The sequence below is a fragment of the Adiantum capillus-veneris genome, chromosome 6 (genome assembly GCF_014529385.1).
Source record: "Adiantum capillus-veneris isolate H3 chromosome 6, ASM1452938v2, whole genome shotgun sequence".
Taxonomy (NCBI): Eukaryota; Viridiplantae; Streptophyta; class Polypodiopsida; order Polypodiales; family Pteridaceae; genus Adiantum; species Adiantum capillus-veneris.
Genome location: NC_140936.1, coordinates 19,564,810 through 19,708,988, shown reverse-complemented (window position 1 = coordinate 19,708,988; position 144,179 = coordinate 19,564,810). Strand labels below are relative to the sequence as shown.

The 144,179-nt window shown below is 42.7% G+C and overlaps 3 protein-coding genes and 1 pseudogene across 6 annotated transcripts; 3 read left to right on the top strand and 1 right to left on the bottom strand.

The window, feature by feature from the left end:
- Nucleotides 1-45,290: 45,290 nt before the first annotated feature.
- On the bottom strand, nt 45,291-45,875 carry LOC147455223 (uncharacterized; annotated as a pseudogene).
- A 986-nt stretch (nt 45,876-46,861) lies between these two features.
- Nucleotides 46,862-106,922, top strand: LOC147455222 (uncharacterized). Of its 4 annotated transcripts, XM_086514055.1 has the most exons (4): nt 46,876-47,247; nt 60,194-60,226; nt 104,897-105,779; nt 106,784-106,922. In XM_086514055.1, the coding sequence occupies exons 1-4, from the start codon at nt 46,986-46,988 to the stop codon at nt 106,788-106,790; spliced, it is 1,185 nt and encodes a 394-aa protein (XP_086370181.1). In that variant the 5' UTR covers nt 46,876-46,985; the 3' UTR covers nt 106,791-106,922. The 4 variants fall into 4 exon arrangements, with proteins under 4 accessions (XP_086370180.1, XP_086370181.1, XP_086370179.1 ...); XM_086514053.1 differs by lacking the exon at nt 106,784-106,922 and having other exon boundaries at nt 104,897-106,687; XM_086514054.1 differs by lacking the exons at nt 60,194-60,226; nt 106,784-106,922 and having other exon boundaries at nt 46,862-47,247; nt 104,897-106,687.
- Nucleotides 106,804-108,402, top strand: LOC147455221 (crinkler effector protein 8-like). Its single transcript, XM_086514052.1, has one exon. It carries the CDS (start codon nt 106,804-106,806, stop codon nt 108,172-108,174), a length of 1,371 nt encoding a protein of 456 aa, XP_086370178.1. The 3' UTR covers nt 108,175-108,402.
- Nucleotides 108,403-132,340: 23,938 nt separating this feature from the next.
- LOC147455220 (uncharacterized) lies at nt 132,341-133,039 on the top strand. Its single transcript, XM_086515223.1, has 4 exons — nt 132,341-132,417; nt 132,535-132,559; nt 132,637-132,730; nt 132,800-133,039. Exons 1-4 carry the CDS (start codon nt 132,341-132,343, stop codon nt 132,943-132,945), a joined length of 342 nt encoding a protein of 113 aa, XP_086371349.1. The 3' UTR covers nt 132,946-133,039.
- Nucleotides 133,040-144,179: the final 11,140 nt, after the last annotated feature.

The window sequence follows — 144,179 nt, the reverse complement described above, 5'->3', positions numbered from 1 at the left end:
ATATATATATCTGTATATATATCTATATATATATATATATATCTGTATATATTTGTATACATATATATATATATATCTATATATATATATATATCTATATATATATATATATATATATATATATATATATATATATATATATATATATATGTATGTATATATATATCTGTATATATATATGTGTGTATGTATATATGTATATATACATACACACATATATATATACAGATATATATATACATATATACATATATATATATATATATATATATATATATATATATATATATATATATATATATATATATATATATATATATATATATATATATATATATACATACATATATATATATATATGTATATATGTATATATATATCTGTGTAATATATATATATATATATGTATATATATCTCTGTATATATATATATAGAGAGAGAGAGATATATACATATATATATATATATATATTACACAGATATATATATACATATATACATATATACATATATATATATATATATATATATATATATATACATATATAGATATATATACATACACACACACACACACACACACACACACACACACATATATATGTGTGTGTGTGTGTGTGTGTGTGTATGTATATATATCTATATATGTATATATATAGATATGCATATATATATATATACAGATATATATATAAATATGCATATATATGCATATGCATATATACAGATGTATATATGCATATGCATATATATGCATATTTATATATATATCTGTATATATATATATATGCATATCTATATATATATACATATACATACACACACACACACACACACACATATATATATACATATATATATATGTGTGTGTGTGTGTGTGTGTGTGTGTATACACACACACACACACACACACAGGCACACACATCTATATATATATACACACACACATCTATATATATATATATATATATATATATATATATATATATATATATATATATATATATGTATGTATGTATGTATGTATATATATGTGTCTGTGTGTGTGTGTATATATATGTGTTATATATATATATGTATGTGTGTATATATATATATGTATGTATAAATATTCTGGCATAGTACTCCCTTGCAAATCTTTACGATATCTATTAGCACCACAAGCTAGACACTTTTCCAATTCTACATACTCCTTTCGAAAGAGGACACAATCATTGGGACAAGCATGTATGGTATCATAGTCCACACCAAGCTTTTGGAGTATCTTTCTTGCATCATCTCTACAGCTCTATGATGCCTTTATCTAATGGAATTTTATTTTTTTCACATTATCTCAAAGACTCACATAATATATTTTTCATTGCAACAGGTCTTAAGTAAATTTTTAAATGTTTTCCAAAAGCACACCGTATTCTTATGTATTGTATCATATGAATTATAAAATATGGTGTATTTACCATATCGTACCGTATCTTATTCGTATGCTATGGCAAATATGCCTATAAGAACTAATGGGAACAAAGCCTCCTGTAATTTCTTATTGTATTCCTCAAGATTCTCACAGCTAGCCCCATCTAGTTTGTGCCATGTTCTCACCACATCCGCTTCAAAAGTGTTCATAAGCCACGCAGATGAGAAGACTTGTTTAAATTGAACCCAAGTAGAAGGTGCTCGACCTTGCATCAACAATGGTGTTCACCATTGTAACGCATTTAGGTGGCAGTTGTGTGCACTTTAGAAGACTTAGTGAAATTACCACCTGCATATGTTGCATCAAATTGCTGGATAAACATCAATGCCTTGAGCTTATCCTCTTGTATTCCATCGAAAGTCTCAAACTTTATAACTACGCCGCCTTCCTTTAGTCCTTTGGCGGATGCATACGCTACCAATGAAATCGGCCTTCAGCTGAAACGAAGGGCGGTAGAACCCAACAAATAACCAAGTGAGCATATGTGACAATGTGTAAGTGGTGAAGACAAGACTTGTCACCTATCAAACTCAAATCCACCACTTCACATAACTTGGAAAACAGAGAGCTAGAATTCCCCTACATCAAAGAGACGACATCAGATTGTCCCAAAGATTGACGCTTGTTCGTGTGAAAGCTCCCACAGGACAATAGCCAAAGGATGGGCTAATTTTAAATAGCATAGTAGAATTCCTGGGACCTTGCGTATAGAATCGACGAGCAAATTACCACTTGGCAACCCCCACATTACTCGTACTGAGATCTAGTGTTTGGAATATCAACTCCCCCTATCCCATCTTGGTTCACTCTAACAAAACCCTAAGAATGCAGCAGAAAATCAGCCCCTAATTTGGCCAATTTCCGGCGACAAAATTCAGAGGAAAGCACATGCATGATATACGCATAGAGGAACACCTATAGAGTCTTTCTAGTGAGTTTGGAAAACTTTCATGCAATAAAACTAAAGAAAAGCGCAAATTAGTCCGCATACCCTGTTTATGGCTGATTTTCACAGCCCATTCAGTGCAAAAAGCATTTACACAACTCTATACATGATCATATGCAAATAGTGTATAGATGGATGCGTATTAGCAACTCAAAATCAAGTTTTTGAGAGTTTGCATGGGTAAAATCAGCATGCTACTTAATGGGAGAGCATTCCCTTCATGACCATAAATGGGCACGTTGTAATACATAACCAATCTGTGAACTTGTTTTGCAAGCATGAGATCCATCCATAGGCATAATAACCTCTCCAACAATCCCATGTGGCTCACCCACGATTGCATAAAATCATGTGCTTCACATCTAGAAGCACCAAAGCTATATTGCAATCCATATGCCGCATCTATGAACTGGAAAACCTACTCTTCATCCCATATGTTGTAGATACAAACTCCAAAACTGGAATAATCGATATGACAATGCAAAAATCAGCACCAAGACCTGAAAACAACATGAAAATGGATGGTTTGCTGAAACAAATCAGTCCATACATTGCACACATAGGCCCCAAAGCAAGTATGAAAACCCTTGAGAGAAAGAGAGGACTTCACGTGTGAGAAGCCCGCGATGATACTATGTGAGAGCAAGTGAAAATAGGGCTGAAAAATATTTGCTAGGGCTGTTTCTGTGCAAAAACACAAAACCCTAGTTTTGGGCTGCAAACAAAAAAATGCAAACCCTAATTTCAACTAGACAAACCTATCATCTGATACAATGTGAGAGGCAACAACTGAAAAAAATGCACATAAGAGAGTGCGCGCGACCAAGAGAGAGACCAAGGTGCCAATGAGAGAGAGAGAGAGAGAGAGAGAGAGAGAGAGAGAGAGAGAGACTATAACTGTAAATCAGAAGTGCATACAAAGGTGGCCCAAGGTAACCTTTTGTATGCCCAAAAAGGAACCTAGAAAAGTCAACCACCACCGCCTGAAAAGTGATGGTATAGATCTAGCATCACACTTGACCAATCCTTAGCACTTAACATGCACAATTAATGCAACAAGACTCCTATAAATAGAGAGAGTGAGAAGAGAGACGACACCCAATGGGGCCCCAACTAACCCTCTCAAGGGCCCCCACACCATTTCCGATGTGGTATTTGCTTTATTTGCACAAATGACAATACAAGATTAGAGTCTTGTAATGCAAACCTTTGACCTTCGGATACCCTGAGATAGGAGTACTTCCGGGGCTGATTTGATGTAGCCAAAGTGGTCCCTCGATGTGGCAAAGATAGGCCTCCAATTAGGGGATGTTGAGGGGTTGTTTTGATGCGCTGATGTGAGGTAGATGATGGCTGAAAACAGGCTGTAATACTCTGCAGAAAACGCAGCCTGAAATGGAGATGAAGATGCGCCAAAATGCAGTCGATGTCGATGCCGAATGTGCCACTGGATGGGGGCTGAAATGGGCAAGAATGTGGCTGAGAATGGGGCTGGAATGACAACAAATATGGGGCTAATAATGATGTGAAGTTGTGGCTGATTTGTAGTCCTAATGTGCCTATGCTTGCGATGGATGCTTGGGGAAGATGAGAGAATGGATCCCTAGCAAGATGTGTGAGCAAAGCGATGCGGGAAAGCAAGATGATCAACTAACGCAAAGGGATTGGAGCATAAAGCGGGTTGCATGGTACTAACGCAAAGCATGAGAGAGAGGAATGGCTCAGCAAAGCGAAAGAGGGAGAGAGCAGGGCTGCAAGAAGCAAAACACTAATGTGAGACTGCACGAGCTGCTCCTTGCTAAAAATGCAGACGATGTTGGGCTGTAGGAGATGGCACCAACAAGGGAGGAAGGTGGAAGAAGATTCGCAAATTGCTCTTGCTGTATCTTGATCTACTTGTGCTAAAAATGAAGGGCTTCTCTACTATTTATATGGTTTTTGGAATAGTTCGAGGTTTCTCCGCCTGAGAACCATCCAATTTTATTGATAATTGACAATGTGTATTTTAGGGTGCACATTGCTTTATCTAGCGTGTAACTTCCTGCTCAGGTATCTGATGGACATGGGACTTGGACCATGACTGGACCCTATCCTGATCTATATGCTTGTAATGACGGATGCCCACCGAGGTGTAACAACACCCGTCAAACACCATGTACAAACATTTGTGCCAGAGGGTTCTGACTGACTGACCCATAGTCTAATGGTTATGTCCGGGCATGCAGGTCCTTCAATGAGGCTCACAAAATTGCCGGCACATAATCCCCTAGGCTCTAGACACTTACCTGGCTCTGGAGGACGACGTAAAATGTCCACGTGGCACATCGAGCCCGTGTGCATGTGACAAAGGACCCCAGGAAAAAAACACCCAGAGAGAGAAAAATAGTGATGCTAGCCAAAAGGGAGATGCCATGCTCCATTAACACAATCTGTGGCCTCTCAATCTATCTCCAATTCTCCATCGAAAGCCCTGGAGCTAGAGTCACAGTGGAATGGAGTTCCATAGCTTAGGAACAGTGGAATGTGCGTTTTGAAATTTTTGGAACGATGGAACGTTCGGGAATGGGAAGGTTTACCGGATCAACGTTGTTTTGTTTCAGGAATGGAAGATAACATTTTTGGAACGTGTTACTTTTTTTCACCCATTGTTGGAACCATGGTCATAGAGAAACGTGTTTCGGCGGGGGTGAAACCTAGAAACTTTTGAAACGTTTTGGTAGGGGCTGAAACGTTTCATGAAATGCCATACTAAAACCTTGGCTGAAATTGTGGTTTTTTTAATGAAAATTCACCCTACAAATTCAAATTTAGTCGTGTCGATCCCGTGTTTCGGTTGGTACTTGTCTAGAGATGAAATGTTTCTGGGTGAAACTTTGTGTTTTGAGGTAAAACGTTTCAGGGGTGAAAGATTCGTTGTGACGCTGGGACTCAACTTGGAATGTGTGTTGATTTCTTTTTTTAGAAAAGGTGCCCAAACATTGGGCACCCTTTAAAAAAGGCCCAAAATTTTGGACATTTTTAAAAGGGTGCCCATGTTTGGACACCTTTTCAAGAAAGGGTTTTTTTTTAACGGAAAAAAAAACTATAGAATAGAAACGATTTAACGCACACACACGACCAACGTTCATCAACATTTACGGAATAAACATCTCTATCGAACGTTCCAATCAAAGCCTCTTAACATTTAGAAACAGAAAAACATAACCACTTCTAAATCCTTGCAACATTCCAAGGCATTAGAGCACATTTCAAATGCCATCTCTCTCGGGGTAGAGAGCCCTTGAGAGGGTTAGTTGGGACCCCATGCAATGTTCATCTGTGTGTGTGTGTGTGTGTGTGTGTGTGTGTGTGTGTGTGTGTGTGTGTGTGTGTGTGTGTGTGTGTGTGTGTGTGTGTAAAGTGTTTGCAAGTGAAGAAGTCTAATTGTGAATCATATTAAAGAGTTCTTTGTTATGTCTTATTTTCGTTGCATGATGCATGCTACACCAGCCTATTCTTAAAGCAAAACAAGTTATCGCTCACCACTCCCACTTCTCTATAAGTGCTAGTCAAATAGGAGGAAAATGTATGGTATCCTAGCTTAATCTAGCCATAGGCTTTCTTCATAGCAGCTCTAACCAAAAGGGTTAGAGACGTGTAGTGGCAATTGATTGAGCTATGCTGGGCTTTCCAGTTTTCTACTCGTAAAGCCTCTCTTAGGGCAGCCAAGTGTGACAGTAATGGTGTGCAGGTTATGTATAAATAGATGTACAGGGTCTTCAAGTAAAATGAGCAGACACTTTTTGTTTTTGTCAATTTTAAAAAATAAGCAGCGTTTCACCTTTCTCCAAACTTTTCCTAACGGTCAATGTCTCAATTGAAATAGATCTGAGTTTAATCTATCCCAAATTTGCCATCTACTGCACCAAAATTGCCAAAGTTGGAGCATATGCTGCAAGATGTTCTTTCCATTTTTGGACTCATTCTTGTTTTCCCAATATCATTTGTTTTTGTGCAGGGGATGCAAGCTTGCAGACCTACCTTTACAACCCTTAATTTAATGCAGGAGCTTGAAGAATCGATTACTACTTATTATAACTCTTTTTGCTCAAGTGCATTAAGTAAGGATGGAATTTTGTTTATAGTTCTTCAGAGCCTTGCTGGAGTGGGCAAGACGCGTTGTCTTTTGGAGATAGCAAACCAAGTTGAGAAATGTATTAATCAGGACAGTGCATTAGCCAAGCCTTACATTTGCGGAGCAGTGCAGAATGTGTACATCACCTTTAATGATGCAGGTAGTGGTCACCAAAACCCTATTTTCTCCATGCTGCTTTGAAAGATATGATTCTAATATATGCTGGTGCAGGTATTGGTGATAGGAAACCCCATTATTTGCATCAAGATTTTATGGAGGGACGATCTCAATTCTCTGACCTAATTATTACGAGCATACCTCTTTCACCATATTTATTTCCTTGCTAGTTCTTCATCCCTTCCCTTAAGCATACAACACATAGACATAATGAGTAGTGCTCGCACTTAACGTTTAGTAGAGAGGATCCTACTATGGCTATTATCATCGAATTAACCAATCAAGGTGGGGAGGGACGATCTCAATTCTCTAACCCAATTACTATGAGCATACCTCTTTCACCATATTTACTTCCTTGCTAGTTCTTCGTCCCTTCCCATTCCTTGCTAGTTCTACATCCCTTCCCTTAAGCTTATCTTTTCCAAAAACTTGTTATGGCAAGCAATGAGTCTTTGCTTAAAGACTTTCCAAATGATTGGCTTCATTGGATTGAGGTGGAGCTAGCATGTGAGCGTAAGGGAGCAAAGGAACATGTTATAATGCTCCTGCAGTATTGCTTGCTATGTTAGTTTGGAAGATTCATTAATCTATTTTCTCCATATATTTGTTCTTTGTCTCAAAATGGAAAACCGTTTCCTGGAAACATTGTTATGTTTTATAGGAAGAGTTTGATGCAACCCTTGCCAAAGAGCTAGTGGATATTAATGATCCCTCTATTTCAATGCGGGAAAAGGAGAACTTGGCTAGAGGTAAAACAGAAAAGATTTACAAGGAGAGAGCATATAAGGTATGCTATCAGAATTTGACAAGAGTAAGAGTAATTTTTTTTGGCTACATTCTTATAATAGTTAACTTTTTTGTGAAGATGCTATCTCTTGCAAATACTGCAAATGGTCAAGGATTCTTTAATCTTCTCTATAAATATAATTGAGTTAAAGATAAAGATATGGTGGGCTTAACAAAGGATAAAGTTCACTCATTAGCGACGACCAAAATTAATGCTGACATGTACTTTATTTAAAGATTTGACACTCTCAAAATATCAAATTTATATTACTAAATTATATTTATTTATTTACTTTTACCCTATGTTTAAATTCTAGGAGAAGAGATATCCTCCACTCTATGCTCAAATGCTGCTTAGATGATCCCACATGTGAGCGGTATTTGAGTGCACAGAAACTCAGATTATATTTGAGAAAAGAGTGGTATTGGGAAAATTTCTTGAAGCAATGCATTAGAATGAAAGGCAAGCTAGTAGAGGAATTTCCAGAAGGGTTTGAAACATGGTTCTCTAATCAAAGAAGAGACCATCTTGATAATGCTTTCTCAAATCTATGGAGCCGCATGAATGCAAAGGAATTAGATGAGAAGATCCCAGAGCTTTTGGAGTCTTCCAAGAGAGTTATGTATAGGTAGCTACTTACTTTCTTTCACGTTTAGTTCTCATTGTCTACTAGTGCTTCCTATATGTAAGTAATTATGGATTATGTCTTTGTTTTAGATGGATTGTGTAGTCCATGATGAGCATTCATTAGAGGATATGCCCACTTTTATCGAGCGGTGGATCTCTCAAAAGAAGACTGTATGTATCCTCCTTGGATGAAAGATAGAGGTCTTGGTGAGTGGGAAGTGCAGTATTGTCCTTGGTGGATTGACTACCCTATTGGAGAGTATCCAAGACATGAAGCAAATCGTTACAAAGGTGATTTTTTTGCTCTTGATATTTTTTTACAAAAACTAATATATTATTTATTGACTAATATTTTTAACATAAGTGATGGGTTTATTATTTATTAGAGTATGCTCATAAGAGGGAAATGTATGTGACAGATGAGGTGGGCTCTGCCTCAAAGAAACCCACCTCTTCTAAAAGATCCCTTTCCTTTTTAAAAAAAGGGAGCAACTATAGATTAGGCTTCTCAATCCGCCATGTCTTCTATTATAAAACGTTTGGAGTACATGGAAGAAAGAGCTCCAAAAAAACTACTAAAGAAACCCTCCAAGAGTGCGAAGGAAGATAAGGCAAAGGATGAGCTAGCAGGTATAATATAGCCATAAACATTGTGGTCTTATACTCTTTTTAAATATATTCATTTTTATTTTATCATCTTATGAATAGATGATATACTTTAAAAAAAAGGATACATTGATTGCGGCCACATTTACTAGTGTCTTGGAGATCTCTCCACATGATGAGGCACGATAAGTAGTATTATGTTTCTATTAAGATGCTTGGGTGCATATTGGTAGTGGTATCTTATACATACATCGTGAAAATCAGGTTTGCTAGTTCCTTACGCAAGGCCAATGTACCTGATTTATTATTGAATGGTGAAGAGATCAACATTGTCACATCTCTTCTCTTTGCAGACTTCCCTACAGGTTGTTTGGTAGAGAAAATATCTATGGATGTGGTGAGTGGTTGCTTTTAAGATTACTTGGTATGACTTGCAGTGTTTGCCTCTTTTGAGATAAAAACTCAATCATTTGATGTAGGTACCTGTTTGGAATGAGTTCTCTCAGAAACTAAGCAAAAAGGTCGCTACATTAGCATCTTCGTTTGTAGATGACAATGCATGGTACATTACCCTATGCTCTACAGATCATTTTGGCATTATTTGTGGTCATGAGTCCTGGTAGGGTTCAAGCTCAAGTAGACCATACTTCTTTTGATTCTGCAAGGGTACATGCGAAAAGGCACACTTGAGCGGGTATGTTTTCTATTCAAGTTTTGTAGCTACTTGTCAACATAATCTAGATTCATGTAAAATATCAATTAAAAACCATCAAAATTTGTATGCTCGCACATGTGTATAGGTGGAGGTTCTTTTATTGGGTATGTTTTATCGCAAAGGAAATCGGCCAATATATGATAGGCAAGATGGGGAGACTGTTGACAAGAAGGCATTTGATGCTCAGTCACAGGAATTCTAGTAGAGCGTGATGATGCTGATCTTCTTGGTCAGGGTGCATTGCGAGGTCCTATAGAGAGGAGTCTAGACTTTTACAGGTGTGTTAAGGTCTACATAGATAATCTCTATTTTTATATAAAAGGAACTACTCTTTGGTGTCACGTCACCATATGTATATTTAGAGCAAATGTACTTGTGTTTAGGTGGCTGGTGTTGACATTTACGATAGAACATACTGCTATGATAGACATTTTTGCTGGTTGTGGCAGTTTGGGAGTCGTGTGTTCAGAGTGACATCAACATTGTTTGTGTGTTGAGTATGACAGGCCAGTATTTGATTGTCATCTAAGGTGATTTGTTGATATTGCTTTGACTCCATTAGCTGTCATTGTAAATGATCCAAATGATCTAGATGAGGAGACAGATTGGGAGCAGTATGAGCCCTTCGCTTGCTTTTGACATTTTTGTTTTGACATTTCTATTTTCAGCTTTCTATTCATGACATTTGTATTGGGTATTGCCCTCACATTTACCATTGGGTTGATATCTCTATTTTATTAATGGAAATTGATTGTAGTATCCATTTGTATGGTGGTGGTGGATTAGTCACGTTTAAAGTTTTTCTTTTAAGTAAAAAGTGATTAAGATTTGTTGTATTGCTTAAATTCTTAGTAAGTCTCCTAAAATTTATGTTTCTTAGTGGTATGATTCATGTAGCCTAAGAGGTTGCTTTCAATTTGTGGCTATATGTAACAAAAAAATAGTATATTAATGGCGAGAAATTGGCTTGTCATTGTGTTAAGTTTGTTTCTTCAAATTACATGTTCATTAATTTCTTTTTCATGATTCAAGCAAGATTTTATGGTGAAAGTAGTCTCCAAACAAAGGAGGCTATGCCAAATTTCATTTAATATTCATGGCAAAAAATTAGGGTGCCATTTTACTATGTTAGTTTCTTTAAATACATGTTTTTTAATTGTTTCATGATTCAAGCGAGGCTTGGGCTGCTTCCCTTTATGGTTTTATGGTGAAATTAGTCTTCAAACAAAGGAGGCTATGTCAAATCTTTATTAGAATATTCATGGCGAGAAAATTGGGTGCAATCTTGTTAAGATAGTTGCTTTAAAATACATGTTTTTTTAATTACTTTCATAATTCAAGCGAGCCTTGGGCCTCTTCCCTTTATGGTTTTATGGTGAAATTAGTCTTCAAACAAAGGAGGCTATGTCAAATTTTTATTAGAATATTCATTGTGAGAAAATTGGGTGCCAATTTGTTAAGATAGTTACTTTAAATACATGTTTTTTAATTACTTTCATAATTCAAGCACCGCTTCCCTTTATGGTTTTATGGTGAAATTAGTCTTCAAGAGGCTATGTCAAATTTTTATGAGAATATTCATGGTGAGAAAATTGGGTGCCATTTTGTTAAGATAGTTGCTTTAAATACATGTTTTTTAGTTACTTTCATGATTCTAGTGAGCCTTGGGCCGCTTCCCTTTATAGTTTTATGGTGAAAGTAGTCTACAAACAAAGGAGGCTATGCCAAATTTTTATGAGAATATTCATGGCGAGAAAATTGGGTGCTATTTTGTTAAGGTAGTTGCTTTAAATACATGTTTTTTAGTTACTTTCATGATTCTAGTGAACCTTGGGCCGCTTCCCTTTATAGTTTTATGGTGAAAGTAGTCTACAAACAAAGGAGACTATGTTAAATTTTTATTAGAATATTCATGGCGAGGTTTTTGCTTGCCAATATGTGCAAGTTACTTTCTTTAAAATTAATGTTTTTAATTATTGCCATAATCCATGCAAGCCTTGGGATACTTCTCTTTATGGTTGTATACTCAAAGTACTTCTCTTTATGGTTGTATGGTTTAAATTAGTTTCATATTCCATGCAAGTTAGTTTCCAAACAAATGAGGATGTCTTTTGTTTTTAAGAGTTTATAAAGAAAAGATTTTAAGTGCTAAATTATTAAATTTCATTTTTTATGATATATTTTTTTAGAAAATGGTAGCATCACTTGCAGAAATGACTTTCTTCCAAATAATGAAGAAAGCACATTTAGAGTTGTTTAGAATGAGGACGGCCTTGGAGGAAGGCAACAAGAAAAAAAAGAGAAACGAGTGACCCAAGTCCACGAACAAGCTAAGTGAGGCCATCTCTTGCACATTTCGTGCGATGAGTATGGTTGAGTCTCTAGCAGCATCGCGAGGACACCCTGACCTCGCAGACATCAACATGCTTGAGATTGAACTTCCTAACTGTATAGGATTTGGAGGACCTTTGAGATTATCTCAGAGGATGATGAGCAGATGTTTAGAGGCATGATCAACGAGATAGTGACTCATTATAGGCCTGCCACTTAGATAGTACTCTTGTATATTTGAGCCAGGACTATAGATTCATGTAGCTCTATGCACAATTTATTTTTATGATTTTGTACTCTAAAAACAGTTGTTGTTATGATTTCATAGTTCGGACTATAGTTAGCTAATATGATTTTTAGCTAAGGAAGGATACTGTGCGTCTAGGACACCGTTTATAATAAGATTTTCATTTGTAGACAATTATTGTGTCACTTAATGAAATGAATTTTCATGCATTGTAGGATTTGTAATAAAAATTGATGAAAAAAATCATGTGTTTATGTCATGTACATTTTTTCTCTCCTCTCCCTACTCATCATATCTATACTCTCTATCTCTACTCGCTCATTATATGACAACCATGTTCAAGCATTATTTGAATTCATTAGTTAGGGAAAACTCATAGAATGTAAGTGCTTTACTTTCATGTATTCAAGGATGTATAGTCCAAAAGGAACAAAACTTCATGTGTTAATGTCATCTATATTTTCTATCACCTATTCATACTTATTAATTCTCTACCCTCTCTCTGCTCACTCATTAGAGAACTATTTTGAACTTATACAACATATCATGAATTGGAAAATGCAAATCACAAAATTTTCTTCATAGTGGTGAAAAAGCTCTAAATTTTTTCGTATTTGTTGAAAAAGCTCTATATTCTTTTGAATTGGTTGAAAAAGCTCTCAATTAAAAGCTCCCTAAAAAATCACACCCAAATCTACAAAAACTCATCGTGGGAACTTTATATTGACCCTACATTTTTCCCATGCAAGCGGCAATACAGTTGGGATGATTTTGCTAAGATTCAAGCAAAGCTTCCATTAGTCATGAACTACCGGTACCAAGCTATCAAATCTTGAGCATTACATAGAACTCGCTGAAGAATGGATGGCAAGCTGTTGAGCCAGCAGAGGATCACACCCACATTTTTGCTCACACTCATCATTTTGTAACCATTGATTGTAATAAATGTCTTTCCGACATTGATTTTGATTTGAGCCATTCATTAAGTAACGGGACTCAATTGAGTTTCCAGCTTGTAATCCCGAAGTAACTTCACTTGCTGATGTAATTAGTTAGAGATGTTCTCACCTCCAAGGCTGAGGTATATAAGCCAAAGTTTTTGTAACCTAAGGGATTCACATTATTAATCAAAGTGAGTTTTTGAGCGCCGTGACTGTGTTTGAGAGAGAGTGAGAGAGAGAGAGAATCTTATCTACTTGCTACGCGAGCTACGGAGCCGCCATTGGAGAAGCGACACCGCCATTGTGTTAGCAACGGCGAGAGCTACACACAGATGCCAAGAGTGCGTGCTATCGGCTTCTATGTGTGGTAAGTTCCTACGAGCTTCGGTGTGAGTTTTCTTCCAACTCGTGTGTCGGAATAGAGCGTGCAGCATACCTATAGAACCACAACGAGTAGAGCTACACATTAGTACCATCGCGGTCAAGTTTCGATCACCTGTATTTTTCGGCCTGTCTTCATACGCGTTTACCGCACGGAGTGGTTATAGGTTGATTTTGCAGTTCAAGTCTTTAGGGTGTTGTTCTTACCTAGTGTATAGACTTCCCCTTGAGTTTGGGATCGATTCAATGATTCTAGATCCTGTTTCGTATAGCATTCGTTCGTAGTACGGATTTCAGTCACTTGTGTATTTTAGAACTTAGATTTGATTTTCTTAGTAGTGATTGTCATTAGAAGGTCGAGTAGGTGATTTGACACCCACCTAGTTGTTTCCATGCGCCTGCGGGTCAAGCTCCGTCCTCGTCTGACAAATTCTGTTGTTGGTTGAGTTCTCGCTATTTAGCTTTCGCTAGCGGCGTAACCGCCTTAACATTTGGCGCCGCTGCCGGGGACGAGAGCTCTAGGTAGGTGACCTTAGACTAATCCTACGAGGTGAGTCGTATAAACTACTTTGTATACTTTAGTTAGAAAAGATCTAGGAGTGGTGGACTCCGAAGATCTCGAGAGATACTAGGAAGTGGGGTATTCCTGGGTCTTCCGTGTTGATAGTATTTTTAGTTTAGCTTAGATTTGTTTGTTGTTTTGTTGGTGTTGAGTAGTTGTTGATAGAAGAAGAATTTGCTAGTCCGTGAGTGACAGTGGATCTCTTTAAAATCACAATTACCAAACCCATTTTATGATTAGGAATAGCTTAGGTAGGACTTCATTTGATCCTGATCTAGAGCTAGTAATCATTGGAGTATTTGCTTGATATGGTTGATTGCATGTTAGATCAATAAACTGTCGAGTTAGTAGTGAAACTTCCAATAAACAAAAGTCATAGAAATTTTCTGTGTATCTGGGAGTTGCTGAGCACTTGAGAAAGCTTTAGGAAGGATTTTGTGCCAAAAAACTGGAAATCTGCAACTTTAGACATCATACGCGTATGATGTCTAAATGACCAAACAGAGACCAAAACAGAAATTTTGACTTTACCAGAGTGTTCAAAAGGGGGGTTATACCCTAATTTCAACTTAAAACAAGAGCATTAACACTCAAAGAAACCCAAAAAGACAAGTCGGAGCCCAAGAAACGCAAAGAATAGGAAATTTTGGATTCAGATCTTGTTTTTACATTCAAACCTGACAAAAACACTTGAAACTCAATTATAAACTTTGGAGAAGGCTTTAAACTAAGAATAGTCAAAATATGGGACAAAAGACATCATACGCGTATAATGTCTTTTAGCACATCCACTGCTTATGTTTGATATCTGACCTGACAAGATTGTTACAAAGACTACAGATAGCATAAATATCAAGTCTTGACCCAAATTGATGAAAAAGACATCATACGCGTATGATGTCTTTGACCTAATTTTGGACATATTTTGATACTTTGCCAACACAGATCCATTGTAATAGCTATCTAGAGGTTATATTTCAAGTTTCATCCCATTTGGATCACAATTGACCCAAAAACAAGTCAAAAGCGGAAAATTGCCAAGAAAAGCCTAAATTAGCCATAACTTGCTCAAATAGAGTTCAAACTAAATTTTGTGAGTGGACAGAGCATAAGGGGGCTACTTAGAGTGAGCATAACCAAAATAGTTTAAATCTGTGAAAAAAGACATCATACGCGTATAATGTCTTTTTCAGCATAACTGCAACAAAATTCTCACTTGATGAAACAGAAGTTGTCCAACTGACAAGATTAAACAATTGACCAAGTATCAATCAGTTTGGATCAATTCTGACCATAAAAACTTGGGGAAAACAAATTGCCGAGACGGAAAAGTTAAAGTCCTTTAGGGGAATTGATGAATTTGAGATCGGGCAGGAATCTCCAGAATAACCAACCAAAACAAGGGGAACAAGCAAGTGTCATATCAACCGAGGGAAGTGTAAACCAAAGTTGGGTGCAACCATTAGAGCCGATCTTTGAAGGAAGTGTTTCTGATACTTCTTCGGAGAGATCTTACGAGATTTTCACCGAACACTTGGAGCACTTGAACCTGAACAACATAGAAAATATTGCAGCAGGATCATCAAACCCTTCCGCCACAATGAAGCTATTGTTCATAAAATATCAGTACGACAATGAGCAAGGTGCCAAGATCTGCAAAGATGGAATGGACCGCTATTGTGTAAAGATAGAAGATAGACCTATTGAGTTCAAGGACTTAGTGCCTGTGAGCTATAGCGGAGATAGATATCTAGATGACGAGGGTACCATGTACTTGGTAGTCCTAAACCCTAACATTGTGGACAAGTGGGGATTGATGGGCACCAAGGCCAAAGTAGATGAAGAACTGAAGGAGAAAGCACCAATAATGAACTTCCCTGATGCGAGGTTAAGAAGAGAGAATGAAACTACAAGGATCAACACTGATAACATCTATGTGGGGCTATACAAATATAATAATGGGGAGCAAGATCTCTATTATAGATGTGAAGAACCCTACACCGAAGAGTTGACAGACAAAAAAAAGACTTTATGTCTTTACCTACACAAAGGGATCGGAAGTGAAAATTGCCGCTTACGACAAGTATGGGAGGCAATACTCAACAATGGGCAAGAAAGAATTAGAAGGATATACATACTTTGGGGGACCACTACATCAGTATTATGTTACTTCTAGCTCACAAAGACCAGCACCAACAAATGGAGTGCAAAACTCAATGACAACAGGAGGACAAAGAACTCAGGTTGCTGACTCTTTCAGTCAACCTCAGTACTCGAAGCCCGGACCAATGGGATCATTACATTCCAGAGAGTCAATGGATACGAATCGAGGTAGTGCAGTTCCAATCCCCACATATACCACTCCAAGTCCAAGGTTCGAAGCGGAACCATCACATTTACCTCCTAGTAGTAGATTCAGGGCAGGGGAACCGACAAGGGTAACCCATGAAGTCCATGATGCTAGAGAAAGCTTTAGCCGGGACACAGGAGCAATGAGATTGGTAGCCGACCATAGACGTATGAGACCATCTCAAGTAGCCAAGTGTATGCCAAAGAAGTATGGTGGTTCAGGAGATCCGTATGCACATGTGTCACTCTTTAAGTAAGTCTTAAGAGCTGAGTAGATAACAGATTTCCATACACAATACAAGGGATTTGGTCTTACTCTAGAAGGTACGGCATTGACATGGTTTCAACCACTAAACAGAGGGGGATTCCATGACATTGACCATTTGCTAAGAGAGTTTGCTGAGGAATTCTCAAAACGAGGGATTAAGCACAATACGGTCTCACAAATATATGCTTTTAAACAGAGAGAACACGAAAAAGTGAAGGAAGCTTCACTTCGCTTCAAACAATACATTGAGAGATGTCCAGTACGTGAACGACCACAAGATGACAGACTATCTGTTCTCTTTATTGAAGGATTGAGAAACGACACTCTCAAGAAGGACTTGCACTTGAAAGCTTGTACAAGTTTCGAGCAAGTAACGAGAGAAGCATTGTACTTAGTGGATAATTGTACGGTTTATGGAGAGGTGTCAGCGGATACAGATTTTGCATCCAGTAGCTCTTCCTCCGTAGCGAGCGAGACTACCACTAAAAAAAATGTTCAAACAACAACCGTGCCAAATGTAGAGCAAATGATAGAAGAGGCTCTAAAAAGGATGGCACCATACCAAAAACCATTGCCAAAACCACTGAAATGGTGTGCGATTGAGCAAAAATGGACAAACCATCCAATAGAGGAGTGCTATTACAACAAAGGGTATGTAAGGGAGCGTCAGTATGCACCTCCTGCTCAATTAGCACCACCTCAGGTACATCCAGTACCTCGATACCCAACGGGAAATGTACCAGGACCTATGGGGATAGAAAGACCGCAACCGGTATTGGGACAACAACCACCTTTTCCAGGAGCAAGACCAGTGGGCATTAGATATGCACCAACCTTAGAGAATCAGGAAGAACAAACCTTAGTGCCTGTTCAAGCCTATTATGAAGAATCTGGTGCACACATGTCTCCAACTGTGTATTACCCACCAGAAGAACCCAAACAACCAGAACCATGGGGCATGATTGGGAATGTTGGAACACCAACAGTTACAAGTGCTTCTGATGAAGAGAGATACAATTTGGACGCAAGAACATTGATGTTCATATCTCATGGAGGGTTAACAGGACAAAGACCATCCTATCCACAAAGGACGAATCAAGTGGGACCAAGACCAGCACTAGGACCCTGTTACAAGTGTGGAGGTGACCATCTGATGAATGTTTGTCCACAAACGGAAATCATTAGAATTAACGCTTATTGCACTGAGTGTGGGGTTACTCACTTCATTGAGGATTGTTCAAAGAATCCAAACAAAGTGCAAAAGACAACGTTGAATATGCTAGAAACTATTCCTACCAGCAGTGGGTCTGAAAATGAAACTATGATACCAACGCAAGTTGTTACTAGAGCTCAAGCTAAGAAAACCACTAGAGAACCTGAGAATGGAAAGTTAGCGACTGAAGTGGTTAGTCAAGGACCGCGGAGTCAGAGAAACACATGGAAAGCTAGAAAAGCACCCATGAAGTTGAGAAAAGAACGTGAAGACGCTATTCTAGCTGAGGAACTAAAGCGAACGAAAGATAGATTAGAAAAACTTGAGAGTCAAAATGGGAAACGAGAGATGAGCCCGAAAAGAACAAAACAAAAGAGTATCAAAGAAACAACGAGCTTAAGCTCAGGGGGATCAGTGCTAGTCGACAAAGTACACCAACCATTGGACGCACTGATGAGAGCTTACGAAGCTAGGTTAAAGAACAACCAAACACAAGAACAGAGGTGGATGACATACCCAAACGCGGAATTGGAAAAGCAGAGACTTGAAATGTGCCAGAGAATGATCGAGACTACACAAGCCTTATTAGAACCACCAAGAGAAGCAATGAATTGTGGAACGGAAAACCCAATTCAGCAAGAGACTATCATTTCACGGGTAGCTGAAAAGACTCCCAGTGCACAAAAGCCTGAAAATACACACAAGGATGACCGCATAGTGTTGAACACAACCGATCAGGAGATAGAGAGTTTTCATCCAGTCATACACAGGTCTTACGGAAGAGATGAGGATTACAATGAATTTTGGAAACAAGTGAGAGAGGCAAACTTTGCAAACGAGCTAAGTTGCCAAGCTAATCAGACAAATTGGGAAAAGGATATCAGGAATCCTCCCATAGTGGAATTTGAGGCAGGATCTCAAGTGGACTTGGATCTGCAATCTTACTGGGGAGATGGGGGCTCTGTTAGAACAATGGAGAGCAAACCTCATTCACTGAATACCTTACCTTCATACTTAGGAGAGTATGAAGCAAAATCCGAGATTAGAGCACTTCCCACACGAAGAATTTCATCAGAAAAAGTCATGGACTCGCAAGGATTGATAGAGATCTTGTCAACACCAGTGACATGCACTATCACTCTAGTTGAGCTTTTGAGGCTAAGACCACATATGTGGACCACTGTAGGAAAATGCTTGGAGAAATTCGGGATAAAAGACCCAACATCGAGACTGAAAGAGGGTATACAAGAGCTGAGCAAACCACAAAAGAACGCTAAGCCTGTACCCTTAAACAAGGTCGGAGAGTATTGCGAAGGTGAAGAGGGGAATACAACCTTACCAGTTGAATTCCAAGGACTGAACATGATGGCAATACTAAACAGCGGAGCTGGGGTAGCCATTGCTACAAAAGAAATCTGGAAAAAATGGGGGAAACCAGCAATAAGGAAGACTAGGTTGAAACTCCAATTAGCAAATGGACACATGGAGAAACCTATGGGGTTATTAGAGAAAGTCGTAGTGACTTCTTGCGGCATTGAATACGAACATACTTTTGCTATTGTCGATTTTGGCAAGGAGAATAACTATGATATCATATTGGGAAGACCATTCATGAGACAGTTGAAAATGGTCCAGGATTGGGGCTACGATCACATATACCTGAGAAATATGGAAACCACTACACGTGTGAACCTGAAAGACCATAGCTACAAAGATGTGAACCGAACACCGGTAGAGGAGTTTGATTCAGCTACTTTGGCGGGATCCGAATTTCCAGCTTGGTTAGGTAAGCCCAAGGAGTTGTGGATGTGTGGAGCCTCGAGATGTGGAAGTCTGAGGCGAGAAGAATATGTTTTAGAAAGGGCTATCGATGACAAAACTTATATAGGAGAACCCTTTCCAGAGGACACGCTTGAACCATTAGAATGGACACACATTCTAGCAACCCTAGATGTTTGTGCAATTCCGGATGGTCCCACAACGAAATTTTGCGACAAGGACGGGTACGACGTGGTTCCGTATTTCATGTTGAGAACTGTACTCGAAAAAGAAACTGAAAAGAACAATACACTAGAAAAGGAAGATGAAGAAGAGGTGTTTCACGACATTCTCGATCATCCAGAGTGGGGAAATGAAGCAGACAACGAGTCAACGGACAATTCAAGCGGAAACGAAGAAACTATAATGGATGTCCAATTTTATGATTTTCCGAACCAAACTAAACAACGCCAGAAACGCTATAGAGCAAAGAGAAAAACAAAGGGGGTTAGAACCAATCCGATGCCTAAAATAGGAGAAAAAAATCAATTCCTAATGCTAGTTAAGGCGGAAGATTGTGTTAAGGATAAGATTTCTGGAAGAATGAGAGGCAATGATCAAAAGAGCTTACAAAAAGACAAAAGAGGCTCAAGAAATCAAGTTCAAAGGAAGGGAACGAAGACTAAAACAGAAAAATCAGAAAAGAACAAGTGCAACAGAGAACACACGGAGTCCAAGCTAGAACGTAGAAACAAGTACAGAGAGCTCAAGAAAACTCTGAAAGAAGTTTGGACGACAGAAATTGAGAGTGGAGAGGACGAAAACGCCAAAATAAAGGAAAACATGGATGTTCCCTCTCACTACAGGAAATTCACAATAGAGGATAGGAAGGTGGTATTGACCCAACCTATTCGAGAGAGAAAGGAGAACGAATCTTATGACGGACCGGAGGATGCAAAAAAAGTTGATTTAGCAGCTCCAGGTGAGACACCTAGACCGGTGTACATAGCCACAGATTTGTCTCCAAGCGAGGAAGAGAGACTTTTGAGTCTTCTCAGAGAGTATAGGGATGTGTTTGCATGGTCTTATAAGGACTTAAAGGGAGTTGACCATCGATATGCCAACACACAATCCCACTAAAACAAGACGCAAAGCCTAGCAGACAGAGACCATACACATATAATGATACGTTTGCTAAGCGAATCAAAGAGGAGATAGATAAGCTAATGGAAGCTGAATTCATATACGAGATTGAACACACCGATTGGGTATCTCCGATTGTGGTAGTACCCAAGAAGAACGGAAAACTCCGAGTGTGTGTCAACTTAAAGAAAGTGAATGCTGCAACAATCAGGGACAATTATCCCCTACCGATAACTGATCATGTTCTAGAGTGTGTATCAGGGAAAACAGCATACTCCTTTCTTGATGGTTTTCAGGATATAATCAGCTAGCCATAGCACCGGCAGATCAACATAAAACAACTTTTGCAACGGAGTGGGGAATTTATGCTTATCGGGTTATGCCTTTTGGTCTAACCAATGCTCCTGCAACCTTCCAGAGGCTGATGATGCATGCTTTCAAAGAATACTTAAGGTTGTTTCTAGAAATATACATGGATGACTTATGTGTACATTCTCTTCTGAGAGATGAGCATCTAGAACACCTAAGAAAAGTATTTGAGAAATGTAGGACATATCGCATTTGTCTCAATCCTGAGAAATGTGTGTTTATGGTCCGACATGGCAGAATTCTGGGACATATTGTTTCACAAAACGGAATATCCACGGATTTAGAGAAGATAAAAGTTATAGTGGATATGCCTAGACCAACCAATGCGAAACAAGTACAAAGCTTTATGGGACATTGCGGATATTATAGACGATTCATTTACATGTACGCCAAAATAGGCCAACCACTTTACAGGCTAATAGTGAACTTTGAATGGACAGAGGAGTGTGAGGAATCGTTCAAGAAATTGAAGGAGGCACTCATTACTGCTCCAGTCTTGAAATCACCAGATTGGGAGAAGATATTCCATGTGCATATAGATGCTTCGGCATATGCAATAGGATGCATTCTGGCTCAGCCAGAAGAAGGAAACATGGATTTTCCTATCTGTTACGCCAGTCGACAGCTCAACAATGCAGAGAAAAATCATACCACAACAGAGCGAGAAGGATTAGGAATGATATATGCTGTGAAGAAATTTCGACATTATCTTCTAGCCAACAAGTTTGTGTTTTTTACGGATCACCAAGCCTTGCTCTACCTAGTCAATAAACCATGCAATACCGGGAGAATAGTGAGATGGTTCATTATCTTACTGGAATTCGACTTCACGGTAGTAGTAAAGAAAGGAAAAACACATCTTAGAGCTGATCATCTTTCGCGATTGACGAATGGAGAAGACCCTATAGGAGTAGATGACGACATGCCAGACACGTACTTGTTCAACATAGAAATGATACCGAAGTGGTCTCAAAATGTCGTTAACCTATTAACCTATGGAGGAGAGTTCGATAGAAGAGAATACAACCAGAAACATATTGCTATTCAGCAATCCAAGAATCTTCAATTGATTGCAAGAAGGTTGTATCAATTGGGAAATGATCATGTTTTACGACTATGCATCAATCCTGAGGAATATAATATATATCTACGCGAAGCACATGTTCAGGAATGTGCATTTCATTGTTCAAGAAGGAACACATATAGGAATTTGTTACAATTGGGAGTCTATTGGCCAGGAATGAAAGAAAGCGTACATGAATATGTCACTATATGTATTGTATGTTCCTCAAAACCGCCAGCAGAGTATTCGACATTATATCAGATAATGATCGCTCCGGAATGGAGTCAGTATATTGTTGAATATCTCACAAATAGAACTTTCCCAGAAGGAACGTCAAAAGCTCGTCAGCAATCTGTAGAGACAGAAGCTAGAGATTACGCTTTAATAGGAGATCAACTCTATAAGAGAGGTAAAGACAACCAGCTTAGGATTTGCGCATCAGAGTCTGAGTATGTGATAATCCTAGAGCAAGCTCATGGAGGAGTAGGTGGAGGCCATTTCTCAGGTGATAAGACAGCAAAACTTGTCTTAGCCGCAGGAATATGGTGGCCAACATTACATATGGACGCTAAGGAATACGTTAAACGGTGTGATGACTGTCAGTGGACCAAAGTACCACTTAAAAGAGATGATATGCCGCTTAGACCAATGATGGGGGCGAGAGCTTTTGCAAAATGGGGGATTAATTATGTCGGACCCATTTCACCTCCTGCATATAAGACTCATGCACAATACATCGTTGTGGCTACAGACTATCTAACAAAGTGGGTTGAAGCAAAGGCAACTCAAAAAGCAGATGCCAGGACCACGGCACAATTTCTATATGAAAACGTCTTTGTACGATATGGATTGCCAATAGAAATTGTGAGTGATCGAGGCACACATTTTATAAATGAAGTGATAGAGATCCTTCTAGATGAATTCATGGTAATCCATAGGAAATCAGCCCCATATCATCCACAAGCAAACGGACAAGCTGAAGCAACAAACAAAACCATATGCACGGTCCTTACGAAGATTGTATCTGAGTCGAGAACTGACTGGGACCAGAAGTTGCATTCAACATTATGGGCATATAGGGTAGCATATAAAACATCAATAGGAACAACCCCATATAACATGGTTTTTGGGCTAAATGCTATCTTACCAATAGAATTCTTGATTTCAACCTTAAGGGTGGCTAAGGATCTAGAGTGGACAGGGCACGAGCTTTTTGATAGAATAGATGACCTGGAAAAGCTAGACGAGCTTCGCCTAAAAGCAGTAGCTTCTATCTACGCTCAAAAAAGGTGACAAAAGGAATTTTTTGATAAGCATGTGCGGACTAAAGAGTTTAAGGTTGGGGACTATGTCCTAGTTTACACTCTGAAACAGCATGCTAAGAAGCTTAAAAAGCAAGGGATGGGACCTCTGGTGATTAAAGATCTATCACCAAGTGGAGCCGCCAAGCTTGCTACATTAGACGGAGAAGAAATGCCCAATTGGATTAGTGGATGCAGAGTGAAAAAGTATCTTTTGCCGCTAACCCAAGACATGCTTCTCAAAATACATCAAGAAAAGCTGCATGTCCAGAAAAAGAAAAAGATTGTGGAGGAAGCGCAAGCCGAGGCGAAGGAAAGAATGGAGAAAATAAGACTACTGCGTCAGAAACAGCGCAATGAAGGAGTAATACGAATAAACGCCGTCAGTATAACAGAAATGGATAATGACAAAGAAGAACCCATCATTGAATGCAAAGTAGGAACCAACCAAATCAAAGCCAGAGCACTATTGGATTCAGGAGCTCAAACTAACCTACTTTCACTCAGTTTGTATAGACAATTGACATATAACACTAAATTACAAACTGCCAAGCAAGAGTTAAAGAGTTACTCTGAGAATTCAATCAAAACTGTCGGATGCACAATTTTACATATCCAGATTAACCAGTATGTGTATCCTCATATGTTTTACGTGGTTGAAGACCAAGCTACACAACATCCATTATTGCTAGGACAACCATGGCAGAAGCAATACAATGCAATGATTGACTGGAGTCTCAAATCAGTGCTTATCAAATACGAAGATGAAAGTCAATCAGTTAAGTTCACCAAAGGAGCAGAGCCAACTCCAAAGGAAGAATCCAAGAACAAAGGCAAACAACAACCAGAGAAAAAGAAGAAGCAATGGCAACCAAAATTTTCTACACAACTGGATTGCTCTTCGACGAGGAACTCTCAACATTGGATAAGGAAGACAAGCAATAATATAACAGCTCAACCTTGGGAAAAAACGGAGTCAAAGTTGATATGGAGACCAAAAAAGGTTGTGCCAGAGAAAACAAAGGTGGGAAACAGAGTCTTCAATACCAGACAACAGTGTGATTCCAGACAATCAAGGACAGTGAAACAGATCTGGATTCCAAAGAAGTTCATGACGGCACAAAGCTATAGCAAGCAAATTTGGATCCCAAAGATTTGTAAACAGGAACTCCCTTCAGTACAATCCACGGAAACTCCTAGGTATTTCAAGGCGAGGAAATCAACACAAAGAACAAAGCAGGTTTGGGTCGCAAAGAGTTTGTGGCAAGCACAAGCAAAGCGGAAGCAGATTTAGATTGTGAAAAAGAACAACAAGGTAAAGAAGAATCTATCTACTGATTCTACTACCGAAGTGCCAAAACCAACCCAAAACCCGACCACCAACCCTTCAATCAAACAAAGAGCAGCTTTATTGGAAAGAATGTTGTATCGTCGCACTACAATTGCATTGGGAACTTATGACCAAAACAACTACAATGCTTCGCCCACAGACACTTCATAGTCGTCCGGGAGGACTCAGACTAGGAGGGGGGGAGGTATACACGTATACAGGAGCTACAAAGCATAGGTAGACAGGAGCTACAAAGCAGCTACAAGCGAAAAAAACAAAGAAAAACAAAATTATATTACAAGGGCAGTGTCTTACATGATTTTGCAATTTTTATGTTTGATTGCGGATATTGATAATATTTATGCACTTATATACCTTGTTTTGCAACAAGAAGAGATCAAATGATGAATTTGGGTCTCTAGACGTGTAAATATCACTAAATAAGAGTGTTTTTGGAGCTAAAAAGTGAAAAAAAGCGGTAATCCAAGTCCAGAAATCACAAATAAGTGTATATTCATATACACAGGGTTACCAGCTATTTATCGTGTATGTTTGGAATTTTTTGGCTTCAATTTTCTATTTTCCTTTATTTTTTATGATTTTCTTAATAAAAGTAAAAGAAAAATAAAAAAGCAGGTGAAATGAGATCGGAAAAAAGAAAAGAATAGACGGTGATGGTCCTAATGACAAGGGCAACCCATGGTAAAAATTGGGTACAATTCTGAAGAAGTTACGGAAAGCCCGAAATGACAGAATTTTGGCAAAGTGGACAGATTTCTCAGAAACAGGTCAAATGGAGTCCAAATTGAGAAATTTCAAATCCTAAAGTGCATTTCACGACGAGATAGGAACACATGTCAAATTTGGTAACAAGTGATCGGGGAAGTCCGAAGTTAAGTATTTTTCACATCACTTTCAAGCTCATTTCCACTATTACCTTCTTGGAGAGAGCAAAGAGCACACAGGAGCATCCGACCTTCTACAGCCTTCTACGACTGCTATGAGAGCTCAGAGGACACCAGACATGAGAGGTAGACTCGTTTTCATAAGCTTTTGATGCTTATCGTTAACTTTTGTCGCGAAAACTGACCAAAACCAAGAAACAAGAGCAGACGGGGAATGGGGAAGAACTCTAGGTAGGGGCACAACCGCCTAACCAAACCTTGCAAGAACTAAGAGGTGGGTTACCCTAGTATAGAAGATGGGTTTCTAACACTCAAAGCTCGAGAAAGAACGACTGGAAAAACCCTAGGTCAACAGAGCCTGCAAGAGGCAAACAGAAAAAAGTTGTCGAAACGACACAAAACTTCTCAGGAAGCTTAACAACATCGAGGGCAATGCAACCATGGAGTATCTCTAGGTTTGGACCACCAAAAGTAGGTCGGAACAACCGATTCGGCTGCGGACACACAAAGCGTCATTTTGGCATAACGGCTGAAATTGACGACCGAATGAAATGAAACTTCACAAGCAGCTTCAAATATACATGGATGACTTATGTTTGCAAGCAAAACCCAAAAGAAAGCTGATTCACTTACCGATGGTAAAAAAGATGCTTTCGGGCAACCAAATGGAGAAAGATGGAGAACGGGGAGCCAAAGTCAAGTTCAACCAAATAGATGGCTTCACAACATATCCAATGAGCTGGAAATGCAACTCTCGAGAAGAAAAGTTGAAGAAATTCAACTCCAAGGCAAAGAAACGACTTCGGAGACTGAAATGCCTATAAGGGGGCTTTTTAGCTAAACTGATGACTTTTTAAGTTGAAAACTAGTTAGCAGGGCTTACGGCACTAGCACAAAGCATTCTTTGCACAAAAAGACCAACATTTCAAGAAAAGACATCATACGCGTATGATGTCTCACAGCATGAATTTCACATCCATTTCAACATTTGAGTGCATAGCCTCATTCCACATGTTAATCACATCTTATGAACCAAGTATCATGAGAATTGGAGTTAGAAAACCCAAGGAAAACCAAAAAAACACAAAGTAGGCCATAAAATTGATTTTTAGTCCTAATTTTGTCAAAATAACTCCAAACTCATTGAAACTTTGTAGGATTGTTGATTAACACATCTACAAGCTATCTAGAGCCAAAAAGCACCATTTTGACATAAAAGATATCATACGCGTATGATGTCTATTTGCACTTACAGAGCCAAAACTGCTCATTTGTCATCATACATCCATTATATATATCTAATACATGCTACATATGAAATTTGGAACCATTTGGTCAAGTGGATCACCCCATTAGTCCAATTGAGGGAAAATCCTTCATCCAAAGCCTATTTTTGGCCCAAATCCAACATACTCAAGTCCAAACCAAGATTTGAGTAGAAACAGTCCTTCACTAGTACATGGGGAGTCCACAGAACCAATCCCATGCAAAATTGATGAAAAAGACATCATACGCGTATGATGTCTCCAGAGCCATTTTTAGCCCAAAATCTATCCAAACTTCATAAATCCACTGAATAAGCCTATCTAAAGCCAAATCCAAGCTTATAGAGAAATTTGGTCCAAAAATACACTAAAAGACATCATACGCGTATGATGTCTCACTATGTGATTTTGGCACCTCAGGGCTTCAACCACCAAACAGAAGTGATCTACATGCCATTTGAAAGTGAACCACCAAGTTTTATCCAATTTGGATCATAAAATCCAATTCCCTTTCAAAATTTTGCCAAGAGCCGGAACTGGACTAAACTGGCCAAAACTTGACCAAATGGGATCCAAACTCAAATCCAAGCATATGATACTCTTGTATACACTATCAACTACAAGCACAACCAATATGAAGTCATTTTGACACAAAAGACATCATACGCGTATGATGTCTCCAGCATGTTTTTGAGCCCATTTTGCATATTTTTCACCTACCTTGCATCCTTAGGCCCTGAATAGCTCATGTTTCAATTTTCAAGTCATTTGGATGGTTAAAAGCTTCATTTCGGCTTTCAGTACTAAAAAGACGCTAACTTCTGAAATTGGAGTTACAGGATCCATGGATTCCGCCAAGTCATCGGCAACGAAGAGAAAAAGACCGACAATAAAAGATGCTCTTGCAGAAGCGGAACCCTTTGACATTCCAGCAGAAACCCTCAAGCCAACCAAAACTTGGGTGGAGGAAGCAGTATTGGAGAAAGAGGGAATAAAGATCTACCAGGGGACTTTCAGAGATCCTCAAGGGCAAGCGGTGGATGTACCGATGATCCCACAAGAATTGGTAGATTATAGCAGGTCAGAGAACATCAGCAGGTACCTGGAAAGGGCAGACTTGCACAGTTTCTTCACCTCGAGACCATCAGGTGTGGATACAAGAAGAGTGTACGAGTTGGCAACATCCATTCAGAAGGATGGAAAAGCCACATTGACAGCCATGGATGGAGAGAAAGTAGAAGTATAGATCACTCCACAGCTCATTGCAGACGCATTGAAGCTGCACAACAAAGGGAGCTCTGTCAGGGAAAGAAGGGAGGCCATAGAGGTCTATGGGCCCAAGAAACAGAATGCAACCTATGGAGATATGGCGGACCCAAGAGCGGCAACCCTTTGCCGACTGTACAACCAGTTTCTCCATGTTTGCAGTAAAAGACCGCAAAAGTATACGACACCACCCCATGCCACTGCGACCACCATCACATGGGCATTAAAGAGCAATATGCCAAAAGAGGTGAATTACGCTCAACACATCCACGAGCAAGTAATTGCCATGCACAACGAGAAGCCAAAATACATAGGAGGAGCGGAAATTCTGACAAGAATAGCTTATGAAGCTATTGTAGCTAGAGATCAGTGGCCAAAGGTTCCTTCCCAGAATGAGTGGCTTAGAGAAGCCGACGAGGAGGAAGAACAGCCCGAAGTATCCAAGAGGGCATCCACAAGAGCACGCCGGAAACTAGAAATAGTTTCAGAACCTGAAGAGGATGTGGACGAGCCGCTTAAGAAGAAAGTAAAGAAGAAGGTTGCTCCCAAGCAAACCAAAAGTCAGAAAGCGGCAAGAATGGAAAGACTAGTGGAGCAGTTTAGAGCGGAAAGAGCTCTAAAGGGTGACTTTGAAGAAAAGTGGGTGCCAGACCCCACTAAAGTAGGAACTAGCTCAGCCAGGCCACATGTTGATCAATACGATCAATATATTAAATCTTATGAGGAGTCAGAGGCTATTCTGGAGCAGCAACATGTCGAGCCATACACTGAAGAGGAGGTACAGCTTTTAAAAGCTTAACTGAAAAAAGACGACAAGGGGAAAAGGAAAGTAGATGAGTCTACTAAACCTCAAGAGAAAGACGGGCAAGCCGACAAAGGGAAAGCCAAGGAAGCTGAGGACAATCATCCCTCTTTTACTGATGTACCAAGCCCGAAGAAGACGGAAAATATTGTGGAAGAGACCACAGTAGAGATGGACACAGATGTTATGGAAAAGCCGGAGGTCGAGACCAAAGAAAAGGAGATAGATCCAGTTCAGCAAAAGAAAAATGATTATGAGGATCTGGTAGCGATAGGATACACTGAAGAAGAGGCCCTTGAGGCAGTTTATGGGATCACCCTACAAAAACAAGATGAACGGAGAGGGACGGAGGAAAAAACAAAGAGTACAAAAGAAAGTGAAGAGAAACTGGACGAACAAAACGTACTAGAAGAGCCAAAGCCAGTGGAGGTGGTGGCCGAAAGAGCTTTAGAGTTGACAGATGAAGATGAAAAAGACATGCACATGGTGCATGAACTGCTCAACAAGATAAAAGAAAGATCCAAGGCAAAGGAAGTAGAGATTGAGACAGCCAAACAAAGGGAAGCAGAGTTGCACAGGAAATTAGAGAATGCTATGACTGAATCCGAAAGTCATAAAGCATCACTCTATGATGTGGAAAACGAGAGAGACGGCTTGATACTCCAGCTAGCCGAGGCTTCAAGAGAAGTAACAAGTGCACAGGAAGCAAGGGAGCGGATAGAGGATGACTTGGAGGCGGCTAAGGATGAGCTCATTGAGCTAAGAGAGAGAGTCGAGCTCCAAGAAAGAACAATCACTAGACTCAGGACTACCCCTAGAGCTAGCAGAGCAAGAACCGAACAAGAGGGAGCTCTCGTACCAGCTTTGGAAGACCTGGTCCGAAGCTTACAAAGAGAGCTAAGATTAGAGCAAGTGCAAAGGTTGCACATTGTGGAGGGATCATTGGCCGCAGAGGAGAGGCTCACATTAGAAAATCAAACACTAAGGACAGAGAATGAGGCCCTCCGCAAACAGCTCCAAGATCTACAAGAGCAACAAAGAAGAGAGACAGAGACACCACAAGAAGAATCGGGTGGAGCAGCCATAGAGCTACCAGAAACTGGAGAGGCAACCACAATTGAAGATCCAGCCCCAGCTCAAGAGGTGGCCTCGACTTCAAGAATCTCTGAAGAAGAAGAACAAAGGCTCCATGACCAAATAGAAAAGTCAGCAGAGGAGAGTGCCAAGGCGGAAATGGAATGGGAGAGGAGACTCCTAATCTCCATTAGACTTCAGGGACTAGACACAAAAGTGCTCCATGAACAGTGGATGCAACCCAGCCTGCCTTTCCCTTTGATGAAAATTGAAGTTCTAAAGACGAAAAAGAGAATAGAGGAGGAGCAATATGTCGCTCTTTACGAAGGCGACATCACAAAGGAGGAACAATCAAAGAAGATAGTAGATTCACAACCTAGATGGAGGAAAGGTTGGCTGAACAAATACCCAGCCTACCTCATCTACTTGGTGGAGGCACCAAAGGAGATTTGGCAGGATGCAACCTTCTGCCCGGTGCCAAGAGTCAGAAACTGGAAAGAGCATGGCAGGATTGCAGAAAAGAAGCCAAATTGGCTTAATTATCCCAGGATGCCAGGACCAAAGGCAGGAGAGAGAATAGGTAAAGCCTACATGGTGAAAACCCTAACGGGCACCATCAAGCTCTTTACTGGCTCTCCTGACCTTTCATGTCAGATGCTCAAGAAAATCTGCAGGACTCTCTTAGCTTGCATTGAAGTGTTCGCGCCAGATAAAGCCACGACCTCGAGTCTACTATCGACGGCCGACACAGTGACTGATATGATGTATGATCTTTCATTGCAGCCTTCTCCAAAAGTGTTACACCTCCTATACCAAAGGATTATGTTTTTGCCTAGCTTCCACATGCAAACATTCGAAGAAGCTTTCTACACTGGCTTTTTCACCCACGAAAGAAAAATATTCGGCCCAACCTTGACCATCGGCAACCTACGATACGAATCACATTTGCAGATGCTCAAGACGACAGGACTTTATTGACCAAGCATAAAAGTCATGTCAGGGACGACATGAACGCGGAGGGGGGGAGTGTTGAGCCAGCAGAGGATCACACCCACATTTTTGCTCACACTCATCATTTTGTAACCATTGATTGTAATAAATGTCTTTCCGACATTGATTTTGATTTGAGCCATTCATTAAGTAACGGGACTCAATTGAGTTTCCAGCTTGTGATCCCGAAGTAACTTCACTTGCTGATGTAATTAGTTAGAGATGTTCTCACCTCCAAGGCTGAGGTATATAAGCCAAAGTTTTTGTAACCTAAGGGATTCAGATTATTAATCAAAGTGAGTTTTTGAGCGCCGTGACTGTGTCTGAGAGAGAGTGAGAGAGAGAGAGAATCTTATCTACTTGCTACGCGAGCTACGGAGCCGTCATTGGAGAAGCAACACCGCCATTGTGTTAGCAACGGCGAGAGCTACGCACAGATGCCAAGAGTGCGTGCTATCGGCTTCTATGTGTGGTAAGTTCCTACGAGCTTCGGTGTGAGTTTTCTTCCAACTCGTGTGTCGGAATAGAGCGTGCAGCATACCTATAGAACCACAACGAGTAGAGCTACACATTAGTACCATCGGGGTCAAGTTTTGATCACCTGTATTTTTCGGCCTGTCTTCATACGCGTTTACCGCACGGAGTGGTTATAGGTTGATTTTGCAGTTCAAGTCTTTAGGGTGTTGTTCTTACCTAGTGTATAGACTTCCCCTTGAGTTTGGGATCGATTCAATGATTCTAGATCCTGTTTCGTATAGCATTCGTTCGTAGTACGGATTTCAGTCACTTGTGTATTTTAGAACTTAGATTTGATTTCCTTAGTAGTGATTGTCATTAGAAGGTCGAGTAGGTGATTTGACACCCACCTAGTTGTTTTCATGCGCCTGCGGGTCAAGCTCCGTCCTCGTCTGACAAATTCTGTTGTTGGTTGAGTTCTCGCTATTTAGCTTCCGCTAGCGGCGTAACCGCCTTAACACAAGCACATGCCAATAATAGTTGGATATATTTATGAATGTTCAAGAATTTCCCATTAAGATGTTCTTTAAATTTTTAGAGCTAACTCTAAAATGCTCGCAAGAGATGACAGGGACCTAAGTTTATTAATGCTTCTAGGTTCACAACCTTTAAAAGATCAAGGATACCCAAGACCTTATCCATCACCCAGATCATACCCAACACAACGACAAGTGTGACAACAAGTATCAGGGCCTTGCTTTGATTGTGGTGGTCCTCATTTTGTGAGAGATTGCACAAATCGTAAGCAACCGGCTAATGTTAACCCAGGAACATTAGCAACATGTACCAAGGATACCACCCCTAGAGGGGTATTGCTTAGGATGTAGTGTGGATCACTTTCCCAAGGATACCACCCCTAGAGGGGTATTGCTTATAGGATGTAGTGTGGATCACTTTCCCAAGAATTGTCTACTCAAGCCCATTGAAGCATCCACATTAAAAAGAAAAGTATCTCTCAATATAGTGTCAGTGATCCTGTCTCCAATAACATCAGAGGACGAGAGCAAGGTAGTATGTTTGAGAGTCATAACAAGATCCCAACAAAAGAATGATCAGATCCAAACATAAGAGATACGGACGAGAGCCCTAGAGCTGAAACAGCAATGAGAGAACCCCAAGAAGCTAAGAGATCTCGCAGAAGGAAGGCACAAAACTAGCATAGTAAGAAATTCAAGGACAAAAAGAAGTCTGATGAGGAGGATTCCATCCCAAAGGAGCTAGAAGGAGTTCTAAAACCAAGGCAAGACCCAAAAGTGCAAACCTTACCTAAAGAGAGCACTCAGGAACAAAACAAGCAAGTATTGGATTATGTGAAGGGGACCTTAGATGCTAAATATTCTACCTGACCTCTTGAATTTGGCAACCAGCCTGCACTTGTTTTCAAAACAACAAAATAGCCATTGTGATTGAACCGCACTTGCAAACCTTGTTCAATCATTTGGCCACCAACAAAATAAGATTTGTAATAATCTAGGGATCATGCAATACATCAGCAAGATACTTCACCTTGCCATCCTTAATAGACAATGGCACATCTCCAACATGAGCAATAGGATGGGTTGTGTCATCCCTTGTTTCATCAACATATCCTGGTCTTTCAAGATCTTTTAGTTGCTTGAACGACTCACACAATGACTTGTCATGTGGTTTGATGCACCTAAATCCACATGCCAAACATCTCCCTTGCATGAAGCCACATCAGTAGACATATAATTCATAACATGTTGCATAACGAACAACCTTTCATTATCATCATTACTTCTGCTAGTGGATGCATAATTGGTTTGCTTCATTCTACCACCCTAATTTATTGATGGATGGTCACGTTCAAAGTGACATGTTCCTCCACAACCCCAGCATTCTCTGTTATCATTTTCTACATGATTTTTTTGGAACTTTTTACAACCTCTCCCCCTGCCTTTGAATTGTCCTTATCCACATGTCTATTAGGATAGAATGAATGGCACCAAGTTAGCCAAATGAATCAAGACCAATTTGTTTGAGAAACATGCATGCCACGAGTGGTCATTCAGCCAATAAAGGGCCAACAGAACCACTTCATTCACCATCACCCCACATACCATTAGGAGCATAAAAAACAAAACAAGTTGTGTCTGTTTGGGACATAACTAGTGCTCAGGCCAATGTCAAGGAGTAAGATATAGGAGAACAAAGAAATGTCCCTAGTGAGAGCAATAAGAGAAATAGAAATAGCTAGAAGTCATGAAAGGAGAGAAGAGCTAGAAGTAAAAAGAGACAACATGTATCGATGGGACCATCCTATAGTGCAATTTCTCTTTTCCATCCACTTCTTCGTGTAGATTTCCTTGATCCATGACAAAAAAAAATTCTCTCTCGGAGTGATTACTGATCTCCAAGATAATTTCATTGACTCCTAAGCAGTCATCACCAAACACATTTTCCGATTTCTACACAAACTTGGTTGTTGGGTCGAGATTTGGCTTGCCTAGTATACACTAAGTTTGATGAGACATCATATTCTTGTCAGCGCTCATGTCAATGAGATCAAAACTTTGAAGTGGAGATCCCTCTTGATGCCATATGCTCATGACAATCCTTGCTGGTGGGACATACATGTCTTCATTGTTGTTTGTAGATTATGTTGGGCGCTTGGCTTGTTCTTGTGGCACTTGTGGCTTTACACTTGATGAACTAGCACCCACCTCCTTCTCCAGGCATTTCTTTATCTTCGACACTTGTTGTACTGGTTCTTGCTGGATTGATACACTTGATGAACTAGCATCGAGAACTAGCACCCACCTCCTTCTCTAGGAATTTCTTTATCTTTGACACTTGTTGTACCGGTTCCTGATGGATTGGTTGTGCTTGCTTTTGGCCTATCAATGATTATGCATCTACTGGTAAGCTAGCCCTTGGGTTCCTTGTTTAATGTAAATCAAGGAGTAGTGGTTGTAATGCTAGCCTAAGGAGTACAGGAAACATCACCAGAGATTTTGGAATATCTCAAATATCTCCCAAAGAAGCCTACCATCACTACTAGCACATATAGGGATAAAGGAAAATCCAAGGTAGAATTAAAATCACCACCACCATCAAGCCCAACCTAATACCTATAATTGTCTCATTACTCAGTTCATGGAGGAGCAAACAACATCATCATTAACAACAATGAATGAAACATAACAAGGAAGCCACGAACGAAGTAAGTTGTATCAACCAAAATACCCATCACTAAATGCTCAAAGAAGGATGCAACAAGCTTTTGTGCCAAAACATATGGTACATGCACACAGATTAAGTGATGGAGATACACATAGTTGGGTAGAATGCCAAGCAACTATAGGCCAGACATTAAGAGGATGGCCATAAATGCAAAGCTAGAGTTTATTGCTTGCAAAGTTCCTTCCAAACATCAAAGAAAAAGGCAAGCCATTCAAAGTTCAAAGCAAAAAAACAAACAACCAAAGCAAAGAAGACAAAGGAGGAACAACAAATCAGCTTGTGGCCAAACCAAGGTAAACAAAAAATCCATAAAGACTTGGGTCCCTGAGGACAAGCTAGCTCAAATGTCTTCAAATGGAAGCGGCAATGTAATCTAGATCTAAGCAAGAAGCGCAACCTCAAAAGCCTACCAAGATTGGATTTTCCCACACGATCTCATTTGTGCTCAAGGCTACTATGAAGGACAAGCTCAACATTGGGTGCCAAAATCTATGATGAACAACCAAGAAGGTAGCACATTATCGCAAGAAGGAGGTCGGCCTCAACAATCAAATCATGTCAATCAACAAAGGCCAATGAAAGTAGTTACAAGCATCCCAAGTTTTAAGGCAACCACATCACAAATTCAGTTTAGGAGGACAAAGTTGGGTACCAAAGAATACTTAAGGTACTCACTTGAAACAAGCTATCACAGTTAAGCAAGAACAAAAGTGGGTTCCAAAGAAACTTACTACAACAAAAAAACTCTAAACATCTTCAAAGTCAACATCTAACAATAGTAAACAATAGATACCTATCCAATGCTCTACTGAAACCAAACTTAAATAGAAGACTCTTAAGTCAAAAGAGGATGTACCACTTCAAGTATTATCTTCACCATTCTTCATGGCCATCAACCCTATTTATGATTCGAGCCCAAATCAAGATATGGATCAGATTGTGGAGGAAATGCCAATGGGGTGTGTAGTAGCTATCAAGCAGTAGAAGCAAAACCTTTAAAGAGGCCATAATTTTCTCATATGCTCAGGAAGGGTGAAGCACCTTGCCATTCAAGCCTCACTCAAATTTTGCGGGAACAAATATGATCAATCTTTTTCATCAAAGAAGGTTTCCTCAACAAGGTATGATAACTTTCACATTTGTGTACTTCAAGAAACAATCACATAAAGTCCAAGTCGACACCAACCAAATTGGTAGGCATAAGAAGAGTCGGGCAGCCAAGCCACTAAATGAACAAGGCATCAGTCCCAGAGCTTCATGTCCATGTTAACTTTGTGTATGAGTCGTAGCTACTAGGCTATTGATCAAGTTGGAGAGTTGTGCATATGTAAGTCATGTTGTTCATGCTAGATAAGATGAGCATAAGAGTCAAAGCCTAAGTCTACTTATTAAATCGAGCACAGAGACGGAAAGTCCCAACACTCATGCACTTATGCACAGGGAGGTATGAGAGCACCAACCTCGACAATGAATGCCACGTAACTGATTGTGGAAGGCTATTTGGACTTTTAAAGTTAAAAATGCTACCACATATCACTTAAGTATCCTTAAACTTCCTTAAGTGTGATATGATGTGCGAGGAAATTTAAGTATCCTTAAATTTCCTCGCACATCATATCACACTTTTTCAAATGCATTGACTATGTGGCATAAATAGGGTGTCACACTCTTTGACACATGCAGTAGACACTCTCATTTACCATACCCAGGCACTATCACTCTACTAATACAAGATACTCTCAGGAAAACTCTAGAAACTATACATAGCACTTTGTCCCACTGGTTGTTTCCCCTCGGCCATAGCACCATAGTCTTTTTCCTTCTTTCAAGCTAATAAATCCATCATGAAAAGGCTCAACATACATTAACCAAGTACAAACAATGTAAAAAACACAAAGCCAGATCAAAGAGCTCCTCAAGAATACAATTCCTCAAGCTACAAACCGTCAACCCACAAGAAGTGAACAACTAGCAACAAGCCGCCTCAGAAGTTGCTTGCCATACACAAGTCAACATGGGGGAGTGTTCCAAGAAATGGGGAATGGAGCACATACAAAGAAAATATGGAGTATTCAAAGGAGAATGGGCTTAAAGAGGAATGCTACAGGAATAAGATGGAGCTATAAAGAAATCAAAGGAAAGTAAGAAGAGTAAGTGGGAGTATATGTTGTGGAATAGAGCACATACAAAGCAAATATGGAGTATTCAGAGGAGAATGGGCTTAAAGAGGAATGCTACAGGGATAAGATGGAGCTATAAAGAAATCAAAGGAAAGTAAGAAGAGTAAGTGGGAGTATATGCGGGAAGCAACTACATGAAGATTATTTTGATTTTCCCGCACCCACCTATTTATCTCGCCCAATTAAGCCTTGTAATACTTAAATCCGTTTGTAATTGGGGCCATGTGATTCTACTAAGTAAACAAGAGCCATTTTGAAGCCCAATGTGAAACCCACACTCATTTAGCCCTAAGTATAAAAGCCAAAAGTTATGGGAGTATATGCTGCGGAATAGAGCACATACAAAGCAAATATGGAGTATTCAGAGGAGAATGGGCTTAAAGAGGAATGCTACGGGAATAAGATGGAGCCATAAAGAAATCAAAGGAAAGTAAGAAGAGTAAGTGGGAGTATATGCGGAAAGCAACTACATGAAGATTATTTTAATTTTCCTGCACCCACCTATTTATCTCGCCCAATTAAGCCTTGTAATACTTAAATCATTTTGTAATTGGGGCCATGGGATTCTACTTAGTAAACAAGAGCCATTTTTAAGCCCAATGTGAAACCCACACTCATTTAGCCCTAAGTATAAAAGCCAAAAGTTAGGGTTTTTTAAAAGATCTCACTTTAGCTAAAACTAGAGGAGCTTACACAAAGAGAAGAAGGTGATTTTTACGGCACTCACTACGTGCGTATTATGTAACATTCTTCCATTATAATGCAAGGCAAGGCTTTCCCTATTATTATTGTCCATTGTACAAGCTTTATTTCATTGATTTTGATTAAGAAATGTTGATTATATCTCGTGTGTGATCTAGGTAAAAGAGTGTGTATTGTGGTGATTAATCATTGATTAAGAGTGTTTTGATTGTGTTTAAGTCATTGAATGGTGTAGCTTTACCTTGTTGAAAGAGTATGGGAGTAGTAAATTTATACTTATGTGTAGAGGATTGATGGGATTGGTTGTAGTAAAGCTGTATTAAGGACTCTATATGTTTGCGTAGTTCCAAGAGAAGGATGTTACATACGGACATGTATAGTGCACTTTTTTACCATGCTATTCGAACACATGACTATTCCTTGCATGCACACACTAAATGACTCGACAAAACATGCACAATTGAGAGCTAGTGAAGACTCCTCTCTCATGACAAAGACTTCACTAGCTACCCTCCTTACCAGTTTGTTGATTCTCCTTACTATGGCTATGAGTAGTTTTAGTAAGATAGGTTTGGCTACAACATCCGGAAGCTTGATTTTCACATGGATTATGTTAAGCTTCTTACCTTGGCTATTTTGTTCTGCACTGCAATGTTGCAAGCGTGTGTGTATGTAACTGTTGCAGTCTGTGTCTATATTGAGAGAGAGGATGCCCTCATGATCAAGTGCTTATTTGGTGTGACCTTCTTGTGCATGTCTTGCAAATCACTACATTCTAGGAGACAACATTTTGTGAAGGTAGCCCATCAAGCAGTTGTCGCATCTTTGAGATAGCACCGCACTTGGCATACATGTCCCCACTAGGGCATTGCTCAACACAATTTTGTTTTGCCTTGCAATCTTGTCATTTGATTCTGGCACATGCTTTCAAGATGAATGTGACTGTCACTTCATTTCGAAGGATGCCAATGTAAAAGGGTTTTCTTCCAATATAGGGAAGATGCTATACCTTGAACAAAATGTCATCCAAGGATCACATTACCCGGCTAGGGCATGGAAACATCTCACACGTGAGAGAGTTCAATAGATAGAAGAATAGAGAAGTGGATTCTATGAGGCAAGGAATGAAGTTAATGGATGGGAAATGCCATTAATTGACAAGCCCACCTTACTTCTCCTCAATCTACTACTCTCAACCGCTCAACATGAAAGCAATGGGGCATCCCTTGCTTGTATCAACCACACACTCATACACACACACACTCTACTCAAAAAGCATGCATTCTTAGATTAGATGAGATTAGCACACACTAATCAAACCATAAGCAATCCATGCATACATTCCTCAAATCTTATCAACAATCATCATACACTCTTGGAGTTAGAATGGCATACACATGCAATGGAAAGAGACAAGCAACCTCAAGCATTCGTCAATGCGAGCAACACACACACACATACTACAAACATAGAATAGGAGAGCCATAGAGAAAAGAAGTAAGCCCTTGCATTAGAAATGAAAGTTCTCTACATAGTTAGCCATGAAAAGCTCAAGAGCCTCCAATATCTTCCTCACTAAGCTCTTCTCAAAAGCATACACTCAATAATGAGCACTCAAAGAATGAGATTCACACCTCACAAAGTGTCCTTTATACCTAGGGTTTATTGGCCATGCCCATTCACAACTAGGGCACCCATTGCACTAGAATACACACCTAGGCATAATTTGGAAGCTCACTAGTCACTCATGTCTAGTGACTTACAAGTTGGAACTCTCATTGAGCCCATTTACCAATTACTATTCAATGAGATTACAAATGGGAAATATTTACATTGTTTTTTTGACTTAAGATAATGTGACACTTGATAGAACTTGCAGTGACCGCTCCATTGCACATCCATCCTTCCCGGAATACACCATATTTGCTTTGTATTTGCTCTTGTTCTATAATTGTCAGAACATTCCCCCCTTCCTAAACTGTGCACGTCCTCGAGCATGATAAAAGCTACAAAACAATGGGAGACAAGTAAAGTTGCCAAAAAAGATGACATAGCAATAAGCAATGACAATGGGTATGCAAACATGCAAGTGAAAGGCCAATTAAAATTTTAAAGAGTGCCAAAAGTAGCAAGCTAATTCTAGTCAAAGTGAGACAAAGTGGTAGATAATGCTAAGCAAAGACAATTGTGCTTATATGCCATGGGTTATGATCGTAGTCTCAATGTCCTTCAAGTGTTTAAGGTGTTTCGAAGTGGTAGTCCACTTCTAAATAGAAGCCATGGTGCTTGGACTTTTTTTATAATAAATATATTAAATACATAAGAGTCAATCAGGTGTATCATTATTATCTTGATTAAGAGTAAGGTTCCATCCCAATGAGATCCAAGCAATGGCCAAGAGAGTGTGATTATTTAGGGAGCTTTTAATTTAGAGCTTTTTCAACAAATTGAAAAAAATATAGAGCTTTTTACTTAAAATCACAAAAATATAGAGCTTATTCAGCACGTTGAAGAAAACCTTGTGACTTGCATTTTCTAATTCATGAAATTTGTATAAGATGGAAAGATTTATGGAATGAGTGAGTAGAGAGAGGATATATAAATAATACGTAGGGATAGGAGAGAGAAAATAAGATGACTTAAACACATGAATTTTTCATCGTTTTGGACTATAAATCCTTGAATGCATGGAAGCAAAGCACTTTAATTGGAGGATTTTTCCCTATATAATTAATATAAATCATCCTTGAATGTGGGTGTTATGTAAAAATTAGAGACAGGGCAGAGAACTGATGAGTAGGGAGAGGAGAGAGAAAATATCCATGATATAAACACATGAGTTTTTTCATCATCTTGGACTATAAACCTACAATGCATGAAAGGGAAGCCCATTCCTTAATCTCACATAGTAAATATCTACAATAGTAAATTTGAATCCAAAATGTGTTCCAGATACGCAATGTCAAGCATACATTTCTTAAGGAAAAAAACAAAGCTATAACCATAACAAAAAAATATTTATAGACTAAGAAACCATAACTAAACAAAATGTACTCTAGTCCCAACTCAAATCCAAAAGCATGGCATCTAAGCGACAGGCCTATAATGAGTAACTATCTTGTTTGCAATGCCTCTAAACATCTCCTCATCTTCCTCAGATATTATCTCAAAGGTCCTCCAAAACCCTATGTAGTTAGGGAGGACCATCTCTAGCATGTCGACTTTCACGACATCAAGGTGTCCTCGCGACGCTTATAGAGACTCCACCATCCCCATTGCACAAAATATGCAAAAGATAATCTTGGTCATCTCCTTCGTGGACACCCGCATACATACATACATATATATACATATATACATACATATATATATATATATATATATATATATCACTATAACAAAATGTCTCTTAACGACAACTATATCGACGTTATATGAAGGAATTAGAAAATTCCCCATCATCATTATAGTCATTGTTATTAGCATTGCAAAGAGATAGTCAGTATCATCGTCGCTGTGGGTATCGGTATAAACATCAGCATATGTGTCGGTATAGGTGTTGGTATACCGACGCTTATAGAGATGATGATAGAGACGCTTATAAAGACGCTTACAGAGATGCTCATACCGACGCCAATAGAGACACCTATATAGACGCCAATAGAGACGCTTATAGCGATGAGGCCATGCCATCCCAAAAACTATGACCTCTTGGTCATTTTGTATCATCGTTGATAAAATAAGGAGTGATTTACACACATTGATCATCCCATAGCCTCAAAAAGTTAAAAATAACAACTTGAACTAATTCAAATATAATTTGAACAAGCACTTGAGTAGATATGAATTTTAAATTACAAATTAAACATGAAATAACATGAAGACACCAATTGATGTGAACAGAGACAACTGCATATAACTTAAACCATAAAGTGTGATACAACGCATTAAAAAAATACAAGTGTATGTCAATATGGTCATCACCATAAGCATGAACTCAAATCAATGATAAATATAAATAGAAAACATATGTACATGAGGTAGTGATCAATGCTACATAAATAAGACCGTCGATACAAAAAATGACTATATGCTAGGACTATAACAAAAAATGCCTGATGTCACAGCTGCAGTGGATCTGGTAACATTGCCCAAAAAAAGCGCTCGGTATAAGGGACTGCAACAAAACTCCACTGAGCTCATAGCTGAGGTGGATCCATGCTTTGTTTTGATTCCTAATCTTGCTTAATGCTTCATTAAGTGTGATTAGTGAGTAGTGGTGTGTATGACCTTTTCTTTCAGAATCTTGGTAGCTTAGCATGTTTAGCATTAGATTCCATAGAGTTTGACACACTCTATGTATGCCTCCATGCCCTAATCGAGTTCCTCCCCTACATTTGATACATTTTGTGTTAGTGCAAGCTATGCTCCCTTCATTCGCCGATCGCGGCGAGCCCTTCCAATCATGTTAATGTACCACGTGAGTTCAATAGGGGGGGTTATTTAATTGAACATTTTGGAACAAATTAATAGAATTACATTAACAAGAGGGGGGTTTTAATTCTATTTATAAAAAAAAACAATATTTTTATGAAGAAATAAGAAAATCTAGACATGTTAAAAGAGGGGTTTTTTAATTACCCTCTGAACGCACAAATCGAGTAAGGCATCGCGTAGGGGAAAGAATCATGAGGCTGTCCAAGCCGAAACCAAAAAATGGGAAGAGATCGATGTGCTGAATCTTTTGTCTTGAATTGATAGAGGTTGTTTTGATCTCTTTTTGTGATATCCACCGCACTAATTCTACCATTTTGTAAATAATGGTTCAAATTCCCACTGTTGATGACCCTACCACGCAGATGGGTAGAATGAATTGCAAAATAGATTGAGATCATTATCGGTGGGGCTAGATTAAGAGCATGCTATGTCAATATAGATTAAGAATCTTTGCGAGGACATACTTGACACATCTTGTACCAATCGTGCGATTTGAGACCGCTCAGCTTTCCATCCTTAGTGAAAGTCATTCGAAGTGAGTGCATGAGACCTGTTGGCGTATGGATGGAGCGTATCATATGCTTTGCACTAGGCTCCTTTTGGACTTTGATAACACCCAAGGAGCCTTTGGCAAGGTTGTGCGACCATTTGCATGGGTCACATGCCACATCTCTTCCATAATTCCCACATCTTGCAAATCTTCTCGTGCACCATGGGAGTCCTTTCTGCTGGTAATGTGATCCCACAGTAGACTCCCAACATTTTTGAAGATATGAATTGGATCTAGGAGATGATTGATATGTAAGCTTGTCCAATAAGGTATCTCATATATAATTGAAAACCTTTTCATCCCTAGGGGACAACCCTTCATGATGTCGTTGCTTCAGAAGATGCCCATCCTTAGCTGTCATATATAGGGGTCGACGCCCGAGGAATCCCTCACGATGTTCATGTGCCTTAGGAAGATAAGCTCGATGCCCTTGGTATATCATCTTCTTTAGTGTATTTAAGTAACATGCATTTAATCCTAGCCCACAAATCGAACATGCATGATAGCCACTAGTGACAAGACGTGAGATTTAGATAATTAGAGATTCAAAAATTACAGATCCATTAACGTATTTCATACTAACATTATATTAATTATACCTGAACACTCCCCATATCCAGGGTAGTCATGCATAGTCCACATAAGTATGCCTCTGATATCATTTGTCTATCATGATGCTTACTTTTATCTACCACCTCGATGCCATACCACAACTCTTTTAGCTCATTAACAAGGGGTTACACATCCATATATCTTTACCTTTGTAACGACCAGGCCCAAGCAAGCTCAATATCAAATGCCCCTTCTTGGTTGTCAACCATGGTGGAATGTTGTAGTTCACAACTACTACGTGCCCATCCATCACTGAACCAAGATGCAAATGACGAGCCTCTTGTGCAAATTCTAGCCCCCAACGCTCATCAATATGCTTCCAAGCCATGCAATCTGCTGGAATGCATTGAATACCATCTTTGGAGCGATTTTGGGAGTGCCAAGACATAAGACCTACTATTTTTTGCACCTAAACATGTGCTCTATCCATGGTATTAATGGATGTCTCAATACCCTTTCTGGCATAGTACTCCCCTGCAAATCTTTACGATACCGATTAGAACCACAAGCTGGACAGTTTTCCAATTCTACATACTTCTTTTGAAAGAGGACACAATCATTGGGACAAGCATGTATGGTACATAGCCCACACCAAGCTTTTGGAGTATCTTTCTTGCATCATCTCTACAACTCGGCATTGTATTTTGTGCTGGTAGTATGTGATTTTTCAAAAGCCTGTATACCACATGATATTAAACATATATCTATGGTGATCAAAGTTTATGTACTTCACATTTCATAAACTGTCGAATTATACCTAAATAGCTATGTGACACTTTTATCACTCCACCCGAATGATTCTTGAAGATTTAGCAATGCAAGCACGGCCTTAAGGTGAGAAATACTCAAGCCTTCATATAATGTCGTACGAGCCTCCTACTTCATATCATCGGCTATGGGATTAGTGGCCTCGAATATAGCCTCTACCATGTCATTCATTCCGGATGCAAAAGTGTGTTTTAGTACTTGGGCTATGTTCCTTGATGTTTCCTTAGTCAAAGGAGTGAATTGACTACCCATTACACTTGAGTTTTAACTCAATTTAGCATAGGGTTAGCTTATGGTTAATGCGTGCTTGCTTGCCAATATGTTTGTGATTGATACGTGCACTGCAAGTGGTCACATCCCTTAGAGTGTAGGTTTTGATTCCGTAGAGCTTGACACGCACATGTAGCCCTCACGCACTAGCCAGGTCACTTCCCTAGCATTGATATTTTTGTGTGTGTGCTAGCGAGCTATGCTATGTCATCTGTCGTGGCGGCGAGCCACTAACAAACAAAAGATTTTATCATTTTCAAGGAATCTTGCAATGCAATTGGGTTCTGAAACCCATCAACACTCTTCTTCAACTTCTGCTTCATCTTTCTATTAGATTGGCTCCCAATTATATGAAGGTGATCATGGTACCCTTCTCCATCACCAAATAGCACTCTGACATAATTTTGAGCTCGTTGCTTCTTCTCAAGGTGATCATGGTACCCTTCTCCATCACCAAATAGCACTTTGACATAATTTTGACATAATTTTGAGCTCGTTGCTTCTTCTCAAGGTAGACTATATTCTCCCATCGTTGTTGCACTCGCACTCCCCTTCCTACAGATCTATGGTTTCTATTGGGATTTTCATCCTATTTGGCATCAGCTTCCATCTTCTCTATGGTGTAATAGTAGAGCTTTGGGTTGTATACCAGCTCTATAGCTAGTTGAGAAGACAACCCTAGCTGTGAATTTGGCTCTTGTTGCCCGTGGTATTCTTGCTTCAGCTCATGCTATTTGTCTTGTGCATGTTTTGTCCTCTTTTCCTTGCATACCAGATGCTCTTCCTCCTCTTCTTCTTCTTGTCCCTCTTCATCCCAGGCATCTTCCTTAGATCTTTCTCTTTCCTCTTATTTGGCAGACTCTCCCCCTCCTTCATCTCTTTCTTCGCCCTCCCTATAATCACTTGGCGGGTATACCAGTATCACCACATAATCATCTGTCTCGAGTACCCTTTGTAGCATGATCTTTCTCCTCCTCAGATGATCTTTCTCATGAGTACCCTTTGTAACATGATCTTTCTCCTCCTCCTTCATCTCTTTCTTCGCCCTCCTATCATCACTTGGCGGGTATAGCAGTATCTCCACATAATCATCTGCCTCATGAGTACTCTTTGTAGCATGATCTTTCTCCTCCTCAGATGACTCTATGTCAATGATCACTTGCTATGACATGTGAGGGTTCCTTGCTCTTGTCGTATCTTCCTTTTCCACAACAGCTCTGTAGTACCTTTGTTCTTCTTGTGGATCATACTGTTCATACTCTGAGGGGATTGGTGTTGGTGTTTTCCTCCTTGAAGTGTTTCCCTTCTTAGTAGCTTTTCCTCCTCCTTGAGTTGCCAGCTTCGTCCTAGTTTGCTCCTGGGGTCTAGTACCATCTGAAGCTTCTTGGTCAATCACCTCCTTTGAGTTTCACTCTCGTTTAGGTCGAGGGATGCTTACATTGGACACCTTATGAGAGATAGGTATGCTAGGTTAGCTCATAAGAGGTTTTGGTAGCTTGTCTAGAGCATCCAATGCTCTATATGCTATCCTCGACAACATCGGAGGAGCTCCCAAATACCTGTCCTTCTGGCATTTCGCAATTGAATCTCCTCTTATTTGCTTACTACTACCGATTCTCTTTATCTGTGCAAGCAATAACCCTATCACATCTGGCTCTTCTTCCGTGTCCTCAAAATACGCCATGGTAAAACCCCATGCCATCCGAGCCTCTGACCTAGTAACCTGTGAGGAATTGCCAACGAGAAGTGTTGCGCATATAGTTGTAGCGCGAAAGCAACCTCCTAGAAGTTCGGAGATGAGAACGTGAGTGGATCACTGTCACCTTTTCATCCTCACTCCTCTTTACATCCTCATAATAACAATCAGCTTGTGGCACAGACAAAGCATCATGTATCAATGACTTGGTGAGTTCAATTGTCTTTGGCATACCATCAAAATCTTTGATAGTGCATTCATCCCTCCTATTTATTGTAGTAAGCACTTCCCAAGCACGTTTAAAATCAGGACCCCGACTGAAAAAGCGATGCAAGTGGGTTCTTGCAAATAGTTCCTATTTATTGTAGTTAGCACTTCCCAAGCACGTTTAAAATCAGGACCCCGATTGAAAAAGTGACGCACGTTAGTTCCTACAAATAGTTCCTGCGTGGATGGATCAACTGCATTTATCCCTCCTATTTATTGTAGTAAGCACTTCCCAAGCACGTTTAAAATTAGGACCGCGTCTGAAAAAGCGATGCAAGTGGGTTCTTGCAAATAGTTCTTGCGTGGATGGATCAACTGCATGTAAATGGAAGAAGGTGATTGTTGGTACATAAGAGAGAGAGAGAGAGAGAGAGAGAGAGAGAGAGAGAGAGAGAGATTGGAAAGGCTCTCTCCTCCGTCCACAATCCATATTGAGAGAAAAAGGGATCAATCTATTCTGTATATTAAGCAGAGAGACATTCAAGGGGGCCACGTGGTGCAACTTGCTTCATCCGGCAGTGTGGCCCTGCATCTCCGGCGGAGGATACGGTCAACTCAACGTGTCACTCTCTCTCCCTTAGCCCCTAATCCTCTCTCGCATCCCCCTAGGCACTCAGCAGCGAGTCACGAGAGAGAGAGAGAGAGGCGGCCTTCGGCCGCCGGCCACACTAGTGAGTTTTAAATAGGCACGTTGCTTCCAGAAGCGTCTTGACTTGCGACCATGGACGTGGACGGCGAGATCGCGAAATTGCAGCGCCAGATTGAGAAGGTGGAGAACGACATTGAGAAGGCGGAGAACACCATCCAAGGTGGAGATTTAACGCCGGAGGACAAGCAGTACTGGCGGGAGAAGGAGCGGGCTTTACGGGAGGAGAAGCAGACTCTGCGGGAGACTCTGCGGGAGGAGAAGAGGGCTCTAAGGGAGAAGGAGCGGGCTCTGTTGGAGAAGCAGAACAAGCTGCTAGACTTAAAGCTGAAGAATGGTAAGCATCCGTCTTTCTTAGAGATTCGAGTTTTCCTAAAGTGGCTATGGTATTGCATCCCCTTTGGGAGTGTTTGGTCGTTGTCGATCTACCATAATATGTGATATTTTTGGTTTCGCTGGTCCTAGTGGCTATGATGTCTTTGACTTGCACCTGCTCTTCCAAATAAGAACTTGTTTTCCGATGATTTCATGTGGCTCCTTTGGCCATGGCAATCTCTGTTTTCTATGTGGGCTCCTTTGTGTACTTCTTTAGCCCTAGAAGTCTTTGGTTTTGTTGTTGCAGTGTCTCTTTTGACCAATCTTGGAGCTCAAGGGATTCTGTAAGAATCTAACTCTGGAATCGATGCAGGAAGTCCGTTATGTGCCCTCTTTCCCCATGGGATACGCAAACTCGTTTCTTGCTGGAAGAAGCACTTGCCGCTTTCTACTCACGCCTGACAGATAAATTTACTGCACCGCAGTTATTGCTTTGACCTATGCTGGCAGTGATGAGATGCAGCTTTTTTCCCTCCTCACAACAGAATTGTTTTTTTACTTAGCAGATGTCAAAATCATTGTTTTTTATCAAGGGGCTGTATCTGCTCAAGTTTGCCTGGTAAAAGTGGCACTTTGGGATTTGGTTGCTTGTTGTGTGTGTTGCCCTGTTGAAAGAAATAGATCTAGCAACCCACTTGACAAATCCTTAGCACTTTTCATGCACAACTAACGCAACAAGACTTCTGTAAATAGAGAGAGTAAGAAGAGAGACGACACCCGATGGGGTTTCAACTAATCCTCTCAAGGGTCCCCCACACCGTTGTCGATGTGGTATTTATAAGGCTTTTGGGATAACTCGAGGTTTTTCCGCCTGAAAAGCATCGAATTTTACTGACCATTCATAATGTGCATTTTATGGTGCACATTGACTTATCTGCCCTGTAACTCACTGCTCAGGTATCTGATGGACCTGGGATTTGGACCATGACTGGACCCTACCCTAGTCTATATGCTTGTGTTGACGGATGTCCACCTAGGTGTAACAACACCCGTCAAACACTATGTATAAACATTTGTGCCAGAGGGTTCTGACTGACTGACCCTAAGCTAATGGATATGTCAAGGCATGCAAGTTCTTCAATGAGGCTCACAAAAGTGCCGGCACATATTCCCCTAGGCTCTAGACACTTAACTGGCTCTGGATGACGACGTTGTAAAATGTCCACGTGGCACACCGAGCCCGTGTGCATGTGACATAAGGTTTAGAATATTTCTTCAACATCCTCTCAAAAACAAGTGAGCAATCTGGCAAGGAGCATGGTTGAACCAAACCTCTCTAAAATTTCATTCACTTGCTTTATGTTTGCTTCTTACTATGCAACAGTCAAAAGATTGCACTAGTAAATTTCGTGCATAGGAGTGCTTGAAGTAGTTCTAATGATCAATTGAGCCTCCAATAATGTCTCTGAAACGAACGGGGAGATGGATCTCCTGGCTACACAGACCGCCTACATATACGCGTCGGACGAACCACCCGACCATAGCCACTGTCATGAGGACGTGGCAGTTATTAACCATGTCACAGAGATGTGGCAACTGCTAACCTTGGTTGTTGGTTTCTTTCCAACAATGGTTTATTTTATTTGTTTTGAGACCTTCTTTTTGAAGTAGCAAACGGTCGGACATTGTATGACCAATGTGAACGGTACATTCACCCGCAGACGGGAAGTGGTCGGCACTGGAATTCGTATGGTAAGAGGATGTCTAGGCTCAGAGCAGGATCATATAGGTCCCCCCGTCGCACTTAGCAAGTTGGTGGATACTAGGAAGTGAACTCAATTAAGGCGTAAAGTCAAGGTAGGACTACCAACAGAAAGTATCCGATAGTTGGGCCACATTGCATTTTTGGATGCGGTCCCAATGAGGATAGATGGTTAGAAAACCAGTGGAAGCCCAACGGAATCATCTCCTAAAATTTAGGGAACTGCTATTTTGGGCCGTGAAATGTGTTCGCGTTATTACCTCCGGTATGACTAGGGGAACATTTTACAACTCTGCCGCGAAGTCAACTGGGCAATCGGTCAGGATATTTTTAAGCGGCGAGCCCGAAACGGGCAAATGCTTGTAAATGCGCCAAGTGTCAACTTTTCATGCACTTTCCTCTTGCAGAAGAATTGGCGCTGAATTTAGAGAAGGGAGAGGCTTCATTTGCAACCTGTCACAGGTTAAGAGCTATGGAGTGCTTCCTTTCCCTCCCATGTACAGTGCGGTGCTAGGAGTGATGCCCTGCACACTACACACTGCTCTCTCTCTCTTCCCTACGTGCAGTTATGTGATGCCCCACAAGAGGGCTCCTCATTTGACTGATGTACAGCTGTGTGGGTTCATGCTTTTGTGCTGAGGCAAGAGCCTCCTTGAGCAGGAACAGGGGTAGCTAGCTGTTGCTCCAAAGCAGGCACTGGTGAGGGTCATAACCTCACCATACAGGTGCAAAATCAGCGCTGTTTATGCGCTGTAATTTGACTGTTTTTCAGCCATACGGACGCCAAGATCATTGGGAATCGTGCCCCACTGGCAAAGGACAGTTAGGGGACTGTTTGGGACTGAAAACAGGGCAAAAACCAGTAAATACAGCGTGCTGAATTTACTGTTTTTGGACAGGAATCAGAGGGTATACGTCAGTGCAAGCGAGTTCCAGCTGGGGAATCGGTTTCGCGCAAGTTTTGGGGCTGTTATGTTGCCGAAATTTGGCCAAATCAAATGGTATCTAGGTGGATACACGTGAAGGATTCCCAAGACCTTACCTTGTAATTTACCCTCCTAAAGCATAAAGAAATACCGAAAGGGGCGCCAATTTTGGGGCCTACAGGTTGTCGGTGTCTGCTCGGAGCATTCTAGCTTCCGAGCCGTGTGTGTATTCAAGTGTTAATTCCCGTCGCAGGTTCTCTTTGCAAAGTGCTCTGTGTGTGTATAAAGTAAAGAATTTCGGGTGAAAGCCAACGCCTACCGCCCCACGGGCCGGTTTCATGGTTCCGTTGCCGGGACATCAATCGCTTTTTCCTCAAAGAGTGAGCCTGGATTGTTCAGGGTAAAGACACACAGTGCAGGAACGCGGGGATTACACTATGGCCGACAAGGGGAAGGGAATTATGGAAGAGGGTTCCTCTTCAAAGGACAGGCAGGAGATTCCTATGGTTTTTGAGATTGGCGAGAGCTCACGGCCACGTCAGTCTGTACCTCCTGTCAACGTGAATGTCCCTCCAGTAGTACAAGGCTTTATGACAGGGCAACTTGAGGATGATGCGTTTAAGACTCAGTTAGTTGCCGCAGTGAATGTCTTTTCGCAGCTGGTGCAAAATCCGAGGTTTATGGAATTCTTGCAAGCGCCACCAGTGCAACAGCAAAATAGGCAACCTACGCCGCGTACGGAGCTTGTTGAAGCTCAAGCCCAGGTACTTCATGAGGCGCAGGAGGAAAGGGAACACTCGCATGTTGCGGAGTCGGGGGCTCCAAAGCAGGTTCCTCCTGTGCTTGAACAGGTGGCTAGAACGCCTATTCCACAGGTTATGCCAGTTCAGCCCGCCACCTTTCAGAGCTAGCATGCTGTCTTGAATGGATAGGGAGCTGGATACCAAGCTATGCACTCAGTTTTTCCACCACCCACGGTACATCCTGGGTATTTCGGGGGTGGATCAGTGTTCCAAAGTATGGCTGGTAATGCGCCGGGAAGTCAGCCGTACATGCCAGGAGCAGTGTTCAGGGGTATGCAAGGCATCATGCCAAACCCCATGTATGGTAGTATCGGCATGCAGCAAGGTTTCCATTGCAACCAGGGCCAGTTTGGGGTGCCACAGGGTCATTTTGGCATGGCTGGTTTTTCTGGACAGCAGCCAGATATTGCACCTCTGACGCAAAATGTGAATGGCCAACACGTGCCGATCATGCCTAGTACAGTGCCCATGTTGCAGACCATTCCGTATGACAACTTGGGGGCACTAGAGAAGCCGAAGGCTTACAAAGAAGGTGGTGCAGCAGTAAAGTTCAGTACCTTCAGTGGTTTCGAGGATAAGACAAAGGCCCTCACTTTCCTCCAGCAGTTTGATACAGCTTATGCGGGAGGGAATTTTACAGAGGCCTCGAAGGTTAGGAAAGCTGCCACTTTCTTAAAGGACAATGCGCTTACATGGTGGACGACATTGTTAATGCAAGGACATGCACCCGCCACTTGGGTTTACTTCAAGCAGATGTTTGCATCTGCTTGGCTATCAAATGAATTTGAAGCCGATGTCCTGACAGATTGGCACCAGCTTACTTCAGCTTCGTGCAAGAGCTTGCTTGAGTACAATTGGAGGTTTTGTAAAGCATTACTCTCAGTGACCTCCTACAGATTTGTGCCACTGACAGAGCAGATAGAGAAGTACTGTTGTGGGCTGCCTAAAGGGCTTCGCGATTACTGTACAAAGAACAGAGTGGCTACCCTTACTCAGCTTATGGAAGTTGCGAACACTGGTCTTGCCTTGTTGAAAGGAGGGGACAATGGATTTCCGAGTAGTGATAAAGGAGGGCAGCAAAAGAAAAATTCAGCGAAGAAGCCCTTTGTGAAAACGGCTCCTGATGCGTCACAGGGGTCAGAAAAGGCCACCAAGGACAAGGATTCAGCCGAGACTTCTGGAGCGTAGGCAAAGAAACAGAAAAGGAAGCCTTTTGTGCGCAAGTCGCTCGAGGAAAAGAAGGTCCTAATGGCTGAGAACAAATGCTTTATATGCGAGCAGCCTGGTCACATTTCTATCAATTGTCCACCAAGGAAAAGGCCAGCTGACTCAGAGGATAAAGAAGACCAGAAAGGCAAGAAGCCTAAACCCACGGCAGGTTTAGTGCCAAACATGGTGGGTGATAGGCCCAGCACAGATGCCAGTGAGTTATGCAAGGCATGGGGTAAAGTTAGGGATTAGATGGCACTCATCTTCTTTGATCCAGGTGCCAAAGCCAACTTTATCTCACCAGAGTTAGCTATGAAGCTGGGCATCAGAGCTGAAGAGATGGGGTACACAGTAGAGGCAGGGTTGGCATGTCCTGGCCACTCAGAGTGTGTTACTCCCATCATTGGAAAACTGCGTCTGCATATTCAGTCGTATGTGGACACTGAAGAGTTTTACATCATGCCGCTGGAAGGTTGTGACGCCTTGTTGGGGATCCCGTGGATGTTCCGAGTGCATGGAGTCTTGGATGCCTACAACAAAAAGATCACTGTACAGCATAGGGGCAAAACTCACATCTTGGATGTAAAGCTTAAAGGAGAGTCAGTCCCTATTGTATCTGCTTCTGCTATCACTTCTGTAATAAAGAATCATCTTTCTGTGTACTTGATTTTTGCACGTGATGTCTCATATAGTGATCAGTCAAATTTATCTATGTTAGATAAAGAAAGGTCAGCATTTTTGCAAAAGTTTAGTGACTGTTTTTTTGATTCATTACCGTCACAATTGCCGCCAGAGAGACCTGAGGAGCATCGGATAGATTTGGTGCCAGGGTGTAGCCCACCAAATAGACCTCCCTACAGGGTTAGTGCGGCGCAGCAGAAAGAGATTATGGGTCAGGTTGAGGAGTTATTAGAGAAGGGGCTGATTCAGCCTAGTTCTTCACCCTTTTGCTCCCCAGTGCTCCTAGTGCAGAAGAAGGATGGCTCATGGCGCATGTGTATTGATTACCGTGCGTTGAATAAGAATACCATCAAGAATAGGTTTCCTATTCCTCGCATTGATGATATTCTGGATCGTTTAGAGGGTGCTGCAATTTTCAGCAGGATAGACCTTAAGAGTGGGTACCATCAGATTCGTATAAGCCTAGAGGATGTGCACAAGACTGCGTTTAGAACGACATTTGGTCTTTATGAGTTTCTAGTGATGCCGTTTGGGCTAACAAATGCTCCTGCCACGTTCAACAGAATGATGGATCGGATTTTCCGCTCGCATCAACAGTTTGTTGGAACGTTCTTCGATGACATGATAGTGTATTCGAAGAATAAAGAGGAGCATAGGCGTCACTTGACCATTGTGTTCGAAGAGCTGCGCAATCACAGGTTACTTGTCAATCCTAAGAAAAGTGAATTCTTCCTCGAAGAGATCCACTTTCTGGGCCACATAGTTTCAAAGGATGGTGTTAGAATGGATCCCACAAAGGTCGAAGCTATCAAGACATGGCCACACTTGAAGACTGTGCACGATGTCAGAAGCTTCTTGGGATTGTGTTCCTACTATAGAAGGTTTATCAGAAATTTTGCAGAGATAGCATCGCCTCTTCACGCATTGCAAAAGAAAGAGGTCACTTTCAGATGGACCCAAAAAGAAATTTCAGCTTTTAGTCTCTTAAAGGAAAAGTTGACTTCAGATCCAGTTATTGTTTTGCCAGATCATTTGTGGTCCAGTGTGACGTGTGTGGCAGTAGCATCGAAGCAGTGCTAATGCAAGATGGACGGGTAGTAGCTTATGAAAGCCGAATTTTGCAAGGGCCAGAGAGGACTATGCAAGTCTATGAGAAAGAGCTCTTGGCCGTGATTCATGCGCTTTCTAGCTGGAAGCACTACCTCTTAGGTGCTGATTTTGTTGTCCAAACAGATCATCAGACCTTGCGATACTTCTTGACACAGTCAAAGTTATCCGAAAAGCATATGCGATGGGCAAACATTCTTTCCATGTTCTACTTCCAGATTATGCATGTGGAAGGCAAGAAGAATGTTGTGGCTGATGCGTTATCAAGAAAGCCACAAATTTCAGCTGTGTCAATTCCTTATCATCATGAGCTAGATGACATGAAGGAACAGTATACTGTTGATGAAGATTTTGCAAAGATCTTTGAACAGTTATAAGAGGGGCAACATCACGAGCACTACCTCCTCAGAGATGGTTTTATGATGATGCATGGCAGACTTTGTGTCACTAGGCCACTGCGACATAAGGTCATGGAAGAGAGTCATGTCCCACCGTATGCAGGGCATCGTGGCATTGATGCAACAGTTAAAGCGGTAGAGACGTTCTTCTATTGGCCTACCTTGAGGAGAGATGTGGATGCCTTTGTGCGAGCATGCATAGTTTGCCAAAAGGTCAAATTTGACAGGCAAAAGGCACCAGGGTTGTTACAACCACTGCCGATTCCGGATAAGCCATGGGAAAGCATTGCTATGGACTTTATCTTTGATCTTCCAAGAACGCCAACAGGGAATGATGGTATATGGACCATTATCTGCAGGTTCAGCAAGCAAGCCCATTTTATCCCTGTCAGGCAGAAGATAAAATCTGATCAGATGGCACGCTTGTTCATGTACAATGTGTTTAAGTACCATGGTATGCCACAATCGATTATCAGTGATCGTGATTCTCGCATAACCAGTTTGTTTTGGAGAGGATTGTTTGAGAACATGGGTACTACGCTCAAGTTCTCGTCTTCGTTTCATCCACAAACTGATGGACAGTCAGAAGAGGCTAATTCTACTGTCTTAGATCTGCTGAAATGCTATGTGTCAGATAATAAGGGCAAGTGGGAACAATATTTGCCTATGCTTCAGTATGCGTACAATAATACGGTGCATTCGTCTACTGGCAAAGCACCTTTTGAGATTGTTGAAGGTGGCAAAAAGGTTCCTCTCATTTTGCATACAAAGGACAAGATCTTTGGGGCAGATCGATATGTTCAGAACATGGATTAGATGTATAAGAAGATCAAAGTTGCCTTGGAGAAAACTCAGGCAAAGCAGAAAAAGGCTACTGATCGTCACCGTCGTGAATTGCTACTATCACCTGGTGATTGGGTTCTGTTAAGGTTCGAAAAGGCAAGGTTAAAGAAGATGAAGGGCAAGGAACGGCTATTTCCTAAGCTCAGCATGCGTTACTATGGGCCTTTTCAAGTGCTTGACAAGATCAGCGATGTGGCTTACAGGCTGAAATTGCCTGATGCATAGAAGATTCATAATGCGTTTCACGTGAGTCTTCTAAGACCCTTCGTGGGTGATGTGCCAGAAGATATGCCAAATGAGGATCAGCCAGAAGTTGAGGAACTTGATGAGATCCTGGTACCTGAGCAAGTTTTGGCACATAAGGACAGAAAAGTTAAAGGACAAGTTGCAAGACGCTATTTGGTGAAGTTCAAGAACTATCCGCCTATGGATGCAAAGTGGATGGAAGAACATGAACTGTCAGAGTCACCAAATGTATTGCAGCTTTACCTTGAAGCCTTTGGGTTACAGCCTACTTATGCCCCAACCCAACGTGTGCAAAGGAGGGGTAATAATAGAGCTAGTACATCAAATGTACATATGAATTCAGTGCCATAGATGGAAATGGCAAAAGTATGAAGGCCTCATTAAGTCATTTGTATCTATGTATGTTACGACCTTTCTTGCGGATACATGCGATGATAAAAGAGTGTTAATAGCACAAGATCATCAGTGGTGTGTATTTATGGTATGCAATCGAGGACGTTTGCGATTTCAAGAGGGGGGTATGTCACGAGGATGTGGCAATTATTAACCATGTCACAGAGATGTGGCAACTGCTAACCTTGGTTGTTGGTTTCTTTCCAATGGGGTTTATTTTATTTGTTTTGAGACCCTCTTTTTGAATAGTAAACGGTCGGACATTGTATGGCCAATGTGAATAGTACATTCACCCACAGACGAGAAGTGGTCGGCACTGGAATTCGTACGGTAAGAGGATGTCCAGGCTCAGAGCAGGATCATATAGGTCCCCCCGTCGCACTTAGCAAGTTGGTGGATACTAGGAAGTGAACTCAATTAAGGCGTAAAGTCAAGGTAGGACTAACAACAGAAAGTATCCGATAGTTGGGCCACATTGCATTTTTGGATGCGGTCCCAATGAGGATAGATGGTCAGAAGACCAGTGGAAGCCCAACGGAATCATCTCCTAAAATTTAGGGAACTGCTATTTTGGGCCGTGAAATGTGTTCGCGTCATTACCTCCGGTATGACTAGGGGAACATTTTACAACTCTGCCGCGAAGTCAACTGGGCAACCGGTCAGGATATTTTTAAGCGGCGAGCCCGAAACGGGCAAATGCTTGTAAATGCGCCAAGTGTCAACTTTTCATGCACTTTCCTCTTGCAGAAGAATTGGCGCTGAATTTAGAGAAGGGAGAGGCTTCATTTGCAACCTGTCACAGGTTAAGAGCTATGGAGTGCTTCCTTTCCCACACAGTGTGGTGCTAGGAGTGATGCCCTGCACACTACACACTGCTCTCTCCCCCCTACGTGCAGTTATGTGATGCCCCACAAGAGGGCTTCTCATTTGACTGATGTACAGCTGTGTGGGTTCATGCTTTTGTGTTGAGGCAAGAGCCTCCTTGAGCAGGAACAGGGGTAGCTAGCTGTTGCTCCAAAGCAGGCACTGGTGAGGGTCATAACCTCACCATACAGGTGCAAAATCAGCGCTGTATATGCGCTGTAATTTGACTGTTTTTCAGCCATACGGACGCCAGGATCATTGGGAATCGTGCCCCACTGGCAAAGGACAGTTAGGGGACTGTTTGGGACTGAAAACAGGGCGAAAACCAGTAAATACAGCGTGCTGAATTTACTGTTTCTGGACAGGAATCAGAGGGTATACGTCAGTGCAAGCGAGTTCCAGCAGGGGAATCGGTTTCGCGCAAGTTTTGGGGTTGTTATGCTGCCGAAATTTGGCCAAATCAAATGGTATCTAGGTGGATACACGTGAAGGATTCCCAAGACCTTACCTTGTAATTTACCCTCCTAAAGAATAAAGAAATACCGAAAGGGGCGCCAATTTTGGGGCCTACAGGTTGTCGGTGTCTGCTCGGAGCATTCTAGCTTCCGAGCCGTGTGTGTATTCAAGTGTTAATTCCCGTCGCAGGTTCTCTTTGCAAAGTGCTCTGTGTGTGTGTATAAAGTAAAGAATTTCGGGTGAAAGCCAACGCCTACCGCCCCACGGGCCGGTTTCAGCCACCATCCGGCAGCTCCCCCGTGCTGGGGCCAGCGTCCGAGGACGTAGGCATGCACCTCTAAGACCGGGCGTCCCATACCACCCGGCCTCACCTCCTCGAGGTGACCTCGCGCACTCCGAGCCTCGCAGGCTAACCACTGGCACTCTGCCAGTGGGGTCGATAATCGTAAATGAGGCCTTGGCCTCCCTTTTATAATAATGGCCGGCCACATTGGCCGGGTTCGCATTACGTCCGCTCGGACACTGGACGCCCATCCCGACGGCATCTGGGCTAGATCCCCTCTCCTGTGAATGGGACATAACATACTTCCCCCCTTAAGAACCATTGATGTCCTCATCAATGAAGTGGGGATACTGAGCGTTCAAAGCTCTAACAGATTCCCAAGTAGCAAACCTTTCAGATTGACCCTTCCATTTAATTAAGTACTCGTCATAAGCCTTTTGACGTGAATGACGGGTATGATGATCTAAAACTGCTTCTGGTTCTCGAGGAATATACTCAGTTTGCATATCTTGCCATACATTTTCCTCGATAGTCACAACAACGTCAGCTTCGCCCAATTTTACTTTAAGGCGGCTGACATGAAACACTGGATGTACACTAACATCCGAAGGAAGAGCCAGTTTGTAGGCAACTTGGCCAATTTTCTTTGTGATCAGGAACGGACCACAATATCTAGCTGAAAGCTTATAATGCTTTCCTGTTCGCATAGTCTTGGAATCCTTGGGTATCTTCAGATAGACCCATTGTCGCACATCTAGAGTCCTTGGAGATCTCTTTTGATTAGCATAAGTAGTAACTCGATCCCGAGCCGTTCTTATACTATCCTTAGCCAATTCGAGCATTTCCTGCATGTCATACAGGAAATCACGAGCTTGGCGTTCCTTGACTTTCTCTAAGCCAATAGCAATTGGGGATTAGGGCTCAAATCCATACATCAACATGAATGGGCTAAATCCAGTAGCAGAATGCTTACTACTATTATAGGCAAACTCTAATTGTGGAAGATACCTTTCCCAATCAGATTGCCTGTGAGAGACATAAGCTCTCAACATGTCTTCTAACGTCTGATTCATCCTCTCAGTTTGTCCGTCGGACTCAGGATGGTCAGAAGACGACATACTCAACTTCGTCTGAAGATGAGCAAACATATCTCGCCAAAATCGGCCAGTGAACTTAGTATCTCGATCACACTGACGATATCCTCTGGCAGACCATACAGCTTATAAAGCTGATCGACAAATAAAACTGCCAACTCATGGCTTTTTATTGTCGACTTCGTTGGTATAAATTTCGCCATTTTTGTAAGTCTATCGACCACAACCCAAATAGCGTCATTGCCTCTACTAGTATTTGGCAAACCAACGATGAAGTCCATGGAAATACTCTGCCACTTGGCATCTGGGATTTCCAATGGGTGTAGCAGGCCAGCTTATTGACCTGACACTGAGCGCATCTCTTCACATAGTTCTCTATGTAAGAGCGCATTCTTGGCCAATAGAAATATCGTTTGACCAAAGCCAAAGTTCTCTGGATGCTTGGGTGCCCAGCGCTAGGAACATCGTGGCATTCGCACAAAATCCTTTGTCGAATCTCATCGATTTCCGGCACGCAGACTTTGCAATAGTCCACCTCTAATGGAATATTGTCGCTGTCTCGTCTCTCCAGCACGACTCACTTGGGTCTCTGGACCACCCAAGCCTGTATGCGAGTCATGCCCCGCTTCGACCTCATTCCATATCTTGCCAAAATGGCCTTCGGAACGACATAGCCCTCGGAGAGAGAGATAGAAATCCGTCGAGATTTCAGCCATAGACAAGGCATTAACCTCAAGAATCCTGCTGATTGCATCGGCAACTCGATCGCTGGATCCTTTTCTATAACGAACGGGGAGATGGATCTCATGAAATGAACGAGGAGATGGATCTCCTGGCTACACAGACCGCCTACAGATACGCGTCGGACGAACCACCCGACCATAGCCACTATCCGGCAGCTCCACTGTGTTGGGGCCAGCGTCCGAGGACGTAGGCGTGCACCTGTAAGACCGGGCGTCCCATACCACCCGGCCTCACCTCCTCGAGGTGACCTCGCGCACTCCTAGCCTCGCGGGCTAACCACTGGCACTCTGCCAGTGGGGTCGATAATCGTAAATGAGGCCTTAGCCTCCCTTTTATAATAATGACTGGCCACACTGGCTGGGTTCGCACTACGTCCACCCGGACATTGGACGCCCATCCCGACGGCATATGGGCTAGATCCCCTCTCTTGTGAACGGGACATAACAGTCTCTAAATCCCATATGCACTTGAGTATGTGTTATATCTTCTGACTCATAGGTCACACACATTTATAATGTCATATATCCATATGCACTCAAGTATGCAAGTCATGGAAGTATGTGTCGTAGGTCATGTTCAAGGCTTGAACATTATTGTTGTCATCCTCCTCGAAGAACTTGTTACCCTTGGGAAGTCGGCTCACATTGTAGGTTTGTTTCTCAGCTCTTGCTATGTCCGAAGGCTAAGCTTTAGATTAGTAACCTAATAGGGTTAACGTCCGAAGGCTAAGCTTTAGATTAGTAACCTAATAGGGTTAATTTCCATTCTTCAACATCCCCTCCAAGTTTGGATTTTGAGCTCTTCTTTTATGTCTTGTCATTATTTGTTGTTTTGACATTTCTCCCTCCCTTAAGACGAGGTTTTGTCCTCGAAAAGGAAATTAGGGAACAACTGTTTGAACATAACCTTTTCGCAAGTAACCGTGCCTTTCGTTAATCTTCCTAGTTAATGAGACACTCTTTACATGCTGAATGCGTAACATGTCTTTTCTTTCTATCAACATTGTGATCTTGTGTTGAAGTTTTAGTGAAAATTGACTTTTTACTATGTTTGAAGACCTCTAGACTCTAAAACATATCTTACAATGTATAATTTTTTAAAGATTTTATCAAGAAAAATTTGATGGATTATAATGATAGCTCTTTGTTGTTGCTTGTAGAGGATGATCCTAGAGCGAAAAGGCAGAAGTCAGGTATGCAACACTTCTTACCTTCTTTGAAGCTTTGATGCTCCCAAGTTTTTGTACATTTGGATCGATATAAACCATGTCCATTATCTTGAAAGTACACTTGCTGTATGGTGACAACTATATATTTATTAGTATAGTTCTGTGGCTCAACATTAAAGCACTACTTTTGGTCTTATAGACTAGAGGTCCCCCGGTCCAGAGGGATAAGAGGATCATAGAGACTAGTGACTAGCAGCATCACACTCCACTCCCTTGAGGAGGTCATCTCCATGCTTCAAGGCCCTTGAGGAATTCATCATATGAGCACCAGTTGTATCACCTTACTTGATTTTCGAGCCACCCCCTATTCATAGCTATGTGATCATTTCCTCACGCTCTTAGACCATTGATGTTAGGCACATCTACACTAGGACAGATTGAGAGGGATGCATAGCATGTTGAAGTCCCCTGCCAAGATAATGCATGCTCTTTAGAAACTTGGCTATGTCCTCCCTCAAGGGTCTTCCTGGGATAGATGACTATTATGTATGTAGATTGGTGATTGTGGGGGTGCCAATTAGCATGCTGCCAGCCTGACATTTCCCTCTTTTGCTAACCATATATATTGCTTATGTCCTTGGCTGTTTTTTCAAATGCCATGCTGATGTAGGTGTTTTTGTGTTGCATGTTGAAGTTTTCAAAAATCCCTTTGTTTTTAGAGTTTCATTCCCTCATGCTCCCATGACTCCGCTTCCAATGCTAAGACATCCAATGTCCAGCCTCCCACATTCCATACTTATCCGGAGGGTCTCGAATCCCTGTTTGTGCTCCCCCCCCCTCTCGCTTGCTCTTTGTTGTAATGACAGCTTTCCCATCCTTCATGTATGCATTTTTGCCTTCTTTCTTTGCATTTCTGATTATTTCTAGCTATTTGAGCTTTTGGGATGTGCATTGTTTTTTGAAAGACATCAGTTAGAACCTTTGCTATGTCCTCATGCTCTTTTTCTTCTACTACCACAATCTGGAGATGAGTGCCTTCTCCTGTTGCTCCTTCTCTCTCAAAGTGAATGTAATTTCATCAGTTTTGCTCTTCACTATCTCATCGATAGTGCCAATCTCAAGTTAATGGACTATTCTCATGCTATGGGACACGTATGTCTGCAAATAATTCGGTCTCTGAATGAAACCATCGTGTGTGATCCTCATGAACTGATCTTTGAAATGTAACTGCCGCAGGTACTGACATACTATCCTGTTCCTCTCACTGTGTGAAAGGCAAATATATGGTGAATCGGGTTCATAGTGGAAAGGGGGAAGTTTGTCCATATCTAAGCTATGCTTCTCAAATCATTGTGTCATTGCCGAGTACCAAGTCCCTGTGTGTGTTAACTTTACCACCTGTTGAGATGTCTCCAAAGCTCTCTGAGGCGTCTGTCCGAGTCCATCTCTCTCATTTTTTGACTAAAACAAATAGTATGAAACAGTGCCCACTACCTCCACTACCATCAGGTTTGCAAGAAACTCTAATCGTATAATCTCATGTGGTACAGATGGTTTGTTGCGGATCATCCTGGAGAACAAAATAATTTTATGCCGCTCAATCCAAGATGATGTCGAGAGCCCAAGGCCCACACTACTGCGACATACATCAAGGTAGGTGTGACTAGTGTATCAAAAGGCGGCCTTTCATGCGAGGCTCCTCGAAGTGTCTGGTGGCACTCTCTCTCTAGCAAGTCTAGGGTTGCTGATCTCTGGAGTCCTATATCATAGAGAAGTGCCCGAAGGTGCTAGTAAACCTGCAGTAGACATACGAGTTAGTAACCTCCACTTGCTCCCCTCCTAGTATGAAGACCAATCTCCTCGTGACTAGTCTCGATGTGTGGAAGATCATAACCCAAGGTTCATCGTGAGACCCCTGTGTGTGCAGAAGTCATCGAGAGCATGAAGATGCTGCTCTATTCTTGACTGTTACTTAGAGATCAATATGATATCATCTGCATAGAGCATAATATGTATTGGCACGCCTATTAGATCTGGTCCATCACAACCTCCATAGCTCAGATAATCTTTCACCCCATCTATGTTACACAGCTGTCTGCGGTACGCGTATGGCTAACAAAAAGCCAATCGTACCACCCGTATCGTATCGCACCTGTGCGAGTGCGGTTCGATTTTTTTTTTCCATCGTATCTCTGCCGTACCGTACCTGACCTGTTGTAATGGTATGCTCTGGAAAAATAGCCTTTGGGCGTTCCGGTTGCAGAAAAGGAGCTTTTGACTCTGTGGAGGACAGTTTTATGGCCGCTTTCTAAACGTTTGGGCATGGTTTACGAGAGACACCAGAGTAATAAGAAGATTTCTTTTGCTTTCCATAAAGACAATCGTTACAAAAATCCAAGTTTTTGCCTTTTACATCAACCCTCTTCAAAGAGAAAAAGCACATCAATACCTTTTTGGCTCATACAATTCCGTGTGTGAAGCAACTTTAGCAACAACAAGAAACTTGCCAGGCAAAGCTTTGCATCGAAGATAGTACAAAGTACCTCTTTTAGACCCTTTTGTAACAAGCATAGAGCCCTTGAGTAACTTCCATGAACCCCCAACAAAAATGGTTGTATAACCATGTGCATCCAATTGGCCAACGGATAACAGACTTTTCTTAATGCCTGGTACAAACCTGACATCGTTCAACACAAGCTCTTGACCATAGCCAAATGCATGGTACCCATTCCCTCAATATTGCAAGCAAAATTATCACCAAGGTACACCTTGCCATAATTGCCTGCAGCATATGTAGCAAAACACTCCAAAGATGGAGTCACATGGAATGAAGCACCAGAATCCACTATCCATGATTGGGATAGGCCATCATTAGCACTAAGCAATGCATCAATGACATCTTTCTTTGAGATAAGCATGTCTTCTGCATTAGCTATCACCAAATCTGAGGGGCATGAAGCCGCAACCAAGAATTCCTCAACGTCTGACAACTCCTCAATGACCACACTAGGCATTCTCAGCATCCTTGGAGGAATCACCTGTTGATTTTTCCCCTTTTTTCTCATCTTTCTTCTTCTTTTCTTGCGTTTTCTTCTTTCTTTCCGCTCTTTCTTGAAATACCTGCAATCGGGTTTCTTGTGACCCTTTCTGCCACATTGTAACAAGTGGCATCCTTATCCTTTGTTTCGCTCTTACTTCTATTTTGAGTCCTATTGCTCGCATCACGCTTTTGATTTCTACCTCTTGCAGTGTAGGTAGAAGTGCCACCTTCCCCACTAGACTTGTGTAACAGACTTGGACACTCCAAGTCAAGAATCAATCGCGACAGCACCAAATAACCACTTCAAACAATTCACAGATCACAATAGATTTGCACTGGCCCGGCGGAGTTCCGTGCCTAGAGATATTGGCCCCAAAGACTGGCGCCCTTTTCGGTATTTCTTTTTGTATTAATCAGTTCAAAGTACAAGAAAGTGGGTCGGGATTCACTCTCAGACTGTGCGTTCAGATGCTCTGAGAAGTGAATGCCCAAACCACTTATTTAAAGTTACAAGGGATGCCCAAAAGCAGAGCCCCAAAAGCTTTCAAAATCAAAAGCAAGTGTTCTCTCTCACAAGCTCTCTTTGTGTGGCTTTTAATAAAATAAAAGCAAGTAATCCTTCTCTCTCTGTCTCTTGCCAAGCGTAGAGAAAAAAACCCCCAAAAGCTGAAAATTGCGTCGCTTATGCTTTTTTTCAGCCTTTCGTATTTTGCGCCGCAAATCCTAGAAATCAGTACTTGTTGCCACGTGGCATTCCCCGCCTGATTTAGGGTTTCCAGTCAGCAGTTAGGGTTAGGGTTTCTGAAAATTTTAGGGTTTGCAGGAAATTAGGATTTTCTGGCAGAAACTAGGGTTTCTGCTGCCGGTAGCCACGTCATCACTTTGTGACATACCCCCCTCTTGAAAGCATTGTAATGGACCGCGATTACGCTTGCAAAACCGACAAAAGCCATAAACCGTCTTAGCAGACACTGACTGTTAGTACCTACGTACTAGAAACACACATCTAGCACATGTACCAAATCGACAGTCACATCACACGACATCACATGTTAGGTGCAGCAGAATGCTCCGAACTGTGCTCAAGGTTCCTTTTAATTCTTATGGAAGGGAGAGCCTTCCGTTCTTTATGGAGAATGTTGTGATCACGAACAAAGTGAATGGACACTGTGCATGCAAGTGAATGAGACTGAGAGATAGAGAGAGAAGAGAGATTCGACACCAGAGACGTAAAACCCTCCTCCAAAGGCCCCACTCTCATCGTCGAGAGTGGTCTACTTTTGATTGCACAAAGTGGTACAATGAGTATGCAATGGACTGATGCAACCTGGGACTATGTCGGTGACGACGACGGTGATGACGACGACTTTAGGGCTGAAATCTGTGGTCTTCTATCTGCTGAATTTCGGGACTGTTTCGGTGGCTGAAAATGACTGTCTTGGCTGCGTTTTTATGGGCTGAAAACATAGGTTCTTCATGGCTGAAAACTGATGATCTTTACGGGGCTGAATCTGCTACTTCTTGTGGGCTAAATCTGCAAGTCTTCTATTGCTGAAATCCAAAACGCTAGAGACTGAGGTTGACCAAAAACGCTAGCTGATCTTGCATTTCCAAAAACGCTAGGCATGTGCTGGTCTTTCCGGCGACGATCTGATGCATCAAACACATGCAAACAATGAGATCGAATCTTTCTCTTATGAACTAGAGCAATCAACTGTGGCAAAACACAATGGAAATGCCCACCCTTGGTGCTCATACTATCATGTGCTCTTTCTTCAACTGTGTCATGCCAAGGAAGAGACATGGAATGTGACTTCCTGACATACATACTTTTCAGCTTTTCGTGAAAAATCCGCATACATTCGTGCTCGTCCATGAGAGAAACGTGCTCAACATACAATATGCCATGCCTAGGAAAAGGGATCACATAACGATGCTGACTAAAATACAGGAAACGATCACGAATGAAACAATGCGTGCGTATCAATCATGCGAACACATAATACTTCTTGTGAGGGTTCTTTGGACCTAGGCTCGAGAGCCAAGATCGCTTCTTCCTGAATGATGGAATCGTCCTGTGGGGGTTCTTTCGACGTCGAGTCGAAAGACAGGATTGGTTCTTCGTGATTGATCGAATCTACAACGAGGTTAGCTTCGCTAGAAAAAGCATCCACTAATACATCATCCTTGTGAACAATCACATCATCTTCATGCAACTCATCATGCTTGTGAGAAATCACATCTTGATCATGCAAATCATCATGCTTATCTTTGTCATCCAAATCATCATGCAAATCATTGTGCTTCAAATCATCATGCTTGTCATTCAAATCATCATCATGCTTCACACAATCATGCAAATCTTGTGTATCATGCTTGGGAGAAGAAGAGACTGAGAGAGTCTCCTTTCCCCAAATCTCTTGCATTTGTGCCTGAACTTGAGAATAGAGTCGCCAAAACTCTTTGTTGTGGTGGTCGCTCTTTTCTTTGAGGACTTGGTACTTGCGCTCTATGGCTGCCATGTCCTCTTCGTAGGCTTTTCTTTTTGCTTCTCGTTCGGCATCTCTTGCTTTGTCTTCTAACTTCTTGTCCATCATCGAAAGCCTCCATAGGAGTCAGTGCAATCCTTGTCGTAGTAGATGGAAAAGGGGGAGGGTCGGAAAAACCTCCTTGTGGGGAAAATTCTTCTTTGTCTCTCTCATGCTCATTACCTCCAAGCGAAGTATCCATTCCGCTTCGAGTGATCACCATTCTGTAATCGTGGGTTCTCGTGGGTTGTTGTGGCTTCGTGTGGTCTTGGGTTCTTAAGTTCACGAGGAACTTGGGTTCTTGGGGTCCTTGGTTCTTGAGGTTCTTGAGGTTTTCTTTCGCTTGCAAATCGCGTTTGAGAAGGATCTTCTCTTCACCCGAGTTCCACTCCTTTCTGCGGGCGCACCCCTTGGCGGCCTTGCGCTCACACCAAGGTTGCTTTTTCCCACCTCACGTCGATTGGCCGGCCGTTAAGTGCACGGTCCGCTCTCAATAGTGAAAAGAGACACAAGAGGAGGCTGGACAAGCTCTTCTTTCTTGGGATTCCTGTCACTCTTCAACAAAACACGATTAAGAATCGACACGCCCAAGTAAACTTGGGTTCATGCGACCTCAACAAGCAAAAAAAATAATTTTGTGGTTCTTGTGATTCTTTCCTTGAGTGATACAGAACACTGCCAAAGCTCTGATACCAATGTTAGGTGCAGCGGAGTGATTGTTTGCGCTTTGCTCAAGATGAATGCTCCGAACTGTGCTCAAGGTTCCTATTAATTCTTATGGAAGGGAGAGCCTTCCGTTCTTTATGGAGAATGTTGTGATCACGAACAAAGTGAATGGACACTGTGCATGCAAGTGAATGAGACTGAGAGATAGAGAGAGAAGAGAGATACGACACCAGAGACGTAAAACCCTCCTCCGAAGGCCCCACTCTCGTCGGCGAGAGTGGTCTACTTTTGATTGCACAAAGTGGTACAATGCGTATGCAATGGACTGATGCAACCTGGGACTATGCCGGTGATGATGACGGTGATGACGACGACTTTAGGGATGAAATCTGTGGTCTTCTATCTGTTGAAAATGACCGTTTTGGCTGCGTTTTTATGGGCTGAAAACTGAGGTTCTTCATGGCTGAAAACTGATGATCTTTACGGGCTGAATCTGCTACTTCTTGTGGGCTAAATCTGCAAGTCTTCTATTGCTGAAATTCAAAACGCTAGAGACTGAGGTTGACCAAAAACGCTAGTTGATCTTGCATTTCCAAAAACGTTGGGCATGTGAAAAATGCCAGGCATGTGCTGGTCTTTCCGGCGACGATTTGATGCAAAAACGCCAAGGGCTTACTTTCCGGCGATGGATGTTGCTGAAAACGCTAGGGATAGGAATCTGCTGCTTAGAGAAAACGCCAAGGTTTGGGATCTTGCTTGGAGGGAATCCACCAAGGTTCTGCTGAGAAGTTGCTTGTTGAGCAAGGTGCTCCTGCTGCCTCTTCTGCCAAATAGTGCTAGCTCTAGTTTGTTTATATACAAACTTAGCAAAATTGCCCTACCTACTTTTGTTGGGAAGTCACTTAAAAATAATAAGTGAAAAATGTCAAAAATAGGGAAAATAGGCTAAATGGATTGGAAAATTCCTCTGACTGATTCTAATGGATTTTGATGGGAATACTTATGATCATGTTGTGTGCAACCAGAGGATATGCATCTACACTAAGTGACTGGGCATGCACGGTCTGCGAATAGACTCACAGAAGTGCCAGATCACTTCTAAATCAAGACTGACTTGACTGAACCCTGATTGTGTTGTAGCTTGTCCACAGACACATAGGGTTGGATGTGTCACGTGACATCACAGGACATCACCAGACATCACAGAACATCACATGACATTCAACATTCATTCGGATCTTAGAGCATGATTTATCGGCAATGTAGCTAGCAATCACATCTAGGTCCAATCGGGACTTCATCTATGTCCGATTGACTAACCCCCATTGCAACCATGTCTATTTGAGATCAATTAGACCAAAATGCTGCAGTCATTTCGTCTATCAGTTCTTGCACTTAAGAGAAGTCAAGAACAAATCAGTATCATAATCAGGAATTCCATTTCATTAAAGTCATATAGCAGAATACTGTCAGCTTTCAGTATCCCTGAAGCTCAAAGAGACATCAGTGACTCTAGTATCTAAATCAAGGCATCTGTTGACAAAGGAGCGGAGCGACTCCCCTCTTGTGCACTCACTGCACCAGATCTCCGGCCAAGCTGAATTCTGGGTTCCATTTGGAGTAGACTATGCTAAACCAAAAGCATCGAGGTAAAGTTTCACAATCTGAGGAGTATCTGCTAGGTCCTCCTCCTCCATCCACTTCGCATCCAATGCAGGATAGTTCTTGAACTTAACCAAGAAACACCTTCGGACTTTACCTTTAGTCTTCGTATCCTTATGTGCCAAAATCTGTTCAGGAACAAGGATCTCCTCGTTTTCTTCCACTTCGGGTTGCTCATCAGGCTCCCCATCATCAGGCACATCACCTTCAAAAGGTTTCAAGAGACTCACATGGAATGCATTGTGAATCCTCCAAGTATCTGGCAGTTTCAATCGGAAGGAGACATCATTTATCTTTTCAGTGATCTGGAAATGTCCGTAGTATCGCATACTAAGCTTTGGAAAAAGCCTCTCCTTTCTCTTTTTCTTTCGTAGGCGTGCCTTCTCAAAACGTAAGAGCACCCAATCATCCTCCTTCAATTTCATGTCGCGACGATGGCAATCCGCTGCCTTTTTCTTTCGTTCTTGAGACTTCTGCAAAGTCTCGCGAACCTTGGCAAAAGCCGTATCCAAATCTCACGTGTCTTCTGATCTGAGATATAAGACTTCAATAAATCTAGAACCGCTGAATTTGCAATCTCAGATTGCCCATCAGTCTGTGGGTGGAACGATGGCGAGAACTGCAACTGTGTGCCAATGTTCTCCCAAATTGCCTTCCAAAACAAACTCGTAAATCTGGGGTCTCTCTCGGAGACAATCGCCTCAGGCATGCCATGTAATCTGAAGAGTTGGGCCACAAACAGTCTTGCTAGGTGATCCGGCTTGACTGTTTTCTTCACTGGAATGAAATGAGCCTGTTTGCTAAATCTGTCAATAACAGTCCAGATACCATCGTGACTACTCTGTGTCCTCGGGAGATAAAAAATGAAATCCATCGCAATACTTTCCCAGGGGCGGGTGGGTATGGGTAAAGGCTGAACAATCCATGTGCCTTATGCCTGTCAAACTTGACCTTTTGGCATACTGAGCAACTGCGCACAAACTCTTCCACATCCTTTTTGAGTCTCGGCCAAAAGAAGTATCTCTCTACCCCCTTCATGGTGGTACCAATGCCGCGGTGACCCGTAAAAGGTGGACAGTGGCATTCAGTCATAACCTTTTCCCTCAACGGCTGTGTAATGCACAACATAGTCTTTTTCATCAAGTAGCCTTCCCGAAGGGGAGTATCCAGCTACTGTCTCCCCATCCCGTATCTGTGTGAAAATATCCGCAAAATCTGTATTTGTGGCATACTGATCGACCATATCCTCGAAGCTCCTATGATGTATCGTGGAAATAGCCAGAACCAACGTCTTCCGAGAAAAGCATGTGCCACCACATTCTTCTGTCCCTGAACATGGACAATCTGGAAGTGAAACTGTGACAAGATGTTCGCCCACCGCATTTGCTTTTCCGAAAGCTGCTTCTGTGACAAGAAGTAGCGCAAACTCTGATGGTCTGTAAAGACAGTAATATCCGCTCCGAGTAGGTAATGCCGCCACTGAGTAAGAGCATGAATAACCGCCAAAAGCTCTTTCTCATATATCTGTGTTGTCATCTTCGGCCTAGAGAACAATCGGCTCTCGTAAGCAATGACATGGCCTTCTTGCATCAAGACCGCACCCAGACTACGACCACAAGCATCACAATATACTTCAAATGACTTCTGCAAGTCCGGCAAAGTCAATACTGGTCCCGTAGTCAATTTGTCTTTCAAGGTCCGAAAGGCAGTCACCTCTGTGGATCCCCACGAGAAAGGGACTCCTTTCTGTGTCAAGATATGCAAAGGGGAAGCAACCTCTGCAAACTTTCGTATGAACCGCCTGTAGTACGAACACAATCCCAAGAAGCTTCTAACTTCATGGACATTCTTCAAATTGGGCCAATCACGGAGAGTCTCTATCTTGGCCGGGCCCATTTGCACTCCAGCTGCTGAGACAATGTGTCCCAAAAAGTGTATCTTTGGTAGGAAAAATTCACTTTTCTTTGCATTAATCACTAGCTTGTGATCTCGTAATGCTGAAGCAGATGATCTCTGTGTTCTGGCTCATTCTTGGAGAAAACATTGATGTCGTCAAAGAAAGTGCCAACAAATAGTCTGTATTCTTGAAAAATCTTGTCCATCATCCGGTTAAATGTCGCAGGAGCATTTGTTAAGCCAAAAGGCATCACCAAAAACTCAAATAACCCAAAAGTAGTCTGAAAGGCTGTCTTGTAGACGTCTCCCGGCGCGATTCGGATTTGATGATATCCACTCTTCAAGTCAATCCTGCTAAAGCTCGAGGATCCCTCTACCCTGTCGAGTATATCATCGATCCTAGGAATCGGAAATTTGTTCTTGATGGTGATTTTGTTGAGAGCTCTATAATCGATGCACATCCTCCAAGATCCATCTTTCTTCGAAACCAACAACACTGGAGAGCAATACGGTGAAGTACTAGGCTGGACAAGACCCTTTTCCAAGAGGTCTTTCACTTGGTTCATAATCTCTTCATTCTGTGCTCGGCTCACACGGTAAGGTGGCCTGTTTGGTGGTGTGCTTCCAGGTATCAGATCAATGGTATGATCTTCAGGACGAGCAGAGGGTAACTCTCCTGGTAGGCCCTCTGAGAAGCAATCGGCGTGAGAGTGGAGAAAACCTTGGCGTTCTTTATCAAGTCTAGACATATTTGTCCTATCCTCATCGCTTAATTCTTTCATAAAGATCGAGTAAACAAATAGACTTGATTTTATTAATTTTGAAATGGTTGAAGCCGATACAATAGGGGCAGACTCGCCCTTCAGTTTAATATCAAGTACAATTGTTCTGCCCTTTTCTGTAGTCAAAGCCGCTTTTATCGCCCGATAATCGACTATGGCGTTGTTCTTGTGATACCAGGGAATCCCTAAGAGAACATCACAATCCTCCGAAGGCATTATGAAGAAGTCCTCATGCCCCAAATACCCTTGACAATGCAACCGAAGTTTGCCAATGACAAGTGTAATGGCTACGTCCTTGCCGGGTGCCGCTAGAACTGCCTCTGCAAGTGGTCCCATCCGATCGGGAGTAATCTCGAGCCGCGCCGTCAATTCCGGTGAAATGAAGTTTGCCTTGGCTCCTCCATCAAAGAAAATCAGGGCCTCTTGATCTTTCACTTTGCCCCAAGCTCGGCAAAGTTCTGTACTCTCATCCATGTTGTCGGGATCGGTACCCACACAATTTGGAACCAGTCCTGGTTTCATCTTGCCTTTTCGTCCACGTTCCTCAGCTGCTCTCGAACTCTCAGGCATGTCGTCGTCCTTATCATTCTGTTCTTTCTGTGCCTTTTTAGGGCACTTCGCGGAGATGTGTCCCTGTTCCCGCATCCAAAGCACTTCCCCTCTTTGATGAATCGAGCTCGCTTCTGAGGAGTAAGCTTGCGTCGTGCATCCTTTTTCTCTGGGTTGCTCTTTTTCTTTCTACTTTCATTCCTAGAAGTTTGTTCGGCTCGTTGTGTCATGTTCTCATCTGTGGGGTAAGTCAGACTGCCAGAGTGAATGGCAAAGCCCCGCTTCGCATGACTCATCAACTCCTGAATAGAAGTTGACTTCTGCTCCAAGCAGTGATCTCGGATCTCTGTAGGTAGACCCAAGGTGAACCGCTCAATTTGTTCTCTGAACGTGATCTTCTTGAATGAAGAGGTGGGTAGAAAAGAGCTCCAGAATCTTTCACAATAAGCATTGATTGTATCTTTCTTGGTCATCCGAAGATGGTTCCAAGCAGCTTGTATATCTCGTTCATATTCTTGCGTCAACTAAGAAGAAATAAAAAGCTTTTTGAATTTCAGCCATTTAACTGGCGCAGTCTTGTTTAAAAGAAGCGTGGACCACCAAGTACGAGCATTTCCCTTAAGGTAAGAGGTAGCTCTTTGAATCTTGTAGTGCTCTGAATAGCGTCCTCCCGCGAAAGCGATGTCAAACTGCTGTATAAAAGACAAATGTTAGGTGCAGCGGAATGAATGTTTGCGCTTTGCTCAAGATGAGTGCTCCGAACTGTGCTCAAGGTTCCTTTTGTTCTTATGGAAGGGAGAGCCTTCCGTTCTTAATGAGAGAATGCTATGATCACAAACAAAGTGAATGGACACTGTGCGTGCAAGTGTATGAGACTGAGAGATAGAGAGAGAAGAGAGATACGACACCAGAGACGTTGTAAAACCCTCCTCCGAAGGCCCCACTCTCGTCGGCGAGGAGTCGTCTACTTATGATTGCACAATTTGGTAGAAATGGTATGCATGAGACTGATGCAAGTCTAAGCTATGTCGACGATGACGACGGTGATGACGAAGTCGACCTAAGGGCTGAAATCTGCAATCTTTCTACTGCTGTCCAAAAACGCTATGGGCTGAAATCTGTTGCGGGGTCCAAAAACGCTGATTTTTGGGGCTGTTTTTGTGGGTCTTTGTCGCTGAAATTCTGCAGATTTAGGGCTGAAAACAGAGGTTCTTCATGGCTGAAAACTGAGGTCTTTACTGGGCTGAATCTGCTACACTTTAGGTGAATATTGCCGGTCCTAATCTGTTGCTGAAATCCAAAAACGCCAATGGATCTGATGACCAAAAACGCTAATGGAGCTGATGCTTGCAAAAACGCTAGGCTGGGGAAAGAGGCTATGGCGATGGTTCTTCTAGCTTGGAATCTGCAATCATTGGGCCTCTTCAAAACGCTAGGGATAGGCTGATGTAGAAAACGCTAGGGCTGATGCTTGGAGAAAACGCCAAGGCTTGGGATCTTGCTTGGAGGGGGAAACCGCCAAGGTTCTATTGAGAAGTTTTCTGCTGAGCTTGGCTCCTGATGCCTCTTCTGCCATTTAGTGCTAACTTTGGTTTGCTTATATATTTTCTTACCCAAATTGCCCTACCTACTTTTGTTGGAAAGTCACTTAAATTAATAAGTGAAAAATGTCAAAAATAGGGAAAATAGGCTAAAATCACTTGAAAATTCCCTAACTGATTCTAATGGAGTCTGATGCGAATACTGATGATCATGCTGTGTGCAACCAGAGGATATGCATCTACACTAAGTGACTGGGCATGCACGGTCTACGAATAGACTCACAAAAAGTGCCAAATCACTTCTAAATCTAGACTTACTGGACTGACTGAACCCTGATCATGTTGTAGCTTGTCCACGGACATCCTCTCCTTTTCAAAGTGAGGTACTGGTACCGAACTGTATGGCGTCGAGGGAGATCGCCAATAGCATCCGGAATCTTGGAAGGGACTCGTCGCCGGTCCACTCTGATGTGTGGGTCGTGCGGTACTTGAACTTCATAAAGGTCTGCAACGCTTGCTTCTTTGGGCCGCGCCGAAAGCGACACAAAGTCTACTGTGGCTCCTTCGATGCTTCAACTTCGTTTAGAGTCGTGCTTCTTCCATCTTCAAGAATCTCCATGGCTGAAAATTCTTGAAACCATTTCCAACACAAAACCATGAACATACCCATCCCATGTAAAGTGAAGGGAAAAAATCGTGTCTTCCTCAAAGACTGTGCATGCAATGTAGATGAACCGATAGACAGAGTGCTAAACCGTTCAACACATATACGCAAACAATGAGATCGAATCTCTCTCTTATGATCTAGAGCAATCAACTGTGGCAAAACACAATGGGAATGCCCACGCTTGGTGCTCATACTTTCATGTGCTCGGCTGGAAACTGTGTCATGCCAAGGAAGAAACCTGGAATGTGACTTCCTTACATACATACTTTTCAGCTTTTCATGAAAAATCCGCATACATTCGTGCTCATCCATTAGAGAAACGTGCTCAACATACAATATGTCATGCCTAGGAAAAGGGATCACATAACGATGCTGACTAAAATACAGGACACGATCACAAATGAAACATTCGAACAATGCGTGCGTATCAATCATGCGAACACATAATACTTCCTGTGAGGGTTCTTTGGACCTAGGCTCGAGAGCCAAGATCGATCCTTCGTGATTGATCCAATCTGCAACGAGGTTAGCTTCGCTAGAAAAAGCATCCACTAACACATCATCCTTGTGAACAATCACATTTTCTTCATGCAAATCATCATGCTTGTGAGAAATCACATCTTGATCATGCAAATCATCATGCTTGTCTTTATCATCCAAATCATCATGCTGATCATTGTCAATCAAATCATCATGTTTATCATTCAATCCATCATGCTTCTCATAATCATGCAAATCCTGTGTCTCATGATTTGGAGAAAAAGAGATTGAGAGAGTCTCCTTCTCCTGAATCCTTTCAATCTTGTCGTGCATATTAGCAGTGAGAGATGGAGAATGAACAATGTCCTGTCCATGAATGACAATGGGAGAAGCACTTTTGGCATTGAGAGTGAAAGTGTTAGCCTCCCAATCAATGAGAGGGTTAGCATCTCGAAACCATCGAATGCCCAAAATCATATCACATCCTGAGAGAGAAGAGACAACAAATCTTCTAGTGAAGGCAGCTTGTTGAATTGCGAACAACACATCAAGGCACTCCTCCGTGATGAGAGCGTCCATACCGGGAAGAAAACCAAAGACCTCGATAGGAGATCTTTGACTAACTTCGAGGCGTGTTCTCTCAACAAGAGAGGGACTGATCACATCATACATACTACCTCTGTCAAACAATATGACAAAACGGTGCCTCGGCGTACGACCATAACATTTAATGAGAGAATCATCAATGGGAGGGTCATGAGAAACTTGGGACACACTCGTGTTATCATTGATTGCATTGACAGAGGAAGTGGGTTCTGTGGATTCTTTAGATTCATTCGATTCAAGCTTAGGATATGTTCTTGTTATGTGACCCTTAATGTGACAATGAAAACAACGACCTTCCTTAGAATAAGTGCTTTACTCTTCCGATGTGATGTATCCTCCTACAATTCCTTGTGCTACCTTTTCATCTGGAGTAAGCTTAGGTTTAGCAATTGTGTTAGCCTTACCCTTAGATTCATTGGAAGAATTCTTTTCTGAGAGACTGGTGGAAGATTGGTTAGAAGAGTTACCATTCTTACCATTCTAACCGTTCTTACCGTTCTGAGGGTTCTGAGAAGTCTGCGAGGTACTTGTAGAAGTCTTGTTCTCCTTAGGCTTTCCCTTGTTGTGCTTCATCTCCTGTGCGAGAGCAATCGCTACCGCCTTGTTGAGATCGATTGGATCGAGCACCTCGACATCGTACTTGATATACTCGTCCAATCCAAAAAGGAATGCCTCTTTGCGTTCATCATCCGACTTGCGTAATTGGGTACCTAGCTGCAAAACACGATTAGAAAAAGAGATAATTGGCATACCATTTTGCTTGAGAGCGTGCCAATCGTCCTTCAATCGTGCAAGGTACTGAGGTGGCATAAACCGCACCTTGAGCTTGTCTTGGAAATCAGCCCAATTGAAGGAAAGGGGCGTGAATTCGTCGGCTTCCTTTAGGTGCGCGGCTAGCTGTGCCTCTTGCCATGCGTGGTACTAATTGATGGCATCACCGGCAAGGTACATAGCTGCCGTCAAAACTTTGCTATTTCCTTTTTTCTTAGTTGTCGCAAAATAAGCATTAAATTGATGCAACTAAGAATGAATAACCGTAGCATCCATCTTACCGTCATACTTACTGAAAGTCAACTTCTCTGTGACTGGATGATTGGAATCTGCATCGTGGCTTGTGCCACTTGAGGAACTCCCACGATCTTTGGGTGGTTCGGTCTTCGAGGCAAGTACCTGTCGAACCAATTCTTGAGTTCGTAGTTCTCTTTGAGCCTCGCGCTCGATCTCCAAGGCCGCGCTTCGTGTTGCCGCTTCCTTCTTTCTTAGTTCTTTTCTTTCTTTTCGTGCGTCGCGTTCGCGTTCTAAAGCAATGTGATTTTCTTCTTGTTGTGCGGCAAGTCTTCCGGTTCTTTCGTCGCGCTCACGGTCCTTAGCTGCTTGTTCTGCGGCAAGTCTTGCGTTTCTTTCGTGGCGCTCGCGGTCCTTAGCTTCTTGTTGTTCTGCTTTGCTTGCGAGTTGTGCCAACGCAACTCGATTCGTTTCTTGTTGTTGTGCCATCATGTCCAACATCGACTTGACCATCGCCTCCATAGACGTGGGTCCAACTCGTGACGTAGATGGCGAAGGGGGAGGGTTGGAAAAATCTCCTAGTGGGGAGAATCCTTCCTCGCCTCTCTCATTCTCATCACCTGTATGCGAAGTATCCATTCCGCTTCGGGTGATGACCATGCACTATGATCTTTGGTTCTTAAGTTCACGAGGAACTTGGGTTCTTGAGGGTCTTGAGGGTCTTGAGGTTCTTGAGGTTTTCTTTTGCTTGCAAATCGCAATCTTCTCTTCACCCGAGTTCTACTCTTTTCCGCGGGCGTACCCCTTGGCGGCCTTGCGCTCACACCAAGGTTGCTTTCTCCCACCTCATGTTGATTGGCCGGCCGCTAAGTGCATGGTCCGCTCTCAATGAGTGAAAAGAGACACAAGGGGAGGCTGGACAAGCCCTTCTTTCTTGGGATTCCTGTCACTCTTCAAAAAACACGATTAGGAATCGACACTCCTAAGCGAACTTGGGTTCGTGCGACCGCAACAAGCAAAAAAATTCTTGTGGTACTTTCCTTGAGTGATACAGAACACTGCCAAAGCTCTGATACCAATGTTAGGTGCAGCGGAATGAATGTTTGCGCTTTGCTCAAGATGAGTCCTCCGAACTGTGCTCAAGGTTCCTTTTGTTCTTATGGAAGGGAGAGCCTTCCGTTCTTAATGAGAGAATGCTATGATCACAAACAAAGTGAATGGACATTGTGCGTGCAAGTGTATGAGACTGAGAGATAGAGAGAGAAGAGAGATACGACACCAGAGACGACGTAAAACCCTCCTCCGAAGGCCCCACTCTCGTCGGCGAGAGTGGTCTACTTATGATTGCACAATCTGGTACAAATGGTATGCATGAGACTGATGCAAGTCTAGGCTATGTCGACGATGACGACGGTGATGACGAAGTCGACGTAAGGGCTGAAATCTGCAATCTTTCTACTGCTGTCCAAAAACGCTATGGGCTGAAATCTGCTGCGGGTCCAAAAATGCTGATTTTTGGGGCTGTTTTTGTGGGTCTTTGTCGCTGAAATTCTGCAGATTTAGGGCTGAAAACAGAGGTTCTTCATGGCTTAAAACTGAGGTTCTTCATGGCTCAAAACTGAGGTCTTTACTGGGGCTGAATCTGCTACACTTTAGGTGAATATTGCCGATCCTAATCTACTGCTGAAATCCAAAAACGCCATTGGATCTGAGGACCAAAACCGTTAATGGAGCTGATCCTTGCAAAAACGGTAGGCTGGGGAAAGAGGCTATGGCGATGGTTCTTCTAGCTTGGAATTTGCAATCATTGGGCCTCTTCAAAACGCTAGGGATAGGCCAGATGTAGAAAACACTAGGGCTGGTGCTTGGAGAAAACGCCAAGGCTTGGGATCTTACTTGGAGGGGGAAACCGCCCAGGTTTGCTGAGAAGTTGCCTGCTGAGCTTGGCTCCTGTTGCCTCTTCTGCCATTTAGTGCTAACTTTGGTTTGCTTATATATTTTCTTACCCAAATTGCCCTACCTACTTTTGTTGGAAAGTCACTTAAATTAATAAGTGAAAAATGTCAAAAATAGGGAAAATAGGCTAAAATCACTGGAAAATTCCCTAACTAATTCTAATGGATTCTGATGGGAATACTGATGATCATGCTGTGTGCAACCAGAGGATGAGTGGGCATGCACGGTCTACGAATAGACTCACAAAAAGTGCCAGATTACTTCTAAATCTATACTGACTGAACCCTGATCATGCTGTAGCTTGTCCACGGACACATAGGGTTGGATGTGTCATGTGACAACAAAGCCTTCGAAGCATCTGAGTATCCTGACAAAGTATCAAACTTGATCGAGTGGCCACCTTCCTTAAACTCTCGGACTTTCTTGCTTTTATCTTCGAGAAAGTCATACCGGTTGGCTTTGTAAAAATTCTTCTTGTTCGCATAAAAGTTTCCGTCATCGGAATCTGAGCTGTCTGTAGACGAGTCCTCAATAGAACTGTCAGTCTCTGGGCGAGATTTAGCCTTCTTTGCCTTTTTCTTGCCCTTTCCGTAGCTTTGTTTCTTGCTTCGCTTTTTACCTTTTTTGTCTTCTTCGCTCGAATCTGAAGAGCTAGAAGAACTGTCAGAAGTGCTAGAAGAACCACTTCAAACAATTCACAGATCACAATAGATTTGCATTGGCCCGGCGGAGTTCCGTGCCTAGAGATATTGGCCCCAAAGACTGGCGATCCTTTCGGTATTTGTTTTTGTATTAATCAGTTCAAAGTACAAGAGAGTGGGTCGGGATTCACTCTCAGACTCTGCGTTCAGATGCTCTAAGAAGTGAATGCCCAAACCACTTATTTAAAGTTACAAGGGATGCCCAAAAGCAGAGCCCCAAAAGCTTTCAAAACCAGAAGCAAGTGTTCTCTCTCACAAGCTCTCTCTGTGTGGCTTTTAATAAAATAAAAGCAAGTAATCCTTCTCTCTCTGTCTCTTGCCAAGCGTAGAGAAAAAAACCCCCAAAAGCTGAAAATTGCGTCGCTTATGCTTTTTTCAGCCTTCCGTATTTAGCGCCGCAAATCTCGGAAATTCGTACCTGCTGCCATGTGGCATTCCCCGCCTGATTTAGGGTTTCCAGTCAGCAATTAGGGTTACGGTTTCCAGAAATTAGGGTTTCTGAAAATTAGGGTTTCTGGCAGATTTTAGGGTTTGCAGGAAATTAGGATTTTCTGGCAGAAATTAGGGTTTCTGCTGCTGGTAGCCACGTCCCTCACTTTGTGACAACTTGCGTCTAATCTCTTCATTGAGAATAGACCCTCTCACATCGTCATACGTGAGGGTGGGACTGTTGCTCAAGGAGACAACCAAGGTTTCCCAAGTATCTGGCAATGTCATAAGCAAGAAAATAGCTTTCAGCTTATCATCGAATTGCTGAAGTCCACTATCTTGCAACTGACTCAACACACCTGTAAAAGCACTCAAATGCTCAGAAGCTGACTTCGAGTCATCAAGCTGCATATTCACCAACTTTTGCATCAAATGCACCTGGTTCACAGGCGTGGTGTTTTCATAATTTGACTTTAGCTTTTGCCATATTGCATAAGCAGAGTCCAAACGCTTGATGTCCGTCAAAATGTCATCATTAATAGCCATTTTGATGTAGGCCATAGCCTTCTTATTTAACCTGGCCCACTCTTCGTCAGACAAACCTGGCGGCTTATTCTGTTCCAATGCATCTTCACAATCCTTTAAGAAAAGGATACCTTGCATGCGTTCTTGCCAAAGATCAAAGCCTTGACCATCGAACCGTTTGATTTCCATCAAACTTTTAGTGTCAGATGCGTAAGAAGAAGCCATCTTAACTCAACCACAAGTGTGTATACAAGAGAGATGCAATAGGCTGAAAATTTGAGCAAATAGGAGCAACCACAAGACTTTGCATACTAAGAGCCACAGTTTCTTTACATGAAACAGTCAAAATCTGAAATTTTCGCTGAAATGTGCAATTTCAAGCACCTGTACTCAGCTTTTCACTCAATTTGTCGCGACAAACATCAATACATGTGATCCCACAACTTTGGTACACCTGTGTATTACTGTTTTGACCTGTAATAACTTGTAAATCACCTGTTTTGACCTAAAAACAGCTTGTTTTGGGCTGTTTTGGTGACCTTTTCGACCCCGGAAGCAAGGGGCTTCGCGATGGAAGCGAAATTGATCGCGGGATAGCAAATTTAGCTTGCTGTCCAGCAGACTACGCAGGGCTGTTTTGAAACCCTAGGGCTCTGATACCAGTTGAAAGCGCGAAGCAGAAGGTACCGGAAGGTGCGCGTCGTGATGTAGTGCAAGTTTGGGGCAAGAAGCAGGAGGCACAGAGCAGCAAAAGCTAGCGCTAGAGATCGAAGCAGGGAGAGAGAGAGAGAGAGCTCACGTTTTTAGGAAAAACCCAATAAGTGAGTTTTGGTTTTTCCCACTTTTATTTAGCCCTAGCGTTTTTGGATCAGCCTGACCACCTAGCGTTTGTAGATTCATTGCGACAGAACCACAAGTAGCATCAGCGTTTTCAGTTTTCAGCATCAAGACACCGCAGTAGAAGTCTCGAACCTCGCAGATCTCACATTCCCGTAGCAGATCCTCGTCGCACGGTCAGATCAGCGAGCGTTTGCAGTTTCAGCCCGGAAAACTCAGATTTCAGCATCTGCGTTTTCAGCGCATCGTCGTCGCATCGTTGTCGTCATCGACATAGAGTCAGAATTCAATAGATAAAGATTTGCAGATTTTAGCCATTAGCAATTTCAGATTTCAGCCCATCTCGTCGTCGTCCTCATCTTGTCGACATCTTCGGAAAGTCCAAGCATTGTAGAGATTTGTGCAATCAATAGTAGACCACTCTCGCCATAGAGAGTGGGGCCTTCGGAGGAGGGTTTGACAACATTCTGGTGTCGTATTCTTCTCTCTCTATCTCTCAGTCTCAGTACCTTCATTCACAGTGTTGATCCACTTTGTTTGTGATCATTTGCACTCTTTCACTCAAGGAACGGAAGGCTCTCCCTTCCGTAAGTAAAAGGAACCTTGAGCACAGTTCTGAGCACTCATCTTGAGCAAAGTTCAATATTCACTTCCGCTGCACCTTACATTGGTATCAAAGCTTTGACAGTGTTCTGTATCACTCAAGGAAAGAACCACAAGAATCTTTTTGCTTGTGGTGGTCGCATGTAACCCAAGTCTTCTTGGGCGTGTCGATTCCTAATCGTGTTTTTGAAGAGTGACAGGAAACCCAAGAAAGAAGGGCTTGTCCAACCTCCCCTTGTGCCTCTTTTCGCTCATTGAGAGTGGACCGTGCACTTAGCGGCCGGCCAATTGACGTGAGGTAAGAGAAGATCTTTCTCTAACACAGATTGCAAGGGAAAGAAGAACCTCAAGAACCTCAAGACTTCAGTGTATGGTCATTACCCGAAGCCTCAAAAACCGTTCTTTCTGCTCTTCTTTCTTCGCGTTCTAACTTTCTGTCCATCATCATCTTGAGAAAAGCCTCCATAGGATCTCGTGCAATTTTGGCGTATATGGGGAAGAGGGAGGGTCGGAAAAACCTCCCGGTGGGGAAAATTCTTCTTCGCCACTGTCATGCTCATCACCTCCATGCGAAATATCCATTCCGCTTCGGGTAATGACCATACACTGAAGTCTTGGGTTCTTAAGTTCATGAGGAACTTGGGTTCTTGTGGGTCTTGGGAGGGAACTGTCACCAGCATGTGACTACTATCTATCCTTTTTGCTGATTTCTTTCTTATTATTGATTTATTTTCACTTCTTGGAAACACCCCTCGGGAAATCTAACTGCCTTGCATTGCATAGCTAGTGTGGAATTGTCCAGAGGGAGTCCAGGCCTAAGGGCAAGAGAGCACTAAGGTTGGACAAGGACTATGGTTAGCCAAGTGGGGTCATTGACTAGCCAAAGTGGAATCCTTTGCTACAGAGGCTACATTTCAGTTTTGGATGTGGCCGCAGTGTACAAAGAGGGTCAGATGACCTAGAAAGATACAATGGCAGCATCTCCTAAAATTTAGGGAACTGCTATTTTGGGACCTGAAAATGTGTTGGTGTCATTACCTTCGGAATGACAAGGGGAACATTTTCTTACTCTGCCGTGAAGTCAACTAGGCAACCGGTTGGGAGATTTTTAGGCGGCAACCCCGAAACGGGAAAATTCTTGTAAATGTGCCAAGTGGCACATTCTGGTGCAGTTTCTAATGCAAGAGAGAGTTGGCGTTGAATTTAGGAGGAGGAGAGCAGATTTTGTCACAGGTTAAGAGCTATGGAGTGCTTGCTTTCCCTCTTATGCACAGTGCGGTGCCAGGAGTGATGCCCTGCACGCTACGCACTGCCCTCTCTCTCCCCTTTGGCAGTATGTTATGCCCCACTAGTGGGCTCTTCATTTGACCAATGTACAGTTGTGTGGGTTCATGCGCGATTGCCGAGGCAAGAGCCTCTTGCACAGGTACTGGATTAGCTAGCGGCTAATCCCCCCGCAGGTACAGGTGAATTCGGAGAGGTTTCACGCCAGAAATCTCGGCCGATTCAAAGGGCAAGTGGCCCTACAGGTGCGGGAGCTCGAGGACTTGCTACGGATGCGACCGGCACGCGAAACGGAGCCCGAAACAGTAAATTACAGCCTGCTGTGTATTTTTGCAGGTTTAGGGTTTTGGCCTTAAACGGACCCTAATACCCCCAGGAGGTTCGGGGACGCAAGGGGACCGCTGTACAGGCGATTTGGCGCATTTTCAGGGCTAAAAACAGAGAATTCAGCGTGCTGCAGATTCTCGCCAGGTTTTGCAAAGTGCCCGTATGCGTCGGGAAAGTCATTTAATGCGTGGGAGTACTGACCGTGAAGGGTTCTAGTACAGTTATGTTGCCGTAATCAGGCCAGAACAGTCACAATTCAGCCAAGGTTGTGTGGGGCAGCTTGGAAAGAACCACAACGTTTATTCCCTCTTTTGAACAATAAAGAAATACCGAAAGGGGCGCCTAAGTTAGGGGCCAATCTGGTGTCGGTCTTCTCATACAGGTGCATTCTAGCATCTGTATCCCATTCCCCTCTCTTGTGCCATTATAGCGCAGGTAGAATAGACGACTAATAATGGGTGAAAGCTAAATCAAGGTTTGAAGTAAAGTCTACCGCCCTTTTCGGATTGAACAGGCCGGTTTCATGGTTCCATCGACGGGATTAAATCACTTTTTCCCATAGAAGTGAGCCTTGGTCAGATTGGGCTTGAAGACACAGGGGATCATAGACCAGACACAGGGAATTGTAATTATGGCTGACAGACCAGATGATGTGACTGAAGAGGTTTCCTCTTTACAGGGTCAACAGACACATGAAGTGGGTGAGTCATCAAGACCACCACAGACGGATGATGATATATTCAGGACCCAGTTGGCTACTGCTGTCACTATGTTCACACAAGTAATGCAGAACCCGAGGTTTTTAGCCTTTCTGCAACCTCCTCTTTCGTCGCAGCAAGTTGGGTCACTGGATCATACTCAAAAGCCTGTTAAGGCTCAAGCACAGGTGATTCATACTACAGAGTCAATGGAAACACTTGTACACTTGACGGAGAACATGCAGTCTCCACAACCAGTGCCTAAGGTGCAAGAACAAGTGGCTGAAATGCCAGTCTTTCAAGCTGTACCAGTTCAGCCCGCCACCTTTCAACAGCCTATAGCTGGTTTTAATGGGCAGGGAAGCAACCTACAGGCTATGCAACAAGTCTTCCCACCACCTTCAGTACATCCTGGCTATTTTGGAGGTGGATCGGTATTCCAAAGCATGGTTGGTCATGCACTTGGAAATCAGTTTTACACGCTAGGAACAGTGTTCGGGGGTGCTCAAACGATGATGCCTAACCCCATGTACAGTGTCATGGGTATGCAAACAGGGTTTCAAAGCACTTAGGGCCAATTTGGGATACCACAGGGAAATTTTGGTATGGCTGGAATTACAAATCAGCAGCCAAATATGGCATTTCCAGGTCAAGTTAATAGCGGCCAAGGAACACAGATGAACCCTAATATTGTTCCCATGTTTCAGTCGCTTCCATATGACAATTTAACGCTGCTGGAGAAGCCAACTCCGTATAAAGAAGGTGGCAAAGGTGTGTCATTCACGACCTTTACAGGGTTTGATGACAGGAAGAAGGCTCTCTCATTCCTCCAGCAGTTTGAGAAGGCCTATGCAGGGGGAAACTTTACAGAGGCTTCAAAGGTCCGCAAGGCAGCCACTTTCTTGACAGGGAATGCGGGACAATGGTGGACAACTTTGTTACTTCAAGGGCAAGCTCCCTCCACATGGATTTACTTCAAGCAGATTTTTGCAGCAGCATGGTTATCTGATGACTTTGAAGCAGATGTCATGACAGAATGGCACCAGCTTAATGCTGCCACTTGCAGAAATCTGGATGATTACAATCGGAAGTTTTGGAAAGCTCTACTTCCAGTAACTTCCTATAGGTTTGTGCCATTGACAGAACAGATTGAAAAATATTGTTGTGGCCTACCTAAAGGATTGAGAAAGTACTGTACGAAGACAAAAGTCACTACTTTGACGCAGCTCATCGAGGTAGCAAACACTGGCAATGGTTTGCTCAAGGGAGAAGATTGTGAATTTAACACTGGCGTCAAGGCAGGATCAGGCAAGAAAAATTCAGGTAAGAAGCATGTTCCCTATGAGGCTCCTAAAAGGACTCAGGAGTCAGCCAATGCAGGGAAAGATAAAACTACGGCTGAATCAGAAAAGGGACCAGCAAAGAAATGGAAAAGACGTTTTCCTCGCAAGTCAGAAGAGCAAAAGAAGGTCCTGAGGACAGAGAACAAATGCTTTATATGTGAGCAGCCTGGCCACATTGCTTACAATTGTCCTACAAAGAAAAGGCCAGCTGATTCTGATGACAAGGAAGACAAGAAAGGAAAGAAGCCCATGGCTGGTTTAGTGCCGGATATGGTGGGCGACAAGCCAAATTCAGATGCAAGTGAGCTTTGCAGAGCATGGGGAAAGGTTAGGGATCAAACAGTGCTTATCTTCTTTGATCCAGGTGCCAAAGCCAACTTCATTTCCCTAGAATTGGCTTCAAAGTTGGGAATCAGACCTGAAGAGATGGGGTATACAGCAGAGACAGTGCTTATCTTCTTTGATCCAGGTGCCAAAGCCAACTTCATTTCCCTAGAATTGGCTTCAAAGTTGGGAATCAGACATGAAGAGATGGGGTATACAGCAGAGGCAGGTTTGGCATGTCCTGGCCATACAGAGGCTGTGACACCCATCATTGGAAAATTGCGCCTACATATCCAGTTCTATGTAGATGTTGAAGAATTTTACATCATGTCACTGGACGGATGTGATGGTATTCCTTGGTTGTTTCGTGTACAGGTAATCCTGGATGCCTACAACAAAAAGATCACTGTACAGAGCAGAGGAAAGACTCACATTCTAGATGTAAAGCTTAAAGGGGAGTCTATTCCCACTGTATCAGCTTCTGCTATTACTTCTGTAATGAAAAAGCATCTTTCTGCGTACTTGGTTTTTGTACGTGAAGTGTCAGATTGTGATGAATCAAATTTATCTGTGCTAGATAAAGAAAGGTCAATGTTTTTACAACAGTACAGTGACTGTTTTTCCGATTCATTACCGTCTCAATTATTGCCAGAGAGACCCGAGGACCATGCGATAGATTTGGTGCCAGGCAATAGCCCACCAAATAAGCCTCCGTACAGGGTTAGTGCGGCTCAGCAGAAAGAGATAATGGGCCAAGTACAGGAGCTGTTAGAAAAGGGGCTGATTCAGCCCAGTTCATCTCCATTCTGTTCTCCAGTGTTGTTGGTGCAGAAAAAGGATGGCTCATGGCGTATGTGCATCGACTACCGTGCACTGAACAAGAATACCATCAAGAATAGGTTCCCTATACCTAGGATTGATGATATTATGGATAAATTAGAAGGAGCAACTATGTTTAGCAGGATAGATCTAAAGAGTGGGTACCATCAGATCCGCATTAGATCAGAGGATGTGCACAAGACTGCTTTTAGAACAACGTTTGGCCTTTATGAATTCTTAGTGATGCCCTTTGGTCTCACAAATGCTCCTGCTACGTTCAATAGGATGATGGACAGAATTTTCCGTCCACACCAGCAGTTTGTTGGTACATTCTTTAGTTTGTTGGTACATTCTTTGATGACATGATAGTCTACTCAAAGAATGAAGAGGAGCATAGGCATCACTTGGCCATTGTGTTCAAAGAGCTACGCAGTCATAGGTTGCTCATCAATGCCAAGAAAAGTGAGTTTTTTCTGGAAGAGATTCACTTTCTGGGACACATTGTCTCAAAGGATGGTGTCAGAATGGATCCTGCAAAAGTTGAAGCGATCAAGTCATGGCCAGATTTGAAGACGGTGCATGATGTCCGAAGCTTCTTGGGACTATGCTCCTATTACAGAAGGTTTATCCGAAATTTCGCAGAGATTGCTTCACCTTTACATGCTCTTCAAAAGAAGGCAGTCACCTTTAGATGGACACAGAAAGAGATTTCAGCTTTTAATCTCTTCAAGGAAACGATGACTTCAGATCCAGTCATTGTGTTGCCAGATCTTAGGAAGTCATTTGTGGTCCAGTGTGATGCCTGCGGTAGTAGCATTGGTGCAGTGCTAATGCAAGATGGCAGGGTAGTAGCCTATGAGAGCAGAATTTTGCAAGGGCCAGAGATGACCATGCAGGTCTATGAGAAAGAGTTACTGGCTGTGATTCATGCGCTCTTAAGTTGGAAACACTACCTGCTAGGAGCAGATTTCGTTGTCCAAACGGACCATCAAACCTTGCGATACTTCTTGACACAGACAAAGTTATCTGAGAAGCATATGCGATGGGCAAATATCTTGTCTATGTTCCATTTTCAGATTGTGCATGTGGAAGGCAAGAAGAACGTTGTGGCTGATGCCTTGTCAAGGAAGCCACAAATTTCAGCTGTGTCAATTCCTTATCATCATGAACTTGATGATATGAGGGAACAGTATGAAAATGATGAAGATTTTGCAAGGGTCTTTGAGCAGCTAATGCATGGACAACGTCATGAACACTATCTTCTCAAAGATGGGTTCATAATGATGCATGGCAGATTGTGTGTCACAAAGCCATTGCGACGCAAAGTTATGGAAGAGAGTCATGTCCCACCGTATGCAGGGCATCGTGGTATCGATGCTACAGTTAAAGCGGTTGAGACATTCCTCTACTGGCCTACATTGAGAAGAGATGTGGATGCCTTTGTGCGAGAATGCCTAATATGCCAAAAGGTCAAGTTTGACAGGCAAAAGGCACCAGGGCTATTGCAACCACTACCTATTCCAGATAAACCATGGGAAAGTATTGCTATGGATTTTATCTTTGATCTTCCGAGAACGCAGACAGGAAACGATGGTATTTGGACCATCATTTGCAGATTTAGCAAACAGGCTCATTTTATTCCTGTCAGGAAGAAGATAAAGCCAGATCAGATGGCACGCTTGTTTATGAGCAATATTTTCAAGTATCATGGCATGCCACAGTCGATTGTTAGCGATCGTGATCCACGCATGACAAGTTTGTTCTGGAGAGGCTTGTTTGAGAATATGGGCACCACGCTCAAATTCTCTTCGTCATTTCATCCTCAAACAGATGGGCAGTCAGAAGAGGCAAATTCTACTGTCCTAGATCTGCTGAAGTGTTATGTGTCAGAGCATAAAGGAAAGTGGGAGCAATATTTGCCATTGGTGGAGTATGCATACAATAATACAGTGCATTCATCAACTGGCAAGGCACCTTTCGAGATAGTTGAAGGTGGCAAGAAAGTTCCTCCCATACTGCATACAAAGGATAAGATATTTGAAGCAGATAAGTATGTTCAGGACATGGATGAAATGTATAAGAAGGTCAAAGTGGCCTTAGAAAGGACTCGGGCAAAGCAAACGAAAGCAGCTGATCGTCACCGTCGTGAAGTGGTATTTTCACTTGGTGATTGGGTGCTTCTACGCTTTGAAAAGGCAAGGTTAAAGAAGATGAAGGGCAAGGAAAGACTGTTTCCAAAGCTCAGCATGCGTTACTATGGGCCTTTTCAAGTGTGCGACATAATCAGTGATGTTGCATATAGGCTGAAATTGCCTGACAGTTGGAAGATTCACAATGCGTTTCATGTGAGTCTTCTCAGACCCTATGTGGGTGATGTGCCAGAAGATATGCCAGCTGAAGATCAGCTGGAAGTCGAGGAACTTGACGAGATCTTGGTCCCGGAATAGATTTTGGCACACAAAGAAAGGAAAGTGAAAGGCAAGGTTGCTAGGCGTTACTTGGTAAAGTTCAGAAACTATCCACCAATGGATGCTAAGTGGATGGAAGAAGGTGAACTTGCAGAGTCACCAACTGTGTTATCACTTTACCTTGAAGCCTTCGATTTGCAACCTACCTTGACCCCTTGAGTTTCAAAGCTACATGGATTGTCAATGTGACAATGGCTTCTGAAACAAATGATGTACATGGTATTTAAAGTGAGCTCAAATGAAATACCTATTACATAAATGTTAGAGCTGTACAGATTGTCAGTTTGGCAATTGCTCTTATGGAATGTCCAAAAGTTTGGTTAGTGCTATAGAAGTGAGTATTTCTTGTTAGTTTGTCAAGGATACAGTAATTGCTTCCATTAAAGAGTACATGTGTAACTGCATTCTTAAACTGTCGGTTTGGATATGCTCGAAAGTGTTACGGGATCCAACGTGTACTATAAGACAGTGGCAAAATGTGTAGCTGCCATTTTGTCATTGGAAAGTTAGTGACTCAAAGCAATGGTAGAGTGCAAAGCTACCACTATGTCATTGGGACAGGGTTCACACGCAAGCGATACATGAGTCGACGAAGTGCTAAATACACTAGGGTCGACAATGAGCATGTATCTGTCGTACATGTGTCGACAGGTGTTGAATACATCAGTGTTGACTAGGAGCATGTACGACATAGATGCAAACGAGGACGTTTGAGATTTCAAGAGGGGGGTATGTCACCAGCATGTGACTACTATCTATCCTTTTTGCTGATTTCTTTCTTATTATTGATTTATTTTCACTTCTTGGAAACACCCCTCGGGAAATCTAACTGCATTGCATTGCATAGCTAGTGTGGAATTGTCCAGAGGGAGTCCAGGCCTAAGGGCAAGAGAGCACTAAGGTTGGACAAGGACTATGGTTAGCCAAGTGGGGTCATTGACTAGCCAAAGTGGAATCCTTTGCTACAGAGGCTACATTTCAATTCTGGATGTGGCCGCAGTGTACAAAGAGGGTCAGATGACCTCGAAAGATACAATGGCAGCATCTCCTAAAATTTAGGGAACTGCTATTTTGGGACCTGAAAATGTGTTGCTGTCATTACCTTCGGAATGACAAGGGGAACATTTTCTTACTCTGCCGTGAAGTCAACTAGGCAACCGGTTGGGAGATTTTTAGGCGGCAACCCCGAAACGGGAAAATTCTTGTAAATGTGCCAAGTGGCACATTCTGGTGCAGTTTCTAATGCAAGAGAGAGTTGGCGTTGAATTTAGGAGGAGGAGAGCAGATTTTGTCACAGGTTAAGAGCTATGGAGTGCTTGCTTTCCCTCTTATGCACAGTGCGGTGCCAGGAGTGATGCCCTGCACGCTACGCACTGCCCTCTCTCTCCCCTTTGGCAGTATGTTATGCCCCACTAGTGGGCTCTTCATTTGACCAATGTACAGTTGTGTGGGTTCATGCGCGATTGCCGAGGCAAGAGCCTCTTGCACAGGTACTGGATTAGCTAGCGGCTAATCCCCCCGCAGGCACAGGTGAATTCGGAGAGGTTTCACGCCAGAAATCTCGTCCGATTCAAAGGGCAAGTGGCCCTACAGGTGCGGGAGCTCGAGGACTTGCTACGGATACGAGCGGCACGCGAAACGGAGCCCGAAACAGTAAATTACAGCCTGCTGTGTATTTTTGCAGGTTTAGGGTTTTGGCCCTAAACGGACCCTAATACCCCCAGGAGGTTCAGGGACGCAAGGGGACCGCTGTACAGGCGATTTGGCGCATTTTCAGGGCTAAAAACAGAGAATTCAGCGTGCTGCAGATTCTCGCCAGGTTTTGCAAAGTGCCCGTATGCGTCGGGAAAGTCATTTAATGCGTGGGAGTACTGACCGTGAAGGGTTCTAGTACAGTTATGTTGCCGTAATCAGGCCAGAACAGTCACAATTCAGCCAAGGTTGTGCGGGGCAGCTTGGAAAGAACCACAACGTTTATTCCCTCTTTTGAACAATAAAGAAATACCGAAAGGGGCGCCTAAGTTAGGGGCCAATCTGGTGTCGGTCTTCTCATACAGGTGCATTCTAGCATGTGTATCCCATTCCCCTCTCTTGTGTCATTATAGCGCAGGTAGAATAGACGACTAATAATGGGTGAAAGCTAAATCAAGGTTTGGTCTACCGCCCTTTTCGGATTGAACAGGCCGGTTTCAAGGAACAGTCTCTGAGCAAGCCCGAACTGAGATGAGAACCTCCAGTCGCGTGAAGGCTCCCATCCATCTGGACGTTGCTGACTCGAGAGGTGTGAGCCACTCAGCTGGTACTGCCTTTGAGATGTGTTGGCACATGCTCTGTACCCCTCTCATGCCCTGTAGTTGAAAGCCCTGCAGCTCCTCTGACAAGCGTGAAAACTGTAACCAGTCACCTAAAGAGCGTACAGGACCCGTTGCCATGGGACCCCAAGAAACATTAGACCGACTACCAACCAAGTGGCCTCTATGAGTGCTAACCATGGGGTTCCAAACAAGGGGCTGTCACAGGCGCTCCTCCGTGCAAGTAGGCAGCAATTGCTCCAGGCCTCGCCGCAAATGCTCCCAAGATCGAAGCAAACCCACAGCGAAGCGGTTCTCCAGTCTCCTGCTCAAACCAACTCTGCGCATCTTTGTGAAGATCCATTTGGTCGAAGGTTGCCAGGGGTCTCCTGCCTGAGGCACCCTAGCTCGAAGCTGCTGTAGCAAGAACTCCTTCCAGGGCGCCTCACCTGGAAGAAGTCCTCGGACAATGAACTTCCCAAGAAGGGCTCTGCTCTGTTGTGCTGGGTCTATGATCCCAAGCCCTCCCTGTGAACAAGGAAGAGTGATGACCCGCCAAGCCACTTTGGCCCGGGCTGTCTGAGTGTCACGCCCTGACCAAAGGAAGTTCCTGCTCAGCCTCTCTACCTGGCTGATACAAGAACTCGAGAAGATCCAGCAAGAAGTGATGTACCACATATTAGCCAACAACACCTGGTTGGCCACTACAACTCTGCCAGCCAAAGAAAGTTGTGCGGAGCTCCAATGTAACAACTTCCTCATGATAGACAGGAGGAGGGGAGCAATCTGCTACTCAGGAGACAAGTCCAAATCAACCTAATAGCCCAAATACCGAACTGCAGTCCCTGGGGGAATCCACCTGGCATCCAATCGGGCACAGGAGCACTACCAACCGAGAAAGCCACTGTCTTTCTCCAATTGATCAATGCACAACAAAAGGTCTCAAGAGCTTGCTCACACCTGTGAAGGTTGGCCTCCTGGCCATCCAAGTACAAGGCTGAGTCGTCAGCAAACTCAGCGTCCAATAGCTCATCTCCCCGAATAGGGAGTGCTAAGCCTCCTAGACCAACCTGCTACGACACCAAAAACCTGCTCATCGCCTCAACATAGAACAGAAAGAGGAATGGGGCAAGAGGGCAGCCCTGTCTGACCAAACGTGTGAGCATGAAACGATCACCTCTACCTCCTGACAAAAGTACCTGACTGTGTGCCTGTCTGTACAAAGCTGACACGCCTCTGATCCAAGCATCTGAGAAGCCCATCCTGCGTAGAGTGCCCTTTAGAAAGTCCCAGTCAACTCTGTCGTAGGCCTTCTCAAAATCGAAAAGAAGAATCACCAGATCTGTCACGTGACACATCCAACCCTATGTGTCCGTGGACAAGCTACAGCACGACAAGGGTTCAGTCAGTCCAATCAATCTAGATTAGAAGCGATCTGGCACTTTTGTGAGTCTATTCGTAGACCGTGCATGCCCAGTCAGTTGGTGTAGATGCATATCCTTCGGTTGCACACAACATGATCATAAGCATTCCCATCAAAATCCATCAGAATCCTTCAAGGGAATTTTCCAGTGCATTTAGCCTATTTTACCTATTTTTGACATTTTTCACTTATTATTTTCAAGTGACTTTTGTTGGAAAGTAGGTAGGGCAAATTGAGTAAGTTTATATATAAGCAAACCTAGACTAGCACTAATTGGCAGAAGAGGCAACAGAAGCCAAGCTCAACAGGCAACTTCTCAAGCAAGAACCTTGGTGGTTTTCCCTCCAAGCAAGATCCCATCCTTGGCGTTTTCATCAAGGTGATCCTCGCCATACACTCCCAGCACCTAGCGTTTCTAGATTGCAGCCCTAGCGTTTTCAACCCATATCGCCCACTTCTGGCCTGGCGTTTTGCAGCAATGAAGCGACAGCAAATTCAGCCCTAAAAGACCTGCAGATTCAGCCCAAAGAACATCAGTTTTCAGCCCTACAGTAGATGCAGATTTTCAGCCATAAAGACCAGCAAAATCAGCATTTTCCATAGCGTTTTCGGCAACAGCAGATTTCAGCCCATAGCGTTTTTGGACAGCAGATAAAAGATTGCAGATTTCAGCCCTTAGGTCGGTCTCGCCATCCCCGTCGTCATCACCGACATAGCCTAGACTTGCATCAGTCACATGCATTCAGTTTGTACCAGTTTGTGCAATCCTAAGTAGACCACTCTCGTCGACGAGAGTGGCGCCTTCAGAGGAGGGTTTTACAACGTCTCTGGTGTCGTATCTCTCTTCTCTTCTCTCTCTCTCTCTCTCTCTCTCAGTCTCATACACTTGCACGCACAGTATCCACTCACTTTGTTCGTGATCATAGCACTCTCTCATTAAGAACGGAAGGCTCTGCCTGCCATAAGAACAAAAGGAACCTTGAGCACAGTTCGGAGCACTCATCTTGAGCAAAGTTCAAACATTCATTCCGCTGCACCTAACAAGATCCTCACCACGGAGCCGTGCTAGGGCAGAAGCCTCCCAAAAAGTAAAGATGTTGTCAAGGATATTGTGCTCCTTGACAAAACCTGTTTGAGTCCCATGTATAAGGCTCTCTAGAAGTGGCTGGATCCTCAAACTCAGAGCCTTGGCAAGAATTTTGTTGGCTGAGTTGAGGATGGTGATGGGGCGCCACTATCGAATCTCATCCAAGGAGCCACCCTCCTTGGGAATGAGGTAGATGAGACCCTCACTCATGCTGTCAGGCATCTCTCATGTGTGCAAGATGTACTGAAAAGCACTACAGAGATATGGGCCAAGCCATCCTCACCTGGACAGCTACCACGGGGGAGTGCACTAAGAGCCGTGTGCAACTCCTCAAGCTGAAGTGGCAGCTCAAGCCTCTGACGCATCTCCTCAGTCACAAGGCAAGGCATTTGTGCCCACACTTGCTCCCTGCATGCATCCTGACGCTCTGACTGAGGCTCTGCAGACAGTAACTCACGGTAAAAGTCAGTAGCAATTGCACGCATGTCCTCTGGCTCAGAAGCAACTGACCCGTCGGGCCTCCTCAACTGACTGACCTTGGCATGCGTATGCCGAGGTCCCACTGCCTCGAAGAAAGAACCAGTCACTGTCACCCACCTGTGTCCACTGAGATGCCTGTCGATGGAAAGCAAACTCATGGCACCTCTCCTCTGTGCTAACAAGCTCTTGGCGAGCCTGCTGTAACTGCTCCTCCAACCAAGGACTGTCTGGATGCTGCTTCTGCATCCTCTGCAAGGAAGCAACGCCCCGTCGGAGATGTTGCTCCTCCTCTCTCGCTGCAGCCAGGCGAGCCTAAGACTCCTGGAGAAAGAAGCGACTAAGCTGAGCTAGTCCTGAGGCCACTCTGTTAGCAGGAGAGTCCTGCATGTCCAAGCTCTTTGTCCAGAGAGCCTCTACTTGCTCTCTGAGTGCAGAGTCCAGCAAGACCCTCTCAGGGATGCGAAGCATCGTGCTCCCTCGCCTCTGCCTATCTGCCACTGTGAGGATCACTGGTGCATGGTCCGAGAAGGAAGTCCCTGCCAGAATGCCAACTGTCCCACCCAAGTCACAGAAATGGTCACTAGTGTAGAAGTGATCTATCTGCGATAGATTCACTCCTCCCACTCTGCGGTCCGAACGAGAGAAGGCCAGGCTGTCTGAGGGCCTCACAAAGCTAGAGTGCTGCCACACATCCGAAACCCTCAGTCATACAAAACCTCTCCCAAGCTGCCAGCTCAACTCCATGCAGAATAGCATGGCTACCACCAATCCTGTCAGAAGGGTCCTCCAACATGTTGAAGTCACCCCCTATGCACCACTGCTCTGCCTGCGGCAGAGACTCAACAATTTGTGACCAAAACTCTGCTCGTGCACTCGCCACATTGGGCACATATATGTTCAAGAAGCCCACAAGGCAACCCTGAACCTGCATAGTGATCCACTGAGCCTTGCCTGGCACAATAATCCCTCTGCCCACAATGGCCTACTGCAAAGAATCCGCAATAGTCATACATACCCCACCCTGGATGCCTCCAGGTCCAAAAGCAGCTGACCAAAAAGTATCATATCGGCCACGCAAGAGCTGACTACATCGTCTAATGCGGCTCTCACACAGATGATGCTCCTGTAGCATAAGGAGATCAATCTCTCCTCCCACAAGGCAACGCTAAAGCTCTTGAGGCAATCGGCCCCTCTGACGCTGAAAGTGGGGCCCACCTAGTCCATGCACGTTCCATGAGACGATCCTCATGGGGAGCGAGAGAGAACAGACGCTGCCGCAACAGCTAAACGTGCTATCTTCGAGGCCGGCTCGGATGGGGAGTAATCCGCATCTGAGCGTCCTCTAGATAGGCGTGACTGCAAAGAGTGCTTGGCCCAAGCCCATGTCACAAAGTGATGACGTGGTTGCCCGAAACCCTAACCCTAAAATCAAAAACCCTAATTCTGTCCTAACCCTAATCCTAACCCTGATTTGCTGACGTGGTGCGCTGACACGTGGCAAAGCTGTATGGATCCCCGCGTTTCACGGAAAAAAAGCAGCTAGGCTTTTTGCTTTATTCTACGCTGGGAAAAGCAAAGAGAGAGAGAGAGAGCGCTTTATTTTAATATAGAAAGCCTCTTTGCTTTATTGGATTAAACGATAGAGAGAGCTGTTCTGCTTTATTTTAAAAGGGATAGCTTTTTGGGACTTGCTTTACTTTTACAAGCAAGAGAGAGAAAGAGCCTTTGCTTTATTTTTAGGCTTTTGATTTTCAGCTTTTGGGCTCTGCTTTTAGCACCCCTTGTACTCTTTAAATAAGTGGGTAGGCCACTCACAACTCAGAGCATCTGGACGCAGAGTCTGAGTGTGAGCGCCTGCGCACTCTTGTACTTTGAACTCAGATTAATACAAAAAGAAATACCGAAAGGGGCGCCAGTCTTTGGGGCCAATATCTCTAGGCACGGAACTCCGCCGGGCCAGTGTCGAATAGATTGTGAACTGTGAACTGCTTTGAAGTGGTTATTTGGTGCTGTCGCGGTAGATTCTTGACTTGGAGTGTCCAAGTCTGTTACAGTGGTATCAGAGCACGGCCGATTTCTCTTCTACGGGAAATCCGATCCCAATTTTTTTTCTGCGGCACCTATGGCTTCAGGCAAGGATCAGTTGACTCCCTCTACATCCGGAGATGCGGGAAGGGATCACAACTAAGAGTCAGGCAAGGACTATGGCCCGTCTCGGCCTACTCAGGCGGAGCGTCAAGAGATGGAGCGCCGACAATTGATCGGCGATGCAACAAAGATGATGCTTAATTTTGCTAAGGACCCGAAACTGGCAAAATATATGAGCAAGATCTCTTTGGAGGAGGTGCATACGGAGTGGCAGAAAACCACAACACCACCCCCGAAACCCGCTCTCAAGAAACCTCCTACTCCCAAGACATATACAGAGAAGGAATTAGAAGAGGTGGTTGATGCCCGAATTACTCAGCTTTTTGACGCGCAGAACAAAGCTCAAAAGCACGGCAAAAAGCAGAAGAAAGGCACTGACTTCTTGGGTTATTTGGGTCGTCAATCGACATTTGAAAAGGCAAAGAAACAGAAGAAGAAAAGTTCGATATGAAGGAGTACCCAGTTCTTCTTCTTCTTCTTCTGATAGTTCTTCTAGCTCATCTGACTTGAGCGAAGAAGACCGAAAAGGCAAAAAGCGAAGCAAGAAACAACGCTTCGGAAAGGGCAAGAAAAAGGCAAAGAAGTCTAAATCTCGCTCAGTGAGTGACAGTTCTACAGAGGACTTGTCTACAAACAGTTCAGACTCTGACGACAGTCATTTTTATGCAAAGAAAAAGATTTTTTACAAAGCCAACCAGCATGACTTTCTGGAAGACAAAAGCAAGAAAGTCTAAGAGTTTAAGGAAGGTGGACAGTCAATTAAATTTGACACGTTTTCGGGATATAGAGATGCTTCGAAGGCTTTGTCGTTTGTACAACAGTTTGACATCGCTTTTGTGGGAGGACGCTACTCAGAGCACTCTAAGATTCGGAGAGCTGCCTCTTACTTTAAGGGGATTGCGATGGGGGATTGCGCGTAGCAGGTGAGGGCGGAAGGGCGCGCGAGGGTAGGGGGCAGCAGCGATGGCGAGAGTGGGGGTGCGGCAGCAGCAGCAACGAGCGAGCCAACTTTAAAAAGGATCAAGATGTGATTATTCACGAGCATGTTGATTTGCATGATCAAGATGTGATTATTCACGAGCATGATGATTTGCATGATGAAGATGTGATTGTTCACAAGAATGATGGGTTAGTGGATACTTTGTGTCACGTGACATCCCAACCCTATGTGTCCGTGGACAAGCTACACCACAGCAGGGTTCAGTCAGTCCGTCAAGTCTAGATTAGCAGTGATCTGGCACTTTTGTGAGTCTATTCGTAGACCGTGCATGCCCAATCACTGAGTATAGATGCATATCCTCCGGTTGCACACAACATGATCATCAGTATTCCCTTCAGAATCCATCAGATTCAGTTAGGGGAATTTTCCAGTGCATTTAGCCTATTTTCCCTATTTTTAGTATTTTCACTTATTATTTTTAAGTGACTTTCCAACAAAAGTAGGTAGGGAATTTTTGCTAAGTTAATATATAAGCAAACCCAAGTTTAGCACTTTCTGGCAGAAGAGGCAGCAGGAGCTTCCCGCTCAACAGGCAACTTCTCAGCAGTACCCCCCCCCCCCCCCCCCCAAAGTACCCCCAGCGTTTTTGGACATCCATCCTCGCGGACAGTTCTCAGCACTTGGCGCCTCCTTCCACTGCAGAGTCGCCACCATTACCATCAGCCATCGCCAGCATCTTCCATCAGTTGGCATTTTTCCCTAGCACCATCATCAGCGATTTCAGCCCTTCACTAACGCTAGGCATCCACAGCAGATTACCGTTTTTCCTCCTGATCATCATCAGCGATTTCAGCCTTTGACTAATGCTAGCATCAGCAGCAGGTTTCAGCATTTTGTAGCGTGTTTCTCCGCATGATTACCTCAGCCATAGACCTGCAGCATCAGCGTTTTTACAGCAGAATTTCAGACTTGAAGAAACACAGGTTTTCAGCAGACAAGTCGCAGTAGAACCACCCCAAGTTGGTTGTAGAAGTTTCCCCCATCTTTAGCCAAGGAAACGCAGCCAAAACAGTCAGTTTCGGCCACCGAAACAGTCCCCGAATTCAGCGATTAGAAGATCTCAGATTTCAGCCATCAAGTCGTCGTCATCACCGGCATAGTCCAACTTGCATCAGTCCATTGCATTCGCATAGTACACCTTTGTGCAATCAAAGTAGACCACTCTCGCCGACGAGAGTGGGGCCTTCGGAGGAGGGTTTTACAACCTCTCGGTGTCGTATCTCTTCTCTCTTCTTCTCTCAGTCTCATTCACTTGCACGCACAATATCCACTCACTTTGTTCGTGACCACAACACTCTACAAGACGGAAAGCTCTCTCTTTTCCTAAAGAACTAAAAGGAACCTTGAGCAATAAAGATCACTAACCTTGAGAAAATACAACATTCATTCCGCTACACCTAACACTTTGTTTAGTGAAGCTAACCTCATTGCAGATTCGATCAATCACGAAGAACCGATCTTGGCTCTCGAGTCAAGGTCCCAAGAACCCCCACAGGAAGTATTCAGTGTTCGAATGATTAGTCAGCACACATTGTTCGAGTGTTTCATTCGTGATGGTTTCCTGTATTTTAGTCACTGTCCTTATGTGATCCCTTTTCACAGGCATGCCATATTGCACGATGAGCACGATTCACTCATGAATGAGCACGGATGTATGCAGATCACTAATGAAAAGATGAAATGTTTGCACCCAAGGAATTCACATTCCATGTCTCTTCCTTGGCATGACACAATATTAGAAAAAGCACAAGAAGGATTGAGCATCAAGCATCGGCATTTCCATCATGATTTGCCACAGTTGATAGATTTAGATCAGGAAGTCAAGATTCGATCTCATTGTTTGCGTGTGTTTGATGAACGGTTTGGCACTCCGTCTCTTTGTTCATCTACATTGCATGCACAGTCTTTAAAGAAGACTAGAATTTTTCCAGTCACTTTACATGGAATGGGTATGTTCATTTTTGTGTTGGAAGCAGTTTCAGGAATTTTCATCCTCGGAGATTCTTGAAGAAGATAGACGCATGACTATAGACGAAGTTGAAGCATTGAAGAAGCCACAGATGACTTTGTCGCTTTCGGCGCGGCCCAAAGAAGCAAGCGTTGCAGACCTTTATGAAGTTCAAGTATCTCATGACACGCATCAGAGGGCCGACGAAGAGTCCTTTCCAGGATTCCAAACATTGTTGGCGATCTCCCTCGACGCCATACAATTCGGTACCAGTACCTCACTTTGACAAGGAGGGGATGTCACGTGCACATCTAACCCTATGTGTACGTGGACAAGCTACTTTATAACATGGGTTCAGTTCAGTTTAGTCAGCCTAGATTAGGAAGTGATCTGACACTTTTGTGAGTTTGTTCGTAGACCGTGCATGTCCAGACACTTAGAGTAGATGCATATCCTCTGGTTGCATACATCATGACCATGAGATTTCAATCAGAATCCATCAGAAGCATTTTTACAGTGCATAACCTATTTTCCCTATTTTAGGCATTTTTCACTTATTATTTTAAAGTGACTTTTGTTGGGAACTGGGTAGGGCAAAATGAGCAAGGATCTATATAAGAATTCCTAGCGCTAGCACTTTTGGGCAGAGGAGGCAGCAGACCACCGTGGACGTGCACCTTCTCAGCAAGACCGACAGTCAACCTAGCGTTTTCAGCCAACAAGAACCAGCCAGTGTTTTCAACTTTGTAGATCAGCCCAGCGTTTTGCATGTGCAGCAACCTGGCGACAGCAGATCACAGATCAGCCCTAGCGTTAGCAGAATCAGCAGAAGCCTAGCGTTTTTGCAGCAGGACTCAGATTTAGCCCTAGCGTTTTTGGATCAGCCTGATCACCTAGCGTTTGCAGATTCATCGCGACAGAACCACAAGTAGCATCAGCGTTTTCAGTTTTCAGTATCAAGACACCGCAGTAGAAGTCTCGAACCTCGCAAATCTCACATTCCCGTAGCAGATCCTCACCGCACGGTCAGATCAACGAGCGTTTGCAGTTTCAGCCCGGAAAACTCAGATTTCAGCATCTGCATTTTTAGTGTGTCGTCGTCGCATCGTCATCATCGTGTCGTCACCGACATAGAGTCAGAATTCAAAAGATAAAGATTTGCAGATTTCAGCCATTAGCATTTTCAGATTTCAGACCGTCTCGTTGTCGTCGTCATCGTCATCGTCGTCGACATCATCGGCAAGTCCAAGCATTGTAGAGATTTGTGCAATCAATAGTAGACCGCTCTCGCCATAGAGAGTGGGGCCTTCGGAGGAGGGTTTGACAACATTCTGGTGTCGTATTCTTCTCTCTCTATCTCTCAGTCTCAGTACCTTCATTCACTGTGTTTATCCACTTTGTTTGTGATCATTTGCACACTTTCACTAAAGGAACGGAAAGCTCTCCCTTCCGTAAGTAAAAGGAACCTTGAGGCTCGTAGGGACAAGCTCTATATGCATGACCTTGTTCACCACGCTTGTAACATCGAATCTCCTTGTGGTAGCACTCCATCTGTTTGAGACAAAGATGGTTCTTCCCTTTGTAGAGGCCTTTGTCTTTCTTCTTGTCAACTTTGACCCAATCTTTATTGTTGGAAGGTCTCTCCCCAGTTGGAGGTCTTTCTCTTGTTTCATTGGATCTCACCATCATCTTTGCAGCTTGAAGAAAGATCTTAGTAGCTACAATGGAGTGATGTATTATTGTGGAGATAGATTTGGACCTCTGAGCATTAACATATGCTCACATGTCTTTAGGTAATTCAATACCAAATTGCTGCTTTTGCTCAAAAAAATCCATCTTACAAAAGAGAGAAGCATTGAGATGTAAATCCAAAAACTTGTCTACATACTTTTGAATAGAATCTCCCTCTTCCAACTTGAAGCTTCTCCACACGGTAGACTTCATCCTTGGTCCCCTCTTGGAAGGAATTGCTTCATGAACAGATCTACACTCCTTTCCAGTCCTTGGTGCTAGTTTTTGAGCTCTTAGAGTAGCGCACCAATGTCTATAATACTTTTGGAAATACATAGCAACTTGGTGAAGTTTAGAGCCCTCCGTGAAGTGCTCACCTCCAAAGGCCGCATCAAATTGTTGAATAAAGTGAAACACCTTATTTGTATCGCCATATGTTCCATCAAAAGAGAGAGAGGTGATGTTCTTTCCTCCTCCTTTGAACTTTTGAAGATGGCGTGTTCTTTTCCAAGCTGAATGCACACGTCTATGTCCTCTTCCCCTGAGGGATGGAGAAGAGAAACTAGCTTCTTCTTGTGTGTTGGCATCATAGATGAAGAGTTAGGTGATGAAGGAGGAGAAGGTGATCTCCTTATTCTTTGCCTTGGATGTCTTCGGTCACTTGAAGGAGAAGTGCCATAGCGTGAACTAGCACAATATCGCTTTGTAGAAAGAGGGGATGCCCCCCTTTTTGGCATGCATGAACCAAAATGTGACATGTGTACCCCTTGGTTCCCACGTGTAGCCCATATTCCCATGGTTCTAGCCCTATTTCCCTCCCATAAACCATATTATGGCGCAATTTTGGCATCTCAAAAGTCCTTTTGACTTCCCAAAAAATATGTTGAGACTCTAGAAACTTGTCCTTTGCAATCTTGAAGCAATCACCTGTAGGAACTTCCCATTGTCTAAATGTGCTTCCTGCATTTCATGTCATTACCGTATTTTACTCTCTCTCTAGAACTCTAGTGAGAGAATATCCATTTTGCACTTTTAAGGGTATATTATTTTAATTGACATCAATTAGCGTCAAAATATACCTCTTTGCAATACTTTATCATTTTTTCTATGCTTTCAATTGTTATCTCTATCTAGATATCTACTTTTTAGAGAGAGAAAACCTATGAAGCTCATCAATATATAATTTTGATGGCAGTCAATATATATCTCTTTGCAGTACTTTATCATTTTTCATATGCTTTCAATTGTTATCTCTCTCTAGATATCTACTTTTTAGAGAGAGAAAACCTATGAAGCTCATCAAAATATAATTTTCATGAGTCGCCCCCTTTTTCCTCAACTTGTATCCCTCTTTTTCTGAAGCCATGCAAGAAAGGGAGCCTTGCTCTTGACTTAGATCATAGTACAAAGTACCTCTTTTAGACCCTTTTGCAACAAGCATAGAGCCCTTAAGCAACTTCCATGAACCCTCAGCAAAGATGGTAGTAAAACCATGTGCATCTAACTGGCCAACAAATAGCAAACTTTTCTTAATGCCTGGTACAAACTTGACATCATTCAATAAAAGCTCTTGACCATTGTTAAGAGCCAAACACATGGTACCCATTCCCTCAATATTGCAAGCAAAATTATCACCAAGGTACACCTTGCCATAATTGCGTGCAACATATGTAGCAAAACACTCCAAAGATGGAGTCACATGGAAAGAGACACCAAAATCTACTATCCAAGATTGAGATAGGCCATCATTAGCACTAAGCAACGCTTCAATGACATCTTTCTCTAAGATAAGTATGTCTTCTGCATTAGCTATCACCAAATCTGAGAGGCATGAAGCCGCAACGAAGAATTCCTCAACGTATGACAACTCCTCAATGACCACACTAGAGGATACATTTGCATTTTCAGCATCCTTGGAGGAATCACCTGCTGATTTTTCCCCTTTCTTCTCATCTTTCTTCTTTTTATTTTGCGCTTCCTTCTTCCTTTCCTGCTCTTTCTTGAAATACCTGCAATCGGGTTTCTTGTGACCCTTTCTGCCACATTGATAGCAAGTGACATCCTTATCCTTTGTCTTGCTCTTACTTCTATTTTGAGTCATGTTGTCCGCATCACGCTTTTGATTTCTATCTCTTGCAGTGTAGGCAGAACTGCCACTTTCCCCACTAGACTTGCGTCTAGTCTCTTCATTGAGAATAGACCCTCTTACACCGTCATACGTGAGAGTGGGACTGTTACTCAAGGAAACAACTAATGTTTCCCAAGTATCTGACAATGTCATAAGCAAGAAAATAGCTTTCAGCTTATCATCAAATTGTTGAAGCCCACTGTCCTGCAACTGACTCAACACACCTGTAAAAGCACTCAAATGCTCAGTAGTTGACTTCGAGTCATCAAGCTGCATATTCACCAACTTTCGCATCAAATGCACCTGGTTCACAGGGGTGGTGTCCTCATAATTTGACTTTAGCTTTTGCCGCATTGCATAAACAGAGTCCAAACGCTTGATGTCTGTCAAAATGTCATCATTGATAGCCATTTTGATGTAGGTCATGGCCTTTTATTCAACGTGGCCCACTCCAAGTCAGAGAAACCTGGCGGCTTATTCTGTTCCAAGTATAGGGGTGGGCAGCAACAGCGTGCAAGAAAGAGGGGAACGCGAGGCCGAGAAGGGATAGTATTCAACGATGGCGGGGGGCAGCGAACAACAGCAACGAGCTCTTCAGGCTTGTAGAAGAAGATAGGCTCCTTAGTGCAATCCATGTTGGTGGCATACATGCAATTCTTTCTTTTATTACTGCATTGGCCACCTCAACGTCTTCGAACTTTCATGTCTAGGATTTTGGAGGATTTCTAGTCTACTTGCTCCCAGAAAAAAGGCTTGCAAGGAAGGCCACCTTGTTATTCGTAATGGTAGAGCAAAAACAGCTCTTGACGCTGATGTTTGCGTTTTGCGTTCTCATGTGGTTTCCACACTAGCTTTTGGGCATTGGTAGCCTTCTTACTGGTATGTGGTTTTTGGCAAATTTGAAGCCACCAGATCTGGCTGCCCCCTTGCTTCCAGTCTTGTAGCTGACTGGAAAATAGTCATGAAGGAGTTGTCATGGCTCTTGTTCAACGATCTCCAAGACCGGCTTATTTTCTCTCTCAGAACGGCATTGAAAGCATATTGGATGTGATTGACGTTGATAGACAAGTGTTCTCATTTAGGCAAGCTGCTCTAACATTTGGTCTTGGAATGCATTATAGACACGTGTCGCACACCATTAAGGATCTGGTTGATTCCATATCTCCCATTTCGTTGCTTGTTACTGAGGATCGAATTAGTGACTGACAATATGTTGGTTCTTCGATCCTCTCTATATCCGCGAAGGTATTTTGTCATTTACAGTCATCTTCTTGAATACAAGAACACTGTAATAAAGTATGGATTATGAACAAAGGTGTTGCATGGTGGTGACATAAAGTTATGAAAGTGTGCCATGCTAAGCTTCCTTTAAAGGAGCGGTTGTTTATGTGGAGATGCATCATTGAGGTCCTCCCAATTGGCAGGTTTCTGTACTCCAGAAGATTAGCTTCCTTGTGATGTATTCGTTGTGGTGCCAGCATTGAGAATATTCCACATTTATTATGGTCTTGTTCTCAGTTTGTGGACTACATCTCTACATCTCTTCACGTGCTTTTCCTTGGAATACCTTTTAATCGATATTTCTGTATTTTTGGGGTGCTTCTGCCAGTGCTTAAGCCATATGCATACTTTTTCAACTCGGTTAGATTTTGGGTGTTGTGGTGGATAGTGTGGAGAGCACGTAATGTCCTCATGTTTCCGCAGATTCGAATATGTACCTTTCTTCAAAACATCTCTTCGGCAGTCTCTTAAAGTTGCCTATGGGAGCTCTAACTAAGGACAAATTGATGCAATCTGGGGTGTGGTGAGCATCGAAGCAGGGTTGTGAAGGAAATTGTCTCCATGATCCTGTTGAGATGAAGTATTCTCGAAGCGAGTACAAGTGCATCATAGTCTCGTGAAGTTCCTAAGATTGCTTTGCCACTGAAGAGCACGTTCTTGAAATTGCCTTTGCGCATGCACACACGTATGCAACGTGTGTGTGATTGCACCTCAAAGAAAAATAAATAAATACTGGGGCCACTTGGTGTCCACGTGTACGCTCCTGTGAAGAGCTTTTCTAACCTCCATTTTTCAGTATCAGTAAGTTGATTTCAAAGTGGTTCAAATAATTGTGAATGGCTGGTTGAATGCTGATGTGGTTGTCAAAAAACAAATGGATGCCCTTAAGGAAGGAGTAAGTGGCTGAGAGCAGTGTTCTAGATGGTCTGGAAGAAGGGAGTAAGTGGTTCAAATAATTGTAAATGGCTGGTTGAATGCTTATATAAATAAATGGATGCTCAGAAAGGAGTAAGTAACCAACCAGGTAAAAACCAACTACTTAAAGATGCAACTTCAAAGAATCATATGCATTTAACAGAATGCACTGCTCTAGATAATAGTCTAGAAGAGATCCACCCACTGTGCTTTGGATTCCCTGAAGGCTGACTACATTCATGGGATAGAATGCGACTTTCACAGGAAGCACGTCCTTTCTGTATAGGCAGAGATTTTACCATTCAGTAGTCCTACAGACCACCAGGGTGGCTTTATGCCAGTGCTTTTGTATGATTTTTACCCCATAGAGTAGCCAGCCAGGGCTGTGTGTTATTTGTATTCATTTGCCCTCTTATGTCGGTTTTGTATTCATGACTTGTCTCTTTTGATAAGTCTCTTTCAATTTCTTTTCTCTGAACAAAAAAGCTTGCTACTGATGTCTCAAGTTGCTTATTTTGCATTACAGATGTTGATCAGAGTGAAGATATGGCTGCCTCTGTTCTTAATGTTGACAAGAGTGAAGATTGGGCTAAGTCTGTTCTTACTCCTTTTGGTCATAAAAATATTGCAGAAGCTGAAGACCTTAAGAATGCTTTGGTTGAACCCTTGCCACTCAAGATACCCATTTCCATTGAAGCATACAAGAAGTTGGACCCACAGATTGCTGAACATTTTGTTCCAAGTGATGTATACAGGGCGGATCTCATCTCCCCTTACATAAGCATATTCATGAAAGAAAATCTTCAAGGTGGTTCTGAAAGTATGCAGCAAAGTCGCTGGGACATAGTCTTTGCCACTTTCTGGGAGTCACTGTTGTCCTTATCGAAGACAGAGATGATCAAATTTGACCGGAATGTGGCTGATTTCTCAGGGGCATCATCAGCATGGGTGCGTCCTGACTTGTTGCTATGGTCTATGAATAGGCTGGTAGCAAAGTTTGAGGAGAAGAAGGCTAGTCTACAAGACGCTTACAAGGACTTATTAGCTAAGCTGTCTGTTCTGCCTCGTCAGTTTTATGGGCCTGTTGATTGGATAATAGGCGTAGGGTTGGCAAGTGGTGAGATGTGTGTGTGGGCGTTGAAACAGGGTCGTGAAGGAGTGTGTCTCTATGGTCCTGGTGAGATGAAGTATTCTCGAAGCAAGTACAACTGCATTCTGGTCTCTGTGAACATACTGAAGAGTGTGTTCTCGAATTTGCTTTCAGTGCCTGCACCATTCATGTCCCTGCCTGTTCTTACTTATGGCAAGCATGACATTTTGACCAGGAAAATTGACATCGTTTGGCCAAGAGTGCTCAAAAGGATAGAACCATGGTCCATGCATGAACAGGAGGGTTTCACGACTTTGGGGTATGTAATGACAGCCTATAGTTTGAATGTACCACAGCTGATTAAAGGAGAGTGTGTTGTTTCTAGAAAAGATGTCTATAAGGTCATGCTGTGGGAGGTTGGATACGAGGAGCAGATAATATCCGAGTTGATCCTGTTGAGATGAAGTATTCTCGAAGCGAGTACAAGTGCATCATAGTCTCGTGAAGTTCCTAAGATTGCTTTGCCACTGAAGAGCGCGTTCTTGAAATTGCCTTTGCGCATGCACACACGTATGCAACGTGTGTGTGATTGCACCTCAAAGAAAAACAAATAAATACTGGGGCCACTTGGTGTCCACGTGTACGCTCCTGTGAAGAGCTTTTCTAACCTCCATTTTTCAGTATCAGTAAGTTGATTTCAAAGTGGTTCAAATAATTGTGAATGGCTGGTTGAATGCTGATGTGGTTGTCAAAAAACAAATGGATGCCCATAAGGAAGGAGTAAGTGGCTGAGAGCAGTGTTCTAGATGGTCTGGAAGAAGGGAGTAAGTGGTTCAAATAATTGTAAATGGCTGGTTGAATGCTTATATAAATAAATGGATGCTCAGAAAGGAGTAAGTAACCAACCAGGTAAAAACCAACTACTTAAAGATGCAACTTAAAAGAATCATATGCATTTAACAGAATGCACTGCTCTAGATAGTCTAGAAGAGATCCACCCACTGTGCTTTGGATTCCCTGAAGGCTGACTACATTCATGGGATAGAATGCGACTTTCACAGGAAGCATGTCCTTTCTGTATAGGCAGAGATTTTACCATTCAGTAGTCCTACAGACCACCAGGGTGGCTTTATGCCAGTGCTTTTGTATGATTTTTACCCCATAGAGTAGCCAGCCAGGGCTGTGTGTTATTTGTATTCATTTGCCCTCTTATGTCGGTTTTGTATTCATGACTTGTCTCTTTTGATAAGTCTCTTTCAATTTCTTTTCTCTGAACAAAAAAGCTTGCTACTGATGTCTCAAGTTGCTTATTTTGCATTACAGATGTTGATCAGAGTGAAGATATGGCTGCCTCTGTTCTTAATGTTGACAAGAGTGAAGATTGGGCTAAGTCTGTTCTTACTCCTTTTGGTCATAAAAATATTGCAGAAGCTGAAGACCTTAAGAATGCTTTGGTTGAACCCTTGCCACTCAAGATACCCATTTCCATTGAAGCATACAAGAAGTTGGACCCACAGATTGCTGAACATTTTGTTCCAAGTGATGTATACAGGGCGGATCTCATCTCCCCTTACATAAGCATATTCATGAAAGAAAATCTTCAAGGTGGTTCTGAAAGTATGCAGCAAAGTCGCTGGGACATAGTCTTTGCCACTTTCTGGGAGTCACTGTTGTCCTTATCGAAGACAGAGATGATCAAATTTGACCGGAATGTGACCGATTTCTCAGGGGCATCATCAGCACGGGTGCTTCCTGACTTGTTGCTATGGTCTATGAATAGGCTGGTAGCAAAGTTTGAGGAGAAGAAGGCTAGTCTACAAGATGCTTACAAGGACTTATTAGCTAAGCTGTCTGTTCTGCCTCGTCAGTTTTTTGGGCCTGTTGATTGGATAATAGGCGTAGGGTTGGCAAGTGGTGAGATGTGTGTGTGGGCGTTGAAACAGGGTCGTGAAGGAGTGTGTCTCTATGGTCCTGGTGAGATGAAGTATTCTCGAGGCAAGTACAACTGCATTCTGGTCTCTCTGAACATACTAAGGATTGCTTTGACACTGAAGAGTGCATTCTCGAATTTGTTTTCAGTGCCTTCACCATTCATGTCCCTGCCTGTTCTTACTTATGGCAAGCACGACATTTTGACCAGGAAAATTGACATTGTTTGTCCAAGAGTGCTCAAAAGGATAGAACCATGGTCCATGCATGAACAGGAGGGTTTCACGACTTTGGAGTATGTAACGACAGCCTATAGTTTGAATATACCACAGCTGATTAAAGGAGAGTGTGTTGTTTCTAGAAAAGATGTCTATAAGGTCTTGTTGGCGGAGGTTGGATACGAGGAGCATATAATCTCCGAGCCTGCCATGCGACAAGCTATCAAAGATGTTCTTCATGCATTGAAGGCACTGCATTGTGCAGGTTTGGTTCACAGGGATGTGCGATGGAAGAACATTCTTAGGAAAGCTGATGGTGGTTGGATGCTCATAGATCTGGAGACTGTGTGGAAATCTGGGGAGCAGCCTACATGTTCATTACGGGTATGGGATCAAAATACCCTGGATGACGGCACACGCTTCACAGAGAAATCTGATTTATATCTTGTCGGCAAGCTCATGCAGAAGCTACCCAGTTCAGGACATCATCTGAGGCACAATCTGCTAAATCGTGTATATGATTGCGCAGAGGATGTCTTGGAGGATGATTGGCTTCGTCAACAATGAAATGATTTTGTGAAGTGTGCTGGTTGGGTCTTGCCTAAGCTAGTGCAAGTGTCTCATACTTTGACACTACTTAACAGAGCTCCCAAATTGAAGTACTATCTTATTAGAAGTTCAGTGAATTCAGAATAGCTCATGTTTAAATGTACTGTTTGACTACCAGAGGGTTGCATGCATGTAATTGGATAGTGCAGCTGGTTTTGATTATATACCAATATTTGTATTGGAGCTGCTCGTGGATTTTGTGTGATTCCAATTTCGTCTATCTTTGTTTATTGTGATGAAGTTTGTTGCAAAGTAGGCTGCTGAGAAAATTTGTATGGAAGTGCATATACATATGTAATGTCAGCAGTCTTCATGTTCCACCACTCCGGGACTAAGAGGTATCCAATGTTGCGCAAGGTATTGTAAGCTTTCTCCCATCAAAGCTTGAACAATCAATTATGGCATTCATTTGCTTGCTTCCAGAATGATAGAACAATCACTCATGTATATGAATTGGCATCTGGAAGGCCTCCCCATAAGGTGACACAACCATCACTGCATGTGGTTTTATGCTTGTCCATCTGTTCAGGCAATTGTGCATCCACTGTTGTGCAACTGGTCCAAGATGTGCTTTATGTAGTCTCTCATCTGCATATGCTTTATCTAGCAATGTTGTATGCAATGTGTGGTAGGAAGGTGGCTTTAAGCCCAAACCATACATTGTGATGCTTGCCAAGATTGTATTGTGCATTCTTCAAATCTTGAGTCCTCTAATAAATAATGGGCTCTCTAAGAGAATGAGGGGGAGTTGTCAACGCGATACACGGTTCGTTGTTGGGGATAAATCTTGCATAGTAGCAGAAACATATTACACTTGGGTGCCTATAGAAGTTGTAGTTCTTTCACTGTAGTCCTTGGGGAAATTTTCCACTTGTTTCTAGCTTTTTGAGCAAGGAATGGGCTATCGTTGCAACTCTTGGGCATGCACAACTATTTTATTCGTCACCAACCGATTCCTTATGCAAGGTGCTTCCCTATTTTTCGCAATCCACAATGAATCCATTTCCACTCGGCATACCCTAAACCCTAAACCTATTAAAGAGATGGAACCCCTTCATAGACCCCACCTAGGACGTTTTACACAATGTCACGTGAGCATACGAAAGTCAAAGAGATCACATTGCATCTTTGCCTAGATATGACATAATAAACAAATCCAATTGCCACCTAATTATAAACTCGGTCGAACAAGACAGAGAAAGTTGACCCATTGTTTAGGCTTAGAAGGGTATTTCTTTTGCTCGAACGAACTTTGCATAAAGCAAACATCGAACCTTTTGTTATTACATCTTCTTTAAGGCTTGTGAATGCTCTTTTGACCTCTCTTGTCAAACATACACATTTTGTGATACCACGTAATGTTCACATCTTGTAAGTCTTTTGAGGCATGTCTCATTACTTGCAAAAACTTGGCCAAATAAAGATAACATGGCATAACCAAGATAATGTTTAGAAACATGGAGGAGTTACCATAGATGCAAAAAGCTCAAAGAGAGCTTGGAATTGACTCTAGGTTGATCAAATTTGGACAAGTTATGATCGTTTTTGTGCAAGGATGCCTAATAGTCATAGATGCCACTGACTTTTGGCAAAGCCCTCCTTGAGCACGCCATCCCTTTACCTTTAAAAGACCTTGTGCCTCTATTCGTGTTGTTATTTTATTGCTTTTTGATATATTAAGAGAACATGCTTTTAATCTGTAGTAGGGCTACATTGTCACTTGCATGGGACAAGTAGTTTGTTGCAGTTAAGCTTGAGTTCACACTGGGCTGACTCTCGCCTGGGCAATGACATGTGGCAAGTGTTACGGATGGTGGTCCAATGGACACCGTGGCTAGATCACCACCACCTCAATTAGGAGATAGGCTTAGTTGGATTGGGATATTTGCTAGCTGTTGGTGACTCTTTAGGAGATACATATGAGTGGTTGGTTCGAGTCGTCGGTACGCATCAGCATCTACTTTTGTTAGTCGCCTAGAGTCTATCATCGTAAGTTATACACACAACACGTCTGCACCTGGTTAAGCCTAGACACCCCCACTGTACCTATGAAATCTAGACTGGAGCTGAGTGTGCTGCCATGCCAGAGTCTGTATTGGTTTCTTTGAGTTAGTCGATGTTCATGCTGTTCATGTTCGGTTCGCTGCTGCTGAGTAGTACTGGTGTTGCTTTGTTGTTCATTGTGTTCTGTGTTTGCATTCTGTGGAGTGAGACACATACTGCACTGACGAGCACCCACTATAGAGGGCACGACACATTATCTCCGCTACAGGTGCTCTCATTTTTGGCACACCCGGTGGGACCTCAACTGGAGTCTCACTTCGTCGAAGGTCAAGTCGAGGAGCTATTGGTTTTAGCTCCCTGTATCACTCGGTGTCAGGGGAATTTAAGTTCGCAGGTTGAGCCGAGATAGCACCGGGCTGCTCGTTGTGGGAAACGGTGAGAGAAAGATGCAATACACAAGAGAATATGGTATAAGGACACTATGGATACCTTAAACTGATATACTTAATGAAATCAAAATCTGAGTAAAAAAAGAACTTGACCATTGCAATAGACACTGTGTGCTTTTTAACCTACCGAGATCGTGAGTGGAAGCATACACACCAAAGTCTTACTCGCTTCAGTTCTCTTCCCTTGCTCTTCTCGACCAACTTCACGAGCAATAACTTTACCGTGACTTGCTTCGGTTTCTTTTTAACTCAAACGAACCTCTAAAAATCGCTAAAAATCTGCTTCTCCATCAACATAGCTCTCAAATCCAAATAACTTCACCAAGGTATGTTTGACCCCTTCTTTATGATCGGCTTGCAACAACTTGCTCTCTACTTCATCGACCTTAGGAAATCAACCTTAGGAACCTCGAGCAAAAGAAATAAATAAATCATGCACACTCATCTCCAAAGACGCCACCTTGCCCTTACAACACCCTCCTTGCAACTGCTCGTAGCCTCAAAGCCCGCTACCTTGCTCGTCCTAGCGTCAACCGCCGCTGATCGGCTTCACAACAACCGGTTAGGCTCCTTGAACTAATTCTGTTAAAGCCCTCGTCAAATTAAGCTTTCTCGACGGGTCACCTTCAAACAGTATGCGCTACTGCTCGGCCTTGCTTTGTTACTCTACTTGTTAGCTAGTTGGAAACACTCCTTCTCCTGCAGCTTGTAAATTGGTCAGCCTTTTCCAAAGCTTGCTCACAACGCCTTTTCCTTTTACGGCCCTTGCTGGACTTTTGCTATCTGCTTGTCGATGGTGTCTGTAGATGGGTGAGATAGTTTCATTAAGTGGGAACGCTCTCTTATGAGACGGACATTAAATTAGTAAGTAAATACTACGGTAATTACCATGGTAAACCCAAGGCATATAAATAGGGCCCATTACATTGTAATCGGGTTGGCATTTGGGTTAGCATTTTGGCGGCATTTGTACTTGAGTTGTCAATCATTGGCAATTGTTGTCGGCTGTATTCTATCTCTAAATCACATCATACTCAATGTAATCTTTCATCTGTAATTCCAATCATGGCAGATATTCCAGTTACACTTACTCTGTATTCAGTATTCTGAATCTGAATGTGAATATTATTCTCAGAACATAGTCTGGTTCTTATTCCAGTATATAAATTCCAGTTCAGTTTCTGATTTTCTGTCCAGTCTACTGTGTGAAATCTTCTAACACTAGTAGCTGAAATCTTCTAACACTAGAATTAGCTATCTCAAGAGATCAACTCCCATTCCATTTTGGCGATCACGGTGGCTCGAGCTGAAGCTCGTTGACTGAAATACTCTTCTCCCGGTTGGAAGTTTCAGCAATGGCACCCAAACCCAGTCGTGGCCGAAAATCCACCATCCGTGTTGATCCTAATCCTGAGGAGCCGGGAAGAGAGTCTGACCCTAAGCAAGAGAAGGTGATTGACACTGAGGCTCAGGAGGAGCATATTCAGGTTGATGAGACGCAGGACTCACAACCTTCCAGTCATTCTTGACGCAGACGGGCAGAAAGGGAAGCACGGAAATCCAAGAATTCTTGGTCCAGACAGGGGGAGGAGGGTACCAAGGGAAGTAAAGGCAATCACCGCACTTCTAGCAGACAGGCCAGAGAGGACACTGACACAGAGACAGAGACAGAGATTGATTGGGATGCTGACACTCACAATTGTAAGAAGACTCCCAAGCGCCGTTCCGAATCTAAGAAGAGAAGCGGCAGAATCAGTGGTAATCGGAATGATTACACATCTTCCCTGAAAATTTCTTTTTCAATATTCAAGGGAGGTAAAAAGGATGATCCAGACATTCACATACAGGCTTTTGAGCAGTATGCTGAACTGCAAAATATTGATGAAGATGATTGGGGGGAATACTTTCCGCAAACCCTGAAGGAGGCAGCACGAAAGTGGTATTACCAATACCCCGCCTGTCAGCTCAGATCCTACAACAAATTTATTAAAGCCTTCAGACTGGAGTATTCCGACAACAGAGGTGATGAAGATATCCTCTGTGAATTGGATAAGATCAAGCAGCGGAATCTATCAGTCCGAAGTTATGTGGAAAAAATCAAGGAGCTAACCAGGCAGTTACAGGAACCGCCATCCGAGAAGAGGTTGCGTGCATGGTTTCTGAATGGTTTTCGAAGCAAAAAGCTTAGGGAGTAGGAGGTACCATCTCCAATTAAGAAATTCAATGATCTGGTACAACGGGCACTGAAGCTGGAACTGTAGGCCAAGAAGGAAAAGAGCCATAAAAAGAGAAGATCCAGTAGCAGTAGCTCTGCTATTGAGAGTTCTGATTCTAGTGGGGTGTCCAGTAGCTCTGAAAGCAGCTCTGATGAACGGTCCAAGGATAAGTCAAAGAAGGGATCATGGACTAAGAGAAGATTAAAGAAATGGCTAGACAAATTGCCGAGATTAGCCACACTAGACAACCAGTTCGGAATATGAAGACTTGGTGTTCGAAATGCAAATCCAAGGACCATATCTCCAACGAGTGCCCACAATGTACTTACTGTAAGGCTTTTGGTCATTTGTGGAACAATTGTGGTATCAGGATTCATCACTTTAAGAAGGGTAAAAGACATGTCAGTGGTAGCCTATACTGAACGAGTGAAAATAGAACCCGCCAAAGTATCTCAAGAGGAGAGACCAGGTACCAGTGGTACGAGTCAAGGACACGGCCGATTCCAAATGGGTATGGGCCGAGGCAGAGGGCGTGGCAACTTCCAGAGTCGGAGTATGAATTGCTACACTTGTGGGAAGTACGGCCATTTCGCAGCTCAATGCCCAGACGCACGTGCACCTACTGCTACTGAGGCTAAGGTACCAGAGCCAGTCCCAGTACGGGTAGTCACAAGAAGCAAAGGTGTGGCAATTGAAGAAATTCAAGATATTTCAGAAAAACCAGTCACTACTGACAGCAGCAAATGGGCTCAACAAAGAGAGATTTGGAAGGACAAGGGTAAAAAGAAGGTGGTAGATGAATGGCAAGAGCAGAGAGAACTAGTGGCTAAAATCACGGAGGATTTAGCCAAGAAGCTGCCAGAGCAGCCAGAAAGTTCTGAAGCCCGAGTCATTCAGAAGATACCAGCCCAATCAACTGAGGAAGATCAACCAATACCAGGCATACCTGAGACCATGCTGGCTGCGGTACAAGGAATGGCTGGTGAACTGAGAATTGATGGACGGATTGGAAGCACTGCAAGGGAGGAATGGCAGTGTGAAGATACCACCAGTTCTTCAAGCTCTCACAACCAGTCTAACCAAGAGAAACAAGAAATCCAGGTTAAAATCTGTGATAGAATGCAGAAGTTGACCGTGGAACTGGAAGATATCAGAAAAAACTTGCCTGAAGTGGCAAACTTCATCAGACAACGCAGGAAAGCTGAAGCGGAGGCCAGAACAGTAGACCTGACGGCCGTCCGAGATCATAAAGTTTCGCTCATTCAAGTGGACTACAAGGTTCGGAAGCAATGGGAACCTCTTTCAACTGTTATTTTAGATGGAGGAGCAGGAGTCAATATAATGGGAGTCCACTCCAGTAGAGAATGGGCATCACGAATCTAAAGCCAACACCATTTAAAGTACGAATGGCAGATCACAGAGTGGTACAAGTTACGGGCATGATTGAAAATATGCAGATAAGAGTAGGCAAGGAAAAATTTAAAACCAGTTTCTTAGTTTTGGATGTGCAAGGGGCATATGGGATGCTTCTAGGGCGCCCATGGTTGAGAACAACACATGCTGTTCATGACTATGCAAACCAAACATTAACCATAGAAGGGGCCAGCGACAGAATTCAGATCCAGACGAACAATACTAGGAGCTGGAGAAAAGAGCTGAGGCCGAAGGAATTATGTCATAAGTACAAGGCAAAGAAGATCGAACGAATGTTAGCAGCTCTGAACATATTTCCTTTAGCAGAGATTGACTTGCATGCAGTTTTATTAAATAAAGAGCAAGCCGACAAGCAGAAAAAGCAATTCCCAGATCAGTTTACTAAAATCAACACAAGGGAAAGATTAGTTCATTTAATTGGGAGGTTGGAGGAATCAACTGACATTGGCATGATAGAGGAGTAAGTACATTCTGAAGAACACACAGTGGATCAGAATGCTGATTCAGAACTGAATGGACCATCCTGGGATTATGCTCAGGAATCGACCAAACGAAAAGGAGGCGGACCTAATTGGTTGCTTCCAGACGACCAAGAAGTGGAAGAATGGAACCTAGGATCGGAGGATAGTCCTAGGATGATCAAGGTCAATAAGAATCTCAATCCTATAATGAAGGAAAAGGCACGACCAGAACTACAAAGATGTATTTGCCTGGGAACACACATACCTGAAAGGGGTAGATCCTGAGGTATGTCAGCACCGGATACCGTTGAAGCCAGATGCTAGGCCAATACGACTGCAAAGATACCGAATGAACCCCAATTATGCTAAGAAGGTCAAAGAGGAGATTGATAATCTTCTCAAGGCTGGGTTCATCACAGAGGTGGCCAGTAGTGATTGGCTATTTCCCATAGTCGTAGTTCCTAAGAAAAACGAGAAATTGAGAGTTTATGTTGACTATAGGAAACTCAACGCCCAAACTATTAAAGATCCATTTCCATTGCCTTTTACTGACATGTTGCTTGATGAGATTGCAGGATATGAAATGTATAGCTTTATGGATGGTTACAGTGGCTATAACCAGTTACAGATCGCTCCTGAAGATAGAGCGAAGACCACTTTCATCACCGAGTGGCGAGCTTTCATGTATTTGGTGATGCCTTTCGGCCTGTGCAATGCACTAGCTACCTTTCAGCGGTGTATGATGGAAATGTTTAATGAGTTCCTTCATCGATTCCTCGCTATCTTTATGGATGACTTTACTCTATATTCAGATTAGGAACAACACCTACTATTCCTAGAAATGGTTTTCAAACGCTGTCAGGAGAAGCGGATTTGTTTGAATCCATTTAAATCCGTTTTCCTAGTCTGGAAGGGACAGTTACTGGGACATGTGGTTTCCCAAAATGGAATAGAAATGGCCAACAATAAAATCCAGTGTGTTCAACAAGCTAAAGCACCCAAAAATGCATCAGAGTTAAGCTCTTTCCTGGGATATGTTAACTTCTATAGAAGGTTTGTGCGTAAGTTTGCTTCTCAAGCAGTACCATTATACGAACTCACAAAAAAGACCAGTAAGTTCAATTGGACTGCTGAATGTGAGGAGAGCGTCGAGAATCTGAAAAAGGCCATTATCAGTAAACCAGTCCTTAGGCAACCAAATTGGGATGTTATTTTCCATGTACATGTGGACGCTTCGGGATTGGCAATGGGGGCAATATTGGCTCCAGCCAGACGGAAGGACTGATTATCCTGTTTATTTTGCCAGTCGTAGATTTAATCAGGCTGAACAAGGTTATACAACCACTGAGTGAGAAGCCCTTGGAATGGTTTTCAGTGCTACAAAGTTCAGACATTATTTGTTAGGGAAGTTGTTCCATTTTTATGTGGACCATCAGGCTCTTCTGTTCTTGATTAATAAAGTCATTATTCAAGGCAGATTGATACGATGGATGATGTTTCTAATGGAGTTTGAATTTAGTATTTTCATAAACTTGGCAAGAATCACTGTGGAGCTGATTTTCTGTCCTGAAGTACAGAAGGTTATTCAGAAGTACCCTTGAGGGACGAACCAGTGGATGCTGACTTATTTCAGCTGGAAGCAGGAGAATCAATTGATCCTGAATGGTATGATGTTTATCATTTTCTTTCTCAAGGTGCTTTTCCAGAGGAGTGGAAGCAGAACCAGAAGAAAGCTTTGATCATCAAAAGCTTGAAGTTTATTATCATCGGAGGGTCACTCTATCAATTAGGTGTTGATGGTATACTTCAGCGTTGTGTGCCTATGGAGGGAAGAATGCAAGTTATTTCGGAAGCACATAATGGCGAATCTGGTGGAAATTTTTCCAATGAAGTTACCTACAAGAAGATTCTGCAAGCTGGTCTCTGGTGGCAAACACTAATTGCTGATGTTAGAAGTTTTTGTAAAACTTGTGGCATATGTCAAAGAATGTGTAGACCAACAGCTGCAGATATGACTCCTTTAACGCCAGTACAACCACTGGGTGTGTTCATGAAATGGGGATTAGATTTTAAGGGACCTTTTAAGAAGGTTACCCCCAGAAAGAACAAGTACATAGTAATGGCTACTTGTTATGTCACTAAGTGGGTTGAAGCTAAGGCTCTTCCTGACAACACAACTAAATCAACTGCACGGTTTCTATTTGAGAATATTGTCTGTCGATATGGATGTCCGGTAAAGATTGTGTCCGACCAAGGAACACATTTTATCAATGACACCATGGAAATTCTATTGGATATGCTTTCAGTCAAGCATTGGAAATCTACTCCTTATTATCCCAGATGCAATGGACAGGTTGAAAGTAGTAACAAGACAATCAAGACTATTCTCACTAAGGTTGTGCATAAGAAGCCAGACCAGTGGGATTTGAAACTCCAGACTGCTTTATGGGCGTATACGACAGCTTACAAGGTCACTACTGGGTTGACACCATTCAGAATGGTGTATGGCACTGAAGCTGTGGTTCCTACGGAGTTTGTTATCCCAAGTCTGAGAATGGCTGTGAAATATGGCTTAGACTTCAACCACAATATGAAAAAGCACCTAGATGAACTTATGTAGTTAGATGAACTTCGACAACGGGCTATGCTGGAACAAGAAATTGTTCAGCAACGAAGGAAGCACTGGCATGATCGTCGAATTAAGGTTCGGGAATTTCAGAAAGGAGATTTGGTGCCTCTCTATCAATTTAGACTGGGGCCGAAGAAGCCAAACCTGAAGATTGCCTGGGCAGGACCATTTGAGGTAGACTGGGTCTTCTCGAATGGTACAGTAAGACTGAAAGATCTATCTGGATTATTGTTGCCAGGAGTATATAATAGTGCGAAGATCAAGCTCTACTATGCAGAAGCTAGAGAGTCTGGCCAAGAACAAGGTACTAGGGAATTAGGAACTGAAGATCAAGAGATATCATAATCGGATATTTTTGGGCTTTTTCATGTGCAACCAGTTCCAATTTCAGAACCAGTACCAATAGAACCAAACCTGACTGATCTTACAATCAGTACCACTGTGATCAAACCAGACTGGGAACCAGTCCAGTATCAGTGGGAACACACTTTTCAAATTTTAAGCACCCAATGGTCAGATAGCATGCCAGTAGTAATCATTTCTAGGATGGGTAGAAGTCTTGTCCAATGCATGTCTTCCACGACAACAATGATGCACACAAGTCTAGGAGCGGCAAGTGGTGGAGCTTTTATGGTGCGAACGCGTATAACAGTCAGGAGAGTCGGCATTTTTCCTCACAAATCTCCTGCATGACGATTTCCTCCCGTTGTTCATTCGCCATTGCCAAGCTCTGAAGTATCTTCACTATAGCCGCAGACCTCGTCTTCTGAGGAGACAGTCGACTGTCAACTAGCTTTGCCAGCGACACCTGGGTACGGCTTTGAAGCATCAAGTAAGTCTTCCTCTTCCTCACCTGTTTCGTCGTCTTCACAGTGTATGGGTGGGAGGAAACGTTCAGACAAGATGCAAGAATCTCTTGAGGAAACCCAATCCATCGTCACTGCTACAAAGGCAAGCCCTCCCATCATTTCTTACAGTAATTTTCAACGCTATGTATTTGTTGGAATTAGGGTTGCAGAGAAACACACACAGCTTGGAGAAGACGAAGGAAGCTCAAGGCACACAATAGAGAGTGTGTTACTTAGTGTGCAATGGAAAGATAGATAGCCCTAGAGTGATGGGCGTATATACAATGCACGGGGGAAAAAACCTCCTAAAGAGGGAAAAAATGCCCCGGCGGTCCTAGTGTGTTCACACACATCACTACCACATGTATATGGTAACAAATCCCCCCTGGAGTGATGCGGTGAACGAGAGCTGGCACATGAGTAAAGGGAAGTGCCATGCCCTGAGGACAGGATCAGTCCACAAAGGGGAGTAAGCCCAAAGCTTTGCGGAAAGCTTCAAGCTTCTCACGAGACAATGCCTTTGTGAAAAGATCTGCAAGGTTGTCCTGTGTTGGCACATAAGCCAAGCTGATCTCTCCTGCTGAGAGCCTCTCCCTGACATAGTGGTAATGCACCTCAATGTGCTTTGTGCGAGCATGAAAAACTGGGTTCCTCGCAACTGCCAATGCGCTCTGACTGTCAGTGTAGATAGTGTTGGCAGTGTCCTGTCCAACACCCAAGTCAGCCATAAGGCGTCTGAGCCATACACACTCAACCGTAGCTGTGAAGACTGCCCTGTACTCAGCCTCACAACTCGAAGTGGCCACAGTAGGTTGCTTCTTGCTCAACCATGATATACATGAACTGCCAAGCATGAAACAAAAACCACTTGTGGACACTCGCGTGTCAAAACAACCAGCCCAATCTGAGTCCGAAAAAGCATGTAAGTCTGGCGGCAATGATCCCCCCTTGGGATAAAACAAGCCAAGATGTAAAGTGCCACTAAGGTAGCGGAAAATCCTCTTGACAGCCTGCCAATGCTTAGACCCTGGGCTATGCATAAATCTGCTGACCTGCGAGACTGCAAACTGAATATCTGGCCTCGTGTTGCATACATAAATGAGGCAGCCAACAGCAGTTTGGTAAAGAGTGACATCAGCAGGATCGCCAGCATCATGTAGACTCAACTTCAAACCTGTTTCCATGGGAGTGGCAATAGGTTTGCAATCCTCAAGTCCAAACTTACATAGCAATGTCTCTATGTAACTTTTCTGACACAAGGCAATACCACCATCACACTGCTTAAACTGTATACCCAAGTAATGATGCAACAGCCCCAAATCTTTCATCTTGAAAGTAGCATTCAAATCAGCCTTAAATTCAGCAATATGTCTCTCATTTGGTCCAGTGATCAGCAAATCATCAACATAAAGAACCACAATGAGAAATACATCATCCTCATGCTTTACATACAATGTGCTTTCTGTTGGACTGTTACGAAAGCCTCGTTTAACCAAATGAGTGTCAGCTTTCTCATACCAAGCACGAGGAGATTGCTTCAACCCATACAAAGCCTTCTTACATTTGCACACTTTGTCCTCTTGTCCTTTTATGACAAAACCGCGAGGCTGCGTTACATAAACTTCCTCAAATATGTCACCATTCAAGAAAGCAGTAACAATGTCTGATTGATGTACATCCCAACCAAAATGAGCTGCCAATGCACATAGAAAACGCACAGTAGTCATACGACAAGTGGGAGCAAAAGTCTCTTCATAATCTATGCCTTTTTGTTGTGCATAACCCTTTGCAACAAGTCGAGCCTTATGGCGATCGATCTCACCATCCGGCTTGCGTTTCAACTTGTAAACCCACTTCGTACCAATGGCCTTTTTGCCAGGAGGCAAATCACATAAAGTCCATGTGTCATTCTCTATAAGTGCATCATATTCTGATTTCATGGCAGCAATCCAATTTTCTGAATTCTGTGCTTCATCAAAAGACAGAGGCTCCTCAACATCATGTAAACTAGACACAGCCAAAGCATAACAATCTGATGCATAAGATGCATGGCGAGAGCCTGAACGAGTACGACTAGATAAAGGTGCATCCAATTTACTGTCACGCAAAGTGTGCACCAGCCATTTTGGCATACCTCTAGCCTGCTCATTTTCAGCCCTTTCCTCATCAAGTACATCATGTACATCTGCATCAGTAATAGGCTGTTCTAAAACATTTTCAGAAACCCCCATAGGCTGTACATTTGCCTCATTGGAACTTACAATCGTATTTCCACCACTGAAAAGAGGCAACAAAGTGTCATAAATGTCCTGTGAGCTTACATTACTGTCTCTAGTACATGACAGCAAGGGTTGAACAGAATCTTCCACAAACACTACATCCCGTGAAACCAAAATACGTTTTGTTTGCGGATGATACAACCTGTAACCTTTGCTTTCAGCACTATAACCAACAAAAATACATTTGACAGCCTTATCATCCAATTTTCTGCGCTGCACTTGTGGCACCAAAGCATATGCCAAACAGCCAAAAACACGCATGTGCTCAATAGAAGGTTTTCTATCATGCCATGCTTCATATGGAGTAATAGACTGCAAAGCTTTCGTAGGACACCTGTTAAGTACATAAGTGGCACACATGATGGCCTCAAGCCAAAAAGAATGCGGCAAAGCTTGACTTTTGACCATACATCGTGCCATTTCCGTTAGTGACCTGTTTTTCCTCTGAGCAACACCATTTTGCTGAGGTGTATAAGGCACTGTACATTGGTGTTTTATCCCACGACTAGCCAGAAATGCATTAAATTCATGAGACATATACTCCCCCCCTCGATCGGAACGGAGGGTGCCCATAGTACATTTTGAGACATTTTCAGCCATAGCCAAAAATTGTTTGAAGCACATAAAAACTTCGGACTTCGCTTTAAGCGGAAATACCCACGCATGCCTGGAGTAATCATCAATGAAAGTCACGAAGTACAGGTAATTGCCCAAGGACGGAGTTTGCATGGGCCCACAAACGTCACTATGCACAAGCTGCAACCTGCATGTGGCCCTAACTGAACCATCCTTTGGAAACTTAGAACGCTGCATTTTACCCAGAATACAGCCTTCACAAACATGTTTGATAGGTGCTTCAAGAGGCGGCAAAGAAGCAACCATATCAGATTTCTGCAAACGCAGCAAACTGGCAAAATTCAGATGACCAAAACGTGCATGCCAAAGTTTTGCATCTGAAATAGCCCTTGAATCTGCAACAGCATTTGCAAAATTTTGTCCACACTTGTCATACAAAGTGAGCTTATACAACCCACGGCACAAAAGCCCAGATGCAACAATTTCATCACCAAAACTGAGATCATGAACTGTACATCTGTCATCCACAAATTTGACTACAAGTCCAAGTCTAGCAAGTGCGGATACAGACAATAGATTCTTCTTGATCCCAGGTACATAAAGTGCATCAACAAGTGTGAAGGAACTGCCATTAGCAGCAGTGAGCACAATCTTTCCAACTCCCTGAACTGGATAAGAGGCGTTGTTGGCACAAGTGACTGAATTCCCATGAGGGACAGACTCGAGAGAGGTAAACAATTCACGATGTGAGGTAATGTGCTTTGTAGCACCACTGTCGAAATACCACACATGTGAATCTGCAGCAACTGACAAGCATGCATCATGGACAGCAGGATTGTAAGTGCACTCTGCGCTAAAAGCCCATTCTGCATCAACATCAGCATCACAATCTCCTTTCACAGAAGACTCAACAATGGCTGCATTTGTAGTGGAACCAACATTTGCAGTGGAACCACCCTCTTTCTTCTTAGCCTCTTTGGCCTTCAACTTAGGACACGACTTGATCAAGTGATCATTGGCTTTACAATAATGGCAACGCATCTTCTTTTTGCCCTTATCACCAGAATTGCCAGACGAAGTGCTGCCAGCAGAAGCATTAGGAACAAAATTTTTGCCACTCGCAGCAGAACCATAAGAAGTGGCTGCATTACTGTTACCACCCTTTCTTTGAGAAGCAATAAAAGCCTGTTCAACTGCACGCTGCCTAGTCCTGTTTTTTCTAGAAAGTGACTCTTGCAACAGCAATGTGCATAATGCATCAAACTTGACAACTTCAGGATTTCCTTGGGTCATCAGTCTCCAAGTACTAGCAAAAGTCTGGTAGGAATCTGGTAAGGCATCAAGAACAGTCTGCACAAGGGAACTGTCAGAAATGACTTCACCTGCAGAAATGAGTTGCTCATTGATATCCTTGACACTAGCAAGGAAAGTGTCCATATCATCTTCCTCATGCATAATCTTCGACTCTAGCTCTTTACGCAGCAAAGCAATTTTAGCCTCATTGCGGCTTGCATAAAGACCTGCTAGAATATCCCAAGCCTGTTTTGCAGATTTTGCTGAACGGATGTGAGGAATAATGGTGCGCTTCACAGACAACGCAATCAATGCATGAGCCTGCGCATCCTTAACATCCCAACGAGCTTGTTCTACTGTAGGCAAAACAACTCTAACAGCTGCAATCCTTGCAGCAAGACCTGCAACATCCTCAATATTGCCTACATCTTCAGAACCAGGACGTACATCAATGCCCTGCACAATGTTCCAGACACCTTTTGACACAAGAACGTGTTGCATCATATAAGCCCACATAGGGTAGTTGTCCCCATCCAACCTGTCCTCAGCAGCAAACATCTTGAACACATCTGTGTTGTTGTTGTCAGCCATGGTAAATGCTGCACCTGATGTGAAAACTGCCCGAAAATAGGAGAAATGGAGCGGGAACAACTTGTGCTATATAGCACAAACCGTAGAAGACTATAAGGCACCTGTTATGCAGAAAACGGCACTGACAGAAAATCTGCACAAAATGACGAAATAGCCTGTGCAGTACTGCCCGTAGTGGAAACGGAGGCCGAAATGAGCCCAAATCAAAATTCTGAGCAGACCGAGCTCTTCGACCTCTCCCAAAATATTTGTCGACCTGCGAACGCTTGCCAAAGCTCACTGAAATCGGAGAAAGTGAGCAGGCGTGTGCTGGAGCAGCTGGCGACTAAGCCCGGGAGGACGTGACCTGCTCTGATACCAATTGTTGGAATTAGGGTTGCAGAGAAACACACACAGCTTGGAGAAGACGAAGGAAGCTCAAGGCACACAATAGAGAGTGTGTTACTTAGTGTGCAATGGAAAGATAGATAGCCCTAGAGTGATGGGCGTATATACAATGCACGGGGGAAAAAACCTCCTAAAGAGGGAAAAAATGCCCCGGCGGTCCTAGTGTGTTCACACACATCACTACCACATGTATATGGTAACAGTATTCACTGAGCAAGCAATGACTTTGCTGCAACTATGGGATCTACGAGTCGTTCTGCAAGCCACAAGAACCGCGTTCGATGTGGCCATCATAAAGCAGGTTCTTGTCTCTTTTGATGCTGAAGATGGCAGTGCCATAGTGTATGGTAAAAAGGTGTCTGCTACACCAGAAGACATAGCTTTTGCATTCCGGATGCCTAATGAGCCCAAGCCATCTGTGGCGACCCCACAATAGATAAGTATGGTCCTAAAGGAGGATGAAGCTGCTAAGCGCAAGTGAAAAGCAAGTGGTCAAGGGATTCCAGTGGCAGGACTAGAAGCTTCTACTGCTTACAAGTTTGTGGCCGAAATAGTGAGTCTTAAAAATAATCCAACATATGTGTCCGAGAAAGTTTTTGCTATGCTGCTCGCCAAGACATTGGATTCAAAGGTCTCTATCCTTTGTCACATCCTGTCACACAACGTGCTTCAACAAATTGCCAAGTTGAAATCCCAGAATGTTTTCAAAGCTTGGTATGTTTGGCAATTTTTATATTGGGCCACTGCTCCAGATGCTCATGGCCAGGTAAAAAGGGCTTGGAGTGAGAAGCCAATTATAGAACCCAAGAATATTGATATGTCTTCAGATAAAGAAGCCACGGATAGTCAGACCACTCCAACTGGTTTGAAAAGGAAGACCACCAAAGATCAGGCCGGAATTTCGAAGAAACCGAAGACTATACTGACGAAAAGCAGTGCTTTTCTGAAGCAGATAGAGAGTCAGGTCAAAACTGGGACTACTGTGACTACTAAAAAGGCTATAGTTAGCCAACCTGATAAACGACCAGCTCAGAATGCTGAGGTTAACCAGTCAGTAGGACATGGTACAGTTGCTACTGGTATTGGCAAAGATCAGGCAAAAGCATCAACTTCTGAGAATGTAGTAGAACAGACGGCTGTGGACAAAGAACAACTGGACAAGGGTAAGGGTCAACTGGACAAAGGCAAAGGCCCAACATCTTCAACTTTACTGGGTGGTGTCTCTATTTCAAATAATGAAGAATCTTTGCACCTGGTAAAGAAGGATAGGTTGCAGCAGATGCAGATCCATTCATTGAAAGGGTGTCTTCTTCTATAGAAAGCTGATTATGCAGCCTTACCTTACATGGCTCCAATTACAATATATGAGCCTACTGATTCTGACCCAGCTACAATTAAGGATGGATGACCCAACTACTGATTCTGACCCAGCTACAGTTAAGGATGGATGTTCAGTCCTCATCTAGTCTTCTTGGAATACTATTGTCCACTGTATGGGACAAATGCTGGATGCTGCAGGGTCGAAAGACGAACTGAATAATTCTAGAGCTGACTTGAAGGACGCAGAAGACCAGATTCAGAAGCTGAAGACAGCAAGAGATGAGCAGAATCTGTGCCATAGGCTACTTGAAGTTCATTCAGATAGGGCTATTGAGCTATTAAAAAGCAAGTTAGTTAAGGTGAAGTCTGATGTGCAGATTGTGAAGGAAGAAAGGAATGAAGCGCTGAGAGCTGTAGAAAGGGATGAAATGATGCTGAAAATGAAGAGAAGTGACTTCAACTCCTTGCTACTTCACCATATATCTCTGAAGGCTTCCCTCACTGACAGATATATTTATAATGGCCTGGCTGAAATTCTAAATCCAGCAGGCAACATTGTCTTTGATCTGAAAAATTTGAAGTCTCTCATGGAGACCATGCAGAGTGATTTGCAGGACAAAATGGCTGAATACAATAATTCTTTGATGAATCAAGCAATCCTGGATTATATTGAGCAGCAGAATTCCCTGGATGAAGTAGAAGAAGATAAGGAAGAAGAAGAGGATAAGGAGGAAGGAGCTGATAAGGAGGAGGATGACCAAGAAGAAGGGCATACTAATGATAATGATGATGCCTCACCTCCACCTCCAGGACCTGGTACTGGTGGAATAGGGCCAACTGAGGGAGGTCAGCCACAGCCAGACCAGCCAGGCCAGAATGAAGGGCAGAAGTCGGGAAGTCAGCAGTCCGAAGAATAGCGACCCAGTCACACTGGGAATCAGCCAGCAAATCAGTCCCATCTCAATAGGGAGGCCAAAGGGAAAAGCAAAGTTCAGGATAAGGGAACACCAGCTGATCAACAACATTCCTTACAGCTTATCACCCTTAACAGGCAATTGAGACATCAGTAAGCTTCCATAACCAGACAATATCTGGAGGATGATGATCTCCTGTCTGATCTGGAACGTTTTCAGAGACTGTATGTTGGGGCCAGGGAAATGATGGAGCATTGGAAATCAGTGGCTTTTCATGATCAAGAAACTTGCCGTTTACCTGCGCATCCTAGCACAGTCCAACTGCTGGAAAGGGTTCCTGAATGGATCATCACTGCTGAAGACAGAGTGACCAACCCACATTTGCAACGACAGTCTACTGCAGATTGTTGCTCTCTCGCTCTTGAATTAGAACTTCTGATGGGAAATAAACCAACCTACAAATGTATGAAGGACGTTAGGGAACAGTTGAAAGAAGTTTTGATGCAGATGCAAATTGCCAAAGGAGTCTTGGACCAAAGAGTAAGGGCCATTCTTGAGGATCAGACAACCACTAGTAAAGGACCTCACACTAGAATGTCAGTCGGAGAACAGGCAACTGCTCTCCGCAAACTGTTTCAGCTAGTGAGAATCACTAGAAAAATGATGCAGCAAGAGAACCAGGCTGTTCTGAATTTTTAGAATTCGTGCCTGATTCTCCGGTTCGCTTGTATGCCTTCCTAGCAAGAGAGACGGAACTGCCAAGATTTTTTCCAGCACTTTACCCTCAACATCCAGAACCAGTTGATCGCCTTACATACTTCAAGATTATTGATGAGCTCTAGGATTGGTATGAGCGATCGACTGTAGAATGGAAAACTTGGCAGACACTGTTCAATGATGCTTTCCAACTCAATGACATTCACGAGCTGAAAGAAGAGATGCAGAGGATCCGGATATGTATGGGTCAGTGGAAGATTCAGATCAGGGGCCTGACCAAGATCACTAATCAGTTGTTGCAACTTACTGTGGAATCCTCTAAATTGCCTGAAAAGGATATTGCAGCTAAGGCGGGCCTAGCACCACAGTATAGAGAGATGATTGAGACACTGTTTGAAGCTCGAGTCAAAACTAATCAGCCTCTTCCAAAAGGATGGATCCATACTGCTTCGCATTGTCACAAGCTCGCCAGAACCAGGATCACCAAAGGCAGACGCACACTCTATGATCCTGACACTAAAACCTATCATTCCCTTACGCCTTATGAAGTAGAGATGACCACAGAAAGGTGGGATCAGCTTGAGCAGGAGGCCATTTACCGACTCATTCAAAAGGAGAATGTTGACACTGGGACTTCTCAGACGTCATCCAGGCCAAAGGGTAAATGGAAGCTGGTTCAATGGAAGGATACTGGATAGTTCCATCTCAGAATTCAGTGGCGGCTTTTCTTCCTCAGCTGGAAGGTTTATCAGTTTGTGTGGACGATGGGAGCTTTACCTTGGCCTTTTCAGCTGCCTCTTGCAATCTTTGTATGGCCATTCTGTCATCGGTCAAGTCCAATCCCCAACATCAGAAGCAGATAGTGGACTTTTCAGCTTCAAATCAAAATCAGACAAGGGAATTTTTCAGAAATTTTGGAATCTTGCCAAAATTCAAGAAAGGAGGGAAGGATGTAGACGACTGAGATAGTTTCACTAAGTGGGAACGCTCTCTTATGAGACGGGCAGTAAATTAGTAAGTAATTACTACAATAATTACCATGGTAAACCCAAGGCATATAAATAGGGCCCATTACATTGTAATGGGTTGGCATTTGGGTTAGCATTTTGGCGGCATTTGTACTTGAGTTGTCAATCATTAGCATTTGTTGTCGGCTGTATTCTATCTGTAAATCACATCATACTCAATGTAATCTTTCATCTGTAATTCCAATCACGACAGATTTTCCAATTACACTTACTCTGTATTCAGTACTCTGAATCTGAATGTGAATATTATTCTTAGAACATAGTCTGGTTCTTATTCCAGTATATAAATTTCAGTTCAATTTATGATTTTCTGTCCAGTCTACTGTCTGAGATCTTCTAACACTAGTAGCTGAAATCTTCTAACACTGGAATTAGCTGTCTCAAGAGATCAGCTCCAATTCCAGTGTCCTGCAACTCGGCCCTTCTTCGGATCTGCACTACAGACCCCTGTCCTCTTGGTCGCCAAGCTTGCTCGACGGCGGCTCTCCCACACTTGCGGTACTCTCTCTCTCTCTCTCTCTCTCTCTCTCTCTCTCTCTCTCTCTCTCTCTCTCTCTCTCTCTCTCTCTCTCTCTCTCTCTCTCTCTCTCTCTCTCTCTCTCTCTCTCTCTCTCTCTCTCTCTCCGAAAGCTCGTCGGCTTGCTTTTTCCCTTGCTGCTCGACGGCCTCCCTTATTCTACAATTGATGGCACTTTTTCTGCTCCTGCCCGATGGCCGTCAGATTCACATCACGCTCTTATACTTCTAGCGTGTTTTTTTAGAGCTGATTAGATTGTCCCTCTTAATTAAACTGTAGAGCACCGCTGCTCTCGTCTCAACTCTGCCAAAATTCTCGTCTGCCCTCGCTCTCTTTAGCCACCAAGCTGGCCACCCAACCGCTCCTCTACCTTGTGATTTTCTTGGACCTCTCAACCTCTTGCAGTCGCTGCCGTCAGGCCATGCTCGTTTTCCTTGCTCGACAGCGGTCCCTACATGTATACATAAATAGATGGATAGTGTCCTTGCTACATGTTTATAGCTACCCATATTATCCCCACATGTATACGCACATATAATTTGCATTGGTTGTTGCAACAAAGATACATGTTTTTACTATTTATGATATACAATGTAAATAGTGCTTGATAATAATCATGGTGCCAATGCAAGATAACAATTACGATGCAGCCCAATCTATTTCATAAGAGCCATAATTAGGCTATGGTGATGATTGAGAGTCCAAGTAGGAGGCTCAAATAATGGAGTTATGAAAAATTATAACAATCCAAACTACCACATTGTTGTCAATGTCTAAGATAATGTGTATGTATACGTGTGTGGAGATACCTCACTCATTATGTATGTATACATGTGTGGAGATATTAATGTGGGGAACTATAGTGAATTAGGATAGACATATTAACCTATAATAAGAACCATTATAATACCTCTTCTATAGATGGATAGTGTCCATGCATGTATACAATACTATAATACTATTTATGATATACACATTAACCTATAAGAAGGATTATGGTACCGCTTGTATAATTGATAGTATACATGCCTATCGCTCCTTATGTACATAGAATATCAAGTTATAGATAATGAAACACTAGACTTGCCTTATATATTTCAAAAATTAGACAAATTATATGTATATTAAGAGGTATTTGCTACATAATAATTTTAATATATGTGAGTCACGATATAGTCTAGCTGGATAGTGGATAGTAAAGTCATTACTGCACTCAAAATTTTCTCTACTCATATCAACATAGCCTAGCATGATGCTCCCACATCTCGTGATTGCTACCCTAGCCGCCCACTCTGGCCAAGATCCAATACGATTTTGTGTAAATGTATAGGATAATTATTGCACGAATAGGATAATTATTACAATATCCAATAAGATAAGATGATAATAATGATAAGATGTTTATAAGCCATGCAATTACCTACAAATATAATGCATGATAATAATGATGAAACTGCATGTATGATATAGTTGGATAGTGAGATAGGATATAAACAATAACCTAGCTACAATATGTTCATAGAATATCAAGTTTTTGATAACTAAGCACTAGACTTGGCCTATTTATCTCACAAGAGAATATAAATTAATATTAGACAAATTAGACTTGCCCTAGATGGTAGTCTAAGTTTACCAAAATACCCCTACGATATGACTACCTTCTCAAGATACCCCTAAAATTTTCAAAACTCCTGAGACACCTTTTGTTTGTAACTCCCAAAATATCCGTTACTATTCTTTTTTACTTCTAATCTAGATGGGCCGGGCTTGATCTATCCGTCTATTACATTTCTAAATGTCTACGTCATTACATGACTTATTACGTTTATAAGCTGGTGATGTTATAAATTGATGTCGAATTATATTTGCAATATTCAAGCAATAATGTAGTATACTACTTGATCCTTAATATATGATCTGCTAGTAACAATAATTGGCCCTAGATGCTAGTTTAAATGTTAAAATGTCTATATATTGGGCCATTCTTTATAACATGTGCGAGCTACAATATAAATAGTACGTACATGAGGGAGTATAGCTCGTAGCCATATAGTAGGATCCAACTGGAAAATCCCTAACCCGTTTTTGACCTACATGTCGTTAAACAAAGTATACTATATCCCTATAAGTACGCACTTCTCCATAACAACTGTAATCCCCTTGTCTAGTCCGAAAATTCCCCTTGCATAGTGCATTAATATTACCAAGAGCTCGAACGAAGAAATGAATATCTCAATAAGTCAACACAGCTAGTTTAGTTAAATAGTGATATAGGATATAAACACTAACGCAGAACACATATTATACCCCTTGTATAGATTGATAATGTCCCTACATATTGTATACATGTATAGATGGATAGTATCCTTGCATGTATACAAATTATTCCTCTAAAGCTACATGTTTTGACTGTCTACAATATACGATATAACGAGAACACGATAATAATTATGGTACCATGAGTTGAGTAGGATAGTGAGTTAGAGATGCGTCCTGCCGAGTGCATAAAGGGGCTAGAGGCACTCGTTGTTTTCATGCGCTGTAGGTGCTCGTAGATGGCACACGACAAATTGAGCACAGAAGAATTCTCCAACCATCCAATGCACAAGTCATAGAAGAGCTGGTGGACAATCACCTCCAGCAGTTTCTGGAAAGTTATTTTCCTCTTTTGGCCACTTACGACCTGCCAGAGGCAGTTTGCAAAGCAATGCTCTGTAAAAACTCGTATTGAAGTGGAATTTTGTAGCAGCTCCAGAGCTTTTGTCCAGCCTCTCCAAGTGCTAGAACCAGTTCATTGGACTCCAAAGTTAGGCGCTTGTAGGGGCTCAAGGTCCTCCATGCGCTCGGCATGACGGAGCTCTTAGCATATATATATAAGGTCAAGAGGTAGTAGTAGTGTTAGAAAAAAATTGGGGTCCAGTGTATCTTAACCGGCTGAAATCCTAAAATCCCGATTACATTTTGAACTTGCCTTGATATAAACCAGAAAATTTACACAATCACCGGATTTAGGTTCAAATTTTGACCTAAAAACCGTGAAAAAAATACATTTTCCCTTCGGTTAGGAATAATGTATTTTTTAGCCCTGGGTACTAGTGTAGTTGACCACAAATTTTGACCTGAAAACCCAGAGAATCTCCTTATTATCTTTGGTTAAGAAAAATGTATTTTTCTCCACAAGCTGCCACCAAAGTCGTGCTGTACTGAATATTGAATTTTTGCTGCCATGAACCGACCCACTCGCCAGCTTGTCCCGCCCAAATGGCCAGCAACGCTCTCTCTCTCTCTCTCTCTCTCTCTCTCTCTCCCCCCAGCCCTCTCCACCTCTCCCCACACCCTCACTCCCTCTCTGATCATTTGATCTCAGTTGTATAGGTCTTCTGCTCTAGCAACTTCCACATGCCCGTTCTCTCTCTCTCTCTCAGCTGCGGCACAGATAGCCAAGCCGCCATCGCTTGGATTTATCGTAGGTGAGGGCGCGGTACACTAGCACCCTGTAGGCCGCCATCGCTTGGATTTCTCGAAGGTGAGGTGGTACACTAGCATCCTGCAGACCGTCATCACTTTTACTTCTCTCTCTCTCTCTAAAACTCTCGTCCCAGCTCATGTGTAGGAGCTGCAGTTAACACCTGGAGCAGCTCTCTCCATGTCTCTCAAAATCCCAGCTCATGTGAGCTCATGTGAAGGAGCTACCACCCTCTTTCAGCTTGTTTCAACTGAGCCAGTATAGCAGCCAGGCCGCTGTTATTGCGGAGGAATCCCCGTGCAGGGTTTGTGGGACAACGTCGTCTACGTTGTTTCTGTCACTGAACGCTTGCATGGTCCATTGCGAGAAGGTTGCCCAAATCAGTTGTGGAGGCTTCAATTCGACCTCTTGAAAAAGACGTCGCCTGTCGCATTCCTCAGACTATGTAGGCATTTGAGTTCTCTGAAATTGACGAGGTGGAACTTATTAATCAAGCTCTTTAATCTCACTATGCTCCAGATTCTGAAACTAACAGTGCATGAAGAAACCTAGTTTTAGTGTAGCTTAGTCGCAAATGCCCTGTTCGCATGAGTAGATGGACTTAATTGTAAAAAAAACCCAGCTTTATTGTAGGTGGTTGCTTGAATGAGTTATGCATGTAATCCATCTACCTTTGGCTTAGCTTTTTATCTCTCTTTTAAATTGTAAATGGTTTCGAACTTGATTTTAATCAGTTAAACAAAGTTACCCATGCTTCTAAAAGAGTGGCTCACTAACAACTTGATGAAAGCACGAGCTTTCTGTGCAATTTTCTTCCCAGTGGGGTTATCTAGAGTCAATGGCCACGGAACTCATTATAGAAATCTTCCTAGGTACCCTTCACATCCTATATGTTGACCACCCCTCTCACACCCTAGGCAAGCTCTCCCCTCCTCTCATCCATGGCATGCCGGCTCCTTTGATTGACTTGATGGCTTCCTACTTTGATTGACTTGATGGCTTCCTATTGTGAACTTGGCTCGAATAAGCCGTCTCACCACGATGGCAGCTCCCTCTCAGAGGACACACACATGTATGTTGTTTTGTCTCTAGGCCTAATTCGGCCTCTAGAAGATGTTCATCAAGCTTTCTTTCTCTCTCATTAGTGACACAAACTCAATTATCATACTCAAATTCTCTTGAGCGACAGTTTGCAATATCTAGAGATTGGGGAGGTGTTCATAGGGGGCATTTCCATGTCTCTACTCAGTAACTCAGAGGAGATAAATGTGATTCCTCTTGCATATCATAGATGCAAAAGGGATGGCACCAAGAAGATCGCCAAAAAACACAAGTAGACAACACTGGCCATGTACCACAGTTGGTTGATACTTGGAACCAACTAAGTAAGTCTTGTGAAATACTACGTAAGTGATTCATGAAAAGTATTTACTAATGTATGACCTGCTTTCCAGGTATCCAAAAGCATGGATGGGTGATACGATGCATCACATATGGATTGATGGGACTTATTTCAAGTTTTCAAATTATTTTATTGAGATTGAAAGAAATAAGGATTTCAGTTATATGTAGATGCTTGAAGTCTTTGTTCAAGAATTGAAATTTCTCTTTTAAGGATTATTGATGAAAGCTTGTATTTGATGACACAAGCTATTTAAAAGTTAATTGAAATTGCCTCATATGGCATTTGGTGATTGTCTTTTTGTGTATTACTGGTCAACTTTGAGTTGTTGTGAAGCTCTCTTATATTTGTCATATTGTCACTCTAAATTGTTTATCTGGCAATTGACAGTGTATATCGTGAGAAATGAAGAGGTAAAATGTACTTTTAAAATAATCTTCTTATACTTTGAAAACAATCTTCTTGCTTGTGTTAAGAGATAGGACATGAAATCTTTGTGTGATGAGAGAGTGATAAAGTAGGCAAACATCCAAACATCTATTTCACAATGTTACTATGCTTCTTGCATGTCATGGTAAGCAATGATAACAATCTTCCAAAGTATACACTATAGACACTCTTTAAAAAGTGTAGTCACCCATAAAGAAAGCAATCCATTTATATAACATGTATCAAATACATAGTATTAATTATTGAATAAAATTACCATATGATTGGCTTTGAATACCATATTCTACACCATCATGGAAGCCATAGTGCTATGATACCAATTATATTTCTCCTTAAATGAACTAGTAGTCTATAGCATTATAGAAAAAATCTAAAGGTACCTATAAGATCTTTTCAACTGGCCTTGAACTCAAAGATTTCTACTCAATAGAGAATCTATGCATGCTCATGCGGATGTGGGTGTATGTGTTTGTGTAAGAGAGAGAGAGAGAGAGAGAGAGAGAGAGAGAGAGAGAGATATTTGTAGCTTATTTTCTTGTTTATAATGTAACTCTACGATTAATTATAACACCAAAAATTTTAGTACCTAATTGTTTTTCATAAACTATCATGTCTAAAAGCTTAGCTTTGTGTTATTATTCTACACTATTTCTAAACTTGATCACATTTATTACAAATAGGAGTGCCAGTATTTCTACATGGCAAAAAGCTCTCAAATTTTTTATATGTGGAAATGAAGATATTTCCGATTCTCCATTCTATTATTTCTATGTGGAAAAAAATCTCCCTAAAAAAATTTCATGTGGAAATGAGGATATTTTCGATTGATGAAAGTGGGAAAAAAAGTTAGAAAAGTTATATTGCCACTTTGGATATTTATTATCATAAGGAAAAAAATTCCCCAAATGGAACAATTACATATTATTATTTAGGAATAAAGAATTTCTCATAAGAAATATATGTATTTCATGATGGGAAAGATATTTCCTTTATGAAAATGATTTCTCCACGTCGGAAACTCATCAGGGGATTTGTTATGAAGTTCTTGTGGTGCTTGGGAAGATGGAAGGGTAGATGCGTACTACAAAATGGAACTTAAAGCTAGAGGATGTTCATTCTAATGTTTCCAAAACTGGAAAAGCTATATCATTTTGGTTGAGTGAAGGAAGTACAGCATCGTAGTTTCATTTGTAAATTGATTTTTGGCTATTGTGACAAGAGCTACGCTCAAGAAGTGGCTAGTGATTTAAAAAAGGAGATCTTGCATACTAGATGACATTCATGTCTAATCTTATTTCATCTTGCCAACTTGTGCACCATGGTATGATTAATAATATCACTATCCTATATGGCACTAATTTGTGGCCTTTTACATTTCAATCGTTTTTCACATTACGTTGTGGTCATGCATCTTGTATGGTTCTTTGAATCATCTTACCTGCCATCCCCTCAAACCAATGAAGAATTAGACTTTTGGATGGGCAAAAAAAAAAAAAGATAGAGAAAGAGAGAGAGAGAGAGAGAGAGAGAGAGGGAGGGAGTTTTCTCCAACAGAACCCCTCACACACACACACACAGACACACACAGAGAGAGAGAGAGAGAGAGAGAGAGAGAGAGAGAGAGAGAGAGAGAGAGAGAGAGAGAGAGAGAGAGAGAGATTGGAAGTTAAACTAAATTGACGCCTCTCTATTCTTTTATTGTGTCCGTGAGTGCCTAGAGAGCAACCTTAGAGATCAGGCATGCTTTGGAAGCTGTAAATCTTCGTTATGTGAGCTAGGACTAAAACATTCTTTCAATATTGTCTTGGATCTCTTGGAGTTAGATAATTCTCTACACTCAAAATATAGGAGCATTTACAAAATTGTTGCTTCATGACTTTATATCTGCATGCAATAGGAAAATTCATCTGAGACTTGGAAGAACTTGCATTTAGCTATGGGTCATATCATAGCTATTTACTAATCACGATAGACTCGTTAGGCAAGTAATTTTCACTTCCAAGCTTCGATTAAAGAACATCGCTATCTGTAAATCAACTTTTGATGCAACTTAGCAAAGCAACCGCTAAACATCTACTTGTTTCACATGAGCAGTAGACAAATCATACCTCGAGAATCTCGTTGAGATGGTCATGAGGTAGTTGGATATTCTTGAGCTCATCATGCATTGGACACATCACCTTATCATTGCCACTACATACGCCATAGATGTAGTTGCAGTGGGTGCATCCAAAACTTGTTGCTCTCATTTCCTCCACCATTTCAATGCCGAGCTGGCAAGGGGAAATGTAGGGCATCTCAAGGGTGTTGCGCTGCAAAGCTGAGAGGAGAGAAAGAGTGTGCTTCTTTCTGCTTGCTTTAAGCACTTGTTTCTGTTTGCTTACAAAAGTGGAGTTGTTTCAAGCTTTAGGAAGTTCTCGGATAGCACTAGGTGCCAAAATTTTGATGGACTACTTTTGAGAGGAGATATTCCACATGGAATTAAACTACAGATGTTTCGAGTATGAGATTGCTTGTATCTCAAGTATTCAATTTTCATAATGGTGCTAAAATCTTATTTTTTGTTGATTGAGTGTAAGATTTGTGGTAGTGAAAGTAATGTGCATGCCATATTTTTTTTCTTTCACCATTTTTTCTCTTGTATCAATTTGCTTGGATTTGTCTTCGCTCGATTTTTTTTGCTCGGTGATTAGAAACCCCCGATGGTTCAATGATAGGGATCCACTACCAATCATTAGTAATTAAATAATCATTTAGTGAGCACTTACAATTACCATAACAAAAGATTACGATAAAGGACTAATGTGTTGTGACTGTTTTCTACATACAAGTGTTTGTCATTATTTTCACAGGGCCTTGTCCTCTAGTTTTGTAAATAATCTTCTTTGTTTATATGTCTCTAATATACTATTGTGATAGTTATGAGTAATAACCTCTACTCCAGTACCGTACCACCAAGAAGAGGGAGACGATCTAGGACCAAAGCTTCACCACTTTCAATCCAAAAAACCTCTTGATTGTTGTTATGTTATTTAATAATTGCTATATTAATCAAATATTTATTGTACGGTTAGAAAGTAGAAAGAAATCTAAATTGTCAACGGACAAGGGTGACGCAATCGCCAATTTTTGACCATTGGACCCTTAGCGAAGCCAAAGCGAAAAAATTGGCGATTGTGCTACCCTAAACCATCAAAAGGGATTGTGATGGCCATGCAACTTTGCATGGGTGGGGAAGTCCCCGTCCGTGAAAAGTTTCATGGCCATCGCAATCCGTCTCGTTGGTCAAGGATGGCATAATCGCCAGTTTTTTACCATTGGGCCCTTAGTAAAGCCAAAATGAACAAATTGGCGATTGTGGCACCCTAGACCAACGAGACAGAAGCGAATGACCATGAAACTTTGCAGGGGTAGTAAAAGCATCTAAACCCCCATCCCTGAAAAGTTTCATGGCTGTCGTAATCTGTCTCGACGGTCTACGATGGAACACTCGCTAGTTTTTTACCATTGGGTCCTTAGCAAAGCCAAAACAAAAAAAATGGCGATTGTGCCACCCTAGACCTACCAGATGGGAGCAGATGTCCATGAAATTTTGCACGTTTGGAGAAAGCACTCAAATCCCTGTCCCTGCAAAGTTTCATGGCCATCACAATCCATCTTGTCGGTCATGGGTAGCACAATCGCCAGTTTTTAACCGTTGGGTCCTTAGCGAAGCCAAAATTTTAAAAAAATGGCGATTGTGCCACCTTAAACCTGTGAGATGGGAGCGGATGGCTATGAAACTCTGCAGTGATATGGAAAGCATCTAAATCCACATCCTTGTAAAGTTTCATGGCCATCGCAATCTGTCTCTACGATCAAGGGTGGCACAATCACTAGTTTTTGACCACTCAACCCTTAACAAAGCCAAAACAAAAAAATTGGCGATTGTCCCACCCTAGATCTACGAAACGGGAGAAGATGGCCATGAAACTTTGCAGGGGTGGGAAAATCACTCAAATCCATATCCCTGCAAATTTTCATGGCCATCACAATCCGTCTTGTCGGTCAGGGGTGGAACAATCGCCAATTTTTTACCATTGGGCCCTTAGTGAAACCAAACGAAAAAATTAGCGATTGTGCCACCCTAGACCTACGAGACGGGAGTGGATGGCCATGAAACTTTGTAGGGGTGGGGAAAGCATCTAAATCCCCATCCCTACAAAGTTTCATGGCCATCACATTCCGTCTCATCGGTCAAGGGTGGCACAATCACCAGTTTTTGACCATTGGGTCCTTAGCGAAGCCAATACAAAAAAATTGGCGATTGTGCCACCCTAAACCGACGAGACGGGAGTGGATGGTCATGAAACTTTGCAGGGATAGGGAAAGTACTCATATCCCTATCCTTGCAAAGTTTCAAGGGCATCGCAATCCGTCTCGTCGGTCTACGATGGCACAATCGCTTGTTTTTGACCATTGGGTCCTTAGCGAAGCGAAAACGAAAAAATAGGCGATGGTGCCACCCTAGACCTACGAGACGGGAGCGGATGGACATGAAACTTTGCGCGGGGGGGGGGGGGGGGGGGGGGAGAAGCACTCAAATCCTTGTCCCTCCAAAGTTTCATGGCCATCCTAATCCGTCTCGTTGGTCAAGGGTGGCACAATCGCCAGTTTTTCACCATTGGGTTCTTAGCGAAGCCAAATGAAAAAATTGGTGATTGTGTCACCGTACGCTGACGAGACGGGAGCGGATGGCCATGAAACTTTCCAAGGGTGAGAAAAGCACTCAAATATCCATCCATGCAAAGTTTCATGGCCATCGCAATCCGTCTCCTCGGTCAAGAGTGGCACAATCGCCAGTTTTTACCATTGGGCCCTTAGCAAAGCCAAAAAGAAAAAATTGGTGATTGTGCCACCCTAGACCAGCGAGACGGGAGCAGATAGCCATGAAACTTTGCAAGAGCAAGGAAAGCATCTAAATTCCTATCTCTACAAAGTTTCATGGGAATTGTAATCTGTCTGGACGGTCTACAATGGCACAATCACTAGTTTTTACCATTGGGCCCTTAGCGAAACCAAAACGCAAAAACTGGTGTTTGTGCCACCCTAGACCTACGAGATGGGAGCGGATGGCCATGAAACTTTGCAAGGGCAGGGAACGCACTCAAATCTCCTTCCCTAAAAAGTTTCATGGCCATTGCAATCCATCTCCACGGTCAAGGGTGGCAGAATCGCCAATTTTTGACAATTCGGCCCTTAGCGAAGCCAAAACAAAAAAATTGGCAATTGTGCCACCCTAGACCAACGAGCCAGGAGTGGATGGCCATGAAACTTTACAAGGGTGGGAAAAGAATCTGAATACCTACCCCTACAAATTTTCATGGCCATCGGAATCCGTCTCGTCGGTCAAGGGTGGCACAATCTCCAGTTTTTTACCATTGGGTCCTTAGCGAAGCCAAAATGAAAAAATTGGTAATTCTGCCATCCTAGACAAGCGAGACAAAAGCGGATGGCCATGAAACGTTGCAAGGGTAGTAAAAGCATCTAAATACCCATCCTTGCAAAGTTTCATGGCCATCACAATTTGTCTCGACGGTCTATGGTGGCACAATCGCTAATTTTTGACCATTGGGTCCTTTGCGAAACCAAAACGAAAAAATTGGCGAGTGTGTTACCCTAAACCTACGAGATGGAAGCGGATGGCCATGAAACTTTGCAGGTGTGGGGAAAACACTCAAATCCATGTCCTTGCAAAGTTTCATGGCCATCGCAATCCGGCTTCGTCGGTCATGGGTGGCACAATTGTCAGTTTTTTACTATTGGGTCCTTAGTGAAGCCAAAATGAAAAAAATTAGCGATTATGTCACTCTAGACCTGTGACATAGGAGCGGATGGGCATGCAACTCTGAGTGGTAGGAAAAGCATCTAAATCCCTATCCTTGTAAAGTTTCATGACCATCGCAATTTGTCTCGACATTAGGAAAGAAATGGACTCATTTTCCGGCCTTTTAGCTCTAGTGAGAGAAGGCTCCTTAGCCAACAGGAAGAAGGCTAACGTTACGTAGAAAAAACCTTTTTTCTCATTTTCAAAATGTCCATGAAAACCATTTTGGTGAAATTGTCACTATCATCAGAAAAGTAAGGCGCTTGATAATGACATCTTGCACAAGCGCCGAACGCCTTTTTATGACCTGTTGTTGCTATCCTATAAAGTGAAGTACTTATACTTGTGCATCTCGCACAAGCATCAACCACCTTTTTATGAAGTACTCGCAATTTAAATTCAACAGATCGTACTTGATAATGATTGATAGGTACTATTTAAGACTATGAAGGAGTCAGAACCAAGAAAATAGAGGCCCTTGAGCGGTCTCTAGGATTAAGATATAGCATGGTTCTGACCTCATGAGGTCCTAGGATTAAGATATAGCATTTTTTAAGCCACAGATGCATCCAGAACGTCCAAAAACCTTAGGATAGCGGGCCCTAGGCTTAAAAATGCTATATCTTGAGCTAGAGACGTCAGATTTCAGCGTTTTAAAGAGCTATCCTAAGGTTTTTGGACGTCCTGATGCATCCTTGGTATTATTTTTTATTTTGAAGATAACTCTTATGTGTTTTCTCTCATCGCATATCATATCACTCATTAAGATTCAGATACATCGATTTTTGTGTTAAGTTTGGGCTCTCAAAAATCATTTTGTACGGGCATGCATTTAAATGATTGAGCAAACTTTTACGTATGTACTATGAGAAATAGAATTCCAAAAAAAACTTTTGTATTTTTCATAATTACCTCTCTCTATGCCGAGCTGGTGTTTCTTACAGGGCCCAAAAATGAGCCCAAGTTTCTCCTAATGCGGTCTAGGGTGGCACAATCGCTAGTTTTTGACCACTCGGTCCAAAACGAAAAAATTGGCGATTGTGCCACCCTAGACCTACGAGATGGGAGCGGATGGCCATGAAACTTCGGAAGGATAGGGAAAGCATCTAAATGCTTGTCCCTGCAAAGTTTCATGGCCATCGCAATCCGTCTCGTTGGTCAAGGGTGGCACGATCACCAGTTTTTGACCATTGGGCCCTTAGCGAAGCCAAAACAAAAAAATTGGTGATTGTGCCACCCTAGACCGACGAGACGGAAGCGGATCGCCATGAACCTTTGCTGGAGTAGGGAAAGAATCTAAATAGCCATCCCTACAAAGTTTCATGGCCATTGCAATCCGTCTTGTCGGTCAAGGATGGCACAATTTCCTGTTTTTGACAATTGGGTCCTTAGCGAAGCTAAATTGAAAAAATTGGCGATTGTGCCACCCTAAACTGACAAGACGCGAGCGGATGGCCATAAAACTTTGTAGGGACAAGGAAAGCATTTAAATCCCTGTTCCTGCAAAGTTTCATGGTTATCGCAATCCGTCTTGTCGGTCAAGGGTGGCACAATCGCCAGTTTTTTACCATTGGACCCTTAGCAAAGTCAAAACGAAAAAATTGGCAATTGTGCCACCCTAAACCGACGAGATGGGAGTTGATGGCCATGAAACTTTGCAAGGATAGGGAAAGCAGTAAAATCCATGTCCTTGCAAAGTTTCATGGTCATCGCAATCCGTCTCGTCGATCTACGATGGCACAATCGCGAGTTTTTGACCATCGGGCCCTTAACGAAGCCAAAACAAAAAAAAAGGTGATTGTGCTTATGACAGTCGAGACGGCAACGCAAGAACGTGAATCTTTAATAAAAATAGATCAATGGTAAACCAAAATAACAACCTATGAATGGTAATTTAAAAAATGAACATCAAAGGAACAAGGAAAATTACAACACCATATTATAGAATATCACTGAAGGAGAGTATACAATAATATAAATGACAGAAAGGTGGATTGGTAAATAACACGAATGTAGGGTCATTACTAACACTCATCATCAAACTATCATCTACAGAAGCAGCTCCAATATCATCTGCAAGGTTTGCAACTCCTGCTTTGCTGCGGACTGTCTCCATGATGCTCTGGTGCTCATCTAGACCCAAATGCCAGCAAGGGGTGCTCCCTTTCGTCTTGCTGACAATCCTCTGTAGCCTTATCTTCATAGCTGTAATAGGACTTATTTTGCAAAGTTTTGATATATATTTTGTTTGGAGAAAAAATTGTTCGTTTCAATGTCTTTCCACAGTGTAGGACTTTATTCTAATCGTTTTCGTGAAGTTTCAAATTTTGACTCGGGGCACCTCTCAGGAGCCAGTTTTGAGGGTGCTAAGGTCGAAAATTGGAAAAGTCTTTACTGCTGCCATGTAACTATCCCACCCGCATCACCATCATCTATGACAGATGTAAGTCATGCAAGATCCCCACATTGGGCACACTTGCCCTCCACACACAACATCTGATCGTAGAAATCTCCGTCTACACGCTGACATAACAAAGAGCGGAGGAAGTCTCGTGGCACCGTCGGGACCTCTTCAACATGCCCCGAAAGAGCGCGGAACACATCATACATAATCTGAAACTGCACATGGTATCTACAACAACATGTCTCCCTCTTGCGCATGAATTGCACGTACCAAGGCTTGCAAGCCTCGAAGGAGCGCTGACCAACGCGAACCTCAGGGTGGGCATCCTGGAATGCATGAAAGAGCTGACTTTGTGTAATCTCTAGGATCATAGCACCATGCTCTATGTATTGCTTGCGACCAATCCTATGTTGAATTGCCTTTTTAAAGTCTGGCAAGGCGCGGAAATTCTCCTCCCAAAATTGTGCTATGAGCTCTCTCATGCGTGAATCTAGAATGCTTGAGCATCGTGGAGCACGTCCACTGCTCGCCCAAAGCTCATCACTATGTCCCAAATCAAGTCGTTGTCTCCTAAGGCATCCAGAATGCAAGGTGGGCCGACGAATGCACAACATGAGAAGTGGCCCAAGAAATACCTCTAAAGACTGATGTAGCCGCCACTGCTACGGTGAGTGTGCGACGAGCTGCAAGTGAATCCTTGGATCCCCATCGAGATAGTGCAATGTAAGAGCGTCTGATACTATCTACAACTAGTGCGTAGCGCGATGTGTCCTCGGTCTATGGATCTCGATAGTTGTGCGGGCCTCAATGACACAAGGGTGTCGCAACATATGCTCAAGCACCTGAGTACATGAGGAGAGATCAATGTCACTGAAGTAGGTCTCCTCAATGATGCCTGCACGATATTTGTCTCCAGACACATTAAGAGAGCGTATCGTCGCCAAAGGACTCGGCTCTGATGGTATCGTAGGGTCCACACATGCCTCCATGCTAACTCCTGAGGGTGCTCCAAGAGCAGGTGAGGGAGATCCAATCGAAGAAATGAGGCAATTGTGCTGCATCGAGGGACTGCCGAAATGCTCCAAGGCTGGCGACACCATGTGAGACTCCCCAAAGGCACCCAACGTGGGGGGTGTGAGCTTGCCAACGGGTGATGCCTCTCCTAGCGGGACTGTAGATGTAGAGGAAAATGGTAGAGGAACCGAGCAAGGGAAAGAAGGCAAAAAGCTAGGCGATAGAGGGAGAGAAGAAGAACCACCCTCATACGACGATGCATGCATGTGAACACCCCCAGATTCCTCGATCGTAGGGCCTGTATTGGGCTCTTGCAACACATCCACACGTAATCTTGCTCTAGAGCATTGCTTGTGTTCTCGAGCTTTGCATCGATTTTCTTCTGCATCCCAAACTTTGTGGACGGGGTCTTTGTGCTCTCTATCTTGCTTTCGAGACCTTCGTGATTGTGAACCCATTGCTTACTTAGAAAAATGAATGGTAGAGTAGTTAGTGATTGAATGAAAAGAGCATACTCACAATCTGACTCATACTCAAACTCTCAAATGAAGTGCACTAAAAAAAGAAAGGGTTTATATACATTGTCTCCCTAATGTAATCTAAAAAGGTGTAAATCTTCATAAGGACCAATTAAATTTTAGAAAAATAGTTTATATAAAATTATAATTATCTTTAAAGTTAGTTGACTTATGTAATCCTTTCTAAGTGATTTTAAAAAAAAGTTAGTGGTATATTAAGTGGTTTTTGAAAAAAAATCATATTAAAAAAATATTATCCTTAAGTTCTCATTAAATAGTGATTTAAATAAATAAAATTTTAATAATAATCATTTTTTAAAGAATAAAAAATATAAAAATAAAAATTAATTTATTTTAAGTTATCTTTTAATAATTATGACATATAATCTATATAATTTATTCATTAATATAAATGTTTTAAAGATATAAATAAATGATGTGGCTATGAGGTGGCCATAAGTGGATGACATGGCCAGTCTATGTGGCAATATAATGTGGCTGTCAAATCCTCCTCAACTGCCACATCATTATGTGACATGGCAAAATGGTGACATGGAATGTTTAGGTGGCAAAAAGGTGTATGGTGAGTTGGAGAGTTGATGATGTGTCATGCTTAGTGGATTGTGAGGTGGCGAGTGACATGGCATGCCATACAGGCACCACGAACAAGTGTCACGTGAGTTGGTGGATGACATGGCATTCAATGTGAGGTGGCAGTTGAGGTTGGTGAATGAGGTGGCGTTTAGGATGATGTGGCACACCAAGTGTGAAGTCAAACTTTTGACTATGGTGATGTGGAACGTGACATGGCGTGATGACATGGACTTTTGGTGATGTGGCAGTCTCCTTGTATGACATGGAATAGATAAGTAGGATTAGGAGAAAGAGACCAAACCATGAAATATGGACAAGTGTCAAAATTTCTAAGCATGAGACTATATCAAACCTAAGGAGCCACACCTTAAGTTACTTGTGGAAGTGAAAAAATTAAAACAGTAGCAAAGTGTGTTTCTCTAACTCAAATTGACTCAAATGTTTTTCATGAGTACTTTATGATGAAAGCTATAAGATACATGAAAATCAAACTGAATGGAAATATAAATTATTTTTTATAATTTTTTAAAAACTCCCTTAAGATCCTCTAAGCAGTCTTTGGTACTTTCCGAGCTAGATCTAAACA

Bases quoted from the DNA above. Each gene is read 5' to 3' on its own strand.
- LOC147455222 (XM_086514053.1), top strand. From the start codon at position 46,986: ATGGACGTGGACGGCGAGATCGCGAAATTGCAGCGCCAGATTGAGAAG. The intron at 47,248-60,193 runs GTAAGCATCCGT...TGTTGCTTGTAG, and splicing joins AGACTTAAAGCTGAAGAATG to AGGATGATCCTAGAGCGAAA. The intron at 60,227-104,896 runs GTATGCAACACT...TTTGCATTACAG, and splicing joins AGCGAAAAGGCAGAAGTCAG to ATGTTGATCAGAGTGAAGAT.
- LOC147455221 (XM_086514052.1), top strand. From the start codon at position 106,804: ATGGCTGCCTCTGTTCTTAATGTTGACAAGAGTGAAGATTGGGCTAAG.
- LOC147455220 (XM_086515223.1), top strand. From the start codon at position 132,341: ATGGCTTCCTATTGTGAACTTGGCTCGAATAAGCCGTCTCACCACGAT. The intron at 132,560-132,636 runs GTGTTCATAGGG...TGCATATCATAG, and splicing joins AATATCTAGAGATTGGGGAG to ATGCAAAAGGGATGGCACCA. The intron at 132,731-132,799 runs GTAAGTCTTGTG...CCTGCTTTCCAG, and splicing joins TGATACTTGGAACCAACTAA to GTATCCAAAAGCATGGATGG.